The sequence below is a fragment of the Lutzomyia longipalpis genome, chromosome 1 (assembly GCF_024334085.1).
Source record: "Lutzomyia longipalpis isolate SR_M1_2022 chromosome 1, ASM2433408v1".
NCBI lineage: Eukaryota > Metazoa > Arthropoda > Insecta > Diptera > Psychodidae > Lutzomyia > Lutzomyia longipalpis.
The window spans coordinates 29516477-29650796 of record NC_074707.1 but is presented as its reverse complement, the minus strand read 5'-3'; the positions used below and the strand labels follow the sequence as shown (position 1 = coordinate 29650796).

Sequence of the window (134320 nt, the reverse complement as noted above, 5' to 3'; positions counted from 1 at the left end):
AGCTGTAGCCACCCAAATAAACATTAGTTTGACTGATGCTGTTTGTGACTGCTTGGAATTTCTATCACACGCTTCATATTTGCTAAATTAGTTTGTATACATATCTACAAACAAGTTAGGTATTTAGATAGCTAGTCTAATCATCTAATTATAATGATACGCTTCATAGATTTGAGACTTAAATATCGACAAAGATTAACTTATCTTTCTTGGAGACTTTAAACTGGAAATTCTAACTTATTTGGCTACACTTAGAACATGATTAAGATTTCTTTTATTGTGTTCCATCAATAACATTTATACGTATGTCAACATAGCCTTGAACCCATCGTGCAATAATCATTAAAAAAAACTTTTAAATTATGAGCCTCTCTTCTTAAACTAAAAAAAACACAAATCAGTAAGTTTTGTAAAAAAAAAAAGTATAAGAAGCAATTAACCTCTTAAAATATAATTAGGGTTGTTCGTTCAATGCTAACCAAAATACGTCATCTTGGCAAGATTGAGGAGACGAGAAAAAAATGTCAAAGAAATTCCACTCTCAATCAAGCACACAGATCCGCTTCTAATGTGAACACAATCAAAACACAAAGTTCAAGAATGTGGAAATTCCTGAAGAACGCAGAATATTCAATTAACACAGAAAAAAGCTAAAGACTCTCTTAATTTATACATAATGGTTTGGATCTCTAAAATTCTTAAATAACTAATCAAACAGTGTGCAGGCTTTGTCTAAGTTGGGGTTACATTTTGAAAGTACTGTAAAATTGTGGATTTTCCATATATAATAATGCTTTGACGCAATGAAAGACAAGTAGTGATCACATTGAATATTTAAATATTTATTTTACAGTTTGATGACATTTTGAAATTAATCTTTTCTATAAATTTGCTAAAAGATTAGAAATTTGTTCAATTACATAATTCATATTTTAGATTTCTTTTTAAAAGTTTTCTCATAAAAAACACGACACAAAACCAATAACAAAACAAAGGTCTATAAAAAAGCTATTATTTTCGAGTGCTTCAAATCTATTCAACTTTTCGAGTTCAAATAAGAATCATTTTATTTTTCAAAAGCCTTCATGCATGCATGTACTACTTATGCAATCAATTACCGATAAGTGATAAAATCATAATTCCTATATGAAAAAATAACTAATATTAAGATTTAATTATTTTTCAAAAATAATAAATTTATCATGAAAAATGGCAAAATTATTAAAATTTCCATCAACTCAGTCAGTGTTAAATATCTCCTGCAGTGGTTTGTTGAGTATTTAAATAACCTTTGGGATTATTAAGAATAAATAAAGCAAGGCGCCTTTGGCTGTTCAGACGCAGACAATTTGAAGTGTGAACAGAATGTGTGTTTGGGACCGACAAGTCGTGAGATTTATTATATTTAATTAATTTATGACTATATATTAATTAATTTATGGTATTTTATTTAATTTATCGACATTTTACACGTAGTATTGATGGTACATGATTGACAAACAATGTTCCCAGGCGAGTCGCACATGTTTTGCTCAACGTTTGTTTTATAGTTATGTATCTTTATGGCACCTCATTATCTCCGAAACTTTAATACACCGCGGCGTCTCTGTCTCTAAAATCTCGGCCACCAAGTGAAATTGTTGAACTCCCTTCAATCTTTCAAGTGGCAAGAGAGAAATTCTACAGAAAAAAAACTTTGAGGGAAAATCGTTGAACTTGAAGTTAAAACTAAAAAGGAATTTAAAGACGTCTGCATATTGAATGCAAGTTTACTTTATATGTATGTACATTATTTTTTCTCAATAAATATTGACAATATTTTTACCACCATCAGGGCCCCGTTTTGTATTTTGATTTCGTTTTTGTACTATTTGCTTTGGATCAGCTTGTTGCGATGGTCGGTGGTCAATATTTGTTTGACGCAGCGCAAGGAATATTAAATAAAATTTTTCTATTGCTTTTCCATACTTTTCTCATAATACTCTGTCTCATCTTTTCACCACTTTTAGATAGGCTCACACCAAAATGAAGATGCTCACATGTAGAGACATAAATAGGAAAAATCATTCACTGAAAATGGAAGTAAAATTATTTGTTGCTTTCTATACCACTTTCGGTCAACTCTTGAGGAAAATTTTTATCCATCGTGTTTGTATATTATACGTACTGTTCGCATTGACAACCCTGCACTTGGCACTGAAGATTCAAAAAATAAAAATATAGGAAGAGAAATAATCGCCATGACTATCAATACCTACTTTTTATGTGTGATTTATGCAAATTAAAGAGGGTTGTTCAGCTTTAACACAACAAAGGAGGAGGTTACTGAAATTGGAACCTCTCTCAAGCTGCAAAGTGTGAATAAACAATTCATGGAAACTCAAAAAGTCATGTGTTCAATTTTATTTCTATACAAAACATACAACGTTCTTTTGATAAACCATTTGACATTCAAAAATCTATTCTCATTCCGTATTTCAAAGTACTTCAAGATGAATATTTTGTCTAATATTCATATTTTTTTAAGCAGTTTTTAAACAATTTTTGATATCAATATTTTAATTTATTATTCTTAAAAAATATAAAAAAAAGCAGCACCTATTTTTAGTAAAGTGACGTTTCGTTAGTTAGAAAGACCCCCTTCATCAGGCTAAAGTTTAAATAAAAAATTATCAAAAATTTCGCAATTTTTCTAAACAGAATACGATATCCCAAAATTAAATATTTATAAAAAATTAAATGTCTATACTTTTTCTTTTAAAAAAAAGTTTCTTTTATAAAGCTAGAAAGTTAATAAATTCCTTCACAATGGCGTTATACTTTTCTAAGAATGAAAGCTTGTACAAATGAAAGTGTTTACATACGCAATAGTAAAGGTAACTATTGAAATGAAAGAATAGGGTGTAAATAATACTTAAATTTTACAAATTTGCTTTTATTGGGTAATTCTCAGTAATTCCAATGACGAAAGTTAAATTTAAGTTGTTTAGTAGTTTAAAAAGAATTCTTTCGAGTGTCACAATAAATAAATTTTACGTTATATCCCAAATTACCCATCAATTTACGTAGTTTAGCTGCTTAAGATGTTTTGTTTTTCCGCCGACAATAATTCTTCCAACGAGGGGTTATTTTTATCATCCAGAGTCACAAAATCAATATAAGAATCAGAGAATTTTGTGTATCTAGCAGAGAATCCAATGTAATTCTTATTATTAGAAGATTCTGTCAACAGCAGCAAGATATGTCTGTGATTCTTCCCCATAGTCATTTACTGGTTGGGAAGAGTCCAGTAGAAAGATTGTTGTGTACATTATCGTCTTGGGCATACATATGTTAAAATTCCTTCGAAGCATAAGAGCTTAGAGGTTTATTTTGCATGCGCTTTAGCCTTTTTTCCCGCCGCGAAATACAGTCGCAATTAAGATTACAAAAATGAAAACAAGAATGCAGGTGAATTCGTCATTAGCTCGGGATAATGTGGGAACGAAAAGTGACCAGGCTAGATTGAATTGGAACAGTTTCAATTAAAAGAGCTGATTACATGGGAGGTTCTCCCAGTGCAAATTGCTCTCATATCTTGTAATCTGATCAGAGATCACTTCTGGCAGCGGCAGCAGCCGCATTAAAGCAACATCCTCTCCTCTTTGGTGCATATGTTACCTGACGGCTAATATCCTGAAATATATACTACACGCGTATATGTGAAATGAAAAGAGAAGACATCAAAGACCAACCTGCGGAGCTACACAAAACATACCGTCCACTGTTGAATATGTGTGTCAAGCAATCAATATGCATATTTAGCATGGATAGCACCATATTCAACCTTGCCACACGGTAGTGTCTTCACATTTTGAGAGACACCTAATCATGCTCACCCATTTAGCTCAGAGGTGTTCTCAACTGGAAATGAGTTCGCAAGAAAACAAGAGTCCACTCCTCAATGCAGAACCTTTTCTCTTGTGTTCTTTCTTTTTCGGTACCCAACCACACAGAAAATACAAGAGATAGCCAATTAAGTGGATAAAATAATTGTGAAGAAATTTATCTTGTAGTCCATAAATCACAGTCATGTGTAAAAAATACAATATAATCTGTGTGAAATTCATTCACTCTCCAGTTGGGCAAATTTATTATACATGCGTGTATATTATTACTAATGCGCCGATAATTGAATTCATATTGTGCGGTGTGTGCGCTTCATCACACCTGTTATTGAATTTCACAGGCATCTCCAAATCGAAAATTATGGAATCAACTCATAAATAGCTCGGCCCCAAGTGCTTCATATCCGATGAGAAAATATCTCACCATGAAAACAATCCCAATATCCCACCAATCACTTCCCGCAAGCTACTCATGTTTCCCTCCTCCTTTTTTTAACGTGGTGTGTAAAGGAATCTTCGCATAGTGGCTCCATAAAGACTAAATTTGCAGAATAATTGATAACAATACGTGATGTGCAAATTGATGTTTTTGTGCAAAAAAGCGTGTAATTTTGCAATTCAGAATCAAATTTATTTCATTGGAAATACGAGTGCATGAAATCCTTTTATCGTGAAAATTCCAAGATTATTTTATTGCTGAGAGAGCCCTATTAATTCCCTTTAATATGCACTTTGGCTGTCTGAAGTAATATTTCAATAAATGATTAATATGAAAATAATTAACATGATTTCCAATGAAATTGCCACACTAACCAGAAGAAATATGAAAAAATGTGCAAAAATTAATTGAATAAAATGATCACCGCTTTTTGGTTGAGTAATTGAAAAAAAATTTTTTTTTGGAGAAAGGCCTACATATTTATAAAGTTGAAAAAGGTCACTTGAAAATCGAATGCATAAATTGGAAATTACTTGCAAGAATTTCATGCCAAAAGCGAAGACAGATGTACTGCGTGGTGTCTGTATTTAATTTTTCTTAATCTCTCAAATCGTCGCTACAAATTAGCATCAGTTTTAACCCCCATACAGAAATGTGGAGACTAAAGATTAATGAACAGACGGGAATGGTGATTTTCAATTGAATTCTTAACACATGATTGATTTTCATTACGTATCAGTTGCGTTCAAGTTTAATTAAATTATCACAACACACAATTAACGTTATTATCAACATTTTTATCCCTCGGCCGAATGATGATCATTAGGGAGATGGATATTGTGGGAAATTTCGACATTTTTTAGTCTTTTTCCACGCATTGAACGCATTCAACACTTTTCTCTAGAATTTTTTTGAATGTACCTACAGATATAACGTCAGAAAGCTAGGTCATGTGGAAAATATTCAATTCCATGAAAACAAACTGATTTTAATTACGCAAAAAATTAATTAACACAAACAATCAGATGTGCGCAAACACACAATAGGGCGCGGGTGTAAATGAGTCGCTGCATTTACATTCTTTTTTTTCGTAATGTCACTCAAATAAATGGATTTCTCTAATCTCTCAGAGGGTGTTTTAGTGCATTTTTATTGTTGTTAAATATTATTTTCTCCATGTAGACTGAGGAGAGGGTGTAAAATAAAATGGAAGTATTTGTCAATTAGCGAGACAAAGAGAATGTTGTTCGGTGTTCTATATGAAAAAAAAAATCAAATAAATGTTGTTTTCTATTCAATTGAACCAATTTGAGGATTTAAATAACGCTCTGTGTGCTCATCATCAAAGGAGAGCTCGCTTTCCTTTTGCAAAATTTCCAGGACCCCTCGCAATCATCCCCATTCATTTTCACGTGAGAGTATGGAACAAAGAGAATTCATTGCAATCTGTAAAATCCAGCACATTCTCACTCTAAATCCAATCATTTTTAATTAAAGTCCGTGTCTCTTTCGCGTTTTATTCCCCGCCTCTAAATGATTGTTTATGTCATGAGTAATTCACACACAAGACGGATAAATCTAATAAAGCTCAATTTTATTCCTCCCGTTGTTTTTCCAAAGTGGAAATTAATACTCCAGCCGAGAGTGTATTTCGCTTCCATATGTGCGTGATTTTAATTCGCTAATTGCACCAATGTGGCCATTTAAAGTGACCCACCAATCAGATACAATAAGAACTGAAATCACGGCTGAGACTTTCACCTCGTCAGGCGGGCTTTTTATTTGTCGGATTATTTATAAAAATGAAGTTATGTGTGAGTGAGGTGTCTATAAAATAAGGCGGAGTTGTTTTGCATATACACAGTTTTATTGAATTCTTTCTCCCGCCACAAAAGCCCTCCGTATTGCAGCTCTCGCATTATTTTCCGGTCTTGGTTTGCAATTTTATCAGTTTAGAGAATTTTTTTTATTTTGAAAAAATTAATAATTTTTGCATAGCTTTATCAGTTGAAAAGTGTATTGCATGATCAGTTCAAAGTTCAAACAATGAGCTTTTTCAGCCATAGTTTTTTCACGGCTTTTTTAAAGGTTTTTTTTTAAACTAATTTTGCTATATCTCACAGAAACTTATGCGTTTTGTAGCATAAGAAGTTTAATTTTTTTCTCGTTTCATGCTCTAAGAAAACTGTGAAAGCCCGGGAAAGAGACCTAACTGACATAACACCCATGGGCACATGAATAATACGAAAAGAGATCAAACATAAATTAAGTAATTTTCACGCTTTTAAAAAGAAAAAGAAAGCATGCAGAAGAGCTTATTTGCCTTCAACGTCTCGTATATTTTTGTAATATTTTTCAGTCGCACCACCACACATTCGAATTTGCGCCCATTGCAAACACCGAGATCGCCCCCACCCCTCTTTGAACATTAAATGAGGGCTTTGTTTCATTATGCTATTAGTAATGTTTGAATTAATAATTTTCAAATCACATGTATTTGTTCACTCTTTTCTATTTGCACAAATAAATTTTTCTCCGAAAATACTTGTTGCCGGTGCCTAAAGGTTTCCCAAAAAAAAATTTACCGCCTCACCTCCCGCATGTACCCCCCATTCTTTATTCTTCTTCTGATAAGATAAATGTGCCTCAATTCTTGTTAAAAGACAGAGAAGGGTACAAAAAAAAGAGAATTGTAGTATTGAGCATTGTAAAACGATGTGAGTGAGAAAGTTACACAATTACAATGTTTTATTGATGCACTTTACATTTTAGCTGACATGTCATTCAACCTAAATATTTGATTTTCTTTCCGTTTGCATTGGGTGAAGGTGAAAGACACCGCTTTTCATGTCCCATTCCAATGGGAGGAGATGGAAAAAAAAACACACGCAGAGGTTCTGGTGGCGGCAGCCTGTTCAAATAATCTGCGCATCAATTTCGTTGTCAGATATCGAAGACCGATTACTCGTGGTGATAACAGTAGTAATAGTTAAATTAATCCCTTCATTTGATTTCTAAGCGCCACACCATAAGAGTGTGTTGTGAGTAAATAATCATTTTCAATCATAGCACACAATCATTATGAGAATTAATGTTAAAATTCCAAGACATGGCAAAAGCACGAGCTTGAACTATAACTTCTGCCTCACAAGATGAATACAAAAGATAGGGACTTTGTGTAACAACATTCCATGGTATTTTCTCATCATATTCACCTTTTCTTGCGATAATGAAATTTCGAAATTAAATTATGACTTACACCCCATTAATGTTCAGCCTTTTATCGCGAATGCACAGTCAATAGCTTTATCGTGAGATTCGTCGAAATCCTCACAAATTCTTCTCTAACTTTATCATCCACTGGATTTATAAATTTCCTGCTATTACCGCCCGTTGATGATCAAAAAAATCACATTCCATTCAGCGGAAATAAATTCCACTCACATGACTTCCAATATGATTTTGTCAGGCATGTGAATGTTCTTTGATTTGTCAATTACCGATACTGATCACAAAATAGCCGAAAATATTTCACACTGTTCTCTCTACGCAGTTAAATAAAAATTTTACGTAGAATATAGTACTGTGATGAAATACTTCCTGATACAGTAAATCTATCTTAAATTATTTGAAGAAAGAGCCCACACAGGTTGATAGCTTTATCAATTTTGGAATCTAATATATAAATTATTTTGATAATTTATTTATCATTTTTTTTTCAGCTGAAACACGTAGAAAGATAGACAAGAATGAGGTCAAGACTGGTAAACAACTGAAATCTCTGAGCAAATACGTGAATTCCTCGAAATATGTCAAATATTATACTTTTCTTTCTAAATAACTAATGTCGAAATTGTATAAGCACACATCTCATTTCACCCACAAAATGTAAAAACAAGCCGCACATATTTCTAATTTTAAATTTATCTTTATTGATAAAATGCATGGAATTCCGCGGCTTTATATGATATTAATTTGGTTAAATAACCCCCTTTGTGAATTTTATGTTTTATTAAACACAATAGGGAAGCCATAATGACACCGAGATGCCTCTTTGTAATAATGTAGAGACTCATGGATATTACATACCAGCCAAATTTGAAATAAACATTTCTCGGAATTTATTTGAAACCACATTTGGTTACAATTTATGCGGGAAACAAAGTAATTAAATTTATATTTTTTTAATTGTTATTTTCTAAATTATTATTATTACTGACTTGTGTAAATATGACGAATGAGGCAAGAGTTACAGGTAATTAAAAAAATCAAATTCTGATGATTTTTTTAAAATAAGATTCAACAAATTAAAAATTTTGGAAAAAATATCTGAAACGTATCTGACTGTGAGTGTGGTCAGAAAAATCGGACCCCTTAAATTTTCATTGATGAATTACCTCTCCATGATTGCTGTCCACTTTATGTTAAAAGGAATTCCACTGAATACGGTGAAACAGAAAGACTATACGCGATAGCTCTAAATATGAAATAATTTGCTCATAAATCAGCAGCAAATGGCTTTGGGGATCCTTAAAATATTTTCGTGGGAAACAGGTGGCTCGAGCTTCATGTATTCAACAACTTAGGCATAATACCTATCTAATTTATTGAAAATCTCATGATCTTTATCACAAAGTTCCGATCTAATATCTTTTTTTATACATACATTTTAATACGTTTATATATAGAGATGGATTATATTAATGGAAGGGCTTTCTTTTCCTTTTTTTACGTTCTATTTCAGCATATTATATATAAAACGCCATTTATAGTGGGATAATACCTATAATTAAGTAGAAGGAAAGAAGATCTCAATCAAAAAGGCAAGAGCACAATGGGTTCAGAAGCGCAATAGCTTAATAAATTAAACCGCATATTGAGAGAATTTAAAAAATGTATTACATACCAAACAAAAGAGGTTGATTTTTTTATGTTATTAAAACCATATGCAAAATAATTCCTTGAAATGTCAATTTATAAATAAAATCAATATAGATATGAGCGGCGTGTACATGCTAAAATTGCCCGCAGAAATATATTTTGGTTGTCCAATATGAAAACCATTATGAATGAAGTTTGAAGATTTAAAAAATTGATAAGACAAAATATTAAACACTGAAATATGATTATAAATTGCCAAATTCTTTCTCTCTATTGCTTTATCTACAATCATGTTGAGTCATAAATTTCGGTATAAATATGCTGGTGGTCTCTGTGCATGTACGAAAAAAATGTGTGAAAAAGTTTTCATACGAAAGAGTGGGCGAATAATACACCATGCGAATAGTCCCTGTGGTCCTTATCCATTGCATATATCTTATTCTTTTTTTTTTAATAAAACTTGTTAATATAAATTTTTAATTTCTTAACTTTCTTGTAATTGAATAAATTAGAAGAAACACAAAAAACTTGATTTATTATACACCATTTGAGATTCATATTTTTTAGATGAATGATGAAGCTTAATTTTATCCACAGAAGGAAATTATACAAATTGCCTTTTCACACGTATTCTTAGCACTTTAATAAGGTCATTATTTAAAATTGTCTGATAAATTGGCATGTAGTTCGACGTTTAAATTTACCGAAATATCTTTATTAAACATTTTGGAAGTTGTGAGAATATATAAACTCAACTACAAAGTATCACAAAAATATGGGATGCTCCTCATTTTTTTTTCTCGAAAGAATAGAATTCATTTTTTGTACACCCTATTCCATTCATTAGCCTTATTTATTTGAAACAAAATTCACAGCTATTGTAATTGACTAAATCTTGAAAAATATATTGAGGAACTGAAGAGAGAACTGATTTAAATTCAAATAAGTATTTCTGAATCACAATTTACATAAAAGAAGTCTAGTCTAGATGTTTTTTTTATATAAATACCAGACTATATTCCTTTGGTAATAGAAAATTGAAAAAATAAAGTCAAAACATGCGCAATTGAATCATAAGAGCCATAAGCAGGGATTCTTTACCGATATCTTTTCATACTTTATGGATATGTATATATGGGCCTGGGGTGCAGTGGATAGAGCGCTTGAGTGCGCATCCAAAGGTCGCCGGTTCGAATACAGAACCCGACAACGCGCCCCATCCGCCAACGTGCAATTAGATCACGTTGACCGGTTGGATCAGGAGATTGATACACTCCTATCCGTAAAATGGCCCACACGTGGTAGTATCTAGCAAGACCGCCCACTACTTCTCCGCAAGGAGAACAACAACATCATATAGGGCGGCCGGCCCTGTTCCTATATGGGATGTAGCGCCAAAATATATTATATCGAGGGTTGGAAAATATACTATACTAATTCATTTTTGTTGATTTTCAGGAGAGCGGTTTGAAGTTTGAGATTTACATTGCTTCTTATGTAAAACTTTTTACAGTTTTCGCTGTAACTTTGTAGGGAACAAATATTCGATTTTGTCCTTTTGAGGGAAGATGAAGGACATTAAAAACAATCGAAAAATGCGTTAAAAATATACTATACTAACTCGACTTAGTATAGTGTATTTTCCAACCCTCGATATTAGAAATGGTGTAAAACACCTTAAATTTAAACTCAACTCACCATGCAATTTTGGGAAGGCACTCGCGGTGATGCTTTTTATCACAGGACTGTACGCGTGTTATTTTACCCCTTTGGACTTCCACTGCCATCACCGCGGTGGAGATGCCATTAAATATTGCAATTTTTCGGCTATATAGTAATTGTATGTAATTTCGGTGCAACCGGGAAAAAATTGCATGTATCATCCATTCTCACCTTTAATGATGGTTTCCACGGAGGGTTTACTGTTGTGTGAAGACTAGGAGTGCCTATATATGTTATATATAATTTTGCATTATATACCGCTGCCGTAATCTTCATTATAGGATATTCATCTCTCTCAGGAAATTCCGATGTAAGGCAAAATCAGTCAAAACGTTCACCTAAATACTTTAAAAGTAATTGTGATTGCGATGGCAGATAATGTTGCAATTAGATATTAAATACATGTTTTACGATTTGTTGGTGATAATCAATGCCGTGACCAGTTAATATTGCCTATATCTTATTTGCAATGTGTCAGAATGGAGTTGAACCATAATAATTCCTACCTTTATATATTTATTATTTTATAAAATATTATAAATTGACCAGAAACGATCTCCTTCTATATCTCAGTTCAAAATGTAATTTAATTCCCGTGTACATGGGGTCTGAGGACTCGATACACTTTAATATCTACAATTATGGAAGTTGCACTGCGTTGTCCGTTTATTTCTAATTATCGTATAGCGTTAAAAACTCAACAGACTGGGCGGTGTCAATTCCTATTTGCAAACATTATTTATCTACTACCAATAAGTAATATTTAATAATGTAATGCTTACTGTTTTCCTTTTCTTCATACCACACCATGCACCTATGTAATACCTCAACTACCTATCTTTTTCCTATTTCCACAATTCTCCCATCTTTTTCTACGCTCACCAACAATATTTAATACATGAAATGCTTATAAAATTAAGAATCGCGATTAGATCTAAGGAATGCACTTGCACTCGCATGATACTTGCTGGGTGTCGAGTAACTAGACAGTGCGACTTTCATTTATTACGGAATTTCTTTTCCTTTTTTTTCACAACGCGCTACTATTTAAATAATCATCTAGAAATTTAATTGTGTGGCGAGACATTGTTATGCATAAATAATGGTAATAGTGATGTGTAGGACTCCAAGTTTGGTACCCTTATTAATTTTAAACTCACCATGAGCTCCTTGTAAAGTCAAACACGCGTGCTTAACAATATTCTTAATTAACGTGCACATATTACACTTATCATTTATGCATTCCAGCATCCATAAAATACAATATATGTACATATATAACCACTTTATATACATCTCCTTGTCTCTCCCACAATTCCATCTCCTTCACTCTTTTCCGACTGTGGTATATGACCTCCAATTATTTATCCACTCAAAATACTACATTTTAATCTTCTTGCTACATACACGATAATTTCTGCATATATATGATCTGTATTTGTAGTGCAGGCAATTTAACCCTTTCGTGATTTGCTTCCGTTCGGAAGCCTTCAGTTGACTTAGTAGTTAATCTAAAAGTTTCGTCGTAAGTTGTAAAAAAATGAAGTGCAATTGAATAGGTACTTAACTCCTAAACAATTCCCTTTTTGTTTTAATCGGAATTTTTAAGGTCAGATTTTATGGCTCTTTGATCTACATTCGCACTATAACACTTGATCCAATGACCTAAAATATTTTGATCTGCAATAGTATGATCTACGAATTAGGCTTAACACAATTCACTTTTTTATTGCCTTTCTACAAGGTTTAAAGACTAAAATTGATCAAAACAAAATAATGAAAGAAAACTTCAGGTAATAAAGTTTTATAAATTAAAAATAATTACAACGACATGAATGGGTTAAATGCAATGCAATGAAGAGTATGTGCAGAAATATTAATATTTTGCCAGTTATACCTTCACACCAGTCGCAGACACATCAAAAGGCACAAGTCTAAAGGAGAAACAAGAAGAAAATAGCTTCATAAGGTTAAAATTGAAATCTTTACCACTTCACCTTATAAATATGTATAAATTATCCAATAAGGTGTCTCTTGATTTTAATTATTTTTCATTGTTGTTGCACGGCACTTGATGGTGAAGTATACAGTGGTTATAAATTGTCTCTGTTGTTGGTGTGCAAATAAAATCACAAAAAAGATTTGCAACACACACCGAAGAGCAACTGCATCAGAGTATAATTTACCTATGATAAATTAACCAAAAATACAGAGTAATGCATTATAATTGCTGCGATTGTGTGCTGAAGGTTTCGACACCGTGTGAAGAATGCAGCTGGTTAATGGACCATAGTGAGGCTAATAAGTTTGTAGGCAATTTTATTATTAATACGCTTAACAAATTGACAATTTATGGCTGGGATTTTCTTGCATATATACTCCAATATGCATTTAGCTGTATGGGCGACGACACAAGCCATCACGGCGCGAATGAAGCGTTCAAAATGTATAAATGTGTTGCTGAAGAGGAGAGCATAAGGAGAATATTGCATTGCAGAAACGATATTGCCATTTGGGTTCGCAAAAGAGAGTGGCACCATTTTCGCATACTTGCAAATTGTGAGAATTTTTCAGGAGCAATCCGGAGGACAGAGGAGAGGTTGTGTGCGCGCGAGAAACATGAAAACAGCCACAACCAGCAACAAATTAGGTTTTGTTTTATGATTAATTTTATGGGTTGTGAATATCGCATTTTGCTAAATTGGATGGGGTCAGCGCAACATGACGCAATGGTCAAATTTGCCGCCCGTTTCCAGGTCTCATCTCCTTTCACATTAATTGGAGGCGATTGACATGACTCTTCACGCTTTTTATTGCACTCCTAAATGCTTTTGCACTCTTGGAGCATCATCTCCACACAAGATGCATGGGAGCTCTCTGGAGGGAGATACCGCACCACTGCACTGCCACAAGACGCGATTCTTCTGTCTCACTCAATAAATTTTCGCGCCACAAGTCGTCTGTCTTGCCGCCAATTTGTCACCGCCATGTCCGGTCAGCGGCAACATAATCTGACATGGTGTAATTTGTAATCTCTAGCGACACTTCATCAGCTCTAACTCACTTCGACTGTGTTCCTCCGTCATTGTTTGGCCACACACTTACAATATTTACGGACTTAATTAATTGCAAATATTTTTGCTTGTCTCCTATTCTATGGGATAAAATAACTTTTTGCTCACCTTGGCGAGGACTCCACTTAATAATTCTAACTAATTCAACCCGTGGAACCCGTGCCATTTTTTCCCACCTTCTCAATTTCGTGTCTGTCCACACTTCTGCCATCCACTTCAATGGATGAATAAATACATTTCCATACTATTTGACGATGGCACGATGTGTTGAATTTCTCAGGTAAATTCACTAAATATTTCATATATTATTTTCCTAGACATGTTTTCAAGAAATCTTTTGAGAAGAGAAAAAAAAACTTGTAATTGCGTAAGAATAATTCATTCCAAGCATGACGCCAAAAAGTAAATTTTACCCAAGCGCCATTCTATTTATAAAATTTTAAGTTTATTCTCTCATCGTATGGACACATAGCCATTATAATTGCCAATATCTAATAATATTTTGCTCAAATTTATGTATAATTTTATTTAATAAGTGTGATTGTCGTCATTAAATATAAATATGTAGTAGATATTCATGTGGAATTTACATTTGTTAGGTGCGACTTGTTCGATTCATGGTTCAAGTTGATTCACAAAAATATATTTTAATTTTATGTGTAAGAAAATTTCTAAAAAATAATTATTCTATCAATTTTTTTTAAAGAAAATGCCGTCAAGGGAATATGTAATGTTACTTTACAGCAAACCTCACTGGTGGGTGGTTTAACGAGAAAAATCATTAACCACAACCCTCATTAGTTTCCACATAGAATACTCATTTCTCTTATAAATTCCCTACAAACTGATGACTAAATTAACTTATGCAATTAATTAATTATTTTTATGGAATCTCACGATTAGACTAGGTTAACATTCACAAGTTATAGTGATGATCATAATACAATAAGGAATAAATTCAAGCAAGATTAATTATAAATTGTAGTGAAGGAGGTAAACCCGACTTTGGTGTTTCCAGTCATTATAAAAAGTCCGGCATATAGCACCGAATCATGAGGAATGCATAACTTTGCATTATTGAGCAACGGGTTGGGCACTAATTCATTTTACCTGTTTAATTGTCGAGGCCCAAGTCACGATTCAAATTGAGTGACTGCTACTCATAAACACTCCTCATCGCATCTTAAGAGGCAAAAGGGCGATAAATGCACTTTGACAAGCATTTATCGTAAATGTGTGAAACTCATTGGGGGTAGGAATGGAGCATTTCAAAAATTGAAAGAACAAATAAGTAAAAAAAATAAAATAAAATAAATCAAACTGACTAACACTTAAAGTATGTGTAATTAAATATTTTGATGTGAGGGCAGAGAAAAGCGATTCATCCTCCTTATTATATCTCGGTCATGTATTTTGATATGACATATGCTCCTCACAAAATTGCAGAAGGAGCTTTTATAACAGTGCAACACGCATTTAACAGATTATTTTTAGATGATGAAAATATTTCAGGCATGACTGAAAAGTTAAAAGAGTAAACGACAAAAATAAGAAATAAAGTAAAATAAAATCTTAATGGATGAAGGAGAAAATGACCAAGAAAAAGAAACCGCCAGCACACAAGATATCCCTCAATGCTAACCCAACAGCATGATTATAAACATATCACTCGGTAAATTCCGTGCATGGCATCCGAAATAAGTAATAAAAGCACAACAGCAAAGAAAAAGCGCGGTAAAACATCAAGAGTAGACCATTTCTTTAAATTATACTTCATTTGTGAAATTCGCGCCAAATTATTTTTACAACTACCGCGTACATAATACGAGAATTATTGTAAACAATATGATCATCGTGATCATCTTCTCACAATTTCATCGTACCACTTTGTCGTGAGCACAATGCGAACAATACAACGCGAAGGACTCCGTGAAAGAGCTTATAAAGAGATTGAATGCAATTTGAGTGCTGCTTACGTGCAAAGAGCCCGAGGACACCACTTTAGAAATATGTAGGTATACATATTAAGAGCCATTGACACGCCAAAAATGCACATAAGTTACTGCATAAATATTTCTCAAATTTCATAACCATTCATTTCCTTGTGGCAATTTGGTATATTTTTCCTTCAGCATGTTAAACACCCTGTCAATTTATAGCTCTTTAACACTTGGAGGACAAATAGTTTAAACTTCAACTTCAACCTTAATCAGTTTCCTTTAAAAAAAAAAAAGAAAACGTTTTCCCAAATTTTCTTCAAAAGATTTTATTCTGTGAATATTAATAAAAACGTGTACAACATCCGTTGTAACTTTTTAGCATAGTTTGAATTTTCTATGTTGCAACGGACTCTTTGTTTTGAAACGCATTTGCAATTTTTAACCGCCATCATTTTTCTATCTTTGTTACTTCCTTCCGTCAGTATACTTCATGGCAACCACGAGTCCCAAACTCTTTTTTGGGAAATTAAATTTTATCAAGCCGCGTTAGTCCCATCGGGCTTAGATTTTATAGTAAATTTATAAAGTGAATCAAAGGCGTCTCGCGCCACAATTTATATTTCAAAACTTTAATTTAAATTACATTAAATTGGTGTTGGTAAGAATCCGTGCATTTTTCTTCTCCATCTCATCCGACCCCTTCGGAACCCCTAGACATCCGGCAGCTACAGGAGCTACGAGAAAGCAAAATTGTTCCTTCTCACCAGAGAGGCTACTAATGTATTTCTCACCTGTATCTCCAAAGGTATGCTTGATGCCCAACCGAATCCAGGAAGTTCCAACGCTGTATTTTCCTAATCTGTGTTTCTTCTTAACTGTCGTTACAAAGGTAAATGACTTCTCCTGCCCGGCTCCACTGGGATATCTATTGTCTTACTTATTGCTAATCTCTGCCCTGTACAATTCAAAGGTATGTTCTATACATAAAATTGGTCCTTCGAGCCGGAGAGGCTACTAATGTATTTCTCACCTGTATCTCCAAAGGTATGCTTGATGCCCAACCGAATCCAGGAAGTTCCAACGCTGTATTTTCCTAATCTGTGTTTCTTCTTAACTGTCGTTACAAAGGTAAATGACTTCTCCTGCCCGGCTCCACTGGGATATCTATTGTCTTACTTATTGCTAATCTCTGCCCTGTACAATTCAAAGGTATGTTCTATACATAAAATTGGCCATTCGAGCCTCCAACCAGCTACCGCAGTTCACGCTACCTTCTGAGATTACTTCTGTGTGCCACAAGTGCTTACCCTCCTACAAGCCTTATCGTTGATTGCATCTTCAAAGTCGATGAGCTTCCGTGTACTACAGAGAATCCTCACAGCAGTTTCCTGTGTTGAGCGTTACGTGGAGGAACTCATAGCGGAGGATAAAAAGCTTGTAGGACAATTGATCACGCTAGAATTCCAGTGCAACAATCTCCCGTCAATGAGGTTGAGGTATTTGAAAGTTCAGAACCAAATTATCGCTGATCATAGCACCTTAGTGGACAAACAAAGAGAGGAAACATATCGTGATATCTTTGTGAACGTTGTGACAATCTTATACAAAGGATTTATGATTTGTTTTTGGGTTAATGATGTCAGATCTACCTACCTTGATGCTTTTTATGACGTCATTTCTGCCGCAACCCAGCCAGAAGCATTGCCAAATGATTATCCTACTACTGGCAATCGTGTGTAGTACCATCATTCTCATAAATCACATCCCGGACAAGGTTGCCCTTCCAACTGTCTACCCACTATCGCATATATCACGACCTCTCATCCAGTCCCATGCTTGTAACGTTATGTCCACTGATAACATCACTCGTCGGTATTGCCATGAAAAATGCCGCCCGCTCATCCGATGCCAAACTCGTCTCAACATAAATTCGGATGAGCACTTCCAATCAAAGAAACAGCTGAGTCTTTGCCTAAACTGTTTCTCCACCTACTCGATGTACAGTTGCACGTCCCAAGACTGGCAACCGTGTCAAGGAAAACACCACTTGTTGCTTCATGATCATTTCTTTGCCAATTCTGAAGCTCACACCGACTGCAGCTCCTCTGCTTTGGATCCTGTGAAGCTTTCCATCCAATTTGGCGCAAGGAGTGCGTCTGGTCCTTCGACATCCAATGTGCTAGCGATGATACCACAAACGGAAAACCCAATATTTGAAGCTACACTCAAAATCCTCCTTGTCACGGCTATTGTCAACATTCTATCAGCAACTGGCGACACTATTTCTGGCCATGTGGCACGAGATAGAGGCACTCAAACGAACATCATGTCTACCAGCCTTCTTTACTGCCTCAATCTGCCACAAAATTCAACAATGCTATCCATCTGCGGAGTGAATGGGAAGCGCAGTCGTTCCAATTTCTGCTTGAATACCACAATGTCTTCGCGACTGCCAAACTCCACATTCACATCCAAGGCGTTCAACCTGCCGAGCGCCTCCGGAAAACTTACAAATTGTACAGTTGATCGATCGCTCATTACTATTCCACTCGACGCTCCAATAGCTGCTCCAACATGGAAACTTCAGCAAACCGTTGATCTCATTCTCGGTGGTAAACCTTATTGTGCTAGCCCGCTCAATGATGCCATCTTCTTGTGTCACGGACTCCCATGGCTGATGAAGACTGTGTTCGGCTATATTGTCACAAGGGAAGTGGATCCATATCTCTCCATGGATCCTGACGAGCGAACGACGGCTGAAACATACTACAATTGCTTCAATATTTCGCTACCCAGTGAAATTCCAAAACTCAAATCTTACCATGGGATAGAATCTGCTCCTGAGATCTCACGGCTTACTCATTCTTCTCTCGTGTCTTATCACAGAGGTCTCACGGATTCAACATCCGCAAATCCTCACGGGTCCCGCCTGGACTCATTGAACTTCAAACGCTTCGAAGTTCTGGAAGGAGCTCTCCACATCCGAGCTTCATTTATGCACCTCCTCAGCAATGGAAGATTCTCACTCTGCTTGTGGGAAGAGAGTTACAATGCGTGCCTAGAAGAAGATCCCACAATCACTGACGTATTCTTTGACGATGCCACCCCCAGCGCATTGATCCTCAAAGAACCCAAGACGTCAGATTTCTATGCACTCGTATCTCTTGTATCTTTCACAGAAAACTGCTCAATCAAGCGTCAGCTCTCCTTGTCTGTCGCCCACTCATTCAATCTGATGGCCCTGTTCAGTACCGTCACACCGGCAGAAGTTCTCATGCAATTGATCCATCATTCTTGCAAGAATTGGGTTGCCTCCCTACCCGGGGAGTTTGTGACGAAATGGCGAGAATTTCCACAAGGCATCCAGTTGGGTTACCAACTCTCTCATACCGTCGGGAGTTCTTCAATCGCCAAATCAAGAACAAAGGTTCTCACCATCCCACTAATAGAACTTCGTGGTGCTCTCCTAGCATCTGAATCGACGGATACAGTTCAGCCAGTCTACCATCCAAATTCTACGCACTTTTGGTGCGCCACTACCAGTCTACTCCCTTGGATACACAGTCCCCCTGGAAAGTACAGGATCTTTATCTCATCTCTTTCAAAGAACTTTCCGGCTGTGTCCACTACGTCCCAATGGAGAGACGTACCTACTTACCATAACCTCACTAATTTGGTATCACGTGGAACTCTTCAATCTCATTTCAAAGATTGCTTCTTTTGGTGGAATGGGCCTCCGGGACTCATTCAAAGGCCATCTCACTGGCATCCTGCGTCCACCAAGCAATCTGGATTCAACGAAATAGAAGTTTTGGCGACCACGGTCAGGGCTGATACTCAAACGACAACATTTCTTGCCCGACTACTTGAGCGCTACTCTGCATTACCGACTTTCCAATGCATTGTTGCCAAACTTCCGTGTTTTGTTTTTCCACGGACAATGACAAATTTCAATTCCACAATGGAGAAAATAGAAGGAGATTTACGAATACTCGTCTTCATGGATCAACCACAGCAACTTCATCGTCTCAGAGAACAGCTTACGAAGTGCTGTGACAACCAAGGAGATCGGAAGTGGAAATGGATCACATCTGTTAGTCTGTTTGCACGCAAAATTAGCTTCATACGTTCAGTAAAGTTCCCGCCACATTCCAGTGAATACTATGCAGCTAAACATCCCATTTTGCTGCCCATATCGCTCCTTACGGACTTGGTTATCACGGAGAGGAATCTCAGCGTACATCACTCCGCCCACGCATTGTTGCTAATCAAGTTGCGGCAACTATTCGGACCCATTGGAGAGCACACAGCTACAATGAAGGTTTATCTCCAATGCCATAGTTATTTCTGTGCAAATCCGCAGTCTCTTCAGCAACTTGTGGCGGACTTATTCTCCTGCAAATTCTATCTCAAGGGAACAGTCACGAGAACACCTCATCCTGTACAAGAAACCGGCGTGGGTCTTGCAATGTACCAACCTTCCCCACCCCGGGGAGCATCTCATAAACAACTCTGCCTACCAAACACGGTACATTTGGAATTCGCCACAAATCTGTCTACCGAGGCTCTATTTGCGAACTTCCGCTTCTTTACTGCAAGACGAACAACTCCACGGCACATTTACTCAAACTGCGTGAAGAATTTTGTTGGTGCCGCAAGAGAATTTGCTGTATTTCTGCAGCAAGAAGATTTCCAGCAAGATATTACCACTGAAGCCAGCCAGCATGGAGTTATTTGGCATCTTAACCCTCCAATTGCCGCCCACCATGGTGGTCTTTGGGAGGCCTGGGTGAATTCTCATCTCCATCGAATCGCTCAGCACATTTCATTGCCTTTCGAGGAGATTTGTGCTATGTTGTGCCAAATAGAAGCGATAATCCACCGTCATTCAATCGGAATTATGTTCCATAATGCAAGCGAACCGTCATGCTTCATCCCTGTGCATTTCACTCGAAAGATGCCTGGACGAGCTCTTCCTGATCCTGACTTACGACATATCCAGAAGAATCGCCTGTGGCAAGTGTGTCTGCAAGATTTCCAGGAGTTCGGTAAGAAATTCAGACTCTTCTACCTCGATACATTACTTCAGCGAAGCCAAGAAGGAATGTACACTTGTCCTATCACGAGGATAGCGCGTCTGCCCACGAAAGAGTTCAACAGTTTGCGCTCTGAGACGTCGGATGACCCCCCAGAGCACCCCGGGGAGCATGTACAACATCCGTTGTAACTTTTTAGCATAGTTTGAATTTTCTATGTTGCAACGGACTCTTTGTTTTGAAACGCATTTGCAATTTTTAACCGCCATCATTTTTCTATCTTTGTTACTTCCTTCCGTCAGTATACTTCATGGCAACCACGAGTCCCAAACTCTTTTTTGGGAAATTAAATTTTATCAAGCCGCGTTAGTCCCATCGGGCTTAGATTTTATAGTAAATTTATAAAGTGAATCAAAGGCGTCTCGCGCCACAATTTATATTTCAAAACTTTAATTTAAATTACATTAAATTGGTGTTGGTAAGAATCCGTGCATTTTTCTTCTCCATCTCATCCGACCCCTTCGGAACCCCTAGACATCCGGCAGCTACAGGAGCTACGAGAAAGCAAAATTGTTCCTTCTCACCAGAGAGGCTACTAATGTATTTCTCACCTGTATCTCCAAAGGTATGCTTGATGCCCAACCGAATCCAGGAAGTTCCAACGCTGTATTTTCCTAATCTGTGTTTCTTCTTAACTGTCGTTACAAAGGTAAATGACTTCTCCTGCCCGGCTCCACTGGGATATCTATTGTCTTACTTATTGCTAATCTCTGCCCTGTACAATTCAAAGGTATGTTCTATACAAAACGAATTGACAGCGACTACCAGAAATATCCTCTAAATGTTAAGAAAAAAAAGCAAATTATTAGAAAAATTAGTTTTCAGTGAATAATAAATTGAAAGTTTAAAATTATTTTTTTAACTCGTTTAATATTTCAAAGAACATTTCCAGAATATGGGTAGGGGAGGACGGGGTAATTTGGCCACTTTGGCGGTTTTTGGGATATATCAAGCAAGTGTGGTAGTACGAAGAAAAACAAATAGCCCTATTTTGTAGGAAATTTTCCGGCCTACAACTTTCCCATATAACACTTTTCTCTATCTCGATGAGAAATGGGTGAATTTTCCATTTTCCTGGACCCTTAGCTTAGTGGCCAAATTACCCCGAGCACGGGTAATTTGGACACTTTGGCGCACAAATTGTTAAATATGAAAATTTTTGGACAACAACAAATTTTTATTTTTTCGATTATTTTATTGGCAGATAGGATATTTATCTAAGATTCGTTTCCAGTAATTTGCCAGATAAAAATATTTAACCTTTGGAATGCGGAGGCCTTGGTAGTTACGTAGAATGCGAAGGTGGGGTCGTTGAACGACCCCAACAAGAAGGCCAATTTTCTCCCAAACTGTACAACCTGGAGTTGTCGGGTTAGTGCCTATAGATTCCTTATATAGTCCTCTTACCGTTTGCATTACAAATTTTCCACCACAAAACACATAGAAGAAGATATTAGGGAAAAACATTTTTCACTCATTTTTCACAATTTCTTCTTGAGAAATATGCCAAGAAAGTTAACCCCAACTGTTATTTTTTTTTTCACTCTTCCCCACATTCCCCTCACTTCCCGCAACTGATAAATGGCAATATTTTTCGAATATTCTTTATTGTTTTGCACATTTACATGCTTCTAATTATGTTTTATGTTGTGTATGCTCTAAGAAATTTTTCGCAGCATGGCCGTTACACTAATTTTTGAATTCCCTTCTTCTACATTTTCCTTAATAACTTTTCTTGTGGTGGTCGGATTGAGCTGAAATTTTTACACAACGTCCTCAGATAACTAAGGAACTTATTTCCAAAAGATGGGAACGCTATCTTTTATATTTATTGAGTTATAGCACGAAATATAGCGCTGGGGTCGTTCAACGACCCCGCTCCGCATTCCAAGGGTTAACAGATCCTCAAACTTTAACATTTTCTGAACCATAAACGGGCAAAGTTTAAAAAAGGCCATTTTTCAAATTATCGTAAATTTCTTTTTTTAGATAAAATTTTTTATCCTACTTTGCTTATAATCTGTAAGAAAACATTAAAAGGCACAACCACAATAAATATCTTAAATGTGCGTCGGAAAATGTGCCGGAAAAACTCAAGTGGCCAAATTACCCCACTCCAATTTTCCGGATAAAACCATTTCCACAGGAAAATCTGTTTGTGATATCGGAAAATGGATGTCACTGTCGTGTTTATGAAGGATCAATGACCCATAATGGCCTTAAAGTTAATTTTTAAGTGTTAAGAATTTTTCGAAAATGACGAATTCCCAAAATGCCAAAAGCACTTGAAAAAGTGAAAAAATGATTTTTCTTAAACAAGAGAAAATCCAATGGTCGGATTTTCCCCAAACTTGGTACGATTGATCATCTCTATGGGGAGTATAAACTGTAGAGAAATGGATTTTCTAGCATTTACCATACTTGAGATATTGCCATAAATGACTTTGCCAAAGTGGCCAAATTACCCCGTCTTCCCCTAATAATTATAAAACTGTTTCTCAAACCGCATAAAACCATCATTTTACGATTAAACACTTAAATGATGAAAAGTTAAACAATTACCTATATTTCTTTAGAATGTGACACATCAAATTTGAAGAAATCAAGAGGTCGTCAGGCCTAAAGCCTTCATTTAAATTGATTCAAAGAAAGTTTATTCATTCATTATGTCAATATGGATTTATAAATTAAAAAACAAACAAGTAATAATTCTTAGCATTAATGACCTATTTTTTCTGAAGTCCAATTTTATCTTTTTCTCTCTCAAAAGCTACAAATGTGATACAAATGCGAACAAGTGAAGCATAGATTCTAAAATTATTGTTCAAATAAAGTGCAGACGGTAGAGCCGAACACGAGAATATTTATGCAAATAGCAACATACAACAAACCGTGTGAATTAGCCTCAAGTCAGAAGTCAAAAGCTCAATTGAGGCATCTAAATATTCTAATGACTTTTATTTCTTTCTTTTCTATTACTAATATATAATTTTAGTATAGAGAAAAAAAAGTTTTATGTAATATGACCCACGCGAGTTACCCAGTATTGATCACTTTCGAAAGTAATGTGTTGTATATAAAATCATGTTAATTAATTACTCTTAATGAAAACTGGATTTTCAAGAGATAATTACGAGATAAAATGAATGTTTTCCCTCCTGTTTTTCACTTCATGTTAGTGTTAATTACATTATACTTACAATTTTACCAAGAATTGGCGGACAAGATTTCATTTTAATTTCAATTAAACATTGATAATTGAATGTGGACATACTTATTTCTCGTGCCGATCGTCAAAGGAGCTAATCATTCGTGAAATTTACTTAAGCAATAATATATTTTGTAAGTATGGAATATTCCTCAATTTGGATTCAAATTAATTTCCAAGGAATTGTTTTGCCATATATGAAGGAAAATATTGCAGAATTTACAAAATAATGTGTTGAAATTCAGAGAAAAGTGGAATACTTGAATTATAGAAATCTCAAAGTTCACCTAAAAATCACACCACAACCGTTAAAAACTCTGCATTGCTGCATATTTAAAATTAAATTTGACCTTTCTCTGCAATTAATATGTCTCAAGGTATATAACAAAAAAAATGCATCAAAGGTGCAGCAAATTCTGATGTTTTCTTAGAATTATGGGGCAATACACTAAATCCACATAAATACCATTTCAACATCAGCAAAATTAAAAAATTTTTCACCACGATGGACGATACTTTATCCAAGACAATGCTCGTCTGTGGTTTGAGGTTTTCCTTTAATGTCGTCATTGTTATATTCTCTTTCCCGATCTTTCTGTCATGTGCAGGAATTTTTACATCACCCACAACAATATTTCTGACATCAGAGAGATTTTTCAGGAATTAGAGAGACCGGAGACACATGCACACAAAATTAAAAAGTTAAACATTGTATGGGGGAAGCAATTTCCTCATAAATGTTAGGAATATTTCTGAGAAATATTCAAATTTTAATTAAGCTTTGGATTTAGTATCTAATTTAAATAATTGGTCAATTTGTTATCATACTTATGAGGAGTCATTACATAAATTGAGCCCCATATGAAGACAAGGGGGCCATCTTCTAAATCAATTATTCATCGATGAATAAGCACATTATGCACTCATCAATAAATTTATTAGTTTCAATTTGCATAATATCTAGATCAGGACCTCACAAGAGAGACAAAGATGTTTTGCGTGGAAGCTGCGCGGAGGTCCCTTCCCCATAACATTTCTCGTGTGAGCTAACTTGTTTATTATTGTATCCGCGCTCCTCGTGCCTTCTACTCACCATTTTTTGCCACCAGCAGTTTAATAATTAAATTCGTCTTGAATCAAATTGATGCGTCGATGGATGTGGTAAATGTGATGTTCTGTTTGATCTTATTCAATTTTTTTTTGGCTAAATGAGTGGCAGCGAAAGAAGAAAAAGGGGCGAAAAAATACAATGAATACTCCACTGACGGCCGCAATAAAGAACATGATGGATGATTACAGGATAAATGAATAATATGATGTTTCCATCTCGCATTTCACTCCCCCAAAAGTTTATGGATATATTTTGTATTACTTTTTTAAATTTCAAAAAGAGGGGATGACGCCTCAACAAAATTGAAGAACTTAAGAACAATTTCTTTTTTACAAATTAAAGTTGTATGTTTCGTACACATATAAATTTAAGAAATTTTATCGATATTTTAATTTATATTTTTCAAAAAATACCTAAACTTTAAATTTTATCTAAGTTTTTTTCTCTACAATTTTTCTTTTATCACCCCGCACTGTGGCATTAAATTCAATCTAAATCTTGTGAGATGATGGATTACATATCAATAACAATATTATGTATATTCAATAAGGCTTCATTGATACTGAAAATAGAAGCTCTTGCTCCGAGCAATAGGTGCTGGCATTATATTGAGTGAGCATTTTTTGTGCTTTCGGCGTGGAGAAAAGAGCAGCTAATCCTGCATTTTAAATTTGCGGTTTCAACAAAACGACGATGACTTGCGATATTATGATGAAATTGATATGTAGTAGAGACAGCATATATCAAGAAGGTTACCAAAAGTTCCTCGTATACTCCGCAGCATACTCAACATGCGTACGACTTAGAGAAAAAAAATCAGCTAAAAAAAACCCTATGCTCTTAGGCTTCGACAACATTGAAGGGAAGAGAGACACATAAAAATTCCACGCTTCTATTGATGTGACAATAGAAGGGCACTTCTAAATTGTTATTGATTCTCTCGGTAAGATAGTACGATTATAAGGAAAATATTTACAACACAGAATCTGATAGATTTGTATGTGGATAAAAAGAATGTCTTCTGTTTGGAAGAGAAACTTTCTTGGAATGTCCTGGTATAATTGTCGCCATAAATTTTCCTTCCCATTATGTCGAGAGTCAGTGGACATTTATTGTGAACATCCACAAGGATCAAAAATTTCCAGACAATTCTCACTGTGGTCTCTCTTTTTTGGTTCATCACACTATAAAGACCCCAGTGACCAGTAAAGTCTCCATTAAATGCTACCTGAAGAATTCTTCACCTAAATAAAATGCACCAAAGGCAATTATGTCGTTGACGACAAAATACGGTATCTTTTTTATCATCACATCAAATCTATCCATGTTATATATTTTCTTCTTTCAGAGCGCCATTTCAAATAGTTTGAGCGTCTACTTTTTTGGGGGGAAATGCAATGCACTGAAAACCAGAGAATTCATATCAATCAATGTTAACATTTTTGTCGACCTAATTCTATGTCGTTTCTTGAAATTGCGCTTCCTGTGAAGTTTAACTACGGTATAGTACCTACTCAATCTTAATTGACTGCAACTTCAAAAAGTTTTTAATAAAAAGCTCAGAAAAATCAAGTATATAAATTTTTCAATTTAAAAAACTAACCAACATCGTGAAATTTAAATTCCCATAAATGGAACACAAAGTTTCTCATTGCTCTTCATTCCAAAACCAATACACCGAGTCAGTTAAACGTAGACTTTTTTTTTATAAAGGCCGAAGTAAAGAAAAAAAAATAAAAAATTAAGACATCTTCCCAAATCCATTAAACCGCATTAAATGAAATTCTCCACCGTGTGCGATCTGACTGCAAGAAGACTTAAGAAAGGATGAGTGATGTGTTTTATGAAATAATTAACTCAGCACAGTCATTCAATTGAAAATTAATACTTGAAAAGCATGATTGATTTCCCTTGGCGCCACTTGGCAAAAGCGAAAGCATCAATATGCTTTTTTTGCGTCATCAATTAAAATAAATAATTTTATTGTTTTCTCAATGATATTTGCCAGTCATGAAAGAAAGATATAAAAATCTTTCGACTCATTTGTAAGTCGTGATATATCGAGTAATTTACTGCACAGGGATAAATTTGGCCCAGAAAATAAATAATGAAAAAAACAATGGGGGCTGCCTCCATTGAGTCGAGTGACTGACAGGTCAATAAAGAATGAAGGGATCCTTTAAAGTGTTGCAAAGAAATGCAATTTTTCAGTGTGTGCTGTATGTAAGAGACCTGTTTCTTTTTGCAGTCAGAGAGTGAGGAGATAACTTCTTCCCAAACACACCGTGATGCGTACACTGGACATGGCTTTTCACATCTCCCAGAGAGTTACTTTGCTAATAACAATATTATAGAATAAATGTTTATACTAAAAACATTAAAAGGCGTCAAAGAAAACACTAATAATGACCATTTCTCACTGAAAGACGAAGGAAAGATAAATAAATTGAGTCTGCTGAATTGGATACACACGCATACACTTAATTTTTTATTATTTTTCGCTTTTTAAATAAATTGTTTGAGACCACCATTAAGGCACTTCAACGTGGTGGGCAATTGCCTCCATCATGTAATACCGTTTATTAGTCCCTTTAAATATATGTTACGAATAAAAATATTACTCAGACTCCAAGTAAACAATATTAACTTTTTTTTGTACCCACATCACCCTTGAGAGCAACACGTAAGTGAATCATTACTTTTTTATATCTACACATTACCAATTTTTCCTCTTCTGTGTATGGCTTCATTCTCCATGGCTAAAATCACTTAATATTGAATTTTTTGTTGTAAAAATTGCCAAAGATTTGTATTTAGATTTATTTCAGTAAGTTTTATTTCAATCCATTTTTTTTTCATTTCATACTTGCGCTTCAAAAATTTTGTATTCAAAAACTAACTACTCTATCACTCAAGATAGGTGGGAAATTAAGTCAATTTCTTAGTAGCTTGTATGAGGCTTCCTAAAATTGCTTCGTCGACTGTCTCTAGAATCACTATCCTGACGTCTCCAATTATACTGAGATTTTTCCTGAGGATAACTCTTGTACCGCTCCCGATCATCATCCCTGTTCCTTCCCTGAGGAACACTCCTGTTCGTTTTCTGAGGCTCCCTCCAATTCCTGCTTGGCTTTGCAGTGGAGTTTCTGAAATCATCATTTCGTGAACTTTTCCATGTAAAATGTCCCCGATTGTCTCGTTCATTGTAGGTTTTGGCAAGATTTGAGCTCCTTCGTTGATCATAGCCTTGATCCCTGTTCCATCTCTGATGATATGTCTGATGCGTTCTTCCAGCGTCAATACTCCTCTCTGTCCTTCTGTCTCTATATCGATCGTCATTGCTGTAGTTACTCCTCCAATTTTCACGCTGTCGATTCTGCCTTCCAACAACTCTCCACTCTCCATCTTCCACAGGCTTGATCGGCTTGATCGGCTTGTCATATTGTATATCATTCTTCTTCAGAGACCGCAAATGATTGGTATAGTTTTTTCGCTCAATATCATGACCACGCGCTTCGGCAAACCCTAAATAGTTTTAAATTCTTCATATTTGCTAATTCTTAAATTAATGAAAAAAAAACTCTATTATTTCATACTAACTTTTGATTGCTTTGTCAGCATCCATATTCGCACAATCAATCAAGTATCTGCATATAATATAGCCAGTTCGATTTACGCCATGAGTACAATGAACACCCACCAAAAGGGCTAAAAGTATCAAATAAAAATAAAAAAATGTAACATCAAACAGGGTGAAAATGAATTAGTAAAACCCTTGCTAAAATTATAAAATTCTATTCTCTACAAAATTTTAAGAGTTAAAAATTTTCAAGTATTAATAGTTGAAAAATCTGTTGGTACAATTTTTTATTCATTGATGCTTTAAAATATATATTACACCCTGTGGGGTAATTTAAAAAAAAAATCTTAAACGGCAAACTTGAAAAAAGATGCTCATTTTGATTTACGCATTTGCAATTTGGCATATGTACAATACGCCATATGTAATGTTCTTGCGCCATATCGGTATGAGGGGGTAAGAGAGGGAAAAAAAGTAAATCAGAAAAGAATGTGGCTGGGCGTTTAACATTCAGGTTTGACCATGGGAATTCACATAATTACTGCCACGGAAGAAGCAATACGGGCAATTGCATAAAAATTTAAATTAAAAATCCCACCCGACAAATGGATATATACTCTGCACCACCCTGGCCCATATTCTCGCATAATAAATGTAAATCGATAAACATAATTGACGATAAAACAGTACATGCATGTATGTATAAATTCAATTTACTTACATTCATTTTTGTTATCCCTCCGAAAATCTGATATGATTTGCTTGAACCTGAATGACATGTGATTTACAACATTTTAATTTAAGTAATTAGATGCATATAAATTATGTTGTGCAACACCTACCTCTTCACTGTGTGTTCATCAGGCAACACGTGTCCCTGCATAGTCAATTTAATGTGAGTGACATTGGACGGAAGGTCCTGTGTATAAAATAAAAAATTTTGCAAAAAAATATGCCAAAGAAGCGATTTGTTTTTTGATTAACTCACTGCTGCTGTGTAATATCGATTTGTAGCGGTTAGATCAACAATAAGCCCAATCTTGGGAATCAACTTTATCAGATCCTTAGGAGTAAATCTATTGGAAACCAATTAAAAATCATACGTAAGGATAATCAAATAAAATCCTTAAAAAAAAGTTTTTTTTTTTATAATTACCTCTGTGATTTCTCGAGTTTTCCGTTGTATTTCTATAATGTTGCAGAGTATATATGGAGAGAAAATATAAAGACAATATGAGTTAAAGGCAAATCAGTAATAATGGCAAATTGGATGAAAAATGGGAATAATCTTTGGATATGCAAGAGGCAATGTTGGTGGTCTACTTTTAACCGCACAAATATCCCCTAACAAAACTCTCTTTATTAATCATTTTTAATTGCTATATTGCAACCTGTCTTGACGATTCGCTCTCTAAAGCGTTGCACATCGTCAAAAGGTAAAACAGACAGCGCTTAAAAAATTGCTCTTGACTCTCGATACCGGGAAACTCATCACATTTGAGCAAGAGATAGATGGATGGATGCTTGAATAATGAATTCGCTAAAATGTATAATTTTCTTATCTATATTATACTTTAACATGTGCCTACATAATACTACGTATATATAATGTTGTAATGTAATTTACGTACAATTAGTGACAGTCTCGCAATACCCCCTTTGCTACCAATATATATATTTTATACTACCGTACAATTTTGCAAAAAGAGAAGTGAACACTGAGTGACGAAAATTTATCTCTTCACTTTATTTCCATTTTCATTTTATTCAATTAACAGCTTTTTGCGCTCTACATTTTTCTCACCCAGAATTTAATTCAATGTGATTTACCAGCACATTGAGAGGAAATTAATTTTATCATTGCAAAGTGTATGTATATAGCCCATCAGGCAATGTTAATATTTAATAAAATGCGGGAAAAGAACAAATTGAAAGAGGCGATGGTGTTGATAAATTAATCCTTAAGGCAAAATAGAGTCATTACATATGGCTAAATCAAGAGTTCACTTCCATTCACTTCATAACACAAATACTCATTCTTCGCCGAAGAATAACAGTGGAGTGCAATGCCAGCAGGGTTAATAATCATATGTGAGAAATTACTGTAACAATTGGATACGATATAGCAATAAAATGCATACCTATAGTTAAAATAAATCGTCCTTTTAAAGTAGGTGGTCGTATTTGAGATTTTACTTTATTTTTACACCTTATATAGGTGTAAATTTATTCATGGACTTTCTTTCTTTATTGTTTGTAAATTTGAATTTGTCATAAAAATCACATATTTTGCAATTTATTTTTAACTAGGAATTCCTGAAAGTTAATTTTATATTAATATATATTTTGAAATACTATGTGAAATTTCTTAGACGCCAAAAACAAATATGGTAAGATTAGAATAATAAATATCCTACGTGCAAATTAATGAAAATTTATGCACAGCAGCCGTGACAGAGGCAATTTAGCTAAAACAAATAGCCACCAAGTTCAAGAATTCATAATCCCCCCATAACACCACTTAAACGCTTAAACTTGGCATACAAAAATGAACAAAAGAGATTTGCTTTGAGATCGAGACGAAATCTCAATACTTTCTGCATAAGAGTTCTATTACAAGTTAGAACTTAAATATTTAGTTTATTGGCTCTACAAATTGTTTCAAGTTTATTTCATGGAATCTATTCCATTCAATTCATTTAATACGCAAAAAGAACGTCTTTAAACTCAAATCTTTCCAATATATAAGAAATACGTTCGAAATTAAGGATTAAACTGTCACATTTCATGAGGTGGGGGACTGCTGTAACAAAGACTTTGAAAATCAGACTATTTTCCCCTTCAATACCAAAATTTCTTTAATAGAGAAAGAAATCTCTCTTCCCGGAGCGACACATACAACATCCAAAGTGATTCTCCCACAGTTTATATACATAAAAAAATTCCAAATAGTATCCTGAGGCAGCTTGCAAATGTACTTCCTTTCGGGATGAATATAAATGATATATTACAATATAAAAAAAAGATTGCTTCCCTCCTTTTGGATGCTCAATTCAGTCAACCACAGGAACCTAACAACCCACATTTTCTTTTCATTCCTTTAACAACTATCTGAATCATTTCACCTTTCACGTGCCCCCTATTTTCTTTCTAACCATTTCTTTTCTCCTTTCACTTCCATAAACTACATCCAGTTGGCATATCGGTGCATTGTGGATGGGAAAGGATCTTATAATTTGTCGCATCAAAGGACCACAATGGTGCGTCTTACTCCTCACATATAAAAGGCCTATTATTGTTGGTGTTATTGATTGAATGGATAATAATAAATGTAACCCACAATAATGTTGCCTGGAGAGTTGATTTCCCGTCGCGCATCAAGTCATATTTCACTGATACTTCCATCTTTAGACTCATTCATAAAAAAAAATATTACAGCAAATATTTCCATCAAATCATTTATCCTACCATTTGATGTCTATCAAGCTATCTCCCTTTCCAACTGAGTCGGTGAAGATCGGTGCTATAGCACCAATTTGTCGAATTATGAAAAATAGCATTACAATACAAATAATATCCCTTTGATGGCTATAAAAGATCCGAAATCTCTATTTTCAATCAATATATCAAAAATTATCTGAATGATCAGCATTAAAGCATATTGCAAAGGCCCCCATATAAAAGGCAAAATATCCTTTCTATCATCCCATACATCTTCCAATAAGTTCTATAGAGATTTATTGGAAATAAATATAATATTTTATGTTGTTGACATAATTACCAAATATGTAAAATTAATTTCTTTAGATTCACTATGGCTTCTATTATTGTATTAATATTCAGAGTTTTTATTTTAAAACCTAATACTTTAGTTAACGCGGTAAACCATTTTGTAAAAAAAGGAGAAACAACAGCAAATTTTACAAAAATAACAAAATCAATTTAGGTTTGCCCGCAAAATATCAATAAAACTATCCTTCCAAGATTTAAGATGAACATGAAGAGGCTACATTCCTCCATTCCGGTGTATGCGATTTGGGTATAAACATAAAAGAGTTTTGCAGGTTTAGCAGGTAGAATACAGTGTACTAGGTAGGTATGTAGGGAAGAAAACCACATCCATAATTTTTAGCATCGGCACTTGTGTGTTACCAAAGTGTAAAAATGTTCCTTCTTCTTCTGAAAATCTTGATAGAAATGATACGCGGTTAACGCCTTTTATACACACAAGGGCTGTCCTGTTCGCGATGATTCTCGCACATATATTTCAGCTCCGTTTTTATCAGTCAAAAATATCTAAATTTTAATTGCATATTTGCCGTGTTATTTGTATTTGAAGCTCAGTGGGAAAAACAAATAACAATAAATGTATATAAGAGACTGGTGCGCAAAGAGAAGAAGTGATACGCATTTCACACACGCTCCATCAAAGCATTGTCTCATACCAAAAGAAAACCGAAAAGGCCTCCCAATTTATGTTTCGCTTTCATACATTTAGTGATTCGTTGAATTTCTTCTCATATATTCCCTTTTATTTATTGTGAATTTTCTTTATGGTGCCAAATTGGATATTGGACAAAACTGAATCGGGAGAAGGGAGTGATTTATTTATTTATATAGGCATTCTATTTTAATTATAGTTTTTCCGCCCCCAAAACACCAAACTGTTGTTCTTTTTTTCTCGTTCATATGAATGTTTCTTAGCATAAAAAGAAACTAAAGAACAAAAAAAAATGATAAAACCTACAGCTACGAAATATGAAATGCGGGAACCTCATAATTCTTCGGTCATTGCTAAATAAAAATGTTGAAAATATTCCTCTCAAAAAAAAAGAGCCACACAGGACAAGGCATAATTTTAATTGTTATTTATGCTTTTGCCTAATAGAATTTTGAAAATGCTCTCACATGATGAAATTATGAGTATACTCTTGGGAATTCCTTTCCCTTTTTCTGCACTTTCTTCTTTCTCCCAGGCGCGTTCTTTTCCAAACGGAATGCCGATTAAATCAACTTTGAAATAACCCGGATAATAAATCATTAACCAAAAAAGATAATGGTGTCCTTTTTTCTCCCTCTCTTGAACATTGAAGATTTATGTGATCAGTAGAACAACAATATATTTTAAAGAAAAAAAAAACAATTCTCCTACACTTTCTTTTGCAATTCAATTCCGCCAACATAAAATAAAAATTCCATTTAGTTTTGTAAAATATTTTTCGTTATTTTTTCCAAAATATCAAATTAAAATAATATATTTGTTTTATTTTAGGAGAATAAAATTATTACGTCTAATAAATTCTTTTATTTTAGTAATTCAGGAAAATAAATAATCTAAAAAATCCCACTTATGTTTTTACATAAAAACCCAGGCACATACCACACATATCTCTTCTTAAAAAAAACTGCATAATTTTATTAAACAATTAATCATAAGTATCACTCAATGTGAGAAAGTTTCAAATAAATATTTATGTAAATTTGTCGTACGAATTCCAATGGAGTGATCTTAGAGTGATCTTTTACCAAATCACTGATCACTCACACACAGATTTGGAAATTTTCAGTTGAAAGATTTTGATAGATTTTGAAAGATTTTGATATACATACGTATAGTTGGAATATAGTTAAGTGGTCCTGATGACAGAGCTCTAGAATTGATTCTAACAAGATTGATTTAATTGAAATTTTGCAATTGACTACTTTTCCCCTTTTAATTTTTCAACAAAGAATAAGACAAATAATCACAAAAAGATTCGGTATATTTTTTAATTCAAAAATTGTTCTTGTCTTTCAATTAATTGTAAGAAAAATTTACCAAATACTTCCTTATCTATTATGAAGAAAAAACGAACTAGAATCTAAATCTACTTGTTTCTCATTTCATAATCATCAAAATCAAGAAGAAGAGAAAGAGTGTAAAAGAAAAGAAAAAAAGAGAACCACGAGTGGGATGAAAAGAATGTGATGAATTCAATAGTTTTTACCCATCGAAAGATTCTCTCCCAGTGTGGTGATGTTGTCTTTGAGAGAAAGAACTGCAGCCATTGGAGACATTTAATGGGCAAAATAAATATTTGTAAGATATTTCCGTTAATAGCTAGCACCTAACTGTAATTTCTGCGTTTTTTTAAATTTCGCTTCCAACATACGTTCGGACTAAAAACACAAAACGCATCACTCTAAAATCCAATGATGACAACGATAATGGGCAACTCTTGCATTTCAAAACAGCTGGAGGTCTTTTAGAAATATTACCGACAAAGTGGTCCACTGAAAGTCATAATTACCATATTTTCATGTAAATTGCTTGTAAGAAAAATTTGAGATTTTTTTAATGAATAAAAATATCAATCCCCTAAATAAATTTGAAATATTTATGTAGAAATAAGAAATATACCTATTCATCCATTTGTTATTTTCGTCATTTTAAAAGTAATATACACCATTGTATTTGAGGAATTTACTTATCATTTTGCATTTTTTGTGTCTCTCTCTCCGAAATTGCAATGAGATGCTTGAGTCAACTCGCGCATCCATCCCTTTTCAAAACTGCCCATTAATGCTGAGGCACGTCTCAATAGAGTGTTTGTTATTTCTATGCGTACATAATGAAGATATAACAATTGAACTGTGAAATAAACATAATTTTACTCTATACGACTTTTACTGCAATTCCTTACCCCATCTTAATGCAATAACTCGCAAAATTCTTTGAAGAACTCTCAAGAGATGATAAAGCGAAAACAATAATTGACTCTTAATATAATTTTATCGCTTGAAAACAAGCTGACAAAAGCTATGCGAAATTTCTAGAGTAGGTGCTAAAATACTAAAGGACTTCTTCTGTAAAATATTCTGGGTAAGGATATCACTTGTTTTAATATTTTTCTTTTCAGAATTTTAAAAGTCTCTAAAAAATTCTTCATTCATGTTCCACCAATGAATTGTAAAAAGAGACCATTTATGTTATTAATTTCATTAGGAAATAGATTTTTTGTTAAAATATATTTTCATATTTGTAAAAGGCGTAAAATTTTATAGGAAAAAATTTACTTGATCCTTTTTTATTACTTCCAAATGGTCCTTCTTTATTTTCCTACTCCATCTAAACATTAGTCCGTTACATATTACTCTTTCTTATGCTAACCACATTATGAATTCTAAGCAGAGACAAGTTCTTATGATTTGGGGTAGAACTTTGAGGACATTGCGAGGACTCAGACAAACTGACTAGACTTTATTGAATCATTATAATCTACTGATTAATTAAGATTGTAGAAATTGATATGGCCAAGACGTCATGTAAAGCACGCGCATTTACAAGACAACCAAGAAAGCCTCATGCATTTAATTTTATTATTACTGATACGGTTCATCCTCTTGTTGAGACATCTCTTGCCATTTTGTCGCTCTTGTATCATCCGAGAGACAATATCATGTGAGGAAGATACATACAGTTCTCAGAAATTGACGCAAAAGATAAAAACTTAATTTTCGTCTTATGTTATTATTCGGAAGAGAATAGAAATTTCGTGCCTTTTTCCCCAAGAAAGCGCCTACCTCACCCACAACCATATAGAGCAAATGTGTTGACAATTTATTCCTCCACTTACGACATCAATTTAGATAAGGCTCTAACAAAATTTATGTTTACAAGGTTCAGTGTCAGTAATTAATTCCTGTAACAATCACACGCTCTTATTTTGAGATTATAAAAATTCTTTTTGTATTGAGAAGTCGAGGGAGTTCCCCTGGTGCGACCACAAAATCTGTACAAGGTGCCAAAGACTTCATTTACAACTAGTAAGAAATTTTGTATATTATTTCACACTCACCTCCGCCAATGGTGTTTTGAATGCTATGAACGGTGATCCTTCAATCGGACGACCCACGTTGGTGTAATTCAACCACCTGAAGAATTAAAAAAAAAATTCTTAGAATGTTTCTATTGCTATGCTGTATTTTCTTTATGTAAAAGAGGTGTCGGTCGGTGAACTCAGAATAATGCTTTTGAGTTTGAATTGCTCAAAATAAACATTTGGATGTTTAGTTGGAAGGAAATCTTGAGAAAAGTGAATTTCATAAAATAAATGTAACAAAAGAATCTTAAAATGATTTTTTTGTTTTATAATTTAAATAAAAAAAACTACTTTTTTATAATCAAAGAAATTCATGATTTCCTGTACGCAATAGTAGGGGAGACCGGGGTAAAAATAGTCAATTTGCGTAAATCCTTATCTGCAGGATTCCCCAAGGGCAAGAAAATTTTCTCGATAGGCCATTCTTATAGGAAATTTCCTGGCCTACAACTTTGTCTCAGACCATTTTTCTCTATCTCCACGGGAAATATGAGTTTTCGAGCTTTTCCTGAACCCTTCCGCTTCTGACTTTTTTTAAACGCGGCGGGTAAATATAGTCACCAGTTGGCTAAATAAAGTCGGTCGAATTTTCCGACATTTCCAATGATTTTCCACCTGAGAGATTGATAGTAGTTGATAGCTAAACTTCTCACCTTTTCATCCGCGACAAGGAATTTCACTTTTATACGCACTAAAACAGAGAATTTTGCGATTTTCTCAAACACGCCATTTTGCAACAAATGAATAGAAAATATGCCAAAAATTTCGATCTCCCATATGATTTACATGGGATGACTAGATCTACCCCAAGGGGTATGTTTTGATTCAAAAAATTGTAGAGAAAAATCATTAAAAGTTATTGAAGAATACACCTTGGCAACATTTTCTGCACTAATCTAGCTAGTGAGAAAAATTATCAGATTGGAAAATTGCTGAAGGAAAACTTCGGAAAACTCGTTTTTCTCAATACGCAAAAGTTTGGGAAATGGGCCAAAAATTTATTTTCTTTTTTAACTCCCAAAGTACTGATCACATAACCTCCAAATTACTGTCAAAAATTGTAGGTGTATAGGGCTTTCCACCCTAATTTTTTCCGATTTTTCCGATTTATATTTTGGGAGAAATTGGCATTTGAAAATTCCAAAATGACTATTTTTACCCCGGTCTCCCCTAAATGAATTCCTCCAAAACTGCTGGACCGATCATGAAAAAAGGAATGCGGTTTAGGGGGGAGGGCTCCAAAACATTGTATCAAGTGTACAGAATTTCTTTGGATCCTTAATCTTTTTATTTTATTCCCCTACGGAAGATTACGCGTATCCTCCTGATTAATCCCTGAAATGAAAGGTTTTTTCCCATAGAAAACGGATAAACTCCTTTGCATTTTGTACCACCGAAATGACCCATTCAAAACGAATTTTAATGTTATAGAGAATGTTTTTAGGAGAGCTCTGATTTTCTACTTTTCCGGCTTTCTATGCGCTTTTCCGGTACATATTTTTTATGTTTTCCTTGGTCTCCTGAGAAAATCAGAGGCTTGTGCCAAAATTAATGGCGGCTGTTTTGATATTCAATTTTCTCCGCTGAGATGCAAGTTTTTAGCTTTTCTTTTTTTCCTGGAAGTTTCCGGGAAGCGGAAGACCCACGCTTTTGAGGTTTTCCTGTGGAAAATAGGATTATTGTAAAGAAAATATTTTTTTACCTGTCGGGTATACTGTTGTGAGACATTCTTTTCTTTTATTATTTTACACTTGTATGATTTATTTCCACAATATTCAGGCACTCGTTCTTTTAGAATCGTGTCACTACTTATTCACGATGCAAATGTGATCAATAAATTGGTTAAAAACTTTTAATTTTATTTGCAAATGCAATTGCCGTTCAACGAGTTCAACAAAATTGAAAAGTAAGGTTATGTTGATCACTGTGTTTGACAGGTGTTTGTTTTTTTTTTATAACCCCTCGACTCGAAATGGATTTTGTAAACAATTCCACTAAATTCGCTTATATTATTGCAAATCCCAGTGAAAATGCATCGCAAAATAATTCACAGAGAACTAAACAAATTGAAGATGTAAATCTGCAAATTGGTAAAAATTTAGCCGATGATATCAAAGTGATAAAAAATAATTTTTCATCGAAAGAGACAGAAGAGGAATTTCCCGAGGAAATGGTTGGAAAATTGCATAAAATTTGCAGATGTTGTTTAGCCGAAGATGTTAAATTGCGTGATATTTATGATGAAAATGAAAGGATTGCTGAAATGCTCATGAATTTCGCGCAAATCCAGGTAAGTTGAAAATACAGTGGGGGCTCGTAGTACAGCCTTTTCAGTTTAATTAATACCTGTATTTTTAGATATCTCCGGAGGATATATTGCCACCTGTAATCTGCATCAATTGCTGTGTTCAAATAGAGCGTGTTTATGAATTTAAGAATCAAATTGAGATGGCAGAATCAACTCTGAGACAACTTGTAAATGCCAACTCTTATCAAGTAGAACAATCTTATGAGAAACCGGAGGATGTGCCGGAAGCCACTGAAACTCAAATAAGCGAAGAATCAAACAGTTCAGCCAATGAATTTCCAGACAATGGAGAAGAAAGTGTCCTTCGCTGTACTCCGCAGGAAGTAACACGACAGGAAGTGGAGGTTATCAAATTATCCAGTAAAACCAAGCAAGAACAAGCAATAATTTGTGATAGAAAAGATGAAAATCAGGAACAACAGACCATAACTAAAGAGACCTGTGATGAAGAGAGAAATGAAAAATTTGCAAATTCATCTGAAGAGACTGAAGAAGGATCCATAAACTGCCCAAAGGATCTCTCATGCTACATTTGCAATGAAGGTTTCACTGATAAAAATGAATTTAAACAACATTTCAAAAATCATACTGTAAGTTGTATCCTTTTTTTACTTTCCTTAATTTTTCAATTAATTTTTTTCTAAATTTCAGGAGAAGAACCAAGACAACAATTTACCATACAAATGTACCGAATGCAATGAATCATTTCGTATTGAAAGTGATTTACAAATTCACAATTCCCTCCATGCTAAAGATGGCAAGAAACAGTGTTCATTCTGTAAAAAGGAAGTTACAAGTTAGTATTCAAAAGTATTTTAATACATACCTTATTCTTCCGCAAGAGGGCTTTTATGTGCTGGAGACATCTAGCAGGATTTTTCATTTAATAGAAAAATATTTATTTTTCAGCTACAATTCAACTAAAGAGGCATATAAAGACACATTTTAAAGATAAACCCCATAAATGTAAGATTTGTGATAAGGGATTCCCAGAGATGGGAAGCTTAACGCGACATTTGCGCTCACACAGTGGACAGCAGCGGATGAAAAAACACTTATGTACGGTGTGTGGAAAGGGGTAAGAAGATCAGTCTTACTTTAAACCTTTTGTAGCTTTTACAAATAATATTTTCCTTTGATTCCCTTCAGCTATTACGACGCCTATTCGCTTTCTGTGCACACGAGAAATCACACAGGCGAACGTCCATGTATTTGCAGTATTTGCGGCAAAACCTTCATTGATTGTCGATTACTAAATTCCCACATGAAGATCCACAGTGAGATCAAACCGCATAAATGTTCAGTATGTCAGAGAACTTTTACCCACCAGAGTACCCTTACAACCCACCTCCGTACGCACACGGGTGAAAAACCCTACGTGTGCACCGTTTGTGGGAAATCCTTCATTCAATCGTCCAATATGTCCCTCCACATGAGGACCCACAGCGGTGTTAAGCCCTACAAATGCGAAACGTGTGGGCGAGCCTTTGCAAGCTCATCCACCTTGATAACGCACAATCGGATCCACACGGGTGAGAAGCCGTACAAGTGTGGCATGTGCGGAAAGGCATTTGCCAGACTTGATCTAAAGGCGCACATCCGGACGCACACGGGTGAGAAACCATTCCAATGTTCCGGGTTGAATTGCCACAAGAAATTCACAACAAGAGGACAACTCAATCAGCACATGCGAATTCACAGAGGTTGGTAATTGAACTGTTGCTCATCAGAAAGCATCCCTTTAATCAATTTTTTATGTTTTTAGAAGAAAGATCATTTGTGTGCAAAATTTGCCAGAAGCGTTGCTATTCCTCCGGGAATCTCAAGAGTCACATGAAAACGCATGAAAATTTAGAGAACGTCCAGATAAATGAATCAATTCTCAGCAATGCAATTCCAAATGAAGTTATAATTTATGCAAAAAATGACCTAAATCCCCTGATAGTGCAGGAAATTGACATCACGGGAGAAGAAGCTGCAGGACAGGATAGAAAATCAAATATAGTTAATTTTCAAGTTCAAGGGATACCAGAAGATGGTAACCGGCAATGTAGTAGTCAATTGTCGTCAGAGAGTTCAGAAACAACCACAAAGTACATTGTGAGCAATGTAATTCAAGTGCCATTCTTTATAAATTCATCCGATTGCCAAAATGTGGATGAAATTATTTAGCTCATTTCATCACCAGAGGTTTCAATTTTTATGCTAAATAAAGGACTTTTTGCAATAAAATTTTAACAATTTTTTCAAGCCAAAGACGTAGCCAGAAACTCAACAACATCTTTTTAGTGAATTTTATTTAAATAGTTAACAATCCAAACTACATACCACGGCATGAATTCTCCATAGACATGTCCTAGCGATAGAGATGATCAGCCTGGATATTAACGGCAATCTCCGATTCCCATTTATCACCATTCAGCAGGAGTTTCTCTTTGTTGTACAGCAACTCTTCGTGCGTTTCCGTGGAGAATTCAAAATTGGGGCCCTCGACAATTGCATCGACGGGGCATGCTTCCTGGCAAAAGCCACAGTAGATGCACTTTGTCATATCAATATCGTACCTTGTGGTTCGTCGACTTCCATCAGCACGTTCCTCAGCTTCAATGGTGATTGCCTGAGCCGGGCAGATTGCCTCACAGAGTTTGCATGCAATGCATCGTTCCTCTCCACTGGGGTAACGTCTCAGGGCGTGCTCACCGCGGAAACGTGGACTCAGCGGTCCCTTCTCGAAGGGATAATTAATTGTAGCTGGTTCCTTGAAGATGTGCGCCAGTGTGACACCCATTCCGCGTGCCAATTCAGTCCAGAACATTATCGAGGCTGCTCTCTCCGTGATATCCCCCCACTCCATGCTTGGTTCCTTATCATTTACAAACACATACTTTCCAGTTCCCTTCCCCGAAGCTGAGGGTGCCGGAAGGGATGAGCAGTGTCTCAATTGAGTTGCTGCACCCAAGAAGCGATGGCCTGAAGGGAAAAAATATTTATTTATTTTTTGCAGTCGCATTTTGGTGACATAACACTTAACCTCACAATGGATTTTCACTGATTTTCCCAAGAACTTACCACTTCTAGCCAAAGAATATATCTTCATGGCAGCCATGAATGTATTTTCTTTCAATTTCACTCCAAATGAAAGCGAAAAACTGGGATTTTATTCACAAATTAACTAAAAATTGATCAGAACTAACAAATTTACAATATTTCGGGGAAGAAACGTCAGAATTTCGGAGTCCGAAGAAATTTCGGAAAATTCGGATTCCCCGAAAGGTGTTTGTTTACCTTTTATGGCGCTCGAAAAACATTGAAAAAAAAACTCGATAAATTTTTTCCGTCCTGCACGATGAGATAAGAAAATCGGCAATGTAGTAAATAAATCGTGATTGCTGATAAATCCACCGCGATGGCGTTTCGAAGTATTTCCCTGAGGTAAAAAAAAGGTGTTACATACTTTTCCTTTCGAGATCCCCACCTTAAAAATTTTCTTTGGTCATTTTTTTTGTACACCTGGGACAGATCTGGAAGGAGATTTTTGGGAATCATCGCTCTGGCCATTGTCTTTTACAACGAATTCCTTGTCTACAAAATTCAATCACTAACATGGAAATCCATCCCATGCCAGAGCGGTACGATGCAGATTTCTCTGGAATTATTTTCAGCAGAATCATGAATCAAATTCACGGAGTTCCGTCTACTTTCAGGCAATTGCACGAGGATTCTCTTGGTAGCTGATCCTCAACTTATTGGCCAAACCTTCGATACATCCTTTTACAATCCCATTGCTATCTATGACTCCGACAGGTGAGCTAACAGAGAGATTAAAGAAAATTGCCTATGGTTCCTAATATTGAGGAAATTCATTGCAGATATCTTAAGAAAACATTCAGGGAAGTTCTAGATCACACTCGCCCTCATATTATTCCCTTCCTGGGAGATCTCTTTGATGAGGGCAGTGTGGCCACAAATGACGAATACTCAAGCTACTTAAGAAGATTTCATGACATTTTTCACACAGATTCCAGTATTATGGTGAGTAACGCAGCAAATGATAAGACCTCCCCACCCATAATTTTATTCCGCGGGAAAAGAAAGTTGCGATGTCAATTGTCTTGACAACTCGGGCAGGTCAAAGTTCAGTGTGGGTGTTGTTGTTGAAACTCAAAATTAATTCATTTAAAAGTAGAATTTGGTCATGAAGAGGGAAGATATTTTGTTACTTTTTGATGTGGACGGTACACTGACACCACCACGATCTGTGATAGATCCAACCATTGAATCATTCCTGTATGAGAGAATAAAACCCAAAGCTACCATTGGGATTGTCGGTGGAGCTGATTTGGAGAAAATGTTTGAGCAGTTAAACGGCAAAAAGATCCTTCAGGAGTTTGATTATGTCTTCCCTGAGAATGGGCTTGTTCAGATAAAGAATGGCCAGGAAGTTGGAAAGGAATCCCTCATTAGCCACTTGGGTGAGGCTACAATTCAGAGATTCATTAACTACGTCCTCCGCTACCTGGCTGACCTGGAAGTTCCAATCAAGAGAGGAACATTCCTTGAATTTCGCAATGGAATGATGAATATCTGCCCTGTTGGGCGTCAATGTAGCTGGAGTGAGAGGCAGCTCTTTGCCGAATACGACCGGAAGCATGGTGTGAGGGAGAAGATGATCCAATCGCTGCGTGAGGAGTTTGCAGATGTGGATCTAACGTACAGCATTGGAGGCCAAATAAGCTTTGACATCTTCCCACGAGGCTGGGATAAGACCTACTGCTTGAATTTTGTGGAAAAAGATGGAAATTTCAAGGAAATTCATTTCTTTGGTGACAAAACCGAACCTGGTGGGAATGATTATGAAATCTTCTCCGACTCCCGGACCATTGGGCACAAAGTACAAAGCCCCGAAGACACTAAACGCATTTTAGAAGAAATTCTCCTCTAAAACTGACCAAAACAAGCTTCCTACATTCCATAAATTCGAATAAAATAATTTTGTTGAATTTTAGTAAAATTTTAAATACAAGAATTGCTCAATTTTCCAGAAAATCTACGTACCTGGTGACAATGATATTGGCGGTGAGAACGGCGAGATTGTGACACCAACGAAGATTAATCGTTTTAGAAGCACCTTCCACACCCAACATACGTACTCCTGGCATAATTTAGTATTTTTCGAAGCGAATCGAATTACGCGTGAAATACCCCAGCCAGCTACACCTCCCGCACCCCCATACAGCCCCCAGAGAAGATTCGTACTGAGCCACATGTCCCTCCTGTTCTACAACGATGGCTTTCAGGAGCGCGTCCTGCAGTACGTACTGCCTCATGTAATTTTTACGGGGCACATGCATAGGTCGCTCTTCATTAGGAAGTCACTGAAATTGACGGAATTCACGCGAGCGCATCCCCTCAATGCCAATGCGGAGCGCTACATGGTGAATTCCTTTGATCTCAGGGAACCCGAGACGTTCCTCGAGATAATGGTGCCAACGTGCTCCTATCGCATGGGGGAGCGCAACATCGGCTTTGGGTACGCCGTTCTGGATGGTGATGACCTACTGTACACAGTTCTGTGGTCCGTTGATCGGTTCTCGCAGCTTTTCCTATACCTCATTTACCTCCTTGTATGCTTTATTATTCTCACCATGAAGCTTATTTTTACATGCTCAATTGTTGCCACGAGGAAGTTGCAGCGGCTCAGAATTACTTATACAAAAGTGTGATTGCCCCATATTCCCATCCATTTACAAATCCTCTTACTTCTTCCTCCGATAGACTGCTGTGGTATGAGAGTCATGTTTTTGAATAAAGCACGTCCTGCAATTGAAAATTTTCATTCATTTCACTGTTCCGGAAGTTGCTGTGAGCTAGAATTTACAGATCTTTGTAATCGAGTACAACAGTGGGCGGGTTGCTGTTTGGTTCGAGTTTTGCTGCTTGCTCTGAGAGAGCCACCAAAATTCCTGATGATTCGGGTGATGCAACTTTGCCCTTTGCCTCAATGCACAATCCCTGACCATTTGCCAGAAGACAGCCCTCCGTATTGGGGGTTTCCAAGCTGTATGAGGAGAAGGAAGTTTATTTTCAGATAATTTTCATCATGCATCCCTTCTTACATTTCCCTGCAGAACGTTTCCAAGTTGGAATCCATTGATCAATCTTATTTTAATGAGAAATTGAGGGCTGAAAAAATTAATCACTTGTTTACAAAGAAAATGAAATCAAACTAAAATTTAAGTGAATTATTTTTCATGAAATAAAATTGTTCTGAAAATTTCAATTAATATTTCATTGTTTCATTGAATTTGTTATTTGGGCTGTTTTTTGATAATTTTTCGTTCCCATGTTGAGTCTGATTTACCACATTTCCTAGAATCTCAATGTTCACTTTTCTAACTAAATAATTACTCTGATAAAACTTTTCCTCCTCAGCCACCTGCGCGGAAGACGCGCAAACTGCGTCGAAAGCTTTGGAAAATGTTGTTTTAATCAGGTTGGATCAAGACACAGGAAGTTTGCTGACGGTCTCGGAAAGAGTTCTCCCTCCTGAAGACTTTGTCTTCCACATCAGGCTCCTGCCGATAGCGGTTGCATTGTTTCTCATAGAATTGAAAGGATAAAACATCAATTTAACACGAAAACGGCCGACCGGACTGACGGAAAACATTTTTGGATCAGACATTTTTTTTTAATGTGGGACCCTAATTCGTGCTCATACCAAGTTAGAGCCCGATCGGACAACATTGCATTTTAGGTGGTACACAGAACCTATGCTATTCATTTCTTCGAAAGAATCACAGCTAAAACAAAAAGGATTAACGTCAGGTAATGACGAAAAACGTTAATTTTCCACAAAACTAAGAGCCTTTATTGGGAAATTTTAGTTTTTCTTATATTCGATACGCTCCACCTTTACTTCGTCCCCAATCAATTGGTAGACGTAGGTGACCACAGTAGCGCTCTGGATGTCCATGAGAACAAAGGAGGGGGTTGCTTTTGCACTGATAGCACTATAGGCACCAGTTGCAGAGCCTGGATTGATATAGAAGCGACTCTCATGCTCGTACGCCTCAAATTTGTGTGTATGCCCGGAAATGAGAATGTCCACATTGAGTTGCCTCTGCAGGAAAGCCAATGCCTCGGGGTCACCCCATGGCATAATTTTGTGCCCGTGCGTCAGGCCAATCCGAAACTGTCCAACAGTGACAACCTTGTGATCGGGATATGCGTGCCCATCGTCAAAATCCCCACGGACAATGTGAACATCACTTGCCAGTGTCTTTAGGTAATCATACGTGTCCCGGGTGCAGAGATTCCCCGTACACAGGATGTGATGAATCCGTCCGGGCACTAGAAGTTTCTTAAACTTGGCTGGAAGGGTACTGCATCGATGCGGAATGTGGAGATCCCCCAGCACCAGGACCAGCTGCACAATGCAAAGATTTATTAGCAACTGCCCCCAAACTCTTCACCCTTGAAATTTTCTCACCATTGCATCTACTGTGGATTGATCAGTTTTTCCCAGAACTCCGCTGATCCTTTTTTCCTCTCTTTACAAACTATGGAATTTGCAAATTGGGATGCAGCGAATTATTATGATTTTGAGAAAAATCGGAAATCGGTGGATTTTTTAGACTGAGGGTGTATATCGAGATTAGACAATAGATTTCAATAATTTCCTTGTCAAAGCTCTGTAATATTTCACCTGAGAAATATTTCAAGATAAATGTGAAATTTTGGAAAGAAAAGAAGAAAAAATGAATCGACAATGTAACAAAATCTTTTTTTTTTTTTGGGGCAATAAATCTTTTTTTTTTCTAATGAAGTGAAATTAGCAACTCACTAATAAAAACAATTCTTGCAAAATTTCATTGAATTGAAAATTTCATTTGGTAAACAATGAAACCCTAATTTCTAGTTCTTAGAACATCCGCTGGATACTAGAAGCGGCTCTGCCTACACTGTTGTCAAAAATTTTGTTGAAATTGTGCTGGTCATCCATTCCGGAAGGATAATATTGTAAATTTTTGCATTTTCCCCCTAAAATACATACGTTTAATTAATTCCATTTACTTGTAGCTACGATGGAAGCTTCTGTGAAAGTAATGCCTGGGATGAAGGACTCATTTGACGTGACTAAAGGCCATTTAGCACCACTGGACAAGAATTGCTCTGGGCAAATAAGTTTTGAGCATCCACTGAAGCTGTCCGAGGAGAAATACGAGGCCCACAGTAATAGTCTCAACATGAATATACTTCGCAATCGTGAGGGCATCCATGCACCCCTGAAGATGACCATGGAGATGCAGGCAGTGAAGAAAGTCGGCCGGTTGCCGTTCCTGCAATCGAGCAATGCCTCCCTGGATTCCCTAATTGGACGGGATCTTTGTCTCGATTTCACAGACTTCCTCAATTCGCCGGAATTCAGTGAAACTCTCCGTCAACCACATGCAGTGATGGAGAAATCTTTGGGTATTTTGTAAATCTCTATTTTCCTATACTTAATAAATTCATCCGGGAAGCTTCTACTTTAGCGTGCTTCTCGTAATTACTCCTGATGAAACGTCTTTGTTCTTTACGTCCGGAAGTTCATCAACAGTAGCCTTCTCTCGCGCAATTCGTGCAAGAGCTTCAAATGTTCTCGGCTCCCATGCAGCAAGTTCCGATAGGACTTTCTTATTTAGCAATATGTTGCATCTCTGCAGTGATTCCATGAAGGTGTAGAAAGAAATCCCATGCTGTTCACATCCGGCAGCAACTCTCGCTGACCACAGATCACTCATGTCGCGCTTCTTTAGCTCACGCCCTTTCGTAGCATACTGCAGTGCTCTGTGAACATTCCTGATGGCCAAGGAGTAGCAATTCCTCTTACGCCCCACAAAATGCTGCAGAGGATGGCATACATTGAGGTTAGGTTTAGTTGGGAAAATTCAATTTTCAGCCTTACCGCAGATAGTTTGAATATTTTCCTCTTCCTCCAGAACTCATCGGGACCGCGGGCTCGTATGAAATTAACAACTGTTGTGAAAACCATTGGGAAATGGAATTTTCTTGGATTTTTTGGTGGTCTCTTTTTGGTTTATTTACAAAAAAAATTGTAGTGTGAGTGGGTTGTTTTGAATTTTTCCGTTACTATTTTATGCCGAATCTCAAACTGCAGCAAATAAATTTTAATGTTTTTTAATTAACTAATTAATTAATTATAAGAATAAAACAACCTATTACAATCCCATGCTTCAGTCTTGTAAGAGAGAAGCATAAGATCATCCTTTACAATGCTTTTAGAATGTTTTTGAGCAACATGATCATGTTGCCGGCTGGATGGAGGGGATTTTTTGGCTACCATCCAAATTTAATATCACACAAAGCTTTTTTTCGACGTTTTTGTGGAGTTATTGTGTGTTGTGAGAAAAATTGTGTACGCAGTTTGTGAGAAAAATATTGTCAATTGATAAAATCTTCGATTTTGTTGATAACAACGCAGCAACGATTGCTCACGTTGTGCAGCAGCTGTTGCTGATTTGATAGGAGATCTTCTACAGCAAATAAATCGATAGAAGAGCGCGTAATTCAGAGATCTTCATTGCTATGACGAGTGCTTTTGATGATGTACAGCTGACGCCCCCAATTGAGGTGTTTGCCCTCACCAAGGCCTACAACGAGGATATCAATGACAAGAAGGTGAACCTGAGTATTGGAATTTATCGTACAGATGAAGGTAAACCCTGGGTGCTACCTGTGGTAGCAAGGATTGAGGCACAAATTGCTGGCAATGAAGCACTCAATCATGAATACCTCCCCGTGACTGGAGATGAGCAATTTACAAAGGTTGCTGTTGCGCATCTACTCGGTGAAGACTCTCCAGCAATCCGAGAGAATCGTGTAATAGGATGTCAGGCACTCTCTGGCACAGGAGCTCTCCGCTTAGGTGCTGAATTGTTAGCTCGTGTGATGCACAAGACAACCTATTGCGTTTCAATCCCAACATGGGACAATCATGATGACGTCTTCACCTCTGCTGGTTTCACGCACACCCATTGCTACAGGTACTGGCATTCAGCACGACGAGAGATTGATATTGATGGAATGCTTGAAGATTTGGTAGCAGCACCTGAAGGATCAGTTGTTAATCTACATGCTTGTGCCCACAATCCCACAGGATGTGATCCAACTCGTGAACAATGGAAGCGCATTGCTGATGTTTGTGAAGCCCGAAAGCTTTTCCCATTCTTTGATTCGGCATACCAGGGATTTGCCAGTGGAGATCCCATTGAGGATGCTTTTGCTGTTCGCTACTTTGTCTCACGGGGCTTTGAGATAATGTGTGCTCAGAGCTTTGTTAAGAACTTCGGACTCTACTCTGAGAGAGTTGGGAATTTAGCAATTGTCCTCGGGAATCCTACAAAATTACCAGCTGTTGTATCCCAACTATCGCTCCTTATTCGTGGAATGTACTCCAGTCCACCAGCCTTTGGGAGTCGCATTGTAGGAACAATTCTCAATGATCCGGAATTACGAGCAGAATGGATGCTTTGCATAAAGACAATGTCAGAGCGAATTATGCGAATGAGGAGGATGCTTTACGATCACTTGATTGCGCTCAAGACACCCGGAACGTGGAGTCACATCATTGATCAAATTGGTATGTTCTCCTACACGGGGCTCAGTGAAGAACAATCACAACGTCTTGCCAGGGAATTCCACATTTATCTCCCCAAATCTGGACGCATCTCCTTGTCTGGACTGAATGACCGGAACATGGAATATGTGGCCAAAGCTATTCATTACGTCATCACGACTACCACAACGCCATGATTTCTTTTTAAGTTAAAGACTTTTTGCTGTGATTGCAGGAAAAATCATTTTCTTGCTTTTAAAGAAAACTTTATTATTCAAATTCAACTTTATAACAAAAAAACAACTTTTGTCAAATTCAATTCAATTGAACATCGAATATTAATTCAATTTCATCGGGCAGAGTAGTCAGAGGTGTAAAAATTCATTATAATTTCATTTCAAAGTCAAGGAGGATCAAGTCAATACTTTTTTTTTTTTAATTAGTCAACTTTAGACTTAAAAATTCAGAAGATAGTCAAGAAAAAAGTCCAGAAAAAATGATAAAAAATAAAAAAAAAGATTGTCGTACTTTTTACGACGCGTGGAAATGATTGAAAAGTAAAAGAAAATCAATTTGGCAGCTTAGAGGAAGTAGAGCTGCCTCTCCAGGAGTGTATTCGGCTCCTGATGAATGTGCTGACCAACCAAAAGTGCCAGCTTCTGTGCATACTGGCACACGGCTGGGACCTTCACATTCCCACTCCAATTGTAGTAGAGATGCGTCATCTTGTACGTCCAAATTTGAATTTTATCCGGAGACAGGCCCGACTCATCGAAGATCACGTTGTAGCTTGTTGGGGAAATTGTCCCCTGGCGCGTGGCCTGAGACACGAGGAAGAAGTCAAAACGTTCCGGAAGTGTGATGACATCATCAACAACTGTACCCGGTGGGGGATTCTGCACTGAATTCCCCATCTTCCGGAAGAGACGCGTATTGATTCTCTTTGTAACCACAATGAATGTTAGTTTGGGCGTAGCCTCCTCGTAGGAGCTCTTAAGCTTCTCCCTCAACCTCGCAACCTCAATGTTGAGCACGTGATTCACATCACCCTCCCCAACGCCATCGCGATAGAAGAAAATACGCGCTGGTGGTTGCTTGTGGATCTGCTCGTACTGCTTGAGTGCCTTGAAGACATTCACAATGAGGAAGTTGCTCATTTCCTCACCGTACTTGTGGTGCGAGATTGCACTGTAGTACGTATTGCACTCCTTGATGTCCATCGTGGCTACAAATGCTCCGAATGTCTTGGATTTATCATTGGCATCGTAGGTCACGTCGAAGCCACACGTCATGACATTCTTCAGTGGCACCTTCACTGTCCACGGGGCATTTCCCAGCTTGCAATTCATCTGAATGGCCACCTTTCCCACCACACCACCGATAATCTTGTCATTGGACATCACTTTCGTCCACATAACTTGTGTCGGTACAGCCCTGTCCACGTAGGACTTCTTCTTGATGGCCGAATAGCGATCACCACGTTGATTTGGTACAACGCACAGGATGATCTGCGTTGAATCATTGCACGCCTTCTCAATGGCATTCACATAGGACGTTGCACGATCATCGGGAATACGCAGAAAATTCGGCTGAGCCAGCTGAAAGCCCATCTTCCCGGCTGTACTTGTTAGCAAAGAGGAGAACTTCATTGTGAGCGAATGATCCCTATCGGGGCAAATGATGTGCCAATTGGAGACACGATCCGCCTCGAACATACGATTCTTCTTCAGTGTGAACGTCCAATCGGCATCATTGTTTGGCAATTCGCTGCGATCATTGCCAAACTTGATCTCCTCACGTGGCAGTACACGTCCGGGGAACTCAACAAGTTGCTTATCCAAGGCCATGTCCCAATTCTTCATCACCGTCTTGGCTTTCTCCTCATTCTGGATTCTGCGATTGAGATCGAGGAAACGCTTAATACGCATATCCGGTCCAATGCGCGTATGCTGCGCCATGTCCCGCATTAGCCTGAAGTCATTGCGCATGTGATCCGTCAATCCCGTAAGGCGGCACAGTTCAGGGATCAAATTCAACACCTCCGGACGTCCAGCTTTGATGTCTCGGGCCTTTGCACGCGACACAAGGAGTGGTTGACGTTGGTCCCGAATGGTAATGTTGTAGCGATCACGGAAGTACTGCATGAAGGTAATCTTCTCACCGCCTTTCTTCTCAAACTCCGACAACGGAGTCAGGCTGAAGTCCACATCATCAATGCGGTATGTTAGATTGTTGTACTCCGTCACCACCATTTGTCCTGTAATTTGAAGGATAAGAGGAAAATTTAATAAAATCTGCACATTTTCATTAAAAAAAAAAAACGTTTTCTTTGAATTCTAGACAAGTATTTTAAAAAAGAATTTTCAAAATAAATTTCATTCAGAACTTCTTACCAATCAAGAGCTTCTTGATGCCATCAACATCCTTGGCGAGTTCCTGCATGGCATTGTAGCAACTCTCCATGCGGATCACTTTGTGTGTGACTTCAGCGCAAATCAGAATATCCGCCTCGTGCTGACGGATCGACGTGGAAAATCCCGGCCAGACCTGAAGCTTGTGCTCACGAATATCAATCTGAAAGCCAAAAAAAAAATCTTTTTATTAAAAATTCTGCTCAATGAAACTTCTGAATTTTCACCTTTTGCTGAGCATCGAAATACTTTGTCCCCTTTGGACCATACGCCCGCTGCAGATTGAGACTCTCAATGGTGTTGCGCATAATGAGATTGAGGAGATGCGTGTAGGTGCCATCAGTTGGCAAGAGATCCCCAACAAGACGAATGGTGATCTGCACACTCTCATCTCGATCGTTTATATCCATGAGAACCATTGGATCATGTTGGAATTTGAATGGTGAAAAGATCATTGTTCCGTCGAATTGGAAGGCACCCAGACGTTCCATCTGGCGACGCATGATACCCTTCCTGTGACCCAAGAGCTCAATATCCGGTGTGAAATCCACGCGATATTTGTAGATATTCCAATTTGGCTTCTTCAGCACGCGGAAGTAGTTGGCAACGATGGCAATCACCTCTCCCGTCTCGCCCCTCTTTGAATTCATCGATACCGGGCGTGTTACAACGATATCCGTTATGGCGCGATTACCACGACGGGCACCACGTGACAGATCACTAGTACGTCCCCCTTCAGCGCCTGCCGCCGGCCTGGGCACACCGTGGATAGACGCACGTCCCGCAGTGAGTGGAATAACAGGTACACCGGGACGCACGAGTGGGGCTGCTGGTCCACTTGGCCTAACAGTGAAGGCTGGATCAGTCCATGGACCACGCTGAGCAACAACTCCACTCCCAGCCCCACGTGTGGGGTCGCGGCGCCCATTGCCATTGTCATCCGCCGCCTGGCTTGGACCAGGAGTCTCCGTAACTGCCCCACGCCCTCGGCCACGGGCTCGTCCTGACATCAATTGTGGTAGCTTATCGGTCATTTTGTCTGAAGGGAAACAAGACGGGAACCATTGAAGAAATCCAATTTGAGAAATTCAATGAAATAACTGGTTTTCCAGTTTTTTTTCCTTCCGGACAAAAATATTTTGCGACGCAATTTCTCTATAGGGCGGAAACACGTGCTTCGATTCAAAAATTCCCGGACATTCATTGAGAAAACCATAAATTGGAGCACCCTGTACCCCCGAGGGGTAAACCTTTTTCCCAGAATTCGATTTTCTCCAATACCCCTTGAATATTTCACTTATTTCATGGAAAAATTGCAAATTTTCACAAATTACATGTGACCGCCATATTTGAAAATTCACCTTCGCAAAGAAAATTTCTCAATTTCATGGAAAATGCATATTTTAGAGCATGTCGCGTGTAAATTGATATTCATGGATTGATTTTATGCAATTTTCATAAGTTAGACGAGGAAAATTCATTGGAAAACTTACCAAATAGCCTGCTGCGAGCACTTTTCACAGAACCACGAAGTCAGAGAAAATCGAATGGTGGAAAAACTTGTTCGATTCTTGTTCGTACAAGAACCGTTAGATGGCACTTTCAGAAAAGTGGCGGTTAAAAATCAATCTCTGTAGCAAAAACATAAATTATGGTGAATTAAATCGAGTAAAATGATGAAATATTAGTGAGCTTGTTAAAAAAAAGTTAAAAAAAAATAGAACAATACATAAAAATGGCGGAAAAAATAAAAATCGGTTCGGTTCACAGAAAGGGGAAAAATGTGAGGAAAACCTTCTCACTGACTTGCAGCGCCCTCATCTCCCGCGATAATTCTGTCTGTTGGAGGTAAACCGCAAAAGGGAAATTTTCTTCGCTTTCCGTGAGTTTTGGTGTGTGCACGTTCCCCCAAGGAGCTAAAAGTGTGTGATTTCCTGGCAAAGAAAACACAGTTTCCTGAACAAAATGGTAAATACAGGCACTACTTGTCTTCAGAATTGTTATTTTCTCGAAATATTGGTGGGATAATGGAAGAATTGTTGGTATTTTCCTTGGGTGCCCTTAATTCCAGAAACTTCCATGCATGCCGGGAGGAATCTTCCGGTTGTTACATAATCCCCACAAAGCCATGGACCAATTCAATCATCCCTAAATACTTCATTTAATCCCTAAATACTTTGTTTTATAAAGATTATTTAGTATTTCATCCGATATGTAGGAAAATGATGAAAGATTTAGGTTATGTGAGGAAATGAGATTCTTATGGGTTTCTTATTGGATTGTCTTTGCAGTCTCTCGCAGTGAAAAGATTGCTTCCTCTTCTGGACCGTGTTCTTGTGCAGCGTGCCGAGGCTATCACCAAAACCAAAGGCGGAATTGTCATCCCCGAGAAGGCACAGGCCAAAGTTCTCCAAGCCACAGTTGTTGCCGTTGGTCCGGGTGCGCGAAACAAGGTAAGGAAGTATAAATTTTCGCATCCCTTGATAAGTCTTACAATTAGACTTACAATTTTCAATTGATACGATCCCCAGAAAGGCGATCACATTCCAATGGCCGTGAAGGTTGGAGATCAGGTTTTACTCCCAGAATTCGGGGGCACAAAGGTCAGTAGATTAGTGGCTAGAGCGATTTAAAAGTATCTTGCATCTTACATTATTTCCCTATTGGAATAGGTTGAGCTTCAGGACGACAGCAAGGAGTATCATTTGTTCCGGGAGTCTGATATTTTGGCCAAAATCGAATAATTTCGCCCATTTATTTTCCAATCTCTTGCATCTCTTTATCATTTATAAAAGTCATAAGTTTAAAACAAAAAAGTAGTTAGAATTTGCATTTATGCTTGCGGCGTTGGGTAATGTGGAAACCCTTGAATCGGCTCTGGGAGACAAGTTGTTACTCTTTTAGTCAACCCACAGTGAACTGAAGGAATTAATGTAAAAAAAAGAGAGAACATCGTATTTGTACGTAGATCGTTTATAATAAAACAAATTACAAAAAGGGGATACTTAATTTTTTTTAAGTAGTTTGGTAGAAAAAGTTATATTCAAGGACAGAACATCCATTTGTTCGAGAGAAAATTGACTATAAAAAATGTAGAGAGCAGCGTTTTAATGCACGTTGGATACTACGGATCAACGAAGGAAATCATGATGTATCTGGTGCCGGATGTTGTACGGAGTCCCTCGTGGAAGTGTGTCAATCTTCCGGGATGCATGAGCATCCAGCCCATCTTGGTGGCCTCAACGGAACAATTGTAGCGCAGGAAACGGCACCCACCGCCGGTGTAGTCAATTCCAACGCGATTTAGAGCGATATTGATGGTGTAGGTGGATGAGTCGTGATGAGGACGCAGGAAAGGTTGTTCATCAGGTCGATAGCGCACCACAAAGTTCATGAGGGACTTTGGTGGCTGCAAGAAAAAATAAATTTCAAAATCTTCAATAGGCCAGGAAGTTAAGGAGTCTGAAGAGAAAAGTAGTTACATCGTGGAAGTAACCGATGAAAACAGCCTCCTGGAGAGGTCTAACGTAGAGATGTAGGAACTTCAACCACATCTTCTCTAGCCCCACTTGATTCATGTGAATATCCCGGGTGGGAACAGCTTCGTAGCCACCTTCTAGACGTTTATCCTGATTACTTCCATCAGACCAACGGCCAAAGTTCTCCATAATCGCGACGAGATCATTGCAGAATTCTTCCGTGGCAATTGGGAACCAATAGACATCAGGGCAGGGTTGCGTACGATTGGCATTAGGTTCCAAATGCTTAGCATAATCAGGATGAATGTATCTTCGTTCCCAGTCTCGTTGATTCGATAGGAGCATGTAGAAGTCAGGTCGCGTGTTGCGTACATTGAATTGATCTCCATTTACGAGATGCCCGTAGTCTTCGAGATTGTCCACGTGCATGAAGATATTATTGGTGCGTAGATGATGACACATAGCCATATCAGGGTCATAGGACTCGTGCACATAGGAGAGCTTCTTTAGAACTTTCTTCTTTACCAGGTAGCATGATGAAATGTATGGTACATTCCAAATTCCCCTGAAATGTAGAAAAAAGAATTTTAATGAGATCATTCTCTCTGTAAATTCTTCAACTTATTTCAAAGATTTAAAGAGGGTTCTTTGAATTAAATGGCTCATTAGTGGATTCAACAATCCATCATATTGCAGAGAATTGCAATGGACAGCTATGATTGGATTAGATCACATCATTGGCACAACTTTTCATTGACGCCTGCAATTTTCACGTCAAAAGAATTAAATTCCTTGGAGTTATTTCCATTATAGGTACCTACATACATTGTTGAATGTACTCATTGTAAACTCTGTGTGGATGTTTAATTCACCCTCAAATCGCGCATCATAAGGAAGTAACACATTGTCCAGAAGGTGCCAAAACATATTAATAAAATAAGAAAGATTATTCCTAAATTAAAGCCTTCTCGACACGAGACTCATTCTGATCGCGTTCAGAGGAGGCAGACATTGAGGTGCAATCTTGTTTGGCGTGGAGCTATTTTGCCATACTGAAGCTCCACTTTAATAGAATAAACTGATCCGTCAGTGTCAGTTAGCAGAGTGGAGTGAGATTAATGAGCTCTGCTCGCCAGAGGATTGCTTTAGTTGATTTACAACTAAATCAGTCTTTGGCGTGCCGTTGATGTGAATATTTTTGTTTGCTTATCGATCTTCTCATTTTTTTTCCGGTGTTTTTATTTTCTCTGCAAAAAGGATCGCGATATTTATTTATTTTTTGGTTAAATTAGTGTATTGAAGAGACGTTAAAAAAAAATTAAGAAGAGCCATGAAGAGTTTGCTCATAATTGTGATATTTATCCTCGTTGCGGGATCAGTGATTTATGGTCAAAGAATGGGTGGATTGAGGGGTGGTCGTGGACGTGGGAGGCTCAATTGGAATAGTGGAAGGATCCCAACGAATATCCAGCATAGATCACCATCTGCAGTTACATACTATGACAATAAAGATGGGGCTAAAATTGTCAAATCGTCTCATTTTGAATTTGATTACATGCTCGGAAGGAAGGTAATTTTGTAGCTTTTTATCTCCACAAGTTCTTCTAGAGCTTTCGGCACGTGATTCTTTATGGAGTTGAAAGGAATTTTTGCACATTATTAGATAACATTCTTCTGCATGGCAATTGGGATACCACGGCCAGAGATAACATGGTTCAAGGATGGTGCTGAATTGTACCAACATAGATTCTTTCAGGTAATGTATCCATACTAATGTTATATTGCCGCATGAAGTTACGATGGGATTCTTTGATCTCTGGGCATGAATGTTATTATTTCATTACTTAGGTACACGAGTGGACAATTGGCAATGATACAGTGAAATCTAAAATGGAGATTGATCCAACGACGCAAAAAGATGCCGGTTACTATGAGTGTCAGGCCGACAATCAGTATGCCATCGATCGTAGGGGTTTCCGCACTGACTATGTGATGATTAACTACTAATCAATCCTCCAAAATATTTAATCCCTCTTTTTTTTTTCTACAGAACAGCAGTAATTTTAAAACAAAAAATTGTATTACCAAAATATTTTCATGTTAATTTTGAAAATATAATAATGTATCAGAATAAAGTTAATAATGTAAGTTTACCGAATGATTGAATAAATTATGGAAATTTTTTGCATTTAAAATTTGCCAATCTCTCTCAGCACATGATAACCCATCTGAAAGCCACGAAATATCCATTTGATACCGACAAATACTTTTAATTTGGATAAATGAAATAGCGCAATTTCTGTTCCCCATGCCGCATACAAGAGAGCTTTATTGAACGGCGAGATGAATTAGAGAGGGGTCAATGAAAAAGTCATTTTGGATTTTTTGTTTAAAAAGGAGTTCTCAAAAAATTCTCTTCATATCCTTTAGATGAGGAGATGATTTTCCTTCATAAAAAGGGTACAAGATTGAGGAAAAAGATGTTCAAAACTTTTCTGCTTGATTGATTCATCTTTTTCGAGTCTATCTAATACTTTCATCAGGTCCCAAATTAACACTTTTTTATCTTTTATTTTTTTTCGTTCTTAAAATGCACTCTCATAAAAAAAAAACAATACGTTATATTTAATTTGAAATTTTTAGTTCCATTCAAAGCTTTATAAACGATTTATTATCATGATATTATACAATAATAAAAATAAATCAATTAAATTTCTTTTGTAGAGTAGTTTGGCCGAAAATTTTTTAGCCAACCCAATGTTGGTTGTAAATATAGAATTGCAAATTTTTCCAGCACCCAACACTTAACATCAAACAAATTCGACTCTGTACAATTATAACAATATGTATGTACTGTCCACCGACCGGAATTATTATTACAAATAAACTGAAGGGAGCATTTGGGATGCAGTCGCTTCGAAATCATCGACTGAATCACTTTCAGCCTCTGTGATTTGCAACATAAGCGTGATCTTTTGTAGTGCTGAACACGTATAGCAATAAATCCCACATAGAGTTGAAAATATAAAAATAAAAGGGAATTTAAAGGCATTTCAGGATATTCTGTGAGGAATAATAAAAAAAAATAAAATGAAGGTGACGTTCGTTTTATTTTTTATCTGTGTCTGCCTCTTGAATCACTACACAGAAGCACGACGTGGACGTGCAAGAGGAAGAACAAAATCAAGGGTAATGTAGATTAATTTGCTTTGAAAAAAAAAAAACCAACGCATGTCTCTTTTGCATCCTGGCAAAAGAATTAAAAAAAGAAATTTAAATTGTCTTCAAGGTGCAAATTGGATTGCCAATCACAGGGAAATATCGTGATCCAGAATCCGATCAGTACTACAACAACAACAATGGGGCGAAGATTACGCTTGCATCGCATTTTGACTATGAATACGTTCTTGGGCACAAAATTGCCTTCCTTTGCGTGGCCAAAGGGAATCCACGTCCTCATATAACATGGTTTAAGGATGGTGTGGAAATTTTCACCCACATTTACATGCACGTGAGTTGAGAATTATCTCACTTTATGCCCCATCAAATGCGCTAAAATGTTGCATTCTGTATTCCAAAGGTCCACGAATGGCGTATTGGGAAGGATAAAGTCAAGTCCAAGATTGAAATTGATCCCGCAACGCAAATGGATGCCGGTGTTTATGAATGCACAGCCGACAATATGTATTCGATTGATCGGAGAAGTTTTAAAACTGATTTCTCCATTGCATTCGATTGAAATTCTCATATAGCATTCTACCGTAATATTATGTTACATATCCTCATAATTAATTCTTTGTGAATCCATTTTGTAATTGTCCCCTAAGACAGCAATAAAATGTTTGAGGAAAAGTGATTTGTTGAATTGAAAGGTATGAAGAATATTTAATGCTTTCTTTAACTATTTTCCTTCAAGTTTTCCATCGTTTATCACTTTATTAGATATGAAATTGAAAGGTGAAAAATGTGAGATGTCTTGAGAAGTCTTTCTTTATGAATATTTATGAAATTAAATATCGGAAAATACCTTTAAAGCTGGTTATTTCCATGGGTCTTGTTTATAAAAATTGCTGAAGAATTTTCATGTTTTCTTAATCTACAAGATCCAACCAAGATCGAAACCTCATAAATTTCTTAAAATTAAGCATATTGACTTTCAATTAAAATCACCGTGGCTATTTCTTAGAAAATTTCATTCAATATCCTTATAAAAAAACTAACTTTGTTCCAAATCACGTTTCAGATCTCTCTGATTGAGTTTTCGATCATGTAATATTGCCTTTCGCATGCTTTCACATTGAAAGTAATTTAAAATGTTAAAGATTTCTTACCTTTTCTTATTGTTGACAATGTCCAAATAATCATGGGATCTTGCGTAATAGCCTTGTTCACTCAAAGCGCCCCAGAAGTTGCTCCAAGCATCATTTGGTCTCGTTATCATTGGCGCAATTACGTCTCTGCAAAGAACAAAAAGCATTCACTTTATTAGAAAACTTTTTTACAAAAGTTGTAAAACATTTTCCAACTAACCGATTTTTAGTAATTAATTTCCGGAGAGTTTTTGGGTCATCAATGTGTGCCTCAGAATCCACGACAAAGAGATAATCGCTCTCTTTCAGAATTGCTTGTTGTCTGAAAAAGATATTAATTTTTGGAACATTATGAGATGCTTAAGATTCAATTACCAAATGTTCTTGATCTTTACTTACATTGCCAGATTTCTTGCGGTGCCCTCATTTATGCTATCTTCGACTAGAATTTGCTTAACACTCTTAAAATTATTGCTTTGCTTTGTAATAAATTTCGTTATTTCCTCCTCGTGGTACTTGACATTGTTGTGCAGGAATATATCTATTTTATTCTTTGGATAGTCAATATTTTCTAAATGCTCAAGGAATTCTCGGAAGAAAGGCATGGCCTTCTCGATAAAAACAGCCATCGAAACGACCGGAAGTTCCTTCTCATTTAGCTCTTTTAGGTTCTCCGTGCAATCTTTGCATTCACCATTCATGAAGGCTCCAGCTAAGTAATTGCCAAGGCTATTGAGGCGTTGTTTGCTCAATCCATTCCCATGGATAATTGTGGGAACTGTCTCAGTGTCCACATTGCCAACAAATGCCTCACCGGATTCAGTGTCAAAATGCAATTCCACATCTTTCTCAGCCCCAAAGAGATTTTGGAAGATCTCAGCTCTATTATCTAATTTCATTTTATGCTTCTCCCGAAATTCTTCATTCAGGAAAATCTTTGTGTAGTACAATTGATCGTCATCCGTATTGTCCAGAGGAGTGCTCAGCATGTCATACAGGTCAGAAGCATAGCCCATAAATGCACCTGAATTGAGGAATCGTGCTCCATGGCTTACTTTGGGGTACAATTCCCGGAGTGATGCATCTGGCCAGATTGAGTGTTCAGCTCCAAAGACAATTCGTGCGTCCATTTTGTTGAATTTGCTCAGAATAACGCCAATAGGGGCAGTGAATATGACGTCATAGCTATCTGTGAATATCACAATCTTCTCCTTGTCCTTCTTGTAGGGTTCCAGGGCTTTACGAAGGAGATTTACTTTGTAGCCACCTCCAGTGGATTTCATATCACCGCCCTGCCATTTCTCCCCCATGCCCAGTGTTTGTACGTCAATCCCGTAAAAAGTTGCAGATCTAATGTAACGTACATATCCTTCCACTGGCTCAGAAGCCACCGTGAAGACAAGGACATTTTCTGTAATAAAAAAAATTATAAACTTTCAATGCACTCGTTTTTTAGTACAATGAAAATAAAATTTAATTAAAAAAAGCATAATTTTGATAAGACTTTATCTCTCATTCGTATCCTCATTTTGTCTAACCGCCGGAAGTAGTAAAATGAGTAAAAGTTTTAATTTCAGAGTTTGTATAAAACACGTGTTCTATGTTATTTTATGTTAAGTAAGGGTCAAAAATAATATTTTTTATTATTTTATAAGACTCTATTTATCCAGGACACAGGATTAATTCACAGACATCAAAACATTATTACGATTAATTTTCCACTTTAAAATATTATTAAAATATAGAATAAAAATTTAAATTTAATGATAGAATCTATTAAAACTTTTTTTTAATTTTCAAAGATTTTTCCTAAAGAAAGAAATTAATAACATTAAATACCTTGATAAGCAATCTTAGTTCTAGAAAAAAAAATCAATTTAATGTTCCAAGATCCTAAAATGATCATCAAGCAGAATCTATTATTTTTTTCTCTACGCATTTCCATTGCTCTAATTTAATTGTATTGAATGGATGGTTGTGTTTGGGAGTAAATTTATTTTTAGCTGAGGAAGTGTATTACAGAGTAAACTGAACAAATAGTGAATCATCTGGAGAAGTGATTTTTTTACTTGACTCCACTCCATATAATGTGAGAAGCAGAGTCGAAAAATTACTTGAGCAAGTTGTTCTCATATATTGTTCCTGCAATTCGTTAGAATTAACTTTGTAGAGTGGAAACAATCTGTGATTAAAATTAATTTGACTCTGTGAACTCACACTTTTTGTCTATGCTTGAAATATGAGATAAACATATTTTGCAGATAACTGGGTGTAAGAGAAATTTTAACATGCCCCATTTTTGGTCAGAGAATAGGTTTTTTGTAGAGGATCATTCAAAATTTTTTAAATTCATACATAATTGAGATTTGTTTTAACTGTTTCCTTTTAGTTATATATATTTTATTTATCTGCTAGTCTTCCGGTAAATACATTTTATGTTATTATGTATTCCCAAAGATTATATGGCACGTTGCAGTGCGTAAACGTTTAAGACAATTTCTGACGACTTTCTAGAACACTCTTCTTAAGATTTAAAAAATAAATCTTATGAATGAATTTATTGAAGAAAATGATCTTGGAAATGCTTTTTTTTTATTTCACAAATAATATAAATTATTATTACAGATGCCTACCACAATGATACCGCATAGATTGCACATATTACATTTCCTGATTAAGCAAATTTCTACTTTATTGCAAAATACTCACCCTTGCTTTCTTCTGTGGCACAATTAGCAACAATAAATGATAAAACTAATAGTAAAATGAACATTTTAAAATGCATTAATATTTTATGGCACCAAACACATCGCTATGAGATTCTCTCTTGGCCAAAGAGCAGAAATGACAACTCCAAATGACGGAGAGTTGACAAAGCAAAGTTTTCATGCGATTATAGGATCTCATTTTGAATATCAAACTACCAACGAAGAAAAAGTTGAGATGAGATGGAAATGAATGAAATTACCTGAATTACCTGCAAGTGCGGTATCTCTCAAATAGATTGATTTATCTTTCTTATCACATTTTATCACTTTATCATCCTTTGTGCACGATTCATTTTCCAATTGTGAACTGCAGATGTTCTGCAGAAGGAGACTCAAAAGAAATAATTTAACAGGAATCACAAGCATTTGGATAAATTTTCCTTGAGCACCGTATTTTAGATGTGATTCCTATGAAAAGTGAAATGAAACTGAATCTCAGGGCATAGCAGAAATCATGTCCACATTGAGAGATAGATAAAAAGTATATGGAGAAAAGGAAATCAATAAGTTTGATATAATGCAAAAAACCTTAACCAATTCTGCGTGAAAAGTCACACTTTCACCCAATTACTGATCGAGAAATAATTTTTTTCTCATAAGAAGCATTTTTTTGTCACTTTTCCAATTTCACGGTTTGATTTAAAATTAATTATTTTTTTTTGTTTAAGATTTTTGATCTGTATTCTCAAATTTTGTGAAATGAATTGAAAAAATCACTAGAAATTTGGAATTTGCTCACTCAGCATGTGAAATGATTATAGCGAATAAGATCAAAGACAGGCTTGGAAAGCTCTGGCAAAAAATTCAAAGAATTCGTTAGGACTGATCAATCGATCGTATTCTAGATTTCCAATGTAGTAGAAATAAAATTTGTTGAAATAAATCTTTTTTATCAATCTCTTCTTATTCTGGATAAGGTTTTAAATGATTTGCAATGATCTTGCGATAATTTTTAAGAGTAAAAGAACACATATCAAATGAAAATGCATTTCAGAACTGGAACAGTTTTCTAATATTTAGTCTTTTTCCTTAATAAAGTTTTCTTAACTATTTTTACTTACCTGATGAAGATCGACGTGCCCGAAGATTATGAACCATATTCCTATCTTTTAACACAGGAGTATGGCTCATAATCTTCGGGAGCGTCGAGATGGAAAAAAGGTCTCGAAACGTCATGATAGAGTGTATTGTGAAGCTGCTGTGGATTATAAGCGGTATCCTCCCAAAACTAAATATTTATTTTATTATTTCTTTTATTTTATTTTAAATTATTACATTTTGTTACATTTAATATATAATTTTCATTAGAACGTTCAAAATGAACAGTATTAAAATATAGCTCATGAATTAAATCTACAGCTACCGATTTTACTCTACAATTAAATAAATTGATAAAAACGGGGGTTGTTAAAAAAAAGAATTAGAAAAAATATCTTTGTTAAAAAATATGAAAATTTTTATATTTTACTGTGGCACAAAAGCGGATAATAATCAAATTTTGGCTTTTCGTTATATACCATTTTGTGTCTACTGTTTGAGACTATTGGTTAAAAAAAATCCCCAAATATGGAGATTTTTGTATTTAGTTCAGTATAAGGCGTGCGTAACAAGGACACTTTGTATTTTAGCCACGTAATTGCCTGAATTAGTCACTCTTCTTCATGGTATTTTCATGAGAAATCCTTAGACGACGTCTCAGTTCATTGGGGAACTTTTCGTAGCATTTCTTGCACACAGGTTTCTCATCGTACTCGTAGAACTTGGACTTTTGGTTCATTTTCACATCGCAAATGGAGCATGAAAAGTGGTGAACACACCAGGCTTTGTTGAGGGCTGTAAAGACATCCCCAGCAATTACTTGATTGCACACAAAGCAGAGATTCCCAAATAGCTGATGGTAGTGCATCTCGCAGTACGCTAAGCCGCGTTTCTCGTAGTGACGATGTCCCAGGAAGGGTTTCTCGCATTTAGCACATACAAAGTGCTCCACATGCCAATGTTTCCCAAGTGCAGTCACCACGCGTTCCTCAATGGGACGACGACAGGCTCCACAAATTGGGATACCCATCTTGTCGTGGCAGCGCAAGCAGTAGAGTTCATTCATGTCGTTGGCTGCAAATCCAGGACGACTCTTTACCTCTCGAGCTGTTGAGTCCAGCTCAACTCCGCACGCGGTGCAATTGAAGTGGTATCCATGGTAGACTTCTCCGCGGAAACGCAACGGTTGATCATCGATCATACCACTGCAAAAAGATAGGTAGATCCTTTAGAGATCAAATCTATTTAGTTAGATTCCAATAAAATTTATACTTACTGGCACTTGTTGCACATGTACTTCCCAAGACCCACTGCCTTCACCTTAGCATTGCACTCATGACAGAGAGCCCGATTCTGGTTGCGGATGAAACCACAATCAGCCAACTCTTTGGCACACATCTCACACCGGAAGCACTGGGGATGCCAGTTAGCTGCCATTGCCTTAATTACGCGTCCAATGACGAATTCCCCGCACTTGTTGCAGCATGGTGCGAAGAGTACGTGGAAATCACGTTCGCAGTACTTCCTACCCTCAAATTCGTAGAAAATACCATCCTGAAATGTCCTGAAGCACTGGGCGCACCTGAAAAATGATTTTTTCTTGTCAAACAATTCTCTTATCTATTATTGCATAAGTTTCTTACACAAAACACTGTGTGTGCCATAGTTCTCCGTTGGAATTGACGATCTTCTCATGAGGTTCAAATCCTTCTTCGCAACGGGAACAAAACATTGTTCCAAGGGACATATCCATGGGGATGCTGTGAAATAAAGATTGAAAGAAATTAAATTAATTTCAAGTTATTCAGACAATTTCGGTATTAGTTCATTTTTAGTAGATACACTTTAATTAATTTTTGCAAGTTCATCGAAATGCGGATTTTTGCATAGAGAAGCGAATTTTATGAGCTGGCGTTGACACATCACGTCGGATTGTAGCATAAGAACAATTTTGAGTCAGCTTTTAATCGTGGGTTTTTTTTAGCAACATTTTAGTCATTCAAATTACACTAAATACAAACTAATTCAGTATTACTAACTTGCTGAAAATGTAAATTGATATTAGATTTCGTTAATTAGATCTAACAGATGAAGTTAAATTTTTGATCAATTTTAAATCGTTTAGTTAGTTGCACGAACATGATTTTCTAGTCTCCTGGTTTCCTAACTCCCTCCGTATGATCTTAAACCAATTTCAATGCTATAGAAATTAGAAAATGATTTTAAACATTTTAAAACTATTTGTACTTTGCGTAGAAATTGGATAAAGGACATCAAAAGGATATAACTCCTTAAAATACAAAACTTTCACTATTTCCATTTGTTGCACAAGACATTTTCTCTGCTCTAGTCGCTCCAGTAAAATTTTTGGGAAATGAACCATTTTCTAGCATTTCACACACAAAAATCACAGAATATTGAAACCACAGTTTTCTCCTTGAATTTGTGGGATTTATCGAGAAATAGGATCAACTGACCTAGAGAGGACCATCACACCGTATCCCTTTGAATCGTTCTGTGAGGATTCCATGATTTTATCTGGTGGATTTTTAGGACTTAGCTCAATTCCTCGTGGATTTCTATGGCACACCAAATTTTTCACATACAACTCCGATTGAACTAGCTCTGTTGCTCTTTCCGCCGCTGATAACACGTCACTCTTAAGTAATCTATCTCCTGATAACGTGCGCCTTTTGTACAATTTAGACCGCTCCACGGGTTGCAGGAGGAAGGTCTTTTTGGGTTTCTGGGCACACCGCATTTTTTTCTTCTTCTAAACAACAGCACCCCAATACGAACACCTCGAGTGTTGAACTGTGAATACATTGAGTATTCTCGCGAGGATGGATAAAAACTGGTGTAGAGAGTTGTCTCGCCGTGGATAAAGGCAATCTTATCGCGAAGGCAGCTATAGTCAAGAACATTCCACAAATGCATGATACAGAGGAATAATAATAACTAAAGAAAGAGGCTCTTTCAACCAATGAAAAAGCAGCTTGAATGCAGCAAAATTTCTTTTCCGGGAATCACCATCTGGGGCAACTCTGCAGCTACCATATTTGGCCTTAAGTTGACAAATTAACCTACATTGTTAGTAGAAGCATTTTAGCTGGACACCTGGTGCAATTTTGGGGTTTGGGCACACACAGAGATACCCCTTGCATGCTTACCCTGTAATTGGGGGCATTTCAGTGGTCAGAATCTTCTCAAAAAATCGAAAATGTGTGAAAATTCTTCACAGCTTCGCAGCTGCAAGGACAAGCAAGAGAAAATTCAATTTTTAACATGTTCTCTCCACATCTTCTCCATCCCATGCACTGCGTGGACCTTAAGTGTAATTTATGGAATCCCGTGGCTATGCTATTTACATTCTACGTTGTACGTACCTTATCAAATAAGGGGAAAATTGATAAGAAGTGACGGATCCCACGAACTGACTTCTTCGGACGCACACACACTACCATCACGCCCCAGTGACGTCATCAACCCACGGTCTTTCCCACAAAAACAGCCAGATTTTTCGTATCTCCAACTAAAATTTATTTCTTTAACTTTATTTTACTGTACACTCAATTCTCATTAATGATGATGACGATTTCTCACAAAATATACAGCCAACAAAAATCTACGCTTAAATTAAAAATCCCATCGACATCGATGAGTCTTCTCCTTCGCGACTATTATTTTTTTTTTGGAAAAGGAAACAATCTTTTTTTTTTATCTAATACTTTTTACATCCCCGGGGCTCCTTTGGCCCATCACACTCCCACGCACGTGGAATCCTTAGTTATCCTTCTTCATGCGTGTGGAAGTCATGCGGTAGATGATGGAATCTCTGCCTGGATCCATATCGGCGATAGCATAGCAAATGGCCAGGAGGGCGAAGAAGAGTACAACGCCGAACCAGAGGATGATATTGAAGATTACTGGGTAGTTTGAAGAGTAGGATTTTGCGAGGTTGAGATCAGCCGGCTAGAAAAAAAAGTAAAAGGATATTTAGTTGACGTTTAACTAGCTCAAAATTCCTTTGAAAGTTTGTTTTTCCTCAAAGTTTTTGCTTTATGCTCAATGAGCGAGGATTAATGAGTCTTCTTTGCTTCAATCTTACTTTGTTGTAATTATTGTTTAAAAAATTAATATTGGGGAGATTGTGACTAATTTGAACGTTCTCAATCTTTCGATAGAAGGTGTAGAAGGTAGATCTCTCGATCTCCTAATAAAAAATGATTTTAGATATTTTTTGTACCTACTTTTTCAGATCTTTTTAATTCAAAGTTCAGAAAAAATAGGCGGGAAAGTCTCAAACTTCCTCAAAATGTATAATCAAACTCTCAATAAATAAAATATGCGTAATATTTCCCACACTTATTATTTGCAAAATTATCCCAAATAACACCTCACCACCCCTATATTCTATCTAAGCCAAGAATATAAAAAAATTAACAATCAACTACAAAGTAATAGAAGTCAGAAGCTAAAACTTACAACTTCCTGGCGAGGTTCAACTGCTCGCTTGGCACGTGACAAATCATCTTTGGTCGTGAGTGTGGCCACAACAATGTTTCCATCATTAGCAGCTTCAGCAGCCTCAATCAGATTCTCAACAGCACTTGTGAGCATTTTCTTGGCATCCGCAAAGGCAGCAGATGAAGAACCTCCGTGAACGGATGCAAGATCAGCGAGGGAGATACGTACTGTGGTCAGGCGTGGAACTGATGATTTAGTCTTGATCTGGAATTAATGAGAATTTGAAAATATATTTCATTTGAGCTATATCTTGATAAAAACTAACCTTGTTTGTGAGTTCGTTGATGATGGCAACATTGTACAGGAAATCTTTGTCTTCAGGATAGACAGAAGGTTTGAGGGATGAGGTAGATTTCCCAACGACTGGCTTAAAATCTCCATAGCCTTCGGAAATAGCTGAAAGCTACAAAAAGACGAACATGAGTGATTATTGGAAATTTCCACAGATATCATTCACACACCGTCTCGTGATGATCCTCCAGATCAACATTCACGTGATTCACCCTGGAATTCAGCATGTCCAAGCTGCTGGAGCCTGAAGATCCAAACAGGGGGTACTGCTGGGCCTTTGTGGATGCAAAATTGAGCTTCTCAATGCCATCAACATGCACAACCAGGGCAGACTTGGGCATATTGAAGGGATTCCGGATACGAAGGCCATCGAAGTCACTCTGACTGTCGATGGTGTTGCCCAGACAGGCGAGGAATACATCGGAAATGGAATCAGTGCTCAATTCATCGTTTCCCTTAAATTCTATTGAGTCCGGGTAGTGGTGAACTGATAGGAATCCTGAGGCATTTACTGCAAAAATCGTGAGGAAAAAAAATCGATAACACAAAATGAAAATCGCAAGAACAGTCGAAAATTGCTTTTCACGCACAAAAATTATTTCAAAACTTTCGTAGATTAATCAATTAAGATTAAAAGAGAATATTCACTTACCAGCCGCAATGGAAAAGATAGTTATTAGGGCGAATTTCAACATTTTTCACGACCTTTTGAAGATTTTCTTCTTCTCACACTAAAATCATATGACCAAAGGTGTCTCGTGAAGAATGAAGTTTGCTGCGAAATGCCTCTTCGGGTGGTTTCGGCAGAATATTTCGTGACGGAAAATAACCGCAAAAAATTCAAAATTTATTCCATTGAATAACGATCTTCTCACATATCCCTTTCATGGATTTTTCTTTTTTTTAGGCTTTTTATAAAATAAATTAGAGAAGTATTTTTCCAATTTATCTACAACGTTTATTAAACAATTAAATCTCAAAACTCTCAATATTATTGTCTTCGGTATATGATTTTTTTTAAAACACGTATGTATGGCACAACAAGCAAAGAGGAGTCTTTTTTTTTAACAACACCTATTAATAGATTTCTTTTCTTTTCAAATGTACGGGTTTCTTATCATTCTGCACTTGATGCCTTTCCTACAAAATGATATTAATTGATATAACATTTTTTTGCAATGATTTTTCTTCATTTTCTGATATGTAGAAACACTTTTCTTTGCTATAAATTTCTCGTTGGACAACTTTTAAACTAAAACGCAGCTATTTCGAGTTATTCTCGTGGGAATGTTTATTTGGAAATGTATATATAGTTAATATCACTTAAAAATCATTAAAAAGTCAATTTAAAAAGTAAAAACTAAAAGCTATCGTCTGAGTTTCGTTTGGCAATTAAATTTTTGTTGGCTTCGTTTTACCCACGACCAGCAAGATTTTCTGCAACATTCCAGTAATACTCACTGAAAAGAAAATTGAGAAAACATTATTGTTAATAATATAATTTATTGTGAAGTTTAATATCTAGCCTGTAAAACTACATGCATTTAATTGTGTTGCAATTGTGCTCAAAATTAATTTAATTAAATGAGCTCATGTGCTTGAAAAAATTAAAAATGCATTTAGAAAAAAAAATCTTGAAATTGTAAAGATGTAAATTCTAAATTCTTTATCTCTAAAGATAAATAAATAAATGAATTATAAAAGAAGAACATTTTAAATTCGTAATAATAACGTTAGTAGAAACATTTGGTGCAGTGCATTATCCTTAAAGGTGCTATCCAATACAACTACTAAAATTAAAAACTAAAAAAAGAAAATAAATAAAAACCTTTAAACTTGACTTTGGCCTTGATACAACCATAGTTTTCTGGAGAATTATTGTAAGCGCTCCTAAAATGTAGGAATTTTCATGATGAACAGAAATATAAACCAGAGTAGTTTTGTTTGAGATTAAAAAATTCAGAGAAAATTGAAAGGAAAATCTTACCCATTAGTTTTCGGAACCACTTTGGTTTGTTCTTCCACGAGATGAAGATTAAATAGACAGGAACACCTGATGAGATCATAAGGACACCATAGCCAGTTTCAACTGGACTCGCATACATGGGGACAACAGTTACAAACACTGTAGCCAGAAGGTAGACAATTGGGAAGATCAGATTTACTTTAATTGGTCTTGGAAGATTTGGTTGAGCCCATCGGAGCCAAGGCAAGCAAAGTACGGAAACTCCTATACTTAGCTAGAAAGAGAATAAAGAAAATTAAATGGGAAATTGTGGTAAAGCAGCTAACAATCCTTACCCATGTAGCAAATCCGACGTAGTTGATGAGAGCGAATATATCTGAGGACATTAGGTACAGCATGGATAGAAGGGCCATTATTAGGACAGCTGGTGTTGGGGTCATTCGGTGAATTTGAATCATTGTGAGTATTTCAGGCATTTGTCCTTCACAAGCTCCCGCGTAGAAAAGCCTCGATGACGTCAAAAGGATACCATTAACTGCCCCAAAAGTAGATAGTGCCACAAAAACTGGGATTGTCCAGGCCATACTTCCAAAAATTCTATCAGCAAATGTCACAGCAACAGCTTGTGAGCCCAAAACCTCCTCCGGCGACAGGATAGTGTAGAAGGAAGCATTAGCCAGTACATAGACAACTGTGACGAGTGTGCATGAGATTGCAATGGCACGTGGGAGATTCCTGATTGGATCTTTCAGTTCCTCAATGATAAAGTTCAAATAATTCCAACCGTTGTACGCAAATAGACCAGAATAAAATGATAAAGCTATAGACGGCACATCACCTTTGGTGTTATCAAATGTAAAATATTCAACATGTCCTGCAAAAGGTCAATGTTACAACGCATTAGTTCCATAAATAGCATTATTGCTTATATTTCATTCATTTATTTTAATCATAATAATTATTTTTAAAAACTTTACCTGTAAACAACAAATAAGCCCCAACAAAAATAATGATGAATAGAGCAAGAAGTTTGGCAAAGGTGAACACATCTTGAACTTTCGTTGCCCATTTTACATCCCAACAGTTTACAAAAGTTAAGACAACTGCAAAGAAATTGAGCAAAAGGTTAAGATTAAATTTGTTTTTTAATCTAAAGAATTTTTTAAGCAAATTTCAGTGGTTGAGTGCTCCCTGTTACGGAACATCACCATTAAATTCCGATATTGATAAATGGTTTTTTTTTAAATAAAATCACGACAAATATGGGAATCCAAACAGGCAGCGTGACTTGTTATTTATTTACACCATTTACATGATTTTTCCGAGTTGGTAAAAAATAGAAAATATAATCAGTTACGCAATAGTATAATAAAAGTGATTAGCAGTTGAATTTGATAAATATTTACAAGTAAAAAGTGTTTTCATCGCCACAAGTCCCATTACCCCCGATAAGTCCATATACAGGACGCCGTAAATCATGGTCATGCATGTTTCGGGTTAATAATTGAATCTCTGCAAACATTGTTGCCATGTGTGTTAAATATTTAATCTCTGAGAAGATTTATTTTAATCATTCTATAATCCTAAGACTGTCACTGCCATGTTAAAGTTGTGGGGAAAGTATCTCTATCTGAGAAAGAAAAGTCATTTATTACTCACAAATGCAGCACACTGCAAGCATGCGTGCGGATTCTTCGGGGGGCTCACAATCCGGGAAGAAGGGTTTCATGACGTACACACTGAAAGTGAGAGCCACGATTGCCTGGGAACATGGACGAACTATCATACACTCAATCCAAAGCCTTATAAAGGCCATGAAGGGTCCAAATGTTTCCATAATGTACGCATAGTCTGCTCCTGATTTTGTGATCATTGTCCCGAGTTCAGCATAGCAATATGCGCCAACCTAAAAAAACTATTTCTTAGAAATTTTGTTTTAATTTTAAAAATTCTAAATTATTTTTTTAAAGAAAGGTTTTACTATATTAGAGCGATTCTTAAAGAAGGATTAAAATTTGCAATTTTTAAAATTCCCAAAAAAGCTCTCTGAGGCTACTCTTAAAATTTGACTTTACAACAAGTTTATGCTTATTTTAAAGATCTTTAGAAATAGGTAACGTAGAAAGTAAGCAACACAAAATATATGATTTGATTTATTGTCTACTAAAAAAAAATGTAGAAAAAATTTAACATCTAAAGCTCAAATAATGATGTAAAAATTAACATTTACACGTGAAGATTATTTAGATGATTATTTAAACACGTGTATGCAAATTTTTCTTTCATTAATAAAAAAAAAGTTTCTTTGATAAGAAAATATTGCTGATGTGTAATTGTAGCAACTGTTTGTTAAGTAAATAGGATGTGAAAATAATCTATCTTATCTCATTGAGCAATTTCAAATTAAATAATGATTTTTAGTTAATTTTAGAGTTGAAATACACAACTAAAATTCCATGAAAAATTTTAGAAAAAAAATGAACCAAAATGTGTAAAAAAATTTTTTTCTGGCTAAAAGATACTGTGAGACTCATCTACTTTTAAGCTGTTGATACGAGATTAAGTGATTGTCTCCTAAAATGTATGCATTCACTCATTTGGTAGATTGTTGTAAATTAGTCATGACTTACCATGGAAAATACACCGGAGATAGTCCAGACAATGAGTGCCATGTTGACACTACCAGTGTACTTGAGTACTCCTGTGGGAGACACAAAAATGCCCGATCCAATGATCGAGCCCACAATCACAGTTATTCCATTGAGCAGACTCATTTTGGCTTTGAGGGCAACTTCATCCCCGCCGGACACATTTTTGTTGCTCTCTGTGTCCTCATTGCTCTGAGATGATGCTTTCCGCGATGCTTTGCTATCCATTTGATGAATGTAGCTGACCTAATTGGACACCTACGTACAGAAGAAAACAATTCAACTCAATTAGACATTAAAGTTGAAATTGTGGATAATCTCTCGTTGGATTTTCACTTGTTGATTTCAACGTAAAATAATGTTTGTATTTAATATAAAAAAAATAATATCGTGACATTAAACTTCGACGCCTCAGAGCAAGGTTACTCGTGATATAATTTTCTGTAAAGTAATGAGAAATTGATCCTCATACTCTTTACTTTCATTTCATACTCATGAAGACCTCAAAACATTTTTTTTTGTAATCAATCGGTCGACAAGAATGTAAACAGCCGGAGACACAATGCGTTTTATCACTTGTGTACACAATTTCAAGTAAATATTGTTAAAAATAATATATATAGTAAAAATCTTACGCACTAAACACAATTTAGCGATATTTTAGCCAAATCTGTGTCCTTGAATATTTTTTTGTGCACGTGGCTCTCGTGAAGAGCTCAAAGAAGGGTTCTTTTTGCGCGCCTTGCTTGAGCGTCACTGATGCTGAGGGGTGAGAAAACCCCTCCAAGATGTTACTTATGAGAAGATGATTCAATATCGTGCAACATTTGCATCATTGAGAGCACTTACCACTGAACTTTGACTAATAAGATCAATAAATACGACTATTTTTCAAAAAATTTAACAAATCCACATAAACACAAATAAAATTTATTTTCACTCTCTAAAAAAAAATTAACACGTCACTCTCATTTTCTTTTTATTTGCAGAAATCACAATTTGAGTGGGTAAATGTGAGCTGAAATACGAGGAGGAAGCCCAAGTTGAGTACTTCAACCGTCTTCTGGTATCCTTCCTTAACGGTTGTCCACACAAAACTGGTGAGTCTAAATTTTATTCGCATTAAACGGGCACAACTCCATTCAAGTTCAACAGTGTGTCTCCCTAATATAATCCATAGAATCACACAAGTATTCTACCGGCAGTACAAATGCCTCACATACAGATGCATTTTTGGATTTAATATTCCTCTAGCCACATGAGAGATGGATTGTAGACGCAAATTCAGGAGTCGGAAGAAAAATATTGATGAAAAGCATGGTTTTGATCACATGAGTGGAAATGTGGCAAAATGGATCAAATTACTCATGTACTAAAGGCTAGAGAATATGTATCATGTGGACGTACTACTTAGGTACATAGAGTATATGTATATCCACCTAAGTACACCTAAACAAGATTATCTATTTAATATAGAAGATTTTTTTTTACAATATGAGAATCAAGCAAATTGTATCACGAGAAACGAAAAAGGGTTGCGCAGTAGCAACGTAATGTAGGTAATGTATTGATTACTGGACAATATGAGTATTCTTTACTCACAACAGCTCTATTATAAGAAAGTGGTGTATTACATTGATTACATGATGTAGACATTGAGGTAATCAATGAGGTACAAATGATTTGATTTCAAAAGGGAAAGTTAGTCCCAATAGTCTTTTAAGATTGTGTCACACAAAAATTAATAATTTTAGGAATTTATTACAAAAAATGATATGTTTATTACACAAAAGAATTAATAAGGGCCTCGATAAATTGAATATTTTGTTAAACGATCCAAATCGGGATTTACGAAGATATCAAATGTTTAGTAACTCTTATTTCCGATTAAGGGTAACAAAAAACATTAAAGTTTTCCCCACTTTTTTTTTTTTAATCAAATCTTGAAGAGCATTTAAAGAACTATGTGAATTAGACACGATTAAAATGAGATAACAACATCTAGAGTTTTTTTGGAAAAGCATTTAACGTCTCTTTAAACAAAACAGAAAAAATGTAACGCTAAATTAAAACGTATAAAAATACTACACACAAGTCACGTCAATTTAAGCTGGAAATACTAAAGAGATTATTTAATACTTTTTTCTTTCAATTACCTTACAAAAAGTTTCGATAAGCTTTAAAAAATATTTCACATTTTGTGTGTATTTTGTTTTTTTTTTGCTCCAGTCAAATGCAAAACTTTTTTGAGCTTTTCTAAAGAGCTTTATGAGTTTTAATTTTATTTTTAAAGCTTTACTACATCTATCTGTTTTCTCTAAATGAAGAAAAAGAAAATATTAAGTCCTAAAAGAAATTGAATGACCTGATGAATAATTCAAAGTCAAGGTTTTAATGAAAAGCTACTCTGTAATTTATAGAGTTTCTGAGTTTTTTATACACAAAAAATCGTAGACAAATATAGCATCTTTGATGAATCTTTGGAGAAAGTGCAGGGGTATTTTCCATAAAAATCACACACAGACGAATTAAAATTTAAATATTACTACATATGCCAAAAAAAAATTGATAAGAAGCAAGCAAGTGTGTGGTGAAATGAGTATATTTGTTGGCATATGCGTTATCTTATGTGGCTTTCTTTGGATGGAACCGGGTAATATCTTTCGGCATGCCTGTTAACGGCTAAGGGTTAAAAGGTCCAAGTCGTCACAGTTGTGTGTTGCATTGACTCCCCACGAGGATGGGAGGCAAAATAGATCGTAATAATAAAAACAACGCGACATTAATGTAATGTTTATTGCTTTTTTTCAAAAATAACCCGCGTGTGACGCGTGAGGAAGTGGAAAGGCACTGGAGGAGGAGTCATGGACAGTCTGAATTTGCATTTTATTGGAATCCCTTGGGCTTTAGTTGATTGAACTTTTATTGTATGACAATTTCAATTCTGAGAGTTAAAGCTGCGTGAATTTACAAGCGGACACCCAGTGTGGAGAACGAAGGATTTTGTGATTGTTGATGGTCGGGAACAGGGATGGAATGACGACATAAGAAGATTTTCTATTACATGTCGTCCTTGCCTTGAGGCATAAATTCCATTATAATGAGTGTTGAGAAAGTATAGAAAGGAAAATCAGAGGAAATTTTCTGCTTCTTCGCCTTATTGTCGACAGTTCTTTTATATAAAAAATGTGGGCGGAAGCAGGAGTGATTAGTGGTGATTGTGGATCACAAATGAGAAGTGATTGATAGAGGATTTTCTTCAATTCCCAGTGTGACGTCACTGCGTGTGGGTGAATGGAACAATGGAAAGGGGGAGGTATAGGGAAATTGGGTGGAAAGCTAAGCAAAAAAAAACCATCCTTAAATAGTGAGGTGGTATTTCATCATCAATGCGAAAGTTATGGATTTTCAAGAGGATGATGGTGAAAATGGGTTGGAGTGAGAGAGTTGCGCGTGTCGCGTGGTCGAACATATCAAATTACATTCAAAGCATAAGTTATATGAGTTATTAAGACAGGCACCGATTAGCAAATTATATTCCACTTGAGTCATTTAAATCGACACCAATTGATTACATCCTGACACTGACCGATTGTATGGGTGCAATGTGAATGGTCTCTTTGCCATTTTGCCAATGGATGAGACACATGCGGCTGAAGAGAGTGTAGAAATGCTATATATTATTTCGTCTGAAGGCAAATTAGCGAACAATACCATGAATAGCTTGGCTTCTTATATTGACTTTTCTTTTCTCACATAATCTCACCTACGTGCTCCGTGGGTGCTCTGAGAATTCTTAACTTTTCCCACACACACTGGAAATCTCTTATCACTCTGGGAGATGTGATAAAAAAAATTATACTGTCTGGCACTATGAGTGAAGGATGAAACTCAACTGCGAGGGTGACATTCCGTAGTAGAGCTGTACAGGGCACGTTTTGGGGCGAAACATGGATTCAGAGTAAATGTGCGCATATTCTTGAGCAAAATGCCCCATCCCCACATCCAGACAGCATCCCTCTAGAGAGGACTCCTCATGGGGATACCACATCGATTTTTGCATTCCTTTTCAGCAACTAGATATGATTGGGCTCAAAATTAATCATCTTGAGAATTTGAGTGGTATATCTCAGAATAAATTAATGTCGATTTATTCTGTCTTCGTGCAGGCGATATGCGCACTTTTCAATTTTACCAATTTTTTTCTCTCCTTATGATTGCTCTCAGTGAGCACATTGCCATGATAATGATTTTTCATCTCACCCTAAAAAGCATATGACGTTGCCATATGACGTCATGGATGCACCAAATGCAAGAGAAATAGACGATGTGCAGAATGCCATCCACAAAAAAGTTAGTTTGGGAAATGGCTCGACATCTGTGGTACAAAATACCAAGAGCATGATCATCTGGCGTGTCAGTGGCTTCCAGTTAATGTGCAAGTGCATTGCAAAGTGAGATGTGTTGCTTCTACGTGAAAATTGCTTGGACACTTTTAATTAATTTAATTACACGTCGCGAGAGATCTGCAGCAGAATCATCGTTCTTTGAATTAATGCCCGTTGTGGAGGCAAAATCATATTTCCGGCTGGTAGATCGTGAAAGTGCTGAAGATTTGCTACGAGGAAAGCAGGATGGTGCTTGTTTGGTGCGACCATTTAAGGAAAAGGTACAATCTTCATGCGGGAATATAATTTTATGGACATTGGAAAATCTTGACCTATCTCACATTTTGTGCTTCACAGGACGATTCCATTAAGTACGTACTTTCTGTGTATGCCCAGGAGAAGTTTTTCCATTTGCATCTTCGTCAAACGGTGGATGGTAGCTTCGTGATTGGATTGGAGAAGGCAATTGAGAAAGAATTCTCATCACCTATCCACTGTGTGGATTACTACAGACATAATAATTTGCGTTGCATAAACAGTTCAGGGAACGTTGTTGTAACACTAAAACCCATATCTGAATGAAAGGGGTGTACAATTTTTATTTACAGATAGGCAATTCCATTGTGTTAGTATAAATGGAAAATAAATTAATTATGTGATTACAACGGCTTTGAGAATGCATCTGTATTCCTGAATGAGGGCTGGCCACACATAGGCGCGGATTATGTTGGAGTTACGGTCGGAATATGATGAATGACGTTCCTGCTTCTCGGGCTGGAGAAGACCTACAAGCACGATAAACACGCGTGAGAATTTGGGCTTTATGGGCTAATACAGGCATGTATCATTTTTATGCTCACCGTGAGTAAAGTCATTGTCCAAATAGTAGGGATTTGACTGGTTGACCATCTTCCATGCTAAGCGTACACAGCTGGATGTGTAATGCTGCAGCTGGGAGCAATTTTCGAGGCAAGGATACTCATATAGTGTGGAGAGTATTTGATTGGATACTTGCTTCTCGATGTCACCGAGGGGCAAAGAATCGGCAGTGTCTTGCAAATACTGACGGACAGCTTTCTCCAAATTCAGTACAGACACCTTGGTATTGCCACTACTTTCCCCATCGCAACCAGTTGGACCAAGAACACGGCGCACCTCGGCCACTTTTCTCTCACGGAGTCCCTGGCAAGATCTGAATGCCAGCTGAAATATACAATGAGACATTCGCCGGTGAGACTTCCGGACATTCTGCGTGATCACACGCAATCAAATAATTTTTTTAAAATTAATTTTCACACTATCTCACCACAATGATGGAAAAGAGAATCTTCGTCTTGAGATAGAAGGCATTCTTCAGTTGGGGGATACTGTCCAAATATTCCATAATCTCCACGCGATTCTTGGAGTAAAGCATCGAGAAGTTACGAATAAGTTCACTGCTGTGAAAATTAAAAAAAAAATAAAAAAAAAAATGAGTTAGTTTTGTTACTTTTGGATTAATTTTTTAAAAGATCATCTTGATATGTTTTATGACACATCAAAAAAATGCTCCTAGGGCATACCTCAACGTTAGTGCGAAATTTACTTGATAAACGATCAAAGTTTGATTAAGATTAAGTTCAATCCATGGTTAAATTCTTGCAGTTTTAAATAAATATTTTTTCTAGAGGTCTTCAAAATACACGGTTTAAATTTTTTTCTATTCCCTTACCTATATTATTTATTTGGTCCCATTTCAGTTGTAGCGGTAGTAGGATATTGTTCTTATAGAATTGAGCTCGATTTAAATTATTATTCTACTCAACTTAGCATTAACTTCAATAAATATTTCGTCGCTTGCATTAGCATTTGTCGTATAAAATAGAACTTATATAAAATCCTTTCTGTGTCAAAGTTCATATAAAAATACGACAAGTGTTGATACAAGCGACAAATTGTGGAGCTTTTATACGAGAAATTGATTCTTTACTTGCAAGTAACAGTGACATATAATTTATGATTTTTTTAAATTAAAAAAACGGAAATATTTCAAAATATCCTAAAAATAATTTTCGTTTTGGGGGAAAGGGTTTTTTCATTATTTCTCAAATTATTTGTTCAAATATTTCTCACTTCTGCATTTAATAAATAAAACTTTCCTGAATTGAATATAAAGCTTTTAATTTCCCAGCAATGTAGATATTTGCATTTATAATTAAATTATTTCCTTCATTTGAATTTTATGTAAATTTACATATAAAACTATGCAAAATATGAGAGAATTCTTAAGTATGTACAAAAATGCTCCAGATTCCCCATAAACTGAAATCTCATATAGAAAATGTTTTCTTAATGAATTGCGCAGCATACATACTTATTTTCATCGGGGAGGGAATCAGCGGAGTCCGAATGGTATCCATCACTGCAACAACTGTATCCACCAGGACTCGAGGGCACTGTAATTGGCCCCATGAGCCTCAAAACTGAATCACACCCTCTAGCAAAATTCATCATAATTCCAGCCACGGGGCGATAGTCGCAGCTAAGGAGGGGATCTGATCGTTTTATTTCACCAATGCAAAAGAGCACTTCTTTGTCACATTGCACCCGCTGCGAAAGGGCATCCACAAGCTGACCTAGTTGTTTCAACGCTGGCTTATCGAGGAGTGTAAGGACGGTTTTATTGTCGATCAGTCTTTGTTGTAAATCATCATAGTTGATGGCAAGGAGACGCTGATGTGATGACTGAGCAGGATCCTGATGGATTGTTACTGGGCTGAGTTCATCGAGCTTGTGTATGGCAGCCTTGTAGGTATCCACATGGCGTTGAAGTTCCGTTTTCAGGGCTGTATGCAGGGCAGTAAGACTACCAGATTGATCTGACGTTAAGCCATGAATTCCCAATCCCTGAATTGCCTGATCCAGTGCCCTTCGACGTTCCCGAAGGATATCCCGAATTGTTGGACTCCACGTACCGATAGATTCTATGAGCTTTGAACAGCGCTGACGAAGACCAGATTCATGAGGATTTCCAAAGAGCTTCACTAGGTGCCACACAACAGGCTCAACCGACACATCGGGCTTTGGGCTTGGTAGTACTGCTGTGAGACGACTGTAGAATGATTCAAGGAGGTATGCACTATGTGGGAGAGCTTCAATTAGTAAATCCATGGGTAGTTCGGAGACAACGGAACGCAGAAGGGATGGCCCTAGACGTCCCACAACACCTGCTGCCTCCCTATATTGGCGACCTTCAGAAAGTAACAAGAGACGCCGAAGCACATGCCGAGGACTCGTTAGCCCTTCCCTTCCATCCCTCGAGGGCCCGCGAATTCTCTCTCGATTGTCCACCATTTATGTGCACACACCAGACACCTTTAATTGAACACAACACTTTCGCGATCGCGCAACATTCGACTGAACGACGCAGGAAATGAAACGCAACTGACGAGACCATCTCATGAGGAGACTGCGGTATGTGCCCGTGCTGCATCTCTTCTGGGGAGGGCGTACACTTCCGTATAGCAGCATGAGCGACTTCATTTCTCTCTCTCTCAGCCGCATGCGAAGATTTTACTTTCACATCAACTTCGGGCAGAAGATGTGTTTTCGCAGCTAAATCCCGCACCAAGATCAACAGTTAAAGAACAATTTGAGCATTCCGCATAGCAATTATACTTTTTTATTCTTCACCACGATACCTTGGAGAATATGTACTATGTTATCCCGTGTAAGAAACGTGACATGATCCCACGAGAGGTAGGTAATTAAAGTGCTGGTAGATGGATTGGGCTGCACAATATAAACTCCCCTGTGAGAGACTTTTTCTAATTAAGAATCATCATCATATTCAAATGATGAACGAATGGTTGAGACACGTGAAAGAATGGAGGTAGAATCTCTCCGACAAGGAGAAAATTAAAAATATGTTTCATTTTGTGTGCATATATTTCTTGTAAGACGAATGTAATTCAGTGTTGTTTTTTTCCTTGTTTTTATGTACCAAGCATATTTATTGTGTGTGATGAAGTCGAAAGAAGAATATGAAGGTTAGTGGGTCATTGTCCATCACATTGCGCGTCTCAATGATGGTCAATTTCTTTATGTTGGTCTTTTAAATATTGCCGAAGCGCAAATGTGTGATTAAATGGTAAGACAACAACCTGCAACAGTTGATTACTCATGAATGCTAAAAGTATGTATAATGGTTGAAGTTATGCCTCGCGTGGCTCTTTTTTTGCAGTGTTCGCTGTACACCCCAGAGAAATGCGAAAAGTAGATTTTACATGATTTTATGTCTCTCTTTTGCCAGAAAATGCGTGATTGATGTACATTTCACATCGCAAATTTTTGTTGCTTATCGAAAGAGGTTGGCCAATATATCACATATATGGTAAAATTGGAAATGAATTTTAGATGACAACATTGTCGGCACAAGTCATGCTCATACTTTCGCAACTTTCAAGTTCACTCGGCCGCGCATAAAATTTAGAGAAAAAAATCCACTCTGGTTTTGATTTCCTATTCAGTGAAGAATATTTAAAAAAAAAAAACCAATTCACTTCTTCCGATAGTAAATCTTGCCAAATTTCACACCAAAACACGTTTTTCTTTCATTGAGGTGCAGCAATAATCCAATATTATTTTTCTCTTTCTTCTCACCGAAAATCTTTAAGACAAAAATGCCCCGTGCCCGTTATATAAAATTTCGCTTTAGGAGAAGAATTTGTGGTGAGAGTTCTTTTGGTCCATATATGCGACGCACCTTCAGTTTAATGTATGCATGCAACATAAAGTATGTGGAGAATGTTGAACTGCGCGACAAGACAGCTGAATTGCCCTCTCGATATACAGCGTACGTATAAAATTCGAAAGCCTCAGGGTCTAGGCCACCCACTTTAGCATATATACATACATACATTGGTCTGCACTCTGCAGACTTTGATGAAATCCAGTCTGCATAGCATTCTCACTTGAGATGATCGGTTTCTATACCGCCCAAAGAATATCGATATAGCTAAATCATGCGTATTTAATTTGTCACTCACGCAGCATCCCAAAGTAAAAATGCGACAGATGAAGGTTTTTAAATTTTATTTTTGAAGGAAATCTAAAATTATTTTATTTTTTCCAATCATACGCGGGATGGAGAAATAATACAAACAAGTCAAATCAATTTGCTAATGGATAAGAAAGTCAATATTTTTGTCAAACAATTACCTTCTTCAAAAATTGGGAATCAATCAGACAATAATTGATTTTTTGATGTTTTTTTATTTGAAGTTATTATACAATAATTGAATCTATTATCTGAATAATTTCAATCTTTGCGCATAACTTTCTATTGAATATTGGAGATATGGGAAGCGACACAGTATTAAAGTGAATGCAGTTTTAATATTAAACCCAATGTTGATGATACCGCGAAGAAAGCTACATCACTATACAACTTTTTCCGCAACACCCAAAAAGGGGGTTTGAGAGAAAAGAAAGACACGAGATGAACAAATTGAAAATTGATTACTAAAACATAGCTATATATACACATTCTTTTTATATATAAAAACGATGAAATGAAACATTGAATTTTAAATTTTATATGTTTTCCTCTCTCTTGTTTTTATTTAAACGATGTCAACATGAATTCCACATTTTCTCTATCGATCTTTTCACTTGTTGTGTTCTAATATTCTACAAAATCACTTTTGCATTTTTATTCTTGAACAGTGAAAGTCAATTGCTTGTTGCGATTACTTTCAAAGCGATTTGGCGGTTTTATTTCTAAGATGGCATTAATTGCAATAGCCACACCAAAAAGCACAAGGAAGCTCACACCAATTCCTGACCATATGGGGGCTGTCATGAAGCCAACGCAGTCATAAGCATCCGAGAAGACATTTCTCCCATTGAGATATGGTTGAATCTAGAAAAAAATTAAACGTGGGTTTTTGTTGAAAAATTATTATTTTTTTTTTTTAGATATTATCTTAATTGTCTGTTGCTTAATGGAGAGAGAGAGAGAGAGGTACCTAAAGGAAGCTATTAATATCACTTCTAATAAGACTTAAAAAAATGCTTATAAAGTGACGAATATACCAAACATATTTTTTATGGCTCATAAATCTATTAGAAGCACATTTATATTTATCAAATTTGCAGTGATTTAAAATTAAATCGTAAAAAGTAGGGTGATAGAGTGAACAGCATTAATTTTTAGACGTTAACAGAAATCTGTAGGCCAAAATATTTTAGATTTTCTAATTTAAAATAAACCAAAAAATAAGAGTATATGAAGATGGTATTCAAGGAGCGATGTAACAAAGTCTCTATATGGTGGGAAAATCATGTTGAATGATGATACTCAAAGTACTCAAAACAGTATTAAGTTCTTTTGTGTGTACTTTGGAGTGTAAATACAATTCCCAAATGCTTGTTAATTTACATCTTAACGAGGGTTCAATTTTCTCATGATTGTTTGATAATTTTTTTTTTTTTTGAGGAACTCATGCACTTTTAAATGAAATCATCACTTTCGTTTTCTTCTTTTTTTCTAAACCCCTCTTTATGACCACAAATTGCGCAATCATTGGCTTCAATTAATCTTCACACATTTACCTGAACATTATCCAATGTAAGAGAGGATGAATTGCTGCGGAAAACTAATCCCTGAGCGCAGTGCCAGGAAAATTTCATTGGTGCCGATGGGGGTTCACCTTGAATTTGGAGGGTGCTTCGTGGTGGGTTGCGGTTGTAGTCCTCAATTTCAACTTCAGTGAGATACCAATAGCCAGATCGAATGGGAAATTTGAAGCGGAGGAAGAGTTTACTACCCTCCTCGGTCTTGAATTGAATCATAAGACGAATGTATTGTTCACGCTCATCAACCATGAGTTGCCCGTGGGATTTTAATTCAACAGTCGTAATACCATCATCATTGGTTGTATTTTCAAATGACAAGACAGGTGCACTTGTGGTGTACATTATTGCTTTGTCCTTTGAGGAAAAATTAAAGGAATTATTTAGCATAATTAAGCTTCGACAGTAATTTTTATTTTAATGAAAATTACCTTGAGATAGTAGACGAAACCCTCCTCCATGGGTTCATCTGTTGGATTCGGTAGGGGTGTTGTGGTAGCATCGGTAGCCTCTCTCTTTCTTATCTCATGAGTATCTTCAATATTGCTAGCCAATATCCCCAAAACCTTCCCTTCGCCATACGTGAGTTCAGCATTATGGAAAAGTGTAGCCAATTCCGAGTCACACTGTGAAGGTGGACCAACTAAATGATTAACTTCCGTATTAGGATTGTATTCCATTGAATCGGAGAAAATCCAATTCTGTGGCAAATAAATCCAACTGGTGTTGTTAATCACTTCCATAAATCGTGGATAGAGATCCTGAGTTGGTCTTGCTGTGCTATTTTGCAAGAAAATAATCACATAATTGGCCCCACCATAGATGTCCTTCAGGGCTTTATCACTTATACCCCTGAGGGCGGATACCTCCATGTCTCTCAATCGATCGAGTCCCCACAGGATGTAGGGACCCCCAAGACTAGCCTGTGTAGCCCCTATTGCACAAACTAATATTAATTTTATAGCTAAACTGCCCATCTTGTCTTGGATTATATTCGCAACTTTTCACGGAGTACCCTAAGAAGCACTAATCGATATTATTCGAGTGTAGCACATGAAAGGAAGTCCAACGCCTGCGCTTGAGGATGGTGTTGTATTCGTTCATAAATGATACAGAGTAGACGTTATGTTGCTCAGCGGGAAAAGCAAATAATAAACAAAATTTATTTTTACCTTAAATTCTTTATTCTATCACATCAATATATCAAACCATCTACTCCAACTCTAACTAATACTGTAAATTGAGGTGAGAATTGCACTTAATAGTAAAATGATGGTGGAAGCACTCCGGCTAGCTTGTCCGCTTTCTGCCAATTTTCCAGGACGCACATCTATTAAAAGATGAAGAGGAAAATAGTTTAAAAAAATAATTATTAAAAATTGCTGTAAATTTTCTCATACTTCTCTCATTTGGATCCCGTACACCGCAGACTTTGTACGATAGGGTCTTCTTCCGTCTTGTATTAACAAATCCTGGAATATAAATACTCGGTGCATCGAGACGCCCAGAACCAATCAATCTCGAAAAATCTTGCTCTAATTTATGTGCTTCCGGTCCCTTGAAGTGGATAATCATTTGCACACAGGCACCACTGTGAAGGGTTTTGGTTTTTCGTGAATCAATTGACAACATCCATTTGGGAACACCCATTACGTGGCGCACATCCTCCAGGAATTGCGCTACGACAAATCTAGGTGGTTTCTGAATATTTATGAACTTCACAATGTCATGATCTGGTTCAATGTTGGCGCATGCAAAGCGATCTTGGCTGAAATTGGCGCCAAATATAACAATAGAGCGCCCAACGGCTGATTCAGTTCCTTCGAGCGGTAGATTGGGATCTGTGAAAACCTGCCGACGATTTCCAATATCAATGGGACCAAGTCGAGCAGAAATGTCTCCCACATAGCACCGAAGGGGATTATTTGGTCCGCATTCCTGACGATAAAGCTCAGCATTGAGTGGATCGGCAAGTTGGGTGTAGTATGGATTCCAAACATATCCCCCAGCAACACATCGCGTTGTAACTTGCTGAACTGCTGCATCCACTCCAACGGGGTTAACATAAACCTGCCAGTTGTGGTTGTAGGAAACATTTCGATCATTTTTGCCAGGATACTGAAGATTTGTCTCGATTATTGAATCACTCTGACTGCCATCTGTACTGATAAGTTGCGTTAGCCTAATGTACCCATAAGCATATCCTGCTGGATGATGGAATGAAGCAATAGCTCGAATTTCACGAGCTTCCGATGGGCTATACCCTCTCTCAATTGTACTGCAAGCCCACCGAAGATTTTTCTCTTTCTTATGAATTACAATTGATCGTCCAATTACACTTTCATAGCCAAATAGTGGTAGCAAAGTGTCGTTGTAGAAGCTACTCTTCTGATACAAATCGTCAAGGGTACCGAATTTTCCACTAAGATCACCCATTTCATACTGATCTGTACTTCCTTTGGCAGGTTTTGGAGATTGTTTTGGATCAACACCTCGTGGATTCCAATGTCCGTATAGCGTTGAATCCTCACATGGGAATTCCAAATCACTCTCAACGGGAGTCTGAAAAAATTTTTAAATTCAATTTAGTTACATGTGCAAGAAAACTAAATGTGCATGCTAGGAAAAAAAATGATTACCATGTGAACATGATATCCGCTATTCTCACTTAAACCCTTAAGCTCTACTATGAGTCCAGTAACATCGTACTCCGATTGTTGTATCATTTCCAATTTCCCAGCAACAGATAATAGTTCGCCATTTGAATACCAATCGCGTGCAACTGCCTTCCGTCGAAATTGACTTCCAATTCTGCGTAATGAGGAGGAAAGGTGTGTTAATTGAATAGTTACAGTGTTCTTACATTATTCATAATGCCTTACTTTGAGCACGCAAGACGATCCCCTCTGGCTTTTGGCCCAAAATCATCATAGATAACAAGACTTTTTCCCATAATATTATTGAGTCCCGAAAGAGGAAGATTTCGATCGATGAACAACATCCGGCTGAATGTTTGGGCTTCCGCGACACTCCCTGCTATCTTGAGAGTGCCCAGACGATTCCATAAGTCACCCAGTCGGCATACACTGCCTGGTCTTCCTGTACACGTCTGCTCTGGTGTCTTCTCGTTAAAGTTCACCTTGTACGGATTGTAGATATTTCCCGTGCTCAAGCATCTTCCTGTCCAATTGTAAAAATCTTTTCCCGGAGGCTGTTCGTGAATGGCCCACCTATGACCCATTGAATTGTTGAGTGCTGAACCATCAGCATGGATGAGGTATTCAAATAAGATGACCGTATCTTCAGATGGATCATCTTGGGCTTGTCTCATGAGAACTCTACCCACAATGGGATAGTTGAAGAGAATTTGAGCAGTAGTCATGGGAAGAGGAGCCTTGTCCCGCATAGGATGATAAAATGTAAGGAAGCTGCATGTCCAAATGTCCTCAGTAATGTTGCTTGGTTGGGATCGATTGAACTTTTGCACGCTCAATCCTCTGTGCCCAATACTGTAGGGACCTTCGAGAGGTAGGAAAACATCCCAGTAGGTTCCACTGAGCTCAGAACTTGCTCCAGGAATATAGAAAGTGTGTTCCTCTTGACGACTTCGATTTTGGAGTTTTCCCGTCAAATCACCCACGGGGTACTGCTCTTGGGTACCAAAACCCGGTGGCGGGAGGATGCTGAGGTCTAAATTGAGTGGATTGTAGACGGAACCACCGCTGGCGCAGAATGTTGATTGATTTGTACCAATCGGGGTGGGCGGAAGTGTTGTTATTTTGAAGCTGGCAACATTTCTTGCATAGAGAAGATTAGATTCCAAGTCATTGCTGGCGGCTGACATTGAGAAATTGAGCCAAGTGGGATCGAAACGAGAGCGCTGGCTAATTGTAATTTCACCTTTAATGCCTCCACCATTGATGAAAGCTTTTAATTTCTTTGGCTTCACATGACGAATTTTTGCACAAGCTAGGAAATTTTCTGGGTTATTGGAATCAAAGAGGACAAGATAGAGTTGTCTCTGAGGTCCTGTAATATCACTGGGAAGGAGTACGAGAGAGTCATCTCTGAAGAGAATTCTCAATTCTTGAACATGTGGATTTGTTGCGATCTTCAGTTTGCCCAATCTTGAATCTATATCCCCAATTCCCTTGCCATTTCCTTTGTTTTCAGGATCAAATACCAATTGGAGGATGTTGCAATTTTCCTCGAGACGTTCATTGTCTGAATTTAGAATGTCCGTAACGTAGATTTTCCACACGTGTTGTGTGAAGGGAGCATTTCCTGTTTTTCTCGATAATTCCTGAACATGGTAGAGATTGGAGTAGATCAGTGTATCTGCATGATCGGTTTCTTTAGCTGCCAGCCACCTAAAGTAGATAGATCCAGCAACAGGTGCAATAAATCTCGCTTCAGCAATGTGCTCTAAGCTTGAATCCCTCGTAGTGATAGTTGCACAGATACGGAAACCCGTATTGGGATTACTCAGTAGAAGTGACTTCCCCCAAAGTCCTCGATCTCCAGTTAATGTGAATTCTGTTTGCCATTTCGATGTTTCATTCCCGGGTAGAGTTAAGTACCCGAGAGCATCGTCAAAGAAGAGGATCTGCGTTCCAAGCTTCTTGGCTTCACAGCGACGTCTGGGATTGGGATCACTGTAGTCCACCGGTAGCAAATGAATACTCCAGCTCCATATTTGATCAGGATACTGAAGTGTTGTCTCCAGGCGTGTCTCAATCTGAATCCTCTTGTAGTCACTCGATAGGGAGAAATGTATCTCACCGTGGAGACCAAATTGTGAAATGTAGGCCACCAAATTGACCCCGTGAACTAGAGAGAGGTATATAAAATGAAAATATTCAGTCAATATCATGGGAGGAAACAATGGAGAGAGAGACTTCAACAATGGAAGCAAAAATTAATAATTCCCCATTTAATTGCATGCAGAGAGACTATGGTGCATAAAATATTATATATATTTTCTCAATCAAGTGCATTTTACATTTGGATTTCCGCAGCGTGAAGGGGGCAGCTTTTTCTTCACGGGATTCCTCACACTGTGCAGGCAAATTACTTCAATAACAACCGGCAATAATTTTTCCCTTCCAATTTGAATACAAACGAGCAAAATTTCTGAATTTTTCTCACGATTTGCTGTTTGTTCTGCTTTTTGTGTTTTAATTGAAATACAAAATATGTAGCTACATGCATGTATATATATTTCCGTCCAGACAAAGGAGGTACCTTTTGGTAAAGCATCCTTATAATAGTTTATTTTTTGTATGATAAAAAATGCAATTTTGAAAAGAAAATGAGATATTTGCATTAAAATGTAGCGAAATATTTCAACGTCTTGAGAACCTGTTGATCGAGATTCTTGAAGAAATTTTATCAAAAGTGTATTATGACGCAGAAACTTTCTAACACTCAAAGACCGCGTAGTGCCACGCATAAATTTCTTTGCCGCTATTCCGGTTCAATTGGTACTATATGTTGTGTGTGTTCAGTGCGTCCAAGTTGAAATCGAGAAAGTCTCATGGCATTGCTTTGGCACTAATCGATTCTTACCGTGTTGGATGAAGAGTGTCACAGCAATTACAATAAATCTCCACATCCTCAGTGCATTTTCCGCAATATGGATCAAGTGGAAAAGCAAGAGATTGCACTTGAAATTATATATTTAAACTTTTTGATTTCTTTGCACTGAATTTGCTTTCTTAACTGTAACTTTATACAACAATTGCTACCATCTTTGGCAGTGAACACGAAATGACTAACCGGGTGGGAACAGGTAGAGCGAGTCTCACCTGAGAATATTCCCCGCTCAAGCCCCACTCACTTTTTAGCTCTTTCCATGTGATTCATTGGCATTCAAAAGTTGTGTCTGGAGAGTGAATGAGTTCGCTGGGCACACAGACACAGAGCCCGCGACGCAGAAGAAAATATAATGATAGAAAAATTGAAAGAAAGATGAAGGTCTTTTGATGGTATTTTTGTGGGTGAAATTTGTAAAATTCATTCATCTCTATTATTAAACTTGTATTAGTAGTAATATTATATACGCGATTTTCGTCGAAGCATGAACGCACTAAAAAGTATAATGAGCCCCATGAGAATATTCACTTTTCTGTGAATTAATATAATGTGGTAGGTACCTACTTTTATTTAAAAATTTCCCTCAATGATTTCAAGACCTTTAATGTTAGGGTTCCTGAAAAGTCTATATACAAGCTTGTTTTTATTTATAAGTTTCGTAAAACTTTTTTTTCGCAGGTGTGTTCTGCGGAACTTCCTCAATTTATTTAATTGAATAATTTTATTCTATTCAGACGCTTCTGCGTTAAACCATGCATTTCCACATAGAAAGTGAACATTACATTCTAACTTTGTATTAAAAACCGCTTTTAAATTATTAGTTTTTCAACAAAGTTGAATTTTCTCTCTTAAGAAATGTAATGTAATTAATTCTATTTAACCTTCGAAGAGTTTAATGAATTTTCTGCGAGTTTGATGGATATTTCCCGGAACTTTATAGTTGGTAAATAAAAATTTAAAATGTGTAAAAAATATTAATTCCCTACAGTAAAGTCTCACAGACTGATAAAAAAATAAGATGAGAAAATAGGAAAATCTATCTGCACGACAAAGACTTTTTACAGTAAAATGGTTCTTGAAGAGAACTAATATATCTAAATGGAGGTTTATCTAAGTAGTATTTATAAAAAGAAAATTCCCAATGTCCTGACCAGGGGGTAACAAATGAAAATAATGCGTTTTACTTACGTGAGACCGTAATTTGAGACATCGCTTTTTTTTAAAGAGCTCTTATTTGACTTCACAACAGGATAAATATATAAAATGCAATAGAAGTTTACTCAGGAATGCTGTTACATAATTTCCACTGTGCTGATGCCCCTTTTCCTCACTGAAATCTGCTATCTTAAGATTTTGCCAAATTTTCATACAACTTAAAGCAATAGGAAAATTCATTTGATGTGTGTGTGTATTGCTCTTTTGGAAATTAAATATATACATATGTAAAACATTATGTACATAATTATATGTGGTATATATGTCAAGGTCATATCAAGGACATTTTGAGTAAATCCGATATATAGGAAAATATTCCACGCAGAAGTGGATTTTTGCAAAAAAGATGTTAATGGGGAAAATCTTGAATTTTCTTCCTGCAGAAATTTAGATGCGACGAAGAAAGAAATCAATTTGGTGAATCATGTAATTGGTTTTATGTAATTGTACACAAATAAGATTTTTTTGCAAGTTACACATTTTGCCGGTGGTGGTGACTCCTTATTGCTGTTCGTTGAGCCCCCATTCACACATTGCCCCCCAAAAAGAAATTTTCCACAAATCACATTGTTGATTTTTTTCGTTACATCTTTACTTGTAATTCTATCATGGTCGAAAGTAAAAAGAGGTTGTCTAACATTGGCATTGTAACATAGTGAATTTGATGGTAAATAAGCTATATGCGTTGTTCTCATAATTTTTTATACTTTTTATTCAAAATAATTAACGCCATTAGATCTTTTTTTTCTTGATTTTTTTCTTTAGTTCATGATGTACATCCTCAAAGATTTGGTGTGGTTGATTTTGATGTTCACGCGACAAGTTGGTGGTGTCGAAGTGAGATTGTAAGTTTTTTTTTTGATCAGATGAAATGGAAATGATGAACAATGATACTGTCAATGTCTTATTATGAAAGTTCTTTAAGCCTCCTCTTCTTCCTCATCCTTGCCAGTGAGCATGGCAATGAGGGCGGCTGTATCAATGAATCCTTTGTCGTCAATCACCATCTGGTCATAGGCATCATCAACTTCATCAGCGGTGAACCTGTCACCCCATGTCATGAGGGCAGTACGCAATTTGTCACCATCGATTTTGCCTTCGACATCGAATGTCTTGAATGCATTGACAACGACATCGTCGTCATCGGAAGCACCAGCGGATGCCATACGGCTGGCAAAGAGGGTGAGGAGCTGTGTGAAGTTGATGGGGCCGGATGCTTCGCCGAGCATCTCATCCAGCTCCTTCTCAGACACAAGCTTGCCGACGGAGTCGAATGTGGCGCGCAGATCGTTCTTGCCAATGACACCATCCTTGTCGCAATCCATGAGCTGGAAGCCTTCCTTGAATTCGGCCACCTGCTTCTGGGAGAACATGGAGAAGACATTGGAGCCAGTGCGTTTGGCTTGGCGTTTGGAGCCACCAGAAGCACGTGACGATTGCCGAGTCGACTCAGTCTTGGCTGGTGTGGCGGCTGGCTCAGGGGTTGGGGCTTCAGTTGGTGTCTCAGACGCGGAAGCCTCTCCCTCCTTCTTCTTCTTCTTAACCTTCTTCTCCTTATCCGCCTGCAATTAAATTAAGAAGACACAAAAAGTCCATTCAGTAAGGGTCACTTCACAGAGCACCTTGCGTGCCTTCATAGTCCATTTGCAAAGGTATGAAAAAAATTAAATCTTGGCACCTAAGTATTGGAAATTCCTCAAATACCATCTATTTTTATGCTAGCCCACGTAAAATCTCACATAGTTTAGTAAGTTTGCCTATAGTACCTCATCAGGCTATCAAATATCACACTTGAATCATTCTACTTTGAGAATCGTACGTTTCATGGTGGTCAGAGACCTTGTTACGGCAGAGGCTGAGACCAAAAATAGAAACACAGCAATAACAATTCGACGGACGAGAACGTATTACGTGCACGAAGTTGAAAATAGAATGCCTGAGATATTTGCCAAATGGATTTTCCACACAATTTTCTCATTTTCTAAAGCTCCACTATATAGCATTTGATCACATTACATTCCTTCTCTTCTTCTTTTCTTTTTCACTGAATCCGTTCTTGCATGGAAAGTTACATTTTCCATCATTAATAAATCTTCCTCGATTAAATCCTTTTCTATTGCACAATTCACTGAAAATTGCCTGAGTAGCTCGTACGATCCTATTTGAAATTAAATTATTCCTTGTTACGCACAAAATAATTCCACTAAATGCACCTTGCTTCACAAGATCCTATTCACATTCACGGTAATCCCTTTAATTCCTTATGCCTGATTTCCTTTATATATGTGATAACTTTGCTGTAGACTCTCACTGCTAAGGAGACTTACCATTTTGCTGATGATCTGAGTAACGACTAGTATTCACGAGAGGCCTACAGCAACTGAAAGAAAGGCGACGCCCGAACTAAGATGAGCGCTATAGTCCCGTCGAAGAGAAGTTCTATCACATTCACTTATACTTACACTCCTTATTTAGTAGCCGCGCAGTGTATTCTCATTCGTTGGACCAAATCTATAATTAAACTTTTCAACTTACAACACAAAACCAAGACAGCGGTACGTGATTTTAAATAAGACACAAGATTTTCTCATTGAATTGTATTCCAATATGCCCCTCTCTATCTCGCATGTCGACAATAAGGGAAAAAAAGAGTCTCTGGGGAGCATCTTCCTCGTCGACCCTCAACTCCTCCCCGGTTTCTTCCTCATCTTGCAAAATACACTACTTACTGTGAGGTGTTCTCAATACAGCGAAAGCCACATAGGAATTTTATTGATCCCCACTTTTCACTTTTGATAAGGTCATCATTCACTCACATTACACTGTGAGAGCCATAGACACATTTAATTAGGATAAAAAAGTTTAAAGAATATTTTTTTTAATTGTACTTCCAATGCACATAGGATATGGCTTTATATAAAGAATCTATGAACGCTTAGTAGAAAAATACTTATACATATATCCTTTAGATAAATGAGCTTTTGTGAGCTTTTGCCAAATGCAAAAAAAAATGTTTTTGGTAAATTAGTTGGTATAAGAATTATAAATATTCTGAATGTAAACAAGCTCATAATTTTATTAAAATTATGATCTTGCTTCCGATATTATTGGTGTTGGAGCAAATTCACGTTAAAACTTAATTAATATGCTATACTCAGCATCAATTTATCTCAACAGAAACGTGGAAGTGTGTACTGTAACAAGAACACTGTTCTTGTAACAAATTCTAAATGTTTTAACTTATAATTTTCGTCTATATAGTCCAAAATTTATCCTTCAAATGCACTAAATAATATTCTGAAATTTTTTTTAAACTTGGAAATTTAGTATAAGGCTTCGGAAAAGGAGCGAGGTAAGAAATGTTTTAATAAGAATTAATTGATAAAAAATAGGTCTTTCCCCATACACCATATCAAGGTAAAAAATACCTCTGAGTTTCGCAAACAATCCCTGACGATTAAAAATCTAGAAATCAGTACAATTCATCAATCATTTTAAATACTTTCCACTGCTTCCCGGCGTAGCATTCCCAAACATTTCCGCCGAAGCTTTCCTACAAAAATAAAAATTACCTGCAAACAAAAGGTAAAATTGGGAAGTTTCAATTAAAGTTCTTTATCTAAAATCTAAGAATTTGTGGGAGTTTTTTTTATCATATTGTACTGAAAATAAAAAAAAAGCTTTCTACCACTTTGTTCAGTGAAGCTTGTAATGCACTTAATGTAGGTATATCCAATAGAGCAACAACATTTTATTCATATTTAATTTTATGAATGAATTGCACCACTAATCGAAAGTACTACACATTGCGTGCGTTCTATTCGTTTTAAGCAGTCATTCTTTTTGTATGTTTCTTCAATGAATAAATTACATATTGCAATGCGTAACATTTTTCACTTCTTATAGAATTTAGAAAAATTATTTTAGTTTTTCCAGCTGTTGTATGGAGTTGGGTACACTTTCAAGGCTCCCCCAGTATGGGGTTCTTGCTATAAAAGTACTCTACACACGCCAAATTCACTTCAGTTGTAATTCAAACATTTGAGAAAGAAAATTCCCGGTTATTGTGCATATAGTTTTTGATTTCTCTGAAAATTCTATTGATTAAAGATATATGTTTTAGCAGATATGTTGAAGTTAATTGTGTTCTGTGCTATTGTGACAACTGTCCTGTCTGGGAATTATGATCACCACCACCACCATCATCATGATGATCATCATCATGCTGCCGAACATCCTGGTCATAAAAGAGGACATGAGCATTCTTCGTCCTATCAAAGCTTCAATATAAAGGATGATCATTTCCATTCAAGTCCTGTGCACTCATCAGAAGAACAAAAACATCACAAGCACTCTATCATCATATCTGGAGAAGATGATTCAAGAGAGGTGAATTAACTTAGCAAAAATTAAAAAAAAAATCCTTTTAGAAATATAGAACAAAATTATTTCTTGATTTCCTTTACAGTCAGATCACTCTAAACCAAAGGTTTGTGCGAAAGTCGGGTGCATCCGTGGAAAAGTTGAGCCAGGAAGGAAAAATCCGTACGACGCCTTCTACGGAATCCCTTATGCTGAGCCACCAGTTGGAAAGCTTAGATTAGAAAATCCACTTCCACATAAAGGATGGAAGGGATATTGGGATGCCACCTTCCAAAGGAGTGACTGCACACAGAGAAACATTTACATCCATACGCAACCAATTGTAGGCTCCGAAGATTGTCTCTACCTCAATGTCTATCGTCCACATAAACGTCCCCATAAGCATCTACCAGTTATGGTCTTTATTCACGGTGGATCCTTCCTATCCTCATCATCTAGTTCTCGTGTATATGGTCCTGAGTATTTAATGGACAACGGGGAAGTAATTCTGGTGACGATCAACTATCGATTGGGTATGTTTGGCTTCCTATGCTCAGGCGATGGGGCTGTGAAAGGAAACTTCGGATTGAAAGATCAGCAGCTTGCTCTCAAATGGATAGCAGCCAACATTGAAGCTTTCGGTGGTGATCCACATTCTGTTACATTGGTGGGAATTGGAGCTGGTGCTATTTCATCGCATTTGCATATGATGAATCCAGTCTCTTCAGGTGAGAAATTAATTTATGAAATTCAGGGAAACTTGGTAAAAAATAATTATATATTTACTCTATTTACTACTCGTAGAACTTTTCCATCGCATTGTTTTAATGAGTGGAACGGCTATATCACATTGGGCATTTTCATACGATTGGGCCCATAAATACCGCTTAAGTGCAAAATATACTGGAGAAGATCATTGGGATTCTGCATCAACTTATCAACTTGCGCAGCATTTTAAAAAATTGGATCCTCTAAGTCTCGTCTTGGGTGTTGATAGACTTTTTGCATTTACATTAACACCTCTTGCGCCACTGCGTCCATGCATAGAAGATGACTGGGAAGGTGCTTTCCTCAAAGCAGATCCGCGAAAATTGTGGGCAGAAGGGAAATATTCGCAGAAACCTATTTTAATTGGAACCACATCTGAAGATGGAACCTTAGCAGCCCCAATAACAACCAATCACACACGGTTGCACATATACAATGAATATATTGAGAAACTACTTCCAATTCAATTTGATTTCGATCCCAAATATGTTGGTGATGTTATCAAATCCTACCTTGGAAAAGATTACATTGATGAGAAAAATGTTGGGTCGTATTATCAGGTATGTTTTGAGATTTACATTTTATTCTAAATATTTTGCGATCTTGACATATTTTTTTTAAATAGCTCATGGAAGATAGGACCTTCGTTCACCCAGTGATTACAGTCGTTAATCAACACGTTAAAAATGCAAACATACACAAGAGTCCAATTTTCATCTACGAAATGGGATTCAAGGTTTGTGAATAAGAAATTGTTATAATTATTTGAAAGTTTAACGATTTTTTCCTTCACATTATTCCTAGGGCCCACATACCTTTGTAGAAGTCTCTACGGGTTTGGATATTAATTTAGGAGTTAGTCATTTCGATCAACTACTCTACCTCTTCAATATGCCTGAGCATTTCCCAACATTCGATCCACATTCACCGGAGGGTTTAATGGCCGAAGCTTTTGTTAAAACTTTCGTACACTTTGCAACTCATGGAGAAGTGAAGGAATGGGCACCATTTGAACCGTGTAACATTCACACCAATAAACCCTTCTGTGATCGTCAAATATTTAAGAGATTAGATAAGCATGGACCGGATACGGTAAAAGTCTCTGTTTCAGATGAAATTAATGAGAAAATGGTGAAATTCTGGAATAAAGTTGATGGAAAGTATTCTTAATATGACAATATAGAGTAAAAAATGTTTTAATAAGTTTTCTTTTGATACATAGACTTGATATATAAAAAAATGTATCGTTTATGTAATTTATATAAAATTTCCATAGATTGATTTGTTGAGTGTCTGGAACATCTTTTATATTAATTATTTTATCGAATAAAATTATTGAAAAAAATTATTAGTTTTTTTTATTTTATTAAATTAATCAAGATTTTTATTGAAAAATTTTTCGAAATTTCATTAATATTTATCCATCGATTCCATCAATAGCATATGTATAATAAAAATATATATAATGCTATACGTATACCTATATGCATACATTTTCAGTTTTATTAATGAACGAGGTAAATTGTCGCTTCGCTCCAATTTACCTCGCCCCGCTTCGCGGGGATTTGTTGCGCTTCGCGCAAATTTTAAAGAAAATAAATTGTGAAGGTTTAAAGGTAGATTAGGGCGATTAGGGCCACTTATCAATCCCAAAAGAAAAATTCGCAAAGAGAAGAAATCATTTTCATACAACATTTCCGGCGCCAAATTCAAAAATTCGCAAAAAATTCATGACTGTTATATGGGGGCTACCTGAAGGGGGGCTTTGGGGGGAAAATGAATACGGCCACTCGAAAGCGCCTGATATAAGGAGCCTCTGTACCAAATTTCATCGCAATCGGTTAAACGGTGTAGATTTGTATAGCTGTACAGACACGAAGATTACCAACAAACAGACCTTTTTTTATTATATAGATATTGCACCATTAATCAACCGTTAATCATCGCGTGCTCATAGTCTTTTTTACCTAACGTTTCTTAAGGTTAATAAATTTAAAAATTGCCATGTATTGCGGTTTTTATGTGTTCTAGAACTAAAAGTTTGGGCATTTATAGACTTGAAATTACATGAAGTGATTTCACAATTGCATGCGAGTACTACATTGTATTTAATTATTTTTTAAGTGTTCTGTGAAAACAGTTTTCCCCAGCTTTCTTTACCTTTGATATATAACGCTATTTTTTGCCAAAATGTATTTTGTTCTTAAATTTTTAAAATAACACGAATAAAAAAATATCAAACATGAAAATAATTTAAGTAAGTTCTTATGTATTTACATTTAATATTGTGACGCCTGTTTCCGAATAACTCACATTCGCAGTGCATGACTTTTCTTACCTTTAATATGAAAAATATGTAGAGTGTAGCTATTAGGGCAAAACTACATGAAATGATGTCATGACACGACACTAATATTGCATGGAAGCAAATAATATAAAATGATTGATAGAACCATGTAAAGAATCATTTTTGAGCTTTTGTGTCTTTTGTGTATTTTGTAGTATTTGCTGGAGTCAGGATGTCCTCAAGTGTGGGGATGGTTGGTATAAAAACAGGTAGTTCACAACAAAATTTAATTAGTGTTACGAAATCAACTTGACGAGAAATGTTTAAATAAAATTTCTTTTAATTCATAAGTTTTATTTTGTTATGATGTTTAAGTTAATTGTGTTTTGTGCTACTGTGACTACTGTGTTGTCTGAAAGTATCAACCACTATTACAAAGTTGATCCTTTTGTTGGAGATAAGCAATCAATACCATATCATAATTATAAAGTAAATCACTATCTTGACTATCTTCTTTCCAATCCATCACATGCAAAGAAGGACTACTTCCAGTCCAAGCAGTCTGTTGTAATATCTGATAACTCTGGTGCGAAATATTCTGAGGTGATTAGAAATATTTATTTCTATAGAAAGTTTTAGACGTAGAACATTTAATATATTATAATTTTATTTTGTTAACTTTAAAGTCAACATATTCTGCATGTGAGGTTTGTTCCAAAGCAGGATGTGTTCGTGGGAAAGTTGAGCATGGAAGAAAAATGCCTTATGAAGCTTTCTACGGGATTCCGTATGCAGAACCCCCTGTTGGGAAGTTGAGATTTGAGAATCCCGTTCCATACAGAGGATGGAAGGGATACTGGGATGCTACTTATCCGAGAAGTGCCTGCATCCAGAGAAATATTTTAATCCATACAAAACCCATTTTGGGATCTGAGGACTGCCTCTATCTCAATGTATACCGTCCTAGCCAACTGAAGCATGTAAAAAATCTTCCAGTTATGGTATGGTTACATGGTGGATCCTTAGTTTCTTCTTCATCTAGTCCTGATGAAGTTGGTCCTGAATATTTTATGGATAACGGAGAAGTAATCCTAGTAACGCTCAACTATCGACTGGGAATGTTTGGTTTTCTTTGCTCAGGAGATGGAGCTGTAAAGGGAAATTTTGGATTAAAGGATCAACAACTTGCTCTCAAGTGGATAGCGGCAAATATACATGACTTCGGTGGTGATCCACATTCGGTAACATTATTTGGAAAAGGAGCAGGAGCTTTATCGACTCATTTGCATATGATGAATCCCGTTTCGTCTAGTAAGAATTAATTTTTATTTCAATACTTCAAATAGATTTTTATAATAATTTTCTTATATTTAATTAATCTTAGGTCTATTTCATCGTGTTATTTTAATGAGTGGATCTGCTCTATCCCACTGGGGATTCTCATATGACTCGGCATTGAGATTTCGTTTAAGTGCTAAATATACGGGCTTAGAAGGGTGGGATACTGCACCGTCGTATCAATTGAAACATAAATTAAAAATGTTAGACCCCATTAGTCTCGTCAAAGCTCTTGATCTGCATTTTACTCTTCCACTAACACCCCCAATACCACTGCGTCCTTGCATAGAAGGGGACTGGGATGGGGCTTTTCTCAAAGATGATCCACGAAAAATTTGGGCAGAAGGGAGATATACACCGAAACCCATTTTAATTGGAACAACAGTAGATGAAGGAACTATTGTTGCACCATTAACAACCAACCAAACACGACTGGATTTATTTAATGACAATATCTACAGCTTCCTTCCAATTCAATTGGATTTAGATCCAAAAAACGTGGGAGAAGTTCTGAAATACTACCTTGGAAAAGAATACATAGACAAGAGTAATGTCGCGTCTTACTATCAGGTACAATATCCACGTTTAAAAGAAACTGAGTTAGTGCTATAATTCTGATTCAATTTACAGATGGTTGAAGACAGATCTATGGTTTATCCTATGATTACGTTAGTTAATCAGTTCCTCAAATATGCACACAAAAGTCCAGTTTTCATATACGAATTTGCATTCAAGGTTTGAATTTTAAATTTTTATTTTAATAAATTTTATAATAATCTTTTCTGCAAATTTTCAGAGCCCATACACATTCGTGCCAATAACAACTGGAGTCGATATAAATCTAGGTGTAAGTCATCATGATGATTTACTTTATCTTTTTACTACGAGCGCGTTCTTTCCTATATTCAATGCCAACACCCCTGAAGGATTAATGGCTGATACTTATGTTAAAACTTTCACACATTTTGCTGCTCGAGGAGAAGTCAAAACGTGGGCGTCTTTTAAACATTGTACTCTTCATACTCTTTATACAAAAAATCCATTCTGTGATCGCCAGGTATTTGAAAGATTAAGTAAACACGGTTCAGATTCAGTTATTATTTCCGTTTCGGACAAAATTAATGTGGGAATGGTAAAGTTCTGGAATCAAATTAATCGAGGTATGAATAATTTTAATAGATCATTTTAGCTGTGATTCTTTTTAATGTTTAATAAATAATTTGAAAAAAGTAATTAATTACTGTTCTTTATGTTTGTATTATATGTTTTACCTGTTTTACGAAAATAATTAAAAGCATGTTATACAAAATTTACACTGTTTATTACTTTAGAATAAAATTATGAAATCAATTATTACATTTGGAAAAACATTTACATACTTACATATAGCACTTTTACCTGTTGTCATTGAAAAGGTTTTGTGTGCTTTAAAGAAAAATTTTCCCCACCTTGCTTTTCACTAAAATTGACTGGGGATGTCCTAATGCCAATATAAGTTCCAAATGTGTATAGTGTGTGCGTTCATTTCAGTCACGGTCTGAAAGTTCAAGAAAGAAGTTCAACTGGAAATAAAATATTAACTTTACAAAAAATTATATTTTTAATTTGAAATGCTTAAGTTAATAGTTTTATTAGTAATTTTCAACACAGTTTCATTAAGAATTGTTCATGATGACTATCCAGTTAAGTGCTCTACTAATGAGACAGATCATCTTTGCAATTTGAATGATCCACTTGGACAAAAACAAGAAAATCAGCAACAGGAAAGCTTTAAAGTTCCGCAATACATAAAAGGGGAAGTAAGTAAATCCTTAATTGTTCCTTAATTAGTTTAATATTTTATGAAACTAAAGAAAGATATTATTCAAGGTTAAGATTATTTATTTGTTATATTTGGTGCAATTAGAGAAATCCTAAAGAAAAATTTCTTAAGTTGCGTAACTGAAGAGTTTTTTTTAATGCCTATATGTATATTGAAGGATGTGGAAGTTTGCTCCAAAGCAGGATGTGTTCGTGGAAAAACTGAACCTGGTCGAAAAAATCCATATGAAGCTTTCTATGGTATCCCGTATGCAGAATCTCCAGTAGGAAAGTTAAGATTCGAAAATCCTTTACCCCATAGAGGATGGGAAGGATACTGGGATGCTACATATCCCAGAAGTGACTGTACACAACGCAATGTATATGTTTTTACCAGACCAATTCTAGGCTCAGAAGATTGCCTCTATCTCAATGTCTACCGTCCTAAATACCAGAAAGATAAACTAAATTATCCAGTTATTGTTTTTATCCATGGAGGAGGTCTCACATCATTTTCCTCTAGTCCTGATTACTTCAGTCCGGAATATTTTATGGACAACGGAGAGGTGATTCTGGTGACACTCAATTACAGATTAGGAACATTTGGGTTTCTTTGCTCCGGTGATGAAGCAGTTAAGGGAAATTTTGGATTAAAGGATCAACAGTTAGCACTGAAATGGGTAGCATCCAATATAGAAGCCTTTGGTGGTGATCCTAATTCGGTTACACTCCTTGGGAAGACAGCTGGGGCACTTTCAGCACATTATCACATGATGAATTCAGTGTCTTCAGGTAAATTATAAAAATCATTGAGAATGTTTAAAAAGAAAATATAAGATTTCTATTATATAGCTCTTTTCCATCGTATAATTTTAATGAGTGGTACTGCTATATCACCTTTCGCGTTTTCATACGATTGGAAGTTGAGATATCGTTTGAGCGCTAAATATAGTGGACTAGAAGGATGGGATACTGCTTCTACTTATGAGCTGGCAAATCAGTTGAAGTCGTTAGATCCAATTAGGCTAGTTTTAACCATGGATCTCTTGTACACCATGGTACTAACACCTCTGACACCACTGCGTCCTTGCATTGAAGGTGACTGGGAGGGTGCCTTCCTAAGGGATGATCCCAGAAAAATTTGGGCTGAAGGAAGATTTAACCAAAAGCCTATTTTTATTGGCACAACGACTGATCAAGGAACAATTGCAGCAGCTATAACAATTAATCAGACACGTTTGAATGTATTTAATGAGAACATCCACGATTTTCTTCCAATTCAGTTGGACTTTGATCCTAAGTACGTTAAAGAAGTTTTGGAATATTACTTGGGGAAAGACTATATTGACAAGTCTAATTTTGAAGCATATTATAAGGTAAAAAATTCAATTCAAATTAATAGAAAAACATTTTTAAAGAAATATTTCTTTCTAGATGTTTGGCGACAGAACAATGAGATACCCGTTGATTAAGTTAGTCAATCAGTACTTGAGATATGCCGATGTTAAACAGAATCCGATTTATATTTACGAATTTGGATTCAGGGTTGGATAGTTATTCAAAAATTATATTGATTTATTCACTAATTGTTCCTATTTTATTTTCAGAGTCAGTACACCTTTCTCAAATATGCTACAGGAGCTAATATAAATTTAGGAGTTAGTCATTACGATGATTACCCTTATATATTTAACATGCCCTCTTTCTTCCCATTGTTTCACCCACATACCCCGGAGGGTTTGATGGCTGATACTTTCGTTAAGACTTTGGTCACCTTTGCTGTTCATGGAGAAGTCAAAGCTTGGGCTCCATTTGAGCAGTGTACATCCAATACAAACATACCATTCTGCGATCGACAGATATTTGAAAGGTTCAATAAAACGGAACCTGATTCGGTAATCGTATCAGTTACCGATCAAGTAAATACTGAAATGGTTAAATTCTGGAATCACATTGACAAAGAATTTCAATAATATGTATAGTTAATGTAAAATGGTTCTAAAAAATGTTTTGAAATACAAAAAGCTTATACCTCGCATTCTCCCTCTTTCCCTCAATATTAGTTGTGAAAAAATATAATTTTTCTTAACTTTTTTTTTTAAATAATTGATGTGTGCAATGAAAGCTTTTTCTTTTACAGTGTATAGAAATCATTGAAAAGCTATGAGAAAAGTTTCAAGAAGTAACAAAACAGTTGCATGCAAGTATGTACTACTTTTTACATTTCATTAACAAAGCTTTGTAGAATAATTAACTTCCCCACCGCTCTTCCACGAAAGTCGATCAGGGATGGGGGTAGTGAAGTGTGAGACTTTCAATATAAAAGCAACAATGATTCATGTCTACTTAAATCATTATAGTATTACAAGTTGAATAAATACATCCGACTCGTGTGAATTAACGTCCCTTTAAGTGTTCAAAAAAATGCTCAAATTAATTATAATATTTTCTATATTTTCGGTGGTTTTTTCTGGTAGTCCTTTTAAAAAATTTCAGTATGAAAGTGGAAATAAAAACGACAATTTTTACAAATTGGATACACCCAAAGGAATATTGCATCAAAGCTTTAAAGCTCCACAGTTGTATGATCAGAAGCATCCAGGTATTGGTAGTGATTAAAAATTAATTAATTTAAATAAAACAATCTCGGTAAAAGTATCGTTGTAAGCTTCTAAATAAATTTATTAACACACGGGCTGGGACTTTCGCCCTTTTTCATGCTGGAGAGGAACACAGTCTGCGGTGACGAATCTACCCCAGACAAATGTGTTCTGTCTTTCGTAGCATAGAAATGCTAGGGTAGAACCGAATCTACCACTGACAGATGTGTTCTGTCTTTCAGTTCTGGAAGTAGAACTGAGCGCTCATAAAATTGCGGAATTTTAATGGTATTCGCGCCTAGTTCTGATTGAGTTCAACGGACCTTGGTACTCGCGGTGTTATGGGTTTAAGGAAACGGGCTAGTTGAGCTAAGCTCCTAACTCGGGTTCCTACTATTCACTGTGAGTTGCCAAGGGACGGCAACAAGATCAGAATGGCCGAATGTAGGAGCGCATTGACCAATTCGAGAAGAGAGCCCTCTCGACGGTCAAATGTGAACCCTCTCCTCTCCCTAAATTCCTCTCTCTCCCATAACGGTGCTGAGGACTGCAGCTCAACTGAGAAAGATCAGTTGGGCTGTTGCTGCGAGAGCGAACACACGTCACCGCAGACTGTGTTCCTCTCCAGCATGAAAAAGGGCGAAAGTCCCAGCCCGTGTGTTAATAAATTTATTTAGAAGCTTACATCGTGATATTTTTTTTTGTAGAAATCTGTGGAAAAGTTGGGTGTATTCGTGGAAAATTCGAAAGTGGAAGGTTGAAACCTTACGAAGCTTTTTATGGAATCCCTTATGCTGAGCCTCCAGTCGGGCAGTTAAGATTTGAAAATCCAATTCCTTATAGAGGATGGAAGGGATACTGGGATGCTACTTACCCACGGAGTGATTGTGCTCAGAGACACGTTTTTATTCATACCAGACCGATTCTTGGATCAGAAGATTGTCTTTACCTCAATGTCTATCGACCAAAGAGAGAGTATCATAAAAATCTTCCTGTTATGGTGTGGATTCATGGTGGATCATTGACATCCTCCTCATCAAATCCTGATGAATTTGGTCCTGAATATTTAATGGATAATGGAGAAGTGATTCTTGTCACACTAAACTACAGATTAGGAATATTTGGCTTTCTTTGTTCCGGAGATGAGGCAGTGAAGGGAAATTTTGGATTGAAGGATCAACAGTTAGCACTGCAATGGGTAGCATCCAATATAGAAGCCTTTGGTGGTGATCCTAATTCTGTGACACTTTTTGGTGAAAGCGCTGGAGCTCTTTCAACTAATTTACATATGATGAACCCCGTTTCGCAAAGTATGTACCATAATTTCTGTGAAAAGAAATATTTAAAAGTTCATTTAATTTAAAATTTCAGCCTTATTTCACCGTGTTATTTTAATGAGTGGAACAGCTATATCACCATGGTCATTCTCCTATGACTGGAAATTGAAATTTCGTCTGAGTGCTAAGTATAGTGGGCTAGAAGGATGGGACACAGCATCGTCTTATGAGTTAGCAAATCAATTAAAAAAGTTAGAACCAATAAGACTAATTTTGGCTCTAGATCAGCTATTTACCTTTGTTTTCACCCCACCCACTCCAATTCGACCTTGTATAGAAGGTGATTGGGAGGGTGCTTTTCTCAAGGAAGATCCCAGAAAAATTTGGGCTGAAGGGAGATTTAAGCAAAAACCCATCCTTATTGGGGCAACAACTGACGAAGGAATAATCGCATCTCCAATACCAACCAATCGTACGCGTTTGAACCTTTTTAATGAAAATATCTATGAATTTCTCCCAATTCAGTTAGATTTCGACCCTAAGTATGTTAAAGACGTTTTGAGATATTATTTAGGGAAGGAATATATTGACAAGACAAATGTACAAGCATATTACAAGGTAAAACATTCAGCAGTATGAAAGTAATTAAGTTAAAAATGATTTTCTTTTCAGATGTTTGGCGATAGAACAATGAGATACCCGTTGATTAAGTTAGTTAATCAATATCTAAAATATGCCGATATTAAGCAGAATCCGGTTTATATTTACGAATTTGGATTCAGGGTAAAATAATTAAATTTATTATTGAAATTAATTATTATTGATGTTGAAAAATTATAATTTCAGAGTCAATACTCTATTCTGCAAATTCTAACTGGAATGAATATCAATTTAGGAGTTTCGCATATCGATGATTTAATCTACGTCTTCACAATGCCTGCGTTTTTTCCAATAATTGATGCAAATTCACCAGAAGGCTTGATGGTTGATACATTTGTTAAAACATTAGTTAATTTTGCTACTCGATGGGAAGTAAAAGTTTGGGCGCCATTTGAAGTTTGTACTTCTTATACGAACACTCCATTCTGTGATCGACAGATATTTGAAAGATTCAATAAAACGGAACCAGATTCAGTTATTGTATCGATTTCCGATCAAATAAATTCAGGGATGGTGAAATTGTGGGACTATGTTGATGGAGTATGAAATGTATTGAAGATCTCATATTTTAAATGAATGTAAAATAAACAAAGTTTTATTTATTAAAAAAAATGTCTTGTTAATACAGAATTAAATTAATTTACTGTGTGTTGAAGTGAACAAGTAACTGCCTTAGTTTAACGGTTTAACGCATGTGTGACGTACATTTTTATTTAATGGATTAATTATGCCACAAAAACTTATATTATGATAAGCCCTCATTAATAGCTCTTTTTTCCATAATGTCCTTCATTTTGTAAAAAATAATTTATTTTCTCATATAAAAAAAAGTTTGAAACATTCTGTATTTTATTTATACCTATTATTGTTTAATGCTTCACATTAAAAAAAAATATAAAAAAGATAACTGCCTACATTTTCCCAGTTCTTTATGTAAAATGCCTTTATAATATTGCTTACAAGCTTTTAATTAAAAAAGAATATTAAAATTTATTTATTTAAATTTAGTACAGATTGGCCACCAATGAGAGAAGATAAGGAGAATTGTGTTGTGGATGTAGTGATTTTTTGTTATTTCTTGACGTGGTTAATTTTGTCTATTACTTGCCCTGAGGAAGGACTTAAATAGTTCGAAACATTGGCCGGAAAAAAAAATGAATTAGCCGAGTGTGAGACCGAAAATCCGCTTTTTCATAAAAAAAATACATTAAAATTTATCAACCAAAAAATTACATCGTAGTAAGTTTTCCCCCACCTTGGTGAAGAATAACATTGACCTCCAGTTCGAAAAAAAAGTTAAGCTCTACTATGTAGAGTAGGTATATAAACTAGCAATGGAACATGTGAATTCAATTCAGTCACGGTCTGGAAGTTGAAAGTATAGGTCGAGCTTAAGTGGATGTTAAACTTTTGCCTTTCTTCCTTCAATTTAAAAAAAAAATACATTTGGTTTATCTTTCCCAGAATGTGGCTAGTTGTGTTTTGTAGTTTTATTGCAATTGCAACGTCGAATAATATTGTTCATGGGTTATATCATAAGGGTGCAAATGGGACTGAGCAGTATTACGATAAAGTGAAAAATTTTGATTACTATGGCAACTTTACATCGGATAGTGATAGTTCAGAATATAATACACGTCATTTTCATTCCAATGCAAATCGGAATAAAGAGTTTAAAAGGGTAATTAAATATTTCTGCTTATTATTATTTGTGATATAAAAAAGTTATTAGTTTGACATTCTAACTAGGTGAAAAACTGTACAATTTTTTATGTGCTTGATTCGATATATTCTTATATTTGTCGTGATAGTAATCTGAACTACTTTTTAGAAAAGAAAGTTTTTGCATTATTCATAAGTTTTTTCTTATAGATTAAATTTAAAATCTTATGTAAATTAGAAAATATTAAGGAAATGATTTTGTGATTTCGTCCATTCTCCCGAATTAAGATTGAATTTCTATAAAAGAACATCGACAAATGATAATTTTTTTTTTACATATAAAGCCAGCAACAACACAAATTTTTACAGTAGATGTCTGTGCAAAGGCTGGATGTATTCGTGGAAAAATTGAAAATGGTCGATTGAGGCCATATGATGCATTCTACGGGATCCCCTATGCTGAGCCACCAGTTGGAGAGTTAAGATTGGAAAATCCAGTTCCATACAGAGGATGGGAGGGCTATTGGGATGCTACTTACCCACGGAGTGATTGCACTCAGAGAAATGTTTTTCTCTATACTCAACCAATTTTAGGCTCTGAGGATTGTCTCTACTTGAATGTCTATCGTCCGAAATTGTATTCACAAAACAAGAAAAATGCAAAGAAACTCCCAGTAATGGTGTGGATTCATGGAGGATCATTAATGTCATTCTCATCAAGTCCTGATCAATTTGGTCCTGAATATTTAATGGACAATGGAGAAGTTATTCTTGTCACTCTCAACTACAGATTGGGGATGTTTGGTCTGCTATGTTCCGGTGATGAAGCTGTTAAGGGAAATTTTGCATTAAAAGATCAACAACTTGCTCTCAAATGGGTTGCAGCTAATATTGAGTCTTTCGGGGGAGATACCAATTCAATAACTCTCTTGGGACAAAGTTCTGGTGCTTCTTCAGTTCAGCATCATATAATGAATCCTGTTTCTTCAGGTATTTAAACTTGATCCTCTTATTAAAAAAAAAAGTTAAATATTAGTGTTTTTTCAGCTCTTTTCCATCGTGCGGTTTTAATGAGTGGCAATTCTATAGCTCCTTGGGCATTTTCAAAAGATTGGGCATTAAAATTTAGATTGAGTGCTCGGAATAGTGGATTCGAAGACTGGGAAACAGCCTCGACGTATGAATTGGCAAAGCATTTTAAGAAATTACATGCACTTCAGCTTGTCTTGGCTTTTGATGAACTCTTCATTTCTGCATTAACACCCCCAACACCATTGCGTCCTTGCGTGGAAGGAGACTGGGAAGGGGCTTTCCTGAGGGATGATCCCAGAAAAATTTGGGCTGAAGGGAGATTTGAACCGAAACCCATTCTAATTGGTACAACCACTGAAGATGGAACTTTTTCATCAGTAGTACCAACTAATCATAGAAGATTGGAGGAATTCAATGAAAATATTTATGAGTACCTGCCAATTCAGATGGATTTCGATCCTAAATATGCGGAAGATGTTATTAAATTTTATCTTGGAAAAGATTACATTGATGATAGCAATGTTGAATCCTATTACAAGGTAAGATAGATTGTAATGTTTATAGAGAAAAACTTAACTACTTAATCTATACATTTATTTTTAGTTGGTTGGAGACAGAGCTATCGTTTATCCGATGATAACAGTCGTTAATCAATACCTCCAATATGCTGATGTTCAGAAAAATCCAATTTATATTTATGAATTTGGATTTCAGGTAATGATGAAAAATTTTAACTGCTGACTTTATAGTACCTTTGTTAATTTTCCTTTTTTTTCCTATTTTCAGAGTCAGTACACATTTGTAAAATATTATACTGGCAAGAACATAAATCTGGGAGTTAGTCATATTGACGATTTAATATACCTCTTCACGATGTCCGCATATTTTCCGTTGTTTGATCCTAAATCTCCAGAAGGTGTGATGTCGGATATTTATGTGCGGACTATCGTTAATTTTGCTACTCGAGGAGAAGTCAAAGCTTGGGCATCATACACTCCGTGCACATCCAATACGAATACTCCCTTCTGTGATCGTCAGCTATTCAGGAGATTCACGAAATCAAACCCAGATTCGGTAATTGTATCAGTTACCGATCAAATTGATGTGAAAATGGTTGAATTGTGGGATAGAGTTGATAGAGATAGGGATTAATTACGCTGAATACCCAATTGAAGTCAATTCTAATGTTTGAGAAAATGTAATGAAATAAAAACAAATAAAAAATTGATATTCTAAAGAAAAATAAAGGCAAAAAATACTTTGGAAAATCAACCAGGTTTTTATTGCAAAAAGAAACTTGAATTTTATTCTTAATTTTCAAGTTTAAATTATTTCAATCAAACCAACTCATTCACTTACAACCGACAAGGATTTTTAAAGGGAATTAATGAAGTATTTCATTTTTGCAAGGATTACGGTGTGTGTATGATGATTTGAGCTGACTGATATTTCTGTCTCTCTGAATAGAAATATTTTGGTCTCATCATAATGGATAGCTTTATAAACTTGTGTGTGAAACTAAAAATAGTTTTCTCAACAAGATTGCTGTTTTGTCAGTTTTGCCATTTGATCGTCAACATTCATTCTCAAGAATTTTCGCATAAAAGTCCCCCAAAATTGCTCATTCCCCATGCATAATTTTAGGTTTGAAAGAAATCTTCAAAGACAATCTTTGAAGATTTCTTTATAATAAACAAATCATTGAGTGGGCGTACAATTTTTTGTATGTAAAACGTATTGAACAGAATAAAATTCTAATGCATTACTTTATGTGGAAAATCTTAGCGATAACTATTCTGTCATCACATGAGATTTATTGAGGATGTATGCATCGTTTTGCGATAATTGCGTGAAATGCAAAAAGTTGTAAATTAAACATCTCTGTGCAATTTATCCGTCTTTTGCTTATATGATGGCTCAATACGCAAATGAATAAGCTTGTTGGAATGGCATTGAGTTATGCAAAGAACTCCCCCGAAAAACGCGTAGGGAAAAACATTGAAATAGATGGCCCAAAAATAGATAGCACTCTTTTTTAACGGCTGAGCTCCGGCTGTTTATTGGAAGACTGAATGAGAGAATATTTCTCATGCTGAAGAAAATACAGAGATCATATTAAAGAGAATTCATTTGGCATCACTCTTTGGCGTCCGTGCACCAAATATTGAGGTTCCAACACGGACGATCGTACTTCCGGCGGCGATCTGTAAAAGAAATATACGTAATATCATGTTATTTCCCTTAAAATTTAAAGAATAAAGGGTTTATAAATATTTACCGCATGTTCATAATCATTCGACATGCCCATTGAGACGTGAAGTTCACGAGGATTGAGTTGGAGTTCCCTCACAATCTCATCATAGCATTGCATTAGTGCAATAAAATCCTCATTAGGTCCTGTAGAGTAATCATGACCAAACTTTCCAATGGTCATTATACCCTCTACGTGCAAATTGGGACATTGATCCTTGATGAACTTATAGAGATTAATAGCTTCTTTTGGGTCAATGCCACTCTTGACATCCTCAGCACTTGTGTTCACCTGCACGAGAACCTTCAAATTCTCCGTCTCTTCCTTCCTGAACTTCTCCCATGCTTTATTAATCGCTGTTGCCAAGTTTACCGAGTCCACCGTCTCAATCATGTAGAGTCCCGGAACTGCCAATACTTTGTTTACTTTGTTGCTCTGAAGGTGCCCAATAAAATGCCATTTAATCTCCTTGCATTTCTCTAGAAGTTCAGGATTATGGGACTTTTCCACCAACTCTTGGACATAATTCTCCCCAAAGTGCCTCTGACCAGCTGAGTACGCCTCCACAACCAATTCAGCTGGTTTTGTCTTGGAAACAGCAACAAGATAGGGTTTTTCTGTCTGCAGACTCTGTTAATAAATAGATTATCTTCTCACAATTAAATGTCTTATCTCGTCACTTTTATGACCTTCCTGATAACACAGAGATGCAACAAAGTTGTCTTACCGGTGAACGCTTCCGGAAAGCTTCCTCAATTTTTTCAACAACTAATTTTAGATTCTGTTTGATGTCCACTTCAGACATGATTTTTCGAAACATAAAATCAATAATTCAACAAAAATTAATAATTAATTTAAAATTGTTTATTTTTTGTTCAAGAGACCGAAAAAATCAGCTGATTGTCACTATTTTTCACCAAACTTTATCTCAATTTCACCACAAATTCCACACTACATTGACCCAAAAGGAGCTGTAACAAAAGTTTTATTAGTATGTCCCATAAATGAATCATTCTACAGCCCAGGTTTTTTCACAATTTTCTCGCATTTTCCGATAAAATGAGGAAAAGTTGGGTTTTTCAGCAGGAAAAACACAAAAACTTCTGCGAAAATCTTCAATGAGCCAGAAAAGAGAAAAAATCTATGCTTTTTTGCAGAAAATTAATTTTTGACCTTTTTGACCAAAAATTTTAAACTGAGATTGTTCAACTGGAAAAATTTGAAAGAATTGTTCGTTAAAGCGGTTAAAGCTTTGTTATAAGAATTTTTTTGCAATTATTGTAGGGGGTGGCAGGTGGTGGAGCTGGTACGATACAATGTCTCAATACATATAGCTTTAGTAACATAGGAATTTGAGTATCGTTATTTTATTACAAAATGTGAATAATACTTTAAAAAAAAAGATTAAATTTTGGTCGTTATAAGCGAGGTTATAAGGCGTGGGTGCGGAAGCCGAAACCCATTGCATCCATATTGTAACTCTTATTGACTTTATCTAATTACATAAATAGGTACCGAATTTTATTATGATCGGAGCAGCTGTTCCGAAGGATATCACTTGCGAAAGATGAAAACAAAAAAAAAGGGACTTTAATCCAAAATCTTTTTATACTATTTCCTGACTTTCCTGGCTTCCCTGGCTTTTTCAAGCCCAAAAGACATATTTTAATTATAGAAAAAAAATATAAAAAAGCTTTTTAAACTCGAAATCTCAAGATTCAAAAAAATCTGGAAGATTATGGACTTTCGCGTTATTTTTAATAGGTACGCTGTAGTGGCTGTAGTAGATTTTAAGAATAGCTCTTTCTTATCACAATTTAAGGACCAATCTTAAATAAAATATTAAAAAAAAACTTTTTGTCCTCTTGAGGCCTAATTGAATTTCTGAGCAGCCGTTTTATGCACAAAAGAAAAACTTTCAAAGGACAACTAAGTAGATTATAAAATGATTTAACCGGACATTATCCATTATTTGATTATGTTGCGTTTTCAACTCAATTGGATGCAATGAATTGTAATGTGGAGTATCTGGGTGAATTACTATAATTGCCATAGTCCTATTATGGCATTCAAAATTAGCGGCACCATTCACGCGGGATGTCCTCTGCGCGCCATTTGCAACCCGGGAATGATTGATGGGGGGTCCCTGTGAGCAGAGGGATGGTGATTGCTGTTAAATTGGCGGAAGGGAGATAAATTCAATGGCAAAAGGGAGGACAAATTCACTCCTGTCTGTCGCATAAGGACTCTATTATCCTCGTGCATTGCATTGTTATCGATGTGACTGTGTTAACTGGAAAATTATTGTGTTCCCAGGAGGAAGGATCTAGAAGTCAGGAGAGGAGCCTACCTACCATCTATGTATGTTTATTTGAGTCGTTTGTTCCAAATTTGGCAAAAATGATTTTTCTGGGAGATGAGAAAAGTTGAATTAGAGCCAATCTGCCGAATTCCCGGAGTAAGGGGAGGGGGGTAAACTCTTTTTGTAACTTTCAGTAGTATAATATACTGCCTTGCTGGAAATATGTTATGATTTGTGATTATTATTATTTTATGGGTGTCCCTCATTGTTGGGTTTAAATTGAGTGCAAAAAATGTGCGTGTTTGGCTTCTATTTGTATAGAAATTGCTACAATTCTTCTCCACTATATATGGGTTTGGGATGAAAAAGCAAATATGAGAGTTTATTGCTTGTTCATTCTTTTACACACTCCAATGAACTTTTGGTGCAGAGAATTTTTTGGCGCCGGAATTTGTTTTTTTTTTTTGTATTTTTACCCACTCGTCCATCAACCGCTATTATTCCCTTGATGTTGCGATTTTGCACACTTCCTTAGGTGCTTAATTATGCGAAAATTTACTTTAATTGCAATGTCCGAATGTAATTCTCAGCTCGGGTGACATGAATGTTATGTCAGGAAACATTAAAATTAATTTAATTGTGTTAATTTACGACGCACGGTATACACACCAACCACAAATCGAGTGAGTAAAATGTATCTTCTTTTTTTTTAATTCTTTTCCCCTGGAGGTTTCCATCCACATACCAGAAATTTCATGAGAACATTGCTGATTGGTTGCTTTCTCGGGAAGATGATTTGATGACCTTTCCACGATCCCCGATAATTACTTTGAGCGAAAGATCACACTTTCCTGAACTATGTATATGGATACAGCATCACTTTACCAGCATTTGGAATTTCACTCTAAATGCAACTTTGCCAAGTGCTCGAAAACTCACAATGAATTCTGACAAAATCTATGTAACTAGCATAATTCTTTTTTTTATACATCATGTCATATTTAAAATGCAAAAATATATCTAATAAAGCCAGCGAAAATTGATCGATTTGCAACATTAGCCGTAACTTGTACAGTGACACAAAAGCGTGCTCCAATCATAAAATTATCCTACGTACTGGCAAAGCACCACACGAGAAAAATTTATTGTTGTAATTAATTTTTAAATTAGCTGTTATTTTCGGAAATGTGTCAATTAACACTTGGAGGACCCAACATTTGGCACAACGCGGAGGATCAAATTGGTAATAAGTACCAGTTGATAAAATATGCTCAATAATTAATTATTAATCAGTTTATTGAACAAGGATCGAAAGTTTCACTAATTCTCAATCTCCTTCAAGCATTCCTACACCGAATTACTAAATATTTAATTTAGAAAATCGTCACTGAAAAAAAATTGCGTCGAATCAATGCAAAATTGCCAATTCAAACGACTTTTTTAGCTACAATTTTACATAATTTATTATTGCGCCTAAATAATCACAAACTTTGATTCTTTAAGTAACTTTTTAATCACTTCCGGCAATAAAATTAGTCCACATTAATTATTTTTGACTGAGGAAAAGTGAACAAGAGTACTTTATTTGGGAAATATGGGGAAACATAACCTCAAAACCACGGCAAAAATGTATGGCATTTTGACTGGTAGTTATTACCAATTTGATCCTCCACGTTGGATTCTGACTTTGACCTAAATTATCTTCCAAAGAAAAGACTTTTCTCGAGATTTTCTTTCTGCTATCATAAAGTAATTAAAATTCCCTACACATAGATGCTAAATTCATCGAGATAAGTCCAATAGATTTTATTCTGTGACGATTTTAAGGTTTCAATTGGTACCAATTACCAGTAAAGTCCTCCGAGTGTTAACAAAACAGACAAACGAGAAAATTAATTGGTTTGGAGTGACAGAAAACGATTGATTATTTTGTCTCACTCACAGAATTTTTTTTCCACCTTAATTCCATGTTTCGTGGGTTGTTCTTTTTTTTTGTCACCAATCGTTTTATTTTTTTTCTTATTCACTAATTTTTCTGTCTTCCTAATTTTGGGTCATTGTCATTGATGAGATGAGGACAATGACAATAGGAAAGGAAGAGACGCTTCGTATGGATATATGCTGGGTCGTTAAAACAATCAACATGGATCTTTGTGATTTCTCTCAAAAAGATTCCTTAACAGCTAAATTGGTTTGATCGTGAAGCATGATAATTTATTTATTTTACTTTTTCGTCTGTCCATCTCATGGAGAGCACTAACAAAGTTGGATGCGTATGTGGGTTATAATTTAAACATCTTCATCCTATTTTATTGAACATCGTTTTGAGCTCATTTACTTGATCATAAAAACGTGTATAAAGCTAAATTAGACTAAATACCTATTAGGTTCCTCGTGACATTTACATGCTATACTCAAGTATGCGAGGCTGATGGTGGTGAAGCTGCAGAAACACTTTCCTCCTCACAGCCTCCAGTGTGCTTGAGTTTTTGGAACCATCATACGGATGGCAAATTGATTTGGACGAAGAGCCACGTCGTTCGGATCAAATAAAGTCATTTCATCCGAAGGATGGACAATAACTCTGTTGTAGGTATGTTGGGTATTGTAGTTATTGTTCGCAGAAATTGGTGACTTTTATGGATCCCTCTCAGCAAAATTTCAAAATTGATTGGCAATTTGCAAAGGATTTTCTGCTGGATGCAGCCCATACATTGGAAAAGCGAGAAACGAGTGATAAATGATTTTATGAAATATCTTTTCGTTGAAATTTGTCAATGAAGAAATGACCTTTTCTTTTGGGTCTCTATGATGTCCTCCTGAATCAACAACAATAGCCCAAAAACGCACCACTCGTGCATTATTGTTTATTAACAAGATCCAGTGCAGATCGGTGGAAGAAAAAATAACACATCTCCCAAGCAAAAAGCAATATAATATTTTAGATTAATAAACGAGACTGTTTTTGTTGGTTCTTTTATATTATGTACAATGGCAGAAAATGACTTCTTTTTTCTCTCGAATTTTGGTCGCATTGTTGAAAAATTGGGCACATTCGTTCAGCAATTTTATGGTCATTGTTACAAATAACACACCACTTGAAATGAATACAATTCGCTCTTGTTCGCTTTTCTGTTAAGAAAACAGAGGCAATATCTTTACAATAGGTCAATGTGGTTACCTTTTATGATGACACTCTTTTTTTCAAATTGCTTCGCAGCTCATCTTGATTTACTTCCCAACAGGCTTTTCAAAAGGTATCTTATTTTCCTAATTAATTCCCTTTTTGTTTTCTATTTCTCATTTTTTTCTTTCGTTATTTTCTGAAATTTTTTTTTAATAATAAAATTTTGTAGGTAAATCCTTTTTTTTTATATTCAGAAAAATATTTGAAAAAAGACAATGATTTTTAGGAAGGGATTAGTGTTCTTTAATTTAATGAATTGTTGTAAATGCAATTTTTCTAAACTAATTTAAAAAATCCAGATTCGTTAAATTTTATTTTAAATATTTTTAAAGGAATATTTCATTTTGACATCCGTTTCTTTAGTTATGAAAATCAAAATTGTTTTTTTGTACTTCAAAAAATTAAATGAACATCCCTCTACTTTTTTTCTCGTTTTCAAGCAAAATGGCCAAAATAATATCTCAACCTTGTTAGGATTCCTTGTGCAGATTTTTATATTTACCACCCCCATGTGCCTTTCTTATAACAAAATGTTAGCAAAAAGCAAACCATCTGGAGGAGGGTCCTTTGTACGATTACTTGAGACACGAAAGCAATAATTCATCATACCACAAAAGTCAACTGCAGCAAATTACACACTCATCCGATTTAGATTGCCTTTTAATTTCATATTCCTCGGTCGATTCTCATCCTGCCAATTAAATGGTGATAGAGAACAACCCCTCGAATTAATGGTGAAAGCGCTCCCTCGTCAATTTCACCCAAAACACTCCACGATCATCATCAGATTCGCTATAATTTGGGTCTCCCTTCGCTATTTATTTTACAGGGTGTTAATCCAATCAAAAAGTGAACGCTCTCTACGCTCTCTACCATCAAAACGACTGAATAAGGGGTGCGTAGTGCGCAGCAGGGAAGGGTGATTGCATAAAATGCGTACATAGATACCTACCTACCAACATATGTATATACATATATTGGTGCATATATATTTTCGCGTAGAGTCGTTTCGAAGAAAAATATTGTGATTATCAGCGGAAACGAGTGTGAATGCAGAAAAAATATCGAAAATACCCAAGGTTGAAAAGAGATATATGTAGATATTCCAATAATATCATAGAGACACTGTAGAAGGGATCTATACCTATACCACAGTGCAATTGAGTCAATATATCCGAAAAATATACTATAGGGGATGAAATCTCGTTTTTTTTTCAAAATATTTTTATAAGGGGTGCCCTTACAAATAGTGCAAATTTCTACCCATACCCCACCATAAAGCACGGCTCATAAAATACCATTTCTGCCTTCTTTGTATCCAGTTACATCCATGTGTGTGAACAATATAATTTGATTAAAACGATAGCATCCCCTCGGTATATTAGATGTAAAAGACTTTGTGGCAAGGAGAGAATAATTCACAAGAAGATTACATTGAAACGAACTTCATCCCCTCTATTGTGTTTTCCTTTCATTTCCACTCAATGAACCAATTAAAAATTCCGTTTCCACTTTAAAATTATAATTTTGGTAATTGATATGATTTTTTCGATAAAATGAGGGATTTTTTTCTTATAGTATAGTATTATTCTTATAGTAGTTCTTATAATCCACTTAAGATTTGAGAGGGAGATTGGTCCTATTTGTGATTTATGATATTCAAATGAATTTTAGCGCTAAATATTGGAAAAATTTAACCAATTTGCAATTGTTGTAAAAATCTTATTTTTAATTTAAAGAGCAAACAATCAGATATCTTCGTCTTGAGTTATTTCTCGTAATATTTTTTTTACGATTTTTTCCCTGAATTTTCCACTCTTTTTTTTAACATTCTGATCTTTCGTTCGAAAATGTAAATGTTTTTTTTCAACATTGTGTGTGATCCCAGAATGTTAATTTGAGAAGAAGGTGGAAAAAGTGCTATAATCTCTGTTTCTTGCAATTGTGACAATTTTTCCCGCGATAAATCACAGTGAAATGGGGGGAATTTTCACCAAATTGTGTGACTATGCTTAACATTCCACCAATTTCTCATAGTCTCCTCTTGGCTTCTGCTTAGCAATGTAGATGACGTCGATTAAATAAATTCACCCTAAGTTGCTTGTTCTCCCATCCATGGAGTTTGTGAGCAATGCCAGCAGAGAACTCAATGTGTTAGATGTACTCTTATGCTATAAATATGTACGTACGATATGTATGTATATTATGTATAGTAGATATTCCACAAGAGTTTGCGACGAGATTTTCCCCTGTTTTTTTGATGACGGGGTTGGCGCATATTTTAATTGAGATGTCTTCCATGGTGGAGAGTGGCGGCTGCGGCAGGGTGGAATTGGGTGCAATGTGTCCTTGTTGGATGGTATGAAAGAGCATACAGAAGGGGCAGAAACGATTTGGCACGGACAATTCAGCCCTGGGAGTGTGGCAATAAATAAAATGAGCCTGTAACGAGAGTGTTGATTGCAAACGTACGCGAGTGGGTTGTATGGTGGAGAGAATTTTCGGATTGAGGCAAAATGCTGTGCTGCCAAACTCAAAGAGGCCAGCACAAAAATAATATACACCACTTAGCAAACTCCGCCTCTCCCATTGGATTGTTGCTAACAGCACCATTTTATTGCATTTCTGCTGAAGTGTATTTGTCTTTAAATAAATACAGACGGCCTCAATAAATTTATTCCATTTTTATTCCACGATGCACACACGTGTAATTAAACCGTGCGCAACCACATAATGTAGGCACTTTGAGGTAAACCCCAAACACTCGGCATAAAGGGAGAAGATCTCGAATGTGTGGAGAAAAAATGCCCCATCGTCCCATAAGTCAGTAACATTAAGTGCAAGAGTGTAATGCGATCTGCTCATAGCCATACGAAGCATTTAACTTCTATTTAACAAAATAAATTTATAGTTTCTCCGCCCAATTGTCGGACTTTCAACTCGAAACACAATTTAATAGCGAGATGCTCAACTGCTATTTGTTTTCCCCGGAGCGATCACCGAGAGCCACTTCCACACACCACAGCTCCGCAGCACCGGGCGTCTCCCCGCGCGCACTCGTTCAATTTTCACACAATTTAGGCGCCATTTTGAAATGTAATGGCTTTACTTTGCCGCTGCAGTTGTCTCACAGCACACGTCAACATTGATTTCATCAGCAAATTAATTCATCCCTCTCTTTGATCCTATTTTTACCCACTTATATACACTTCATATCCATTGATCACTTTCCTCGTCAGATCAACCTCGTGCTAAATGCCTCCATCAACAGCTTCCAAACGCTCCGGGTTTATACTAGAAAATTATGACGAAGCTCCGCTGATTGATTTCCTACTTTGAAAATAAATGTAAGAAAAAAGAAAAAGTGTTAATCAGATCCCTCAAGTAACACTTTTGATCTGTTTAAAATTTTTCTCACATTCACATTAAAACATCTCTTCCTATGTTACGTGATATGGAATAGAGAAGATCTTCCATTTAAATATCGCTCACAGAGTGTGACAGTGGCTTATCATAAACCCCATCATTTCTACAAGTTTCATTTTGCTCTACGTTTAATTCTGTGAGATTGAATTTCTAGATTGGAAATTCTCAGAATATCTTAAAACGATGCTCTTCTACTATTTTATTTTTTACTAAACCGCCAAAGCCAGAAAAACTCCGCAATTAAGATTTTTTTTTTAAATTCATATACCTACGCGTTGTAGAATTACGATGAATGATGCTAATAAGGACTTTTAGCGGTCATATTTTACGCAAAAAATTCCTTTAAATGGGATACATTAATTGGTGTCTGTATACACCTTTAAAAAAGCGCGAAGAAATATTTGAATGATTTTTAACGAAAATTGGAAAAATTTAATGCTTAACTCTCTCTTTTTTCCAAGTTTTAGACAAAAAGCACATTTTTGGGGCTTCAAAAGTAGTTGGGGGGTGCTCCGGAGGTCACAATGGGAGCTTTATTGAAGAAATGGGGGCCCAACTTGTAGTATTTTTTGCGGCCTTTTTTTCGCTCGAACTTTGAACATTTTGAAATATTGATGCCAATTAACATTACGTCGTTTTCTGAGCATGAAAAACCAAATTTTGCTGGAAAATTCTTAAGAAAATGTGAGAAAATTGTGAACTTAATTTTATTGGTCAAGACTCTGCTGAAGTTAATCCTGAATGTGGTGAGTATGGTGAGCGTGGGGAGTGTGTTAGTTATAGATAGAACATGCTTATCAAAGCCTAAAAGTCATTTGAAAGCCAGATAGTCTATTGATCGGTTCAAACTATGCGAAAACAAAATTTATTTTGTGAAAATGGAGGCTCGCGATTTATTGAAACAATATAAGAAATTTGAGGAGGAATACAAGTCTCTAATGACTGAAAAGTTGGCATACGAGGAAGTGGTCCGCAATTGTCAGGAAAAAGTTAACGCGCATATTCAACTATATGCGTGATGCTGGTGTAGATGAGACAAGTTAGTACAAAAAACTACATAATTCTATTTTCATTGTTGAAAACATTTAATTTTTATTTTTATTTTCAGAGATTGCAGAAGTGCAGAAGCATTACGAAAAGGAGATTGCTTTTCTGAAGGATTTTAGCGATTTAGATTGAAATAAAGATTAATTGATCCTGAAGAAGAAAATCATTGAATTTACTCTCTTTGTTTCTTCGAATCCTTGTGGCCATTGTTTCCAGGTTTCTCTATTTCTGGGCTACTTTCATGTCTACTTGTCTTCCTACTTTCCTATGTTGCTGCCTTTCTGTCTTGTGGAGTTTGTGGACTTCGCTTAGAAGGATACTGAATATTTTATCATTTTTTTTTTAAAAAGATATTTTTAAAGAATTTATATTTTAAGGTAAAAATCTTTTCTCTTGTCTTGGATTTGGTAGTTGTTTTTGCTCCAATACAAAGGCTACAACAGATGGACGAGAAATTTCTTGAGCGGTGCAGTGAGGTTTTCGACCAATCAGGGTTACTTCCTGATCCTGTCTGGGTGTTGATTTTTAAATACCATTCACTCATGGAATTTTTTTTTGATTATTCTGGGAATTACGTCGCGAAAAATTGTTTAAATTAATTTTTAGATTAAGTCATCTTGTATTAACGCAGCTGAAAATCAGGAAAAAAGTTCCTAAAAGAGTCCTCAAACGAATTTTCCTAAACATGTTTTCTTTATAATTTTATCCGAGTGTGGAACCAAAACAAAATTTTTTATAAGATACCGAATAATGAGAATATGCCCATTAGTGATTCGTGGAGCTACATTGAACATTCCTCGTGGGTTAAGGCTAAATGTTAAATTTGTTAATTCACAAGGTATAAGAGGTAAATAATCCAAGGGACATTTTTATTGCTAATTTAATGACACATTGAAATATTATACGTGGTCAAGATGTCTAACCATTTAAGTAGTCGTATAAACTTTTAAGCCAATTATGATAGATTTTTGTTGTTGTTGTTGTTCTTGTTGCCACTAAAGAGAGAATAAACATAAATCTCTTTGCCCAAAGTGTTATTTTTCCCTCTCTTTGTTTCCCTCCTAAACTTGGGTTCTGTTTTATGATCGTTGATCAAATTTACTATATGTGGATATCCACGTACTACATTATTATAATGTGGATCTTCATTAGAAAACTGTGAAGAAAGGGAAATAAAGCCAGAGTACACTATTCCACAATCTCCGTGGAGAGGCATTTATTTTATTGGCTAGACAAGTATAATGAAGCTGAAAGGTGTTTGGTTTTTTTCCCTCTTAAACAGAAATAAATGTCCTTTCTTTCACCCTGGTTTGTATATGGAAAAAAAATGATTGAGTTTCCCATGATTTTGTCACACGGCCTTTTTTTCGACGAGGGTGGTATCGTTTCTCTTTTCCGTTTTTCGGTTAAAATATCTCAATTTGTTGGAGGTCCTGCAGTGCGTTGATATGTAATATAGTAGTGTGTTCCCTTGCTTTAGGGAGAAATGAGAGAGAAAGCTAAGAGGTGGGCGGATTAAAATGCTGACATTTGTCTTAAGTCGAGCGTACGATTAGTAAGTTACCCATAAAAAGACAAAACAGCCCGATCACCAGACACCATCATACGGAACTAATACTTTTTTCTCTCTCCTAATTTTAATATTTTCTACTAAAGTGGGCATAAGTGCGGGAATGTGAGGCAATATGCAATAGAAATTCTCCACTTTTGTTCTTTCTCCTCCTTCTCACTGAACGATTCTTTCGTCAATCTCTACCATATGCAGGACTATTTGTTGATGATGCATTTAGATACGCTTAATTTTATGGGTGGATGATGTTAAGATTGGCTTTTTCTGTTCTTATTATTAGCTTTGGTGCTTGTTAATTTTCAACATATCTGTTGAAGCAAAAAGGGGGCGAAGATTGAAATGTGTTCTTTATGTTATATGTTTTTTTTTGTGCCGGAGCATTTGTCGGTTTTACAGAGACACACAATTATGTGCTTAAAGTGTGATGAATCATAAATTAATGATTAGTTTAGAAAATTGAAAAGAAAGAAAATGTTTGCTAAAAGATAGAACAATGTACCAGAAACACTTTTTTTTTAACATAAAACCATTATAGAATAAAGTTTTTCTCGCCTTTTTCTCCTATATATAAACGATATCTTTTTTTTTGAACGTTTTTTTTTGAACGTTTTGGTACATTGAATTCTTGTTTTTGCATGAGGAAGAAAAAAATAGTGTGTGGAAATAAAAAATGATTCAAAATCGTGGTGTTAAAGCTGTATGCTAATTTTTGTGTTCGATAATATATCAGCTACATAAAAGAGCAGATTAATTTACATTTCAACGCAATTAATTAAACGAAATGGCTATATTAGGCAGAAAAGAATGCACTGATGGGCGATAATATAAAAATTCTGTGATCTTCGGCAACAATAGAAATCAACGAGAATGCGTGATGGTTTTTTACAAGAAAAGAAAAGAAAAAAAAGGAAAACTATACAAAAGGAATATGGAATCCTTTTATATATGGTATCTCTCTTCACATTCTTTTTATTCTACAAAATATATATAGAAAATTGAATGACACAGACCAATTAAGAGATGAACTTACAATGCTGAACACCATTAATAGAGTCATAAAAATTTTTATTATTTGTTACATCACATAAAGGAATAGGCTCAATAAAAATAGCTGATCATTGTCTCGGATCGTAAAAGATGGACTCTCGTTCATTTCTCTCCTATACCCTGTTGAGAGTCCAACAGGTTGATATTTGATATTTTAATGTGATATTGGTATTTAGTGGAAAATATTCGAGAAAAAAAATATATTCGGTGTTAAAAAAAAGAAACATATACACACTTCGTCTTGATATATTGAGCTTGTTTGTTGAACATTTTGGGCATGCGAGAAGGAGATGACGGAGAAACTTTGGTCAGTTCACGCCATTGATGCCGCGGTTTCCCTGTTTTATGCTAAATAAAATTGATTTATTGTGCTTATAGCCATTAAAAGTATTCAGAAATATTGGACTAATGAAGAAAAACTTCCCATGCACACGATCTTTTAATTGCAAACTCACGACATTGGAATATTGAATAAATATTAATTAATTTGTCCCATTCGACACTTATTATGAGCCATGAGTCAAACCATTTTATGCATGCTCATTGCTCAGGTATTGGGTGGGAATTTTTTGAATAAAGATAGCCCCTTCGAGTGATTAACTTTAATATTTTTGTCTTATTACAGGACACAAAATTAAAAGAAAAACACATTTTCTCTCTTAATTTTTTTTAAAGGAAATCAATTCAAAAATAAAAAAAAAACGGATTTTTTTTCCAAATAGAGTTTGTAGTGAATTAAGGAAGCCAACAAAAGTCAAAGATATTTCTATCCAAGAGATGAAAAAAAAATTATAATTGAAACACTTTTACGGGTGGTACATTAATCAGGGTATGTTGCTCTACCTTGAATACCACGTTGGACCGCGAGGCGAAACCAAAAAGAAGTCGCCTAATTAATGTTGATAGAGCCTCGTAAAAGCAACTAATTCTCGAGAAAACACAATTCCAACACACACCTGAAGCTTTTTTGTTCCTCTCTTCATCTCCATCTCACTCGCCCATGGCAAGATGAATAGACCAGCCAGGTAATCATTTATTTGTGATAATTTATATAAGCCAATTCCAGTCAGTATTCATTGAACAAATCATTGGCATCTCTACTCTCTTGCATTCTTCACACACAAAATACTCTTTTGAGCTTTCGCCTTACACGGCGTCTTTTTCGGCGTTAAGCGCGTGACGTTTAAATTCAATGGCTTTTCAAATTATATACGCACTTGAATATGTCAGACTTTTTTCTTCTTTCTTTGAATTATATGTACACAAAGACTAGGAAAAAAATCAATAACATTTTTTTTTCAATATAAAACTGATGTGTAATTAAATTAATTGCAATTCTCCCAATGGAAGGAATCAAGCGAATCAAGTCGTGAAATCATAAGTTTGGAGTGTTGTAAAATATGTGATGGAGAAAGCTATAAACCGAATGGGAAATCACCAAAAATCTCTCACTAGGGATCCATTGATCCCTTCGTCAATTATTTTCAATTGTTTCCTATCACTTTTCTTCTCAAATCTCTTTGGAAATTTATCCCATTGCAAAAGGAACATACATTGTATGTGTGTAGCTCCTGTTTTTTGAGAAAGAAGAAGGTTCCACGTGTCTCTAGGACACTGCTGTGATTTTTTTCTCTAATACTTTTCCTCTCGGTTTATGGGATATGGGGGGATATAACATCTAAATTTGAAGTGGCATAAAAAAGGGGAAAATAGGCAGTTATCAGTAGAGGAACATAAAAGAAATATCTTTCAATCGTTAAACCATCTTATGAGAAGATCTTGTTAAAAATTAATTTATGAAAATGGTATCTCTATCAGTGTAGGAATCATTATGTTAGTGTGAAGTGAAATTGGATATTTATGCGGGGTTGGGTGGCAAGGGAAAAATGGGATAGTGGATAAAATCGAATGCTCTTGTCTCGAGGATTGTGTATAAAAATGGTGTTGTGGGATTGAATTGAGCATGAAATGAAAAAAAAAGGAAAATGTTTCCCTAAGGAATAAAAGTAAATTTTCAACGCCCAAAATATTGAGGTGATATTGAGACGGAAACGAGTGAAATTTGATTCCAAATTGCCTTTATATTGTAAATCGTTCTCAATCGACTTTGTGGTATTTTATCGTAAACATGTTGTTTAGTCATTTTGACACATTTCCTTCGTAAAGGTACATCAAGCAAAGAACCACACAAATACATCATGTCTTTCTCAGGAACTTGTATAGTTTTTATTTAAAAAAAAAAGTGTCCTTTTATTTCTTCGAAAATGATATCACTTCGCAAACTTATGTTGTTTCACACATTAGGGGATGAAATTATATAAGGAACATTTTTGTTGTAGTTGTTGTTGGCGGCACTGCTCTACCTTTCCTCCAGAATCAATTTATTAAGTCAACATTTTGGAAAGCACTTGTCCAAATGTTGAATAATAACTCCATAGACGCGATAGATTGAATCATTTTACCATGAAGTAATTAATGAATTGTTCGCTAAGCATGGCAATATCAACATCACTTCTTTTGCCCATCTGCCATCTCCTTTCCACTTACTTAAAATTCCATCATTTTAGAAGCTTAACGAGCTTCACACGTTTCCAAATGAATAAACTCAACAGAACCCAAAGGAGGAGAAATAAAAACACCGATGAAATAAAGAACACGAAGAGAAGGAGACACAGAGAAGACTAAAGAGTGTTTTCTTATCTAAATTGAGAAATTAATTTCTGTTTAATTTTCCTTTAGCAGCCACAACAAAATATAATCGGCGTAAAGAGAATCAATCAATTTAACATAAATCAAATCAGAACAAAACCAATTATTCACTTCTCGAAAATCCTCCACAAATACATGAATATATAAATACTGCTTGTAGCTAATATATGTGTTATATATATTGTATCTCTACATAGAATAAAATATATAATAATGTTGGCTGTGATTGCGGAGTTCGGACTGCCTTTCCACTTTCCTTACCTTCCTGCATCAAACTTATTGGAAGTTAACAGTACACATTAGTAATATTGCGACCATCGATCGTATGCAACATTGACTTTTCTAAGTCTTGGCGACTTATTCAGTAAAATCACTTTGGGTTAATGCAGAAGTTCCTTGAACGTAAAAGAACTCTTAATTCGTGAATAGTTTTTTTTTTAATATTTTATGATCAGATCTTATAGCATTATATCAGTCAGTTCTCGAGTTGTCTTTTGTTGATTTACATAGTGGCTCTAATGTTAGTTTAGTCATTATTTAGACATCCAGCTTCAGATGCAGACGCTATGAAAAATTCTTTATAAATTGAAAATTTTAAAGAAAAAAGAATTTTAATGAAAAAATATTTCTGCTTGGTACTGTTGCCGATGACTGTTTAGTATCCAAACGAGAGAAGAGCCTGGCGAGAGAAGCTTCGGGGCTAATTTAAATTCCCCTTATTTAAATTGCGCCGCGCGCGACTTGATTGAATCAACGATTAGGAATCGACATAGAACATGACATTTCTCGCATCGACTACAAATAGCATCTTTCTGTATTCTTTGGTTCTCCAGAACCAAGTTGTGTTGCGCACTTGAGAGACTCTCCTGTTCAGAAGGTATCTCATTCTTCCTTTTTGCCTTCACCCATCGAATGCATTTGTTAACGCGCGCGCGGGAATTGTAAGGTGAGCTGCTGTTTCTGCCACATTATAGTCGCGAATCGTCGTCTTCGCAAGCCCATTTCGACTTGATCTTATTTTTATTCCCTTGCGATTTAGCGCATTTTGTGTTTCTTCATGTTGCGATCGTCTTCGCTTTTTTCTGTATTTATTTCCCCTGTGCCATATTTTCGGCAAATCCTTTTCATATTTCGCGCGCCGTTTTGTATATATTTTGTCGTAGCCGTGAAACACAAAGGAAGTCCACTAAACGATTGTCGATGGTGGTGGCTATTCGCCTTTTTCTACCTTTAATCTTACCTCTATTATCATCATTGTCCTGCTTTTGCTTCTCCGCTTGGACATGATTCACGGCTTTAGTTTGGCTCCACGCACAGATATGAGAATATTCATAAATTGCGGCGTTCACCACAATTCACATTCAGTGATCACATAGGCTGGGTGAATGTGTGATCTCTTTCCACGATTCACATCTAATTATCTTCGGCTCTCGCTTCCCATGGTGTTCACTCATTTGGTGCTGCTTATCATACCATTTATGATTATTATTTTCACTCTGTCACCATTTATCAATTTCACTGGGCGCACCACTGATTAGGCAAAAAAAAAAGAATCACTTGGCTTGTTGGAAACCAACACAAATTGATTGTGATTTGTCACCTAATTCGTGCGATGATCATCAAAATGACACGTTTAAAGAGAATAGAGGGGTTAATCTTTTTCACACAGTTTAAATGCTAATGCGATTAGTGTATTGTAAGCTGCATAAATTAGTCGTCAATTTGTGTGATTTATACCAGTGTAAATTTATGCTGACAAATCTTTTTCGCATAAAATTCTCTAGAATTTCGCTTAAGCACATAACTTCTTTCTCAATTTTAAAGTGGACATCTGAGAATTTTGGTTAAGGGGTGCCCCAAAAGAAACCGGATTAAAGTAATGAAACAAATGGATTTTTTCTGACATTTAATGAAGACTGTTGAGTTTAGCGTGGACGAGAAACTTTATTCAAAACATCGAGATGATAAAGAAAGGACTAAAAGTACATCAAAATTGTAAGACGCGATTTTTATGGAAAGAAGAGTAGAAAAAGAATGCGTAAAGCAATTCAGACCTGAGAACATGTTACCCAGTAAACAAATTTTGGCAATCATTGATCAATTATTGAGATCAATATTGAGTCAATATAGGTCCGCATAGTTGATCAATAGTTGATCAATCAAATTGATTATCAATAATTGATCAATAGTTGACCAATCAGATTGATAAACAATTATCGCTCAATTCTAAATCAATCTGATTGATCAATGGTTGATCAAGCAGATTGATAAACAATTACCGCTCAATTCTCAATCAATCATAATGATACAGTCGTGCTCTCGTGGTAGGACCGTCGTCAAAATGACTTCTCCGCGGTTAAACGGCTTCAGAATGAAGTATTTTGCCTTCGCAGTGGGACAATTAGTACTATTGGAAAGGTAGAACACTAATTGTCCCACTGCGAAGGCAAAATTCCTCATTCTGAAGCCGTTTTACCGCGGAGAAGTCATTTTGACGACGGTCCTACCACGAGAGCACGACTGTATATAATTAATTATTGCATTGTTTTCCTAATAAAACAAAAAATAGATATTTCAAGAACGTTTTTATTTAAAAAAAAAAAAACATTTTATTTCAAAAATTTTTCACATCACCTTCGCATTTTGATAGCCAATCCAATTGAGACAAGGAATTCAACACACATTCTCCCCAAGAGCAATATTCTCAACACAATATTTTTCTAAATACACGATGAGGTATTTGAGTGTCTCTTGGGAATTTATATTATTTCTATTTTCCTCATTTTTCCAAGAAGAAAAATATTTCTTGGATTTCTTCCACCTCCAATGTGTGGGTTTTAAAACTTTTCATCAAAATTTCATCAAATTTCAATCTTATCTTTTATAAAACTTTATAAAAAAATTTCGAAAAGAACAAAATTTTCAGTATTTTCTTACTTCTACTTATTTACTTCAATATTTTTTTCTTTTTTCTTTCTTTTTTTTTGTTATATATATTTTGTTTTAATTGACATTAATGTGCCGCATTTTTGTGTTGCGGATTTTTTGCTTGGCAGCATTTAGGGCTATTTGTATGCCATTTCGGAGTTTATCCTCCCCGAATATGCCGTGTTTATGTTTAATTTGCATCTTTTGAGATGCTTGGTTGGCATGGGAGGAACCTTCTCGCTTGCGCCTATGCTCCTGGTTTGGAAGGCCCCTCTCGATATTCCAGCAGTAATCGGCTAGAATGTTTTTGACACTTTTGCCGCTGTATCTCTTTTCATAAGGGGCCATGTTCTGGTGAAACTTCTCCCCCTATTCGTCGGACATGGCCCCTAGATTGTCCGGAAATTTATCCAAATGCCTATCCAACACATGCAACTTTATGCTCATTCTTGCGCCTAGACGTTGAAACGCTTTCAGCATTTTTCTCAGTCAGGACTTCTTCGTAGTCTGGGCTTTTTTTTTGTTCCCCAAGAAAATTGAGTTGGAAAACCAAACTCGCCGGTAGCGACGCTACCGGCGAGTATGGTTTTCCGTTGATCCCACGTCGATTAAAACTCATTCATGCTTCTTAAAGCATGTCCGTCCAGTACAGGCCTCAAACTCTGTCTCCGACTTTTCTTCCTCAAACTCTTTATCCTCCATCAATCGCCTTATTTGAGGCCCATTAAAAATTCCGGCTTCAATTTTTTGAATGCTTTGTTTCGGAATGACGAAAAGAATTATGTTCCAAACAATCTGAGTGAGGACAATTGCTTTGCGAACCTAGTTTTGCAATGCCTAGTTTGATATTAAGTGGCGGAAAAAAACTTTTTCTTTTGGCACAAGGCACTTTCCAGCTGTGTTCCATTCTCCTACTTGAAGTTGAGGTTTGGCCGTCCATTCTGTATTTTCCCAAATCGAAGATCCTAATAAGGAGAGGCGCATAAGTTAATGCATGATTTAAAGATGCTTCACGTGCAAAATCATGCATTAATTTATGCGCAACCTATTAGAATAAGGGGTTAAATACCATACATAAAAAGTAAAAGGACAACAAGTACAAAAGTATGAACTAAAAATATAGAGCTCAGTCCGATATTTTTTGAGGTTTTCCCTCCTGTATATTATGTACGTAAATGTGAGCACGATAATTTCTCAGCATGATATCATTATTGCTGAAGTGGAAATGTACATGGTAAGTTTCACTTACGGGCTGTGATTCTTCCTTCAGAGGCCAAGTTAAATAGATGTAAATGCAAAGTCTAATAGATAGCTGCAGAGTATGGATTAATAAGAAAAGGGAATGTACTGGTAAGTTTCACTTACGGGCTGTGATTCTTCCTTCAGAGGTCAGTCTAAGTGTGATATTTGATGAAAGTTTGGTGGTGGAAACTCTGGGGGAAGGCTAACTCGCGCAGTGGCTGTGATTCGTGGCGCGAGTTAGCCTTCCCCAGAGTTTCCACCACCAAACTTTCATCAAATATCACACTTAGACTGACCTCTGAAGGAAGAATCACAGCCCGTAAGTGAAACTTACCAGTACATTCCCTTTTCTTATTAATCCATACTCTGCAGCTATCTATTAGACTTTGCATTTACATCTATTTAACTTGGCCTCTGAAGGAAGAATCACAGCCCGTAAGTGAAACTTACCATGTACATTCCCTCTTCTCCTTAATCTGTACCATGTAGCTATATATATTTATATTTTACCGTTATATTTTACTTTGCATTTACATTTATATTTATATACCTTATATATAAGGCGCCCCGCTTCGCGGGGCGCCAAATAGTTAGCGTACTAATTAAACATGCAACTATATATATTTATATTTTACCGTTACATTTTATTTTGCATTTATATTCATATACCTTATATATAAGGCGCCCCGCTTCGCGGGGCGCCAGAGAATTAGCGTATTAATTAAATAAAATATTAAAACCTTTATATCTCCTGAACGGCTCCATAGATTTTCTTAAATGTCCTATCGTTGGAAAGGTCTTGACCTCAGCTATAACATACTGAAATTTTAACGAAATGCATAGTGCAGTTTTTGAGATATTTAGATTTAAAAATTTTGGATATGCAAAATATTGACTTTAGCGCCTCTTGCGGTCATTTCTCGAAATTGCAATGTTCTAGACATTTGTAGGGCTTCACGAAACCTTTTATATGCGCTTGAGTTGATCAAAATCGGACCTGTAGAACCCGAGATATGACATGCTAACTTTGGAAGGCTATATCTCGAGAACGGCGACATAGATTTTCTTCATTTTTGGCATGGAGCTAGATAATATAGTCAGCTATAACATATTAAAATTTGAAGAAAATGCATAGTGCAGTTTCCGAGATATTCATCGAAAACTCATCGAAAATTTTGTTTTTGATTTTTGGCCCCCTAGCGGTCACTTTCGAAACTTCCGATGTTCTAGGGAGTTGTAGGGCTTCTTGAGATCTTTCATTTGAGCCCGGGTTGATCAAAATCGGTCAAGCCGTTTTCGAGTTATGGTCGATTTTCGATGAAAAATTGTGGCGGCCATATTGACTAAACGGCTTGACCGATTTTCGAAAATGAGGCATCGTTGGAAAGATCTTGATGGCCCCTACAACATATCAAAATTTCAGACTTCTAACTATAACAGGGGCTGAGATATAGGCAAAACAAAATTTAGGGGTGTTCCAAAATGGCGGACGGAGGGGTGGGGGGGAGGATTTGACCTCACCATGAGACGACATCAGGTCGATATACTAACTTTGCCGTTGACCGCAAGTCTCTATCTATTACCGTTCTCTTGTAATTAAGCGTCAAACTCCGGCCGGCCGGCCGGCCGGACGGCCGGCCGGACGGCCGGAAGAATTTTTTTTTGACATACGTTTTTTGGAATGTGGGGACTCTAATTCGTGCTCATCCCGAGTTTGAGCCCGATCTGACGACTTTGCATTTTAGGTGGTACACAGAAGCTGTGCTATTCTTTTCTTCGAAAGAATCACAGCTAAAAGGGTAAGAAAATGAAGATGAATGAAATAAAGACAAGCATTTCTTATGCCAAGCGAGGTCATGTTCAGAATTTTGTGTGACAAAATCGCATACAAATGGTGATCTGTTGGCGTTCCTTGGAGCACAACCGGGAGATTCTCCACCATCCAAATGTGCGATAACATTCCTGACAACGGCTCATTTTTGCACACACATCTGGCTAATAAAGCATACAGTCCACACCGGGAGAATCTTTATTAAAATTCCTCACTGACATGGAAAACTTCTATTAAGATGACTTATTATTAAATTCATTTTTAAATGCCACAGACATAGTGGATTGTTGTCAAAAGTTATGAGTTTTTGTCATCACCTTTATTCTTCTCCTTTAGTGCTTCTATCTTGTTAAGAATTTCGTCACCTTTTTTTCTCAATAGTTGGAGCCGAAACTTTACGTTTGCCAGGGCAAATCGGCAGAATAGTCATTAAGAATTTTGCCCATTGTTTCACAAATTGAGGTGAGAAGCACAAATATGTGATAAAGCTCCAAATGCACATTATTCGGGCATTTTGAATAATACACGGGAAGGCATGTGAACCAGTGTTTTTCATCCCATCAAATGGAGGTTCTTCATAAAATCAAAAATCGGTGAGTCCCCCGAATGGCGGTAAAAAGGACAATCAAAGTAACATTTTTTCTGATCGTTCGCCACTCCAAGAATGTCCCACAACAAATCGACAAAACAATCAAACATTCTTGATAATGCTGTAGAATTTGGTGTAAATTTGTATAAAAGGTGTACTCCTTTTCTTGCACCACTGACATGTCCAAAAAATTGCATCTCATGGAATAAATAACTAAATGGATGAATCCTGAATAACGAAATCTTTAGTGCAAATCTCCTCGCCACATTCCACAAACACACGCTCTCTTTTGGTCGTCCGGTGATGGTGTCAAGTGGAGTCAAAATCTCAATTTGCACCTCTGAATTAAAGCCAAACGAGAACGGAATTCCAAATAAATGACACCTCTTAACACCGTATACCCCATAGAAATTGTACTTTAGTATACGAGACAAACACAGTGGATATTGATGTAAATTCTCATTTGATTGTTTCCAACAACGTTTATGTTCATTTCGCTTGTTCGTGTTGATTTTATGCTAATACGTGCTATTAATTTAGATTACAATTTAATCACATTATGTTATTTACACATAGTATGCTTTCCAGTATGGTCATTCGGTCATTCTTTGAATCAATTACAAGTTAAAGTATTTTTTTCAGAAGTTAATTAGGTTGGTATCCTGTTTTATATATTCGGTATAAAGCTACAAAATCGAATACTAATACGGCGATGGACGCAAGGCAACATCAAAAAAATTTTATGATTAATTCCATGTCCTGAATTTCTCGTATCGATTTTTCGTTATGATCTTATCAAACTTTGATTGCTCTAAGCACAAGTTAGGTGAGATTTTAAAAGTAAATGCACCAAGAAGTTAATTCAATTTTCGAAAAACTTAAGGCGGCGTTAATTTAATTTATTAAAGATTAAACCTCAAATTGAGAGGTATATTATCTTACATCAGCTACAGCTCCTTATACTCCCTCAGATTCTATTGTAGTCTGCAAGAAGAGACCTGTTGGCGCGCCTTTGGATGTTTTGGTAGGTGGTGCGTGTCCCATGCTTTATACGTAAGGTATAAGACGACGCTACATATAATCCCAAACCATACTTCGCGCTCAAAACTCTGCTGTCAACTATAATTTTTTCGCGTGGAGTTTTTGATTGAATTGATGCGATTTGGATGCGATCTTGATCGGCAGGGAGCACCAACATGGTGTTTTTAATGTGCCACTGTTTGTACACGGCAGTGTTGAGGATGGAGTCGGGTGAATATAATGCATTTAGTAGAGGAATATAAATTGACCGAAAAAATCTTGACGATTTATGGGCTCTGCATTGAGGTGGATTTTCATGAGACGAGTTATGCGCGGGGTTGCGTACAATGGAGATCGTTTTGTATTGTTTTTGCCTATCAATAAACAAATCTTTCAGATTTCACAAGA

General features: G+C 36.1%; 29 protein-coding genes across 40 annotated transcripts; 14 read left to right on the top strand and 15 right to left on the bottom strand.

Moving 5' to 3' along the window:
- Positions 1-19883: 19883 nt before the first annotated feature.
- Positions 19884-21170, top strand: LOC129786773 (uncharacterized). Its single transcript, XM_055822036.1, has one exon. It carries the CDS (start codon positions 19884-19886, stop codon positions 21168-21170), a length of 1287 nt encoding a protein of 428 aa, XP_055678011.1.
- Positions 21171-28132: 6962 nt separating this feature from the next.
- On the bottom strand, positions 28133-38703 carry LOC129797640 (RNA/RNP complex-1-interacting phosphatase). Its single transcript, XM_055840412.1, has 8 exons — positions 38503-38703; positions 36777-36852; positions 30095-30126; positions 29927-30014; positions 29781-29857; positions 29660-29706; positions 28959-29066; positions 28133-28883 (listed from the first exon to the last, which is right to left on the bottom strand). The coding sequence occupies exons 1-8, from the start codon at positions 38526-38528 to the stop codon at positions 28300-28302; spliced, it is 1038 nt and encodes a 345-aa protein (XP_055696387.1). The 5' UTR covers positions 38529-38703; the 3' UTR covers positions 28133-28299.
- A 21-nt stretch (positions 38704-38724) lies between these two features.
- Positions 38725-41340, top strand: LOC129797496 (zinc finger protein 250-like). The gene is made up of 6 exons (XM_055840146.1): positions 38725-39090; positions 39159-39698; positions 39760-39904; positions 40018-40186; positions 40258-40811; positions 40874-41340. The coding sequence occupies exons 1-6, from the start codon at positions 38773-38775 to the stop codon at positions 41278-41280; spliced, it is 2133 nt and encodes a 710-aa protein (XP_055696121.1). The 5' UTR covers positions 38725-38772; the 3' UTR covers positions 41281-41340.
- Positions 41341-41388: 48 nt separating this feature from the next.
- LOC129797736 (NADH-ubiquinone oxidoreductase subunit 8) lies at positions 41389-42351 on the bottom strand. The gene is made up of 2 exons (XM_055840570.1): positions 42178-42351; positions 41389-42078 (listed from the first exon to the last, which is right to left on the bottom strand). The coding sequence occupies exons 1-2, from the start codon at positions 42212-42214 to the stop codon at positions 41465-41467; spliced, it is 651 nt and encodes a 216-aa protein (XP_055696545.1). The 5' UTR covers positions 42215-42351; the 3' UTR covers positions 41389-41464.
- Positions 42352-42388: 37 nt separating this feature from the next.
- On the top strand, positions 42389-44931 carry LOC129797633 (uncharacterized). Its single transcript, XM_055840400.1, has 5 exons — positions 42389-42540; positions 42628-42737; positions 42813-42912; positions 42978-43140; positions 44151-44931. Exons 1-5 carry the CDS (start codon positions 42515-42517, stop codon positions 44829-44831), a joined length of 1080 nt encoding a protein of 359 aa, XP_055696375.1. The 5' UTR covers positions 42389-42514; the 3' UTR covers positions 44832-44931.
- LOC129797710 (phosphomannomutase-like) lies at positions 43158-44103 on the top strand. Its single transcript, XM_055840531.1, has one exon. The coding sequence runs from the start codon at positions 43304-43306 to the stop codon at positions 44048-44050; it is 747 nt and encodes a 248-aa protein (XP_055696506.1). The 5' UTR covers positions 43158-43303; the 3' UTR covers positions 44051-44103.
- On the bottom strand, positions 44722-45356 carry LOC129797793 (uncharacterized). Its single transcript, XM_055840638.1, has 3 exons — positions 45225-45356; positions 44987-45166; positions 44722-44925 (listed from the first exon to the last, which is right to left on the bottom strand). The coding sequence occupies exons 1-3, from the start codon at positions 45257-45259 to the stop codon at positions 44865-44867; spliced, it is 276 nt and encodes a 91-aa protein (XP_055696613.1). The 5' UTR covers positions 45260-45356; the 3' UTR covers positions 44722-44864.
- Positions 45357-45949: 593 nt separating this feature from the next.
- LOC129797753 (vacuolar protein sorting-associated protein 29) lies at positions 45950-46781 on the bottom strand. The gene is made up of 2 exons (XM_055840591.1): positions 46598-46781; positions 45950-46534 (listed from the first exon to the last, which is right to left on the bottom strand). The coding sequence occupies exons 1-2, from the start codon at positions 46598-46600 to the stop codon at positions 45989-45991; spliced, it is 549 nt and encodes a 182-aa protein (XP_055696566.1). The 5' UTR covers positions 46601-46781; the 3' UTR covers positions 45950-45988.
- Positions 46782-47036: 255 nt separating this feature from the next.
- On the top strand, positions 47037-47663 carry LOC129797781 (proteasome maturation protein). The gene is made up of 2 exons (XM_055840624.1): positions 47037-47127; positions 47188-47663. The coding sequence occupies exon 2, from the start codon at positions 47193-47195 to the stop codon at positions 47589-47591; it is 399 nt and encodes a 132-aa protein (XP_055696599.1). The 5' UTR covers positions 47037-47127; positions 47188-47192; the 3' UTR covers positions 47592-47663.
- On the bottom strand, positions 47582-48210 carry LOC129797774 (39S ribosomal protein L20, mitochondrial). Its single transcript, XM_055840616.1, has 2 exons — positions 48056-48210; positions 47582-47993 (listed from the first exon to the last, which is right to left on the bottom strand). Exons 1-2 carry the CDS (start codon positions 48140-48142, stop codon positions 47634-47636), a joined length of 447 nt encoding a protein of 148 aa, XP_055696591.1. The 5' UTR covers positions 48143-48210; the 3' UTR covers positions 47582-47633.
- A 486-nt stretch (positions 48211-48696) lies between these two features.
- On the top strand, positions 48697-50133 carry LOC129797611 (aspartate aminotransferase, cytoplasmic-like). The gene has a single exon (XM_055840370.1). The coding sequence runs from the start codon at positions 48697-48699 to the stop codon at positions 49921-49923; it is 1227 nt and encodes a 408-aa protein (XP_055696345.1). The 3' UTR covers positions 49924-50133.
- On the bottom strand, positions 49971-53762 carry LOC129797461 (protein aubergine-like). The gene is made up of 4 exons (XM_055840063.1): positions 53631-53762; positions 52365-53176; positions 52120-52300; positions 49971-51983 (listed from the first exon to the last, which is right to left on the bottom strand). Exons 2-4 carry the CDS (start codon positions 53169-53171, stop codon positions 50308-50310), a joined length of 2664 nt encoding a protein of 887 aa, XP_055696038.1. The 5' UTR covers positions 53172-53176; positions 53631-53762; the 3' UTR covers positions 49971-50307.
- Positions 53763-53969: 207 nt separating this feature from the next.
- LOC129797790 (10 kDa heat shock protein, mitochondrial) lies at positions 53970-55139 on the top strand. The gene is made up of 4 exons (XM_055840635.1): positions 53970-54105; positions 54429-54590; positions 54669-54740; positions 54810-55139. Exons 1-4 carry the CDS (start codon positions 54103-54105, stop codon positions 54879-54881), a joined length of 309 nt encoding a protein of 102 aa, XP_055696610.1. The 5' UTR covers positions 53970-54102; the 3' UTR covers positions 54882-55139.
- On the bottom strand, positions 55090-63317 carry LOC129797483 (procollagen-lysine,2-oxoglutarate 5-dioxygenase). 4 transcript variants are annotated; one of them, XM_055840114.1, is made up of 7 exons: positions 63223-63317; positions 62895-63102; positions 60326-61337; positions 60147-60248; positions 59948-60073; positions 55620-56181; positions 55090-55546 (listed from the first exon to the last, which is right to left on the bottom strand). In XM_055840114.1, exons 2-7 carry the CDS (start codon positions 63058-63060, stop codon positions 55262-55264), a joined length of 2253 nt encoding a protein of 750 aa, XP_055696089.1. In that variant the 5' UTR covers positions 63061-63102; positions 63223-63317; the 3' UTR covers positions 55090-55261. The 4 variants fall into 4 exon arrangements, with proteins under 4 accessions (XP_055696089.1, XP_055696091.1, XP_055696090.1 ...); XM_055840116.1 differs by having other exon boundaries at positions 62904-63102; positions 63223-63274; XM_055840115.1 differs by lacking the exon at positions 63223-63317 and having other exon boundaries at positions 62895-63118.
- Positions 56676-57959, top strand: LOC129797762 (immunoglobulin domain-containing protein oig-4). Its single transcript, XM_055840603.1, has 3 exons — positions 56676-57186; positions 57280-57372; positions 57465-57959. Exons 1-3 carry the CDS (start codon positions 56947-56949, stop codon positions 57621-57623), a joined length of 492 nt encoding a protein of 163 aa, XP_055696578.1. The 5' UTR covers positions 56676-56946; the 3' UTR covers positions 57624-57959.
- LOC129797764 (immunoglobulin domain-containing protein oig-4) lies at positions 58513-59472 on the top strand. Its single transcript, XM_055840605.1, has 3 exons — positions 58513-58805; positions 58906-59127; positions 59197-59472. Exons 1-3 carry the CDS (start codon positions 58707-58709, stop codon positions 59353-59355), a joined length of 480 nt encoding a protein of 159 aa, XP_055696580.1. The 5' UTR covers positions 58513-58706; the 3' UTR covers positions 59356-59472.
- A 610-nt stretch (positions 63318-63927) lies between the features above and the next one.
- Positions 63928-67201, bottom strand: LOC129797594 (LIM and senescent cell antigen-like-containing domain protein 1). Of its 3 annotated transcripts, XM_055840341.1 has the most exons (5): positions 67119-67191; positions 66903-66981; positions 65376-65492; positions 65009-65314; positions 63928-64937 (listed from the first exon to the last, which is right to left on the bottom strand). In XM_055840341.1, exons 2-5 carry the CDS (start codon positions 66917-66919, stop codon positions 64340-64342), a joined length of 1038 nt encoding a protein of 345 aa, XP_055696316.1. In that variant the 5' UTR covers positions 66920-66981; positions 67119-67191; the 3' UTR covers positions 63928-64339. The 3 variants fall into 3 exon arrangements, with proteins under 3 accessions (XP_055696316.1, XP_055696317.1, XP_055696315.1); XM_055840342.1 differs by lacking the exon at positions 66903-66981 and having other exon boundaries at positions 67119-67201; XM_055840340.1 differs by lacking the exons at positions 66903-66981; positions 67119-67191 and adding an exon at positions 66210-66642.
- A 47-nt stretch (positions 67202-67248) lies between these two features.
- LOC129797666 (ATPase H(+)-transporting accessory protein 2) lies at positions 67249-69327 on the bottom strand. Its single transcript, XM_055840450.1, has 5 exons — positions 69203-69327; positions 68721-69061; positions 68525-68662; positions 68218-68463; positions 67249-67704 (listed from the first exon to the last, which is right to left on the bottom strand). Exons 1-5 carry the CDS (start codon positions 69243-69245, stop codon positions 67516-67518), a joined length of 957 nt encoding a protein of 318 aa, XP_055696425.1. The 5' UTR covers positions 69246-69327; the 3' UTR covers positions 67249-67515.
- Positions 69328-69816: 489 nt separating this feature from the next.
- LOC129797572 (Y+L amino acid transporter 2) lies at positions 69817-74312 on the bottom strand. 6 transcript variants are annotated; one of them, XM_055840302.1, is made up of 9 exons: positions 74014-74312; positions 73800-73926; positions 73147-73422; positions 72176-72422; positions 71494-71619; positions 70852-71390; positions 70538-70790; positions 70379-70440; positions 69817-70010 (listed from the first exon to the last, which is right to left on the bottom strand). In XM_055840302.1, the coding sequence occupies exons 3-9, from the start codon at positions 73390-73392 to the stop codon at positions 70008-70010; spliced, it is 1476 nt and encodes a 491-aa protein (XP_055696277.1). In that variant the 5' UTR covers positions 73393-73422; positions 73800-73926; positions 74014-74312; the 3' UTR covers positions 69817-70007. The 6 variants fall into 6 exon arrangements, with proteins under 6 accessions (XP_055696277.1, XP_055696276.1, XP_055696274.1 ...); XM_055840301.1 differs by having other exon boundaries at positions 73804-73926; XM_055840299.1 differs by lacking the exon at positions 70379-70440.
- Positions 74313-77503: 3191 nt separating this feature from the next.
- LOC129797779 (uncharacterized) lies at positions 77504-78211 on the top strand. Its single transcript, XM_055840620.1, has 2 exons — positions 77504-77833; positions 77910-78211. Exons 1-2 carry the CDS (start codon positions 77624-77626, stop codon positions 78132-78134), a joined length of 435 nt encoding a protein of 144 aa, XP_055696595.1. The 5' UTR covers positions 77504-77623; the 3' UTR covers positions 78135-78211.
- On the bottom strand, positions 78128-81018 carry LOC129797550 (uncharacterized). Its single transcript, XM_055840259.1, has 4 exons — positions 79906-81018; positions 78859-78991; positions 78413-78755; positions 78128-78337 (listed from the first exon to the last, which is right to left on the bottom strand). Exons 1-4 carry the CDS (start codon positions 80883-80885, stop codon positions 78204-78206), a joined length of 1590 nt encoding a protein of 529 aa, XP_055696234.1. The 5' UTR covers positions 80886-81018; the 3' UTR covers positions 78128-78203.
- A 1590-nt stretch (positions 81019-82608) lies between these two features.
- LOC129797621 (uncharacterized) lies at positions 82609-85213 on the bottom strand. The gene is made up of 3 exons (XM_055840387.1): positions 84599-85213; positions 84147-84524; positions 82609-83454 (listed from the first exon to the last, which is right to left on the bottom strand). The coding sequence occupies exons 1-3, from the start codon at positions 85142-85144 to the stop codon at positions 83245-83247; spliced, it is 1134 nt and encodes a 377-aa protein (XP_055696362.1). The 5' UTR covers positions 85145-85213; the 3' UTR covers positions 82609-83244.
- A 115-nt stretch (positions 85214-85328) lies between these two features.
- LOC129797439 (uncharacterized) lies at positions 85329-91009 on the bottom strand. 2 transcript variants are annotated; one of them, XM_055839996.1, is made up of 5 exons: positions 90951-91009; positions 87050-88997; positions 86807-86978; positions 85568-86729; positions 85329-85497 (listed from the first exon to the last, which is right to left on the bottom strand). In XM_055839996.1, exons 1-5 carry the CDS (start codon positions 90970-90972, stop codon positions 85391-85393), a joined length of 3411 nt encoding a protein of 1136 aa, XP_055695971.1. In that variant the 5' UTR covers positions 90973-91009; the 3' UTR covers positions 85329-85390. The 2 variants fall into 2 exon arrangements, with proteins under 2 accessions (XP_055695971.1, XP_055695970.1); XM_055839995.1 differs by lacking the exon at positions 90951-91009 and adding an exon at positions 89736-89943.
- A 649-nt stretch (positions 91010-91658) lies between these two features.
- On the bottom strand, positions 91659-93416 carry LOC129797737 (myosin regulatory light chain 2). Its single transcript, XM_055840572.1, has 2 exons — positions 93305-93416; positions 91659-92539 (listed from the first exon to the last, which is right to left on the bottom strand). Exons 1-2 carry the CDS (start codon positions 93305-93307, stop codon positions 91898-91900), a joined length of 645 nt encoding a protein of 214 aa, XP_055696547.1. The 5' UTR covers positions 93308-93416; the 3' UTR covers positions 91659-91897.
- Positions 93417-94278: 862 nt separating this feature from the next.
- LOC129786695 (juvenile hormone esterase-like) lies at positions 94279-98657 on the top strand. Its single transcript, XM_055821913.1, has 7 exons — positions 94279-94329; positions 95104-95366; positions 95446-96067; positions 96144-96667; positions 96733-96843; positions 96912-97199; positions 98610-98657. The coding sequence occupies exons 2-7, from the start codon at positions 95106-95108 to the stop codon at positions 98655-98657; spliced, it is 1854 nt and encodes a 617-aa protein (XP_055677888.1). The 5' UTR covers positions 94279-94329; positions 95104-95105.
- A 495-nt stretch (positions 98658-99152) lies between these two features.
- On the top strand, positions 99153-100805 carry LOC129786624 (juvenile hormone esterase-like). Its single transcript, XM_055821789.1, has 4 exons — positions 99153-99705; positions 99779-100230; positions 100529-100722; positions 100790-100805. Exons 1-4 carry the CDS (start codon positions 99153-99155, stop codon positions 100803-100805), a joined length of 1215 nt encoding a protein of 404 aa, XP_055677764.1.
- Positions 100806-101705: 900 nt separating this feature from the next.
- Positions 101706-103563, top strand: LOC129797608 (juvenile hormone esterase-like). Its single transcript, XM_055840362.1, has 4 exons — positions 101706-102324; positions 102385-102908; positions 102967-103077; positions 103140-103563. Exons 1-4 carry the CDS (start codon positions 102084-102086, stop codon positions 103503-103505), a joined length of 1242 nt encoding a protein of 413 aa, XP_055696337.1. The 5' UTR covers positions 101706-102083; the 3' UTR covers positions 103506-103563.
- A 3842-nt stretch (positions 103564-107405) lies between these two features.
- On the top strand, positions 107406-110039 carry LOC129797521 (juvenile hormone esterase-like). The gene is made up of 5 exons (XM_055840184.1): positions 107406-107750; positions 108076-108721; positions 108779-109302; positions 109367-109477; positions 109550-110039. Exons 1-5 carry the CDS (start codon positions 107469-107471, stop codon positions 109913-109915), a joined length of 1929 nt encoding a protein of 642 aa, XP_055696159.1. The 5' UTR covers positions 107406-107468; the 3' UTR covers positions 109916-110039.
- Positions 110040-110792: 753 nt separating this feature from the next.
- On the bottom strand, positions 110793-111972 carry LOC129797708 (pyridoxal phosphate homeostasis protein). Its single transcript, XM_055840528.1, has 3 exons — positions 111742-111972; positions 111042-111644; positions 110793-110967 (listed from the first exon to the last, which is right to left on the bottom strand). Exons 1-3 carry the CDS (start codon positions 111832-111834, stop codon positions 110890-110892), a joined length of 774 nt encoding a protein of 257 aa, XP_055696503.1. The 5' UTR covers positions 111835-111972; the 3' UTR covers positions 110793-110889.
- Positions 111973-134320: the final 22348 nt, after the last annotated feature.

What these genes read in the sequence shown, in the direction of transcription:
- LOC129786773 (XM_055822036.1), top strand. Translation starts at nt 19,884, where the DNA reads ATGACAAATTTCAATTCCACAATGGAGAAAATAGAAGGAGATTTACGA.
- LOC129797640 (XM_055840412.1), bottom strand. Translation starts at nt 38,528, where the DNA reads ATGTCTCACAACAGTATACCCGACAG. An exon ending in CACAACAGTATACCCGACAG is followed by an intron (nt 36,853 to 38,502) that starts GTAAAAAAATAT and finishes TTAATTCTTCAG; the next exon opens with GTGGTTGAATTACACCAACG. An exon ending in GATGAACACACAGTGAAGAG is followed by an intron (nt 29,707 to 29,780) that starts GTAGGTGTTGCA and finishes CATGTCATTCAG; the next exon opens with GTTCAAGCAAATCATATCAG.
- LOC129797496 (XM_055840146.1), top strand. Translation starts at nt 38,773, where the DNA reads ATGGATTTTGTAAACAATTCCACTAAATTCGCTTATATTATTGCAAAT. An exon ending in CTGTAAAAAGGAAGTTACAA is followed by an intron (nt 39,905 to 40,017) that starts GTTAGTATTCAA and finishes TTTATTTTTCAG; the next exon opens with CTACAATTCAACTAAAGAGG. An exon ending in TGTACGGTGTGTGGAAAGGG is followed by an intron (nt 40,187 to 40,257) that starts GTAAGAAGATCA and finishes GATTCCCTTCAG; the next exon opens with CTATTACGACGCCTATTCGC.
- LOC129797736 (XM_055840570.1), bottom strand. Translation starts at nt 42,214, where the DNA reads ATGGCTGCCATGAAGATATATTCTTTGGCTAGAAGTG. An exon ending in ATATTCTTTGGCTAGAAGTG is followed by an intron (nt 42,079 to 42,177) that starts GTAAGTTCTTGG and finishes TTTTCCCTTCAG; the next exon opens with GCCATCGCTTCTTGGGTGCA.
- LOC129797633 (XM_055840400.1), top strand. Translation starts at nt 42,515, where the DNA reads ATGGCGTTTCGAAGTATTTCCCTGAG. An exon ending in TTTCGAAGTATTTCCCTGAG is followed by an intron (nt 42,541 to 42,627) that starts GTAAAAAAAAGG and finishes CACCTGGGACAG; the next exon opens with ATCTGGAAGGAGATTTTTGG. An exon ending in ACACAGATTCCAGTATTATG is followed by an intron (nt 43,141 to 44,150) that starts GTGAGTAACGCA and finishes TCAATTTTCCAG; the next exon opens with AAAATCTACGTACCTGGTGA.
- LOC129797710 (XM_055840531.1), top strand. Translation starts at nt 43,304, where the DNA reads ATGAAGAGGGAAGATATTTTGTTACTTTTTGATGTGGACGGTACACTG.
- LOC129797793 (XM_055840638.1), bottom strand. Translation starts at nt 45,259, where the DNA reads ATGGATTCCAACTTGGAAACGTTCTGCAGGGAAAT. An exon ending in GAAACGTTCTGCAGGGAAAT is followed by an intron (nt 45,167 to 45,224) that starts GTAAGAAGGGAT and finishes CTCCTCATACAG; the next exon opens with CTTGGAAACCCCCAATACGG. An exon ending in GTACTCGATTACAAAGATCT is followed by an intron (nt 44,926 to 44,986) that starts GTAAATTCTAGC and finishes TTTCAATTGCAG; the next exon opens with GACGTGCTTTATTCAAAAAC.
- LOC129797781 (XM_055840624.1), top strand. Translation starts at nt 47,193, where the DNA reads ATGGAAGCTTCTGTGAAAGTAATGCCTGGGATGAAGGACTCATTTGAC.
- LOC129797774 (XM_055840616.1), bottom strand. Translation starts at nt 48,142, where the DNA reads ATGGTTTTCACAACAGTTGTTAATTTCATACGAGCCCGCGGTCCCGAT. An exon ending in AAATATTCAAACTATCTGCG is followed by an intron (nt 47,994 to 48,055) that starts GTAAGGCTGAAA and finishes CATCCTCTGCAG; the next exon opens with CATTTTGTGGGGCGTAAGAG.
- LOC129797611 (XM_055840370.1), top strand. Translation starts at nt 48,697, where the DNA reads ATGACGAGTGCTTTTGATGATGTACAGCTGACGCCCCCAATTGAGGTG.
- LOC129797461 (XM_055840063.1), bottom strand. Translation starts at nt 53,171, where the DNA reads ATGACCGATAAGCTACCACAATTGATGTCAGGACGAGCCCGTGGCCGA. An exon ending in ATTTCGATGCTCAGCAAAAG is followed by an intron (nt 52,301 to 52,364) that starts GTGAAAATTCAG and finishes TTTGGCTTTCAG; the next exon opens with ATTGATATTCGTGAGCACAA. An exon ending in CATCAAGAAGCTCTTGATTG is followed by an intron (nt 51,984 to 52,119) that starts GTAAGAAGTTCT and finishes TTCAAATTACAG; the next exon opens with GACAAATGGTGGTGACGGAG.
- LOC129797790 (XM_055840635.1), top strand. An exon ending in GTCCGGGTGCGCGAAACAAG is followed by an intron (nt 54,591 to 54,668) that starts GTAAGGAAGTAT and finishes TACGATCCCCAG; the next exon opens with AAAGGCGATCACATTCCAAT. An exon ending in CAGAATTCGGGGGCACAAAG is followed by an intron (nt 54,741 to 54,809) that starts GTCAGTAGATTA and finishes CTATTGGAATAG; the next exon opens with GTTGAGCTTCAGGACGACAG.
- LOC129797762 (XM_055840603.1), top strand. Translation starts at nt 56,947, where the DNA reads ATGAAGAGTTTGCTCATAATTGTGATATTTATCCTCGTTGCGGGATCA. An exon ending in ATTACATGCTCGGAAGGAAG is followed by an intron (nt 57,187 to 57,279) that starts GTAATTTTGTAG and finishes GCACATTATTAG; the next exon opens with ATAACATTCTTCTGCATGGC. An exon ending in ACCAACATAGATTCTTTCAG is followed by an intron (nt 57,373 to 57,464) that starts GTAATGTATCCA and finishes TTCATTACTTAG; the next exon opens with GTACACGAGTGGACAATTGG.
- LOC129797764 (XM_055840605.1), top strand. Translation starts at nt 58,707, where the DNA reads ATGAAGGTGACGTTCGTTTTATTTTTTATCTGTGTCTGCCTCTTGAAT. An exon ending in GAGGAAGAACAAAATCAAGG is followed by an intron (nt 58,806 to 58,905) that starts GTAATGTAGATT and finishes ATTGTCTTCAAG; the next exon opens with GTGCAAATTGGATTGCCAAT. An exon ending in TCACCCACATTTACATGCAC is followed by an intron (nt 59,128 to 59,196) that starts GTGAGTTGAGAA and finishes TGTATTCCAAAG; the next exon opens with GTCCACGAATGGCGTATTGG.
- LOC129797483 (XM_055840114.1), bottom strand. Translation starts at nt 63,060, where the DNA reads ATGCTTGTGATTCCTGTTAAATTATTTCTTTTGAGTCTCCTTCTGCAG. An exon ending in CGCACTTGCAGGTAATTCAG is followed by an intron (nt 61,338 to 62,894) that starts GTAATTTCATTC and finishes TTTTTATTACAG; the next exon opens with AAAATGTCCTTGTCTTCACG. An exon ending in ACCGCAAGAAATCTGGCAAT is followed by an intron (nt 60,249 to 60,325) that starts GTAAGTAAAGAT and finishes TATCTTTTTCAG; the next exon opens with ACAACAAGCAATTCTGAAAG.
- LOC129797594 (XM_055840340.1), bottom strand. Translation starts at nt 66,493, where the DNA reads ATGCGGTGTGCCCAGAAACCCAAAAAGACCTTCCTCCTGCAACCCGTG. An exon ending in TGGCACACACAGTGTTTTGT is followed by an intron (nt 65,315 to 65,375) that starts GTAAGAAACTTA and finishes ATCATTTTTCAG; the next exon opens with GTGCGCCCAGTGCTTCAGGA. An exon ending in TACATGTGCAACAAGTGCCA is followed by an intron (nt 64,938 to 65,008) that starts GTAAGTATAAAT and finishes ATCTTTTTGCAG; the next exon opens with TGGTATGATCGATGATCAAC.
- LOC129797666 (XM_055840450.1), bottom strand. Translation starts at nt 69,245, where the DNA reads ATGTTGAAATTCGCCCTAATAACTATCTTTTCCATTGCGGCTG. An exon ending in TATCTTTTCCATTGCGGCTG is followed by an intron (nt 69,062 to 69,202) that starts GTAAGTGAATAT and finishes CGATTTTTGCAG; the next exon opens with TAAATGCCTCAGGATTCCTA. An exon ending in TGGAGGATCATCACGAGACG is followed by an intron (nt 68,663 to 68,720) that starts GTGTGTGAATGA and finishes GTCTTTTTGTAG; the next exon opens with CTTTCAGCTATTTCCGAAGG.
- LOC129797572 (XM_055840299.1), bottom strand. Translation starts at nt 73,392, where the DNA reads ATGGATAGCAAAGCATCGCGGAAAGCATCATCTCAGAGCAATGAGGAC. An exon ending in GCTTGCAGTGTGCTGCATTT is followed by an intron (nt 71,620 to 72,175) that starts GTGAGTAATAAA and finishes ATTTCTTTGCAG; the next exon opens with TTGTCTTAACTTTTGTAAAC. An exon ending in GTGGTTCCGAAAACTAATGG is followed by an intron (nt 70,011 to 70,537) that starts GTAAGATTTTCC and finishes TTTTCTTTTCAG; the next exon opens with TGAGTATTACTGGAATGTTG.
- LOC129797779 (XM_055840620.1), top strand. Translation starts at nt 77,624, where the DNA reads ATGTGTTGCTTCTACGTGAAAATTGCTTGGACACTTTTAATTAATTTA. An exon ending in TGCGACCATTTAAGGAAAAG is followed by an intron (nt 77,834 to 77,909) that starts GTACAATCTTCA and finishes TGTGCTTCACAG; the next exon opens with GACGATTCCATTAAGTACGT.
- LOC129797550 (XM_055840259.1), bottom strand. Translation starts at nt 80,885, where the DNA reads ATGGTGGACAATCGAGAGAGAATTCGCGGGCCCTCGAGGGATGGAAGG. An exon ending in TCCCTCCCCGATGAAAATAA is followed by an intron (nt 78,992 to 79,905) that starts GTATGTATGCTG and finishes TAATTTTCACAG; the next exon opens with CAGTGAACTTATTCGTAACT. An exon ending in GGACAATGACTTTACTCACG is followed by an intron (nt 78,338 to 78,412) that starts GTGAGCATAAAA and finishes TCGTGCTTGTAG; the next exon opens with GTCTTCTCCAGCCCGAGAAG.
- LOC129797621 (XM_055840387.1), bottom strand. Translation starts at nt 85,144, where the DNA reads ATGGGCAGTTTAGCTATAAAATTAATATTAGTTTGTGCAATAGGGGCT. An exon ending in GTTTCGTCTACTATCTCAAG is followed by an intron (nt 84,525 to 84,598) that starts GTAATTTTCATT and finishes TTTTCCTCAAAG; the next exon opens with GACAAAGCAATAATGTACAC. An exon ending in TTACATTGGATAATGTTCAG is followed by an intron (nt 83,455 to 84,146) that starts GTAAATGTGTGA and finishes ATTTTTTTCTAG; the next exon opens with ATTCAACCATATCTCAATGG.
- LOC129797439 (XM_055839995.1), bottom strand. Translation starts at nt 89,781, where the DNA reads ATGTGGAGATTTATTGTAATTGCTGTGACACTCTTCATCCAACACG. An exon ending in GACACTCTTCATCCAACACG is followed by an intron (nt 88,998 to 89,735) that starts GTAAGAATCGAT and finishes ACCTCTCTCTAG; the next exon opens with TTCACGGGGTCAATTTGGTG. An exon ending in ACGGGATCCAAATGAGAGAA is followed by an intron (nt 85,498 to 85,567) that starts GTATGAGAAAAT and finishes ATCTTTTAATAG; the next exon opens with ATGTGCGTCCTGGAAAATTG.
- LOC129786695 (XM_055821913.1), top strand. Translation starts at nt 95,106, where the DNA reads ATGTTGAAGTTAATTGTGTTCTGTGCTATTGTGACAACTGTCCTGTCT. An exon ending in GATGAATCCAGTCTCTTCAG is followed by an intron (nt 96,068 to 96,143) that starts GTGAGAAATTAA and finishes TACTACTCGTAG; the next exon opens with AACTTTTCCATCGCATTGTT. An exon ending in TCTACGAAATGGGATTCAAG is followed by an intron (nt 96,844 to 96,911) that starts GTTTGTGAATAA and finishes CATTATTCCTAG; the next exon opens with GGCCCACATACCTTTGTAGA.
- LOC129786624 (XM_055821789.1), top strand. Translation starts at nt 99,153, where the DNA reads ATGCCTTATGAAGCTTTCTACGGGATTCCGTATGCAGAACCCCCTGTT. An exon ending in GATGAATCCCGTTTCGTCTA is followed by an intron (nt 99,706 to 99,778) that starts GTAAGAATTAAT and finishes AATTAATCTTAG; the next exon opens with GTCTATTTCATCGTGTTATT. An exon ending in TGGATTTAGATCCAAAAAAC is followed by an intron (nt 100,231 to 100,528) that starts GTGGGAGAAGTT and finishes GCAAATTTTCAG; the next exon opens with AGCCCATACACATTCGTGCC.
- LOC129797608 (XM_055840362.1), top strand. Translation starts at nt 102,084, where the DNA reads ATGGACAACGGAGAGGTGATTCTGGTGACACTCAATTACAGATTAGGA. An exon ending in GATGAATTCAGTGTCTTCAG is followed by an intron (nt 102,325 to 102,384) that starts GTAAATTATAAA and finishes TCTATTATATAG; the next exon opens with CTCTTTTCCATCGTATAATT. An exon ending in ATTTTGAAGCATATTATAAG is followed by an intron (nt 102,909 to 102,966) that starts GTAAAAAATTCA and finishes ATTTCTTTCTAG; the next exon opens with ATGTTTGGCGACAGAACAAT.
- LOC129797521 (XM_055840184.1), top strand. Translation starts at nt 107,469, where the DNA reads ATGTTAAACTTTTGCCTTTCTTCCTTCAATTTAAAAAAAAAATACATT. An exon ending in GGAATAAAGAGTTTAAAAGG is followed by an intron (nt 107,751 to 108,075) that starts GTAATTAAATAT and finishes TTACATATAAAG; the next exon opens with CCAGCAACAACACAAATTTT. An exon ending in TTTATGAATTTGGATTTCAG is followed by an intron (nt 109,478 to 109,549) that starts GTAATGATGAAA and finishes TCCTATTTTCAG; the next exon opens with AGTCAGTACACATTTGTAAA.
- LOC129797708 (XM_055840528.1), bottom strand. Translation starts at nt 111,834, where the DNA reads ATGTTTCGAAAAATCATGTCTGAAGTGGACATCAAACAGAATCTAAAA. An exon ending in CTTTCCGGAAGCGTTCACCG is followed by an intron (nt 111,645 to 111,741) that starts GTAAGACAACTT and finishes ATTTATTAACAG; the next exon opens with AGTCTGCAGACAGAAAAACC. An exon ending in CGAATGATTATGAACATGCG is followed by an intron (nt 110,968 to 111,041) that starts GTAAATATTTAT and finishes TTTCTTTTACAG; the next exon opens with ATCGCCGCCGGAAGTACGAT.